We start from the raw sequence: 121,896 nt of genomic DNA on the forward strand, positions 1-121,896 counted from the left end.
TAGACACCCAAGCAAAAAGGAAGCTTGTTATGTGATCAAAGCACTGGACTAGGACTTGGGAAATCTGCATTCCCTTTTAACAGTTACATAAGATGCTCTAAATTCCCTTTCAAAAATTCCAGACATTTCCCTGAAAAGCACGGACCACATTTCCTACAGGACTTAAGGTTTCTGATGCTGCTTCTCAGCTATATAGGTATTTCAAAACAGTGGTGTTTAATCCTTTATATTTAATTGATATAGAGAGAATAGGAATTTTTAGCAGAAGGCCCACATATTAAGCTATCAGAAATATCACAGCGTTATGCAAAACATCATCACAAGTTGCTCTTATAAATATCACCCATCAACACCTACCACTGTAGCATCTGGGCATTCTCTATGTGACACCAGTGAAATCCTCCTCTCTTCTGCATGCATCTCTGTATCATGCTTCTTATTGCTTGCCGATTTGTTTTATGCTGGTCTGTACTTTGCTTACCGTTATCTGGGGTGGTTGCTTGAACAGAAGGGGATGTGAAGTCACAGGGAGGTTTCTTCCCCCACAGAAGACCGTCTTGCAGGATTTCCTAAAGATGCTCAGAAACCAGATTCATCATCTCCCTGAGGCCTGATCTCCTTTCCAAGGAAAGATCTGCTGCATCTCACCCCTAGCACGTTCTCTCCCTATAAACTGCAATAGACTAGTTGCCAGATGAAAATCTGACCTTTAAGGCAGGTAAAGCTTATACCTTAGGAACAAATTGCTATGTCTGAGATCTTCTTGGCTGAAGACGCTGTCAAATAGACTGTACGTGCACACCGACAGGGCAGGCTACAGCTTGTATCACTCACCATAGAAGCACAAGGCAAATAGTACATGTCCCACAGGGACATCCCCTAACCTTCACAGAACTCAGCTCTCTGTACACTACATGACACAGAAGGAAGCAGAGTTTCTGTTGGACATAAACTGTTCAGTCCGATGTTCCTTTTTTTCACGCAGACAAGAATTCAGACTTTTGCTAGGTGGGCTGACATGCTACGTGCTAGGATAGACAAAACAGGCAAACCTGCACCATCATAGACATCATTATCCGGATACTTAACATCACCCCTTTGGCAACCACAGACTTATATTTTGATTTATAACCCAGTGATCTTTCCCAAGGCTTATACCACTCTTTCAATACCTGACAGCACACGCTGTCAGGTCCAGCAAGGACCCTTTCTCTAGGGCTATTGGGACAAACTAAAACAGAGCGGTCACAAAAGCACTGAGAAAGACACGACAGTGGCACAAATTCCCGTTGAAGGGGGATTGATCTGCGAGGCTTTTTTTTCCCATGTGAAAGTGCTTCACTGGGAAAGTCTCCAAGCCAAAGAGGAGAGGCCCAGAGGGAGGGAAGAGCAAGAGGCCCCGAGGGCAGCCAAGGGAAAATGCTTCTGACTCTGCTAAGTGACATCTGGACAAACAGCAAATGTTGTCATTCCCTGATGCTACCTGGGCTAGAGAGGCGACCAACCACTAAGGCTCTGAAAGGCTTTCAAGTTACTGTGCTGGAAAGTCCACCGTTTTTCATCATGACCGCTCCAGTGAGAGTCCGATCACAGACATTTCGAGTAACCACGCTCATAGCCTGATGTAGGGCTTTGCTAAGCTCCCAGCTCTGGGTAGCCCAGGCACGGGCAGGAGGTCCAAGGAACGCAGCTCACGATGCATGGGCTCCGGGGCTCTCCCAGCCCCTGGGATCAGAGAAGGGGAAAGGCTGTGAAGGATGGGAGCACAGGGGGCGGCAGGAAAGAGAGAAGTTCCAGGGCTGCATGTAATGACCGCCACAGGGCCGAGCACATCGCCAGGGCTCTCAGGCAACACTTGCAGGGTAACGTCTGCCATTTCCACCGGTGGGGGAGGCGAGGAAGAGAGCTAGGAGGGTAGCTCAGCTGCAGCAAAGCCACACAAAGTTGGTCTGTTCGGCTGCCTTTGTGGCACTGTTGTATTTATTGAAGGCAGCAGCAGTTTGTTCTGTCCTTTCAGTTACTGTACGGGACCCGATCGGGGTGCAGATGGGACTACAAAGCAGCCCTTGTTGTCAGTAATGTGACTCACATGTCAGGCTCTTATTTGCTGTCAGTGGCTTTATTAAAGTCTACAGTTTCAGACCCTAGACCCTTGCCTATTGTATCCCCTGGCCCCAGAGATTCTCTTAGGGAGCGCTCACAATTACCAACTCTCCCACAAGAGCACACAAACACACTGAGCTGGCATAGCAACTGTGCACTCAGGGGTGATGCCCAGGCTAAAGACAAGCTGGGTGCTTTCCATCTTTAAAACTAATACATGTACAGAAATGGACAGGACAGAGCAGAGACCGTGTCTGGAAGAAGATCTCTCCCTCTAAGACCAGCTGGTAACATACACATTCATCCACATTGATTTATACATATGTTCTGCACTTATGGGTATGATAACACTCACACTCTCATATGCATTCATGGCGACGTCCTCCCCCATAGCAACATACACATTCACGTATGTTCTCTCTTACATGTTTGCACACGCACTGTGCACTGACACAGATCCACAGATGGGTCCAGCACATTGCACACCACACACCACCATGTCAACAAGCCCCCGCACGGGTACGCACAGTCCTCGGTATCACACAGGCAGGTACTCGTTCACCCACTACCGCATTCTCACACTGAGCTACACACAGCTCCCGGACTGTAGTCTCACACTGATGTATGTATTTCCACAGATTCAGCAGGCACACCCAGATGAGAATTCCCACAAAGGCACTCACATCTCTTCACTTACAATTGCTTCAAGCAGAACAAAAATCCCATTTCAGATACTCAGCTGAAGTTAAAGACCGTTTCCTACGCAAATCCTACTGCAAAAGGCTCAGGCTCTGACCTCCACATAAATGAAGACTTTACTAGGTGCAAGAGGGTCGCTGAGAGCAGAGTCCTCGCTTCCTTCTGACGTGAAATTACCTTTCAATGCCATGGTTCTTCCCCTCCACCAAAGGGTTCTCTTTCTAACCTTAAACTAGAAAGCAGGAGACTTGCTACCAGCTCTGCTGTAGTGCACAAAGTCCATCCCCCTGAACCAGACATCTACAGGAGAAATCAAGAAACGGGCTACCAAGACTACTAAAAACTGCTAGAATAAGAATGAAGAAAACCAGGACAGAAGCAGTCAAGAACATATCTTGCATAAAGAGGAAAACAAACAAAAAAAAAAAAAAAACAAAACAACAGCACACACAACAACAACAACAAAAAAAGCCCAACACAAGTTTGAGAATGAGAATGCAAATGCTATGACAACAAATGAGGACTGGCTTGGACATCCTGGGGCAACAGTGAGAACCCTTCCACAGAATTCCGTATTGGATTGGCCACAGTGTCTCACTAGCAGTTTCTGTTCAAGAGTCTCTTCAGCAACAGCAATGAAATAACCATCACACATACATGTGCTATGCAGCCCAAGTCAGAAATGTCTGACTTATTCTCATTTCTGTTCAAAAAGAGCTTATACATGTGCTTAGCATTAATAGCAAGCTAACGTCAATGAGAATCAAGTCCACGACTCCCTGCATAAGCCCCCTGTGATAGAAGGCAGTACAATTCTCCCGTATTATGAAACGACCACGAGATAAATACTTTTTCTTTTTTTTGGCCAGGTCACTGAACAGTCCTTCCGAGTCCTGTTTGAGTGACTTAAACATAAAACCAGCCTCCATTCTGCAGAAGTCTCAATTCCACATAACCATGACAAAACTTGCGAGCTCCGATCTGCAATGGCAAACTTGACCATCTGTGGGCTTTACAGACCTTGGACACTGCACAAGGATCGTGATGTTGGAACATTGGATTCTTCACACTCCAGCACAAACCACGTTAGCCAGCCACTTAAGTAGCTCTGAATGATTCACTAGCTTTGGTATTTTTTTATTGCCTGCTGTTAAATTTCTGTGTTGTTTCTGTATCGGTGTGCACTGGTATATAGCTGTTTTATTCCACCCAAAGAAAGGTGAATTTCAATGATCAGGCGATGCCAGAAGTGCTTTAGATGTGAATGAAAGCTGTCATTTCAAAAATTGTCTATTAATACTGTAATTGCCGTTATTGCTGCAACTTTAATCTCATAAGAGAAATCCTTTTACTGCAGAATTCACATAGGATATTTCAAAACAAAATATTCTATATTTACAACTCTGGAAATAGATATGAAGAAAATGAGTCCAAAAGAATAGTTATAATGACTAGTAAGGGCTCTGGATCTGCACAGATTTATTTCTGCATTTTATTTTATACATCTAGACATTTATTCTGAAATCAAACTAAACACACACACAAAAATATCTTTTCAGGATTGAAGCCGATAAACATATACCAGGGACCTGGCGTTTCAGAAAAGGTCTGTTTCTTAAAGAATCCAAGTCTAAGTTTCTAAACAATACAAATCTTGTTCCAAAAATAAACCTTAAAATAGGGAATATAAAGAAGACAGAACTGTACCAAAATACAACATAAACCACCTTCAGGTGCTAAAAGCCTATTTATTTCCTCTTTAATATCATGTGGAGCGAACCACACGGATTGCACTATTATAAAACACAAGGATACTTTAAATCACCTAACTATAGAAATACACCTATATATTTGACTCATATACATATATCCGTATTTATTTGTTCTCATTCTGACAATGCAAAGACTGGTATCCCTGTTTCTTTCTGGAACTCTGGATGCTTCAAAACAACCTTACTTTTAGTCACAAGGCAAGCTGCATGGGAGTGGGTCTGGACTGGTAGGAATGGCTAGGTATGTGTGCCAGCGTTAAGGAGAACACTATATAATATTTGTAAAATGAGATCAAGACTAGTGTAAAGTAACAATTAAAGCAAAACAAATGTACAATTGCACTGTTCCTGACAGAGGATCCCAAACTGCTTTGCAAATTATTACTGTTCTGCTATTGCTGCACATGATGTTAGCCCCAGTGGACTTGATCAGAAACCAATATCTCCCCAAGCTGGGGATAACAACACTTCCCCCACAAACCAGTATCTCCCCAAGCTGGGGATAACAACAACACTTCCCCCACACTCTGTAGCCTGGCCAGAGGTTATATGCTGAACAAGCTAGAACCTGCTTGAGAACTGTAGTATATTAAAACACAGCGGATCCCGGGATGCTGCATGTTTACTTGCTCACTAGTACGCTTTTACCCCCAGCTGAATAGTTTGACTACATGCTTCTATGGAAGGGCCTTTTAAGATCGCTTTGACCCTACTTAGTTAACTTTAAAAGTTTGGCTGTGATTTCAAGCTCTTGACTACGCAGATCATACTCAAGTCATACCAAATTACAGGAGCAGCTAAAAACAATGTATAAAGGCAGAGCCTCTAGATGATCCAAGACACAGATATAACTAAGCAGTCCACATAACCACCAAGCTTTATAGCCACCGTCTCTCTGTCCTGGAAACTTGCTGTGCCCTTCTGCCATGCTACTGCACAGTTGACCTCCCTATCTTACCTGTTAGCACAGCTGCCCACTCTTCATTCCTCTCCATTGCTTTTTCTTTCTTTAACACAGCAGTCAGAAGCTACTCGTCTTCCCTCTCGAGGCTCTTCACAGCTACCTATATTCTTAACGTCTCTTATTTTGGGCAAGAAAAGAGAGTCCCACTTCTTACTTGCCTGTACTCCTACACCCACTGTTAATTGCTGGATCTCCAAGTCAGCACCCTTGTGCCTCCTCCTGGGTTGCCTTTTACGAAGAAACAGAGCTCCTTATAAATGCCCCTAGTTTGTTACCCTGGCCTCCATCAAAATCCCACCTGTAAGGTCCTTTATAATGACATTTGCAAAAAAAGCTTAGTCCCATTTGGTTATACTGGTAAGGCTGCTTCAGACAATCTCCATACATTCCCCAAGCCGTGTCTTACTCTCATCACTGGTTGTCTTTTATCTTACAGTTTCTCTCTGAATCTCTAGAGCAGACTGCTTTTTCTTCTCTGTTTTCAGCAGCTATTCATGCAAAACATCAAGAGTTCAGGGAATGAACTTGGAAATTAGTGTCCTACAGTTGGTTTCTGACTCTTAGTAACCCGTTTCACTTGGTAACCTTTGTCTTTGCTTCTCTCCCTAGTAAAGGGTCTGCTTACCTCCAAGAGCATTTGTCACGCATGCAAAGTATTATGAATTAAAGATCAGGTCCCACAGGTCTTATCCAGTTTATACCCAAGCAAAATTCCCACTGTCATCAGAGAACAGCCCAGTGTGTGATTTAATCCCAACAATCACACCCAAATTATTACTCCAGAGAATCAGGCTGCGTATTTGGATTCTTATACCTCCACTGTCACCGTGCAGTCACACCAGACTGGCAAACTCTAGATGCCGGTGTAATTCAAAGCCCCTTAGAGTAACTAATCTGACCATCTCTGGTGGTAACTGGGCAAGACACTAAAGGCCATCAGCCTGTAACAACCTCTACTAAAAAGCCCCATCTTCTAGCTCGTGAATTGAAAGATCCAAGACTGAACACTGGCAGCTGACAACACATCCTCAGCACGGCATTATATCAGCTGCATTAAATTGGGTTTGTGGAAGTGCAAGAACTGCAGGATATTGAAGCGACTGGGAAAATGTAACAGCATTTCCCCTAATTCAGGCACACGGCCCAATCCTGCAGATATTTCGCCTTAAGGGTTTTTATCTACTGACATAGCTTAGGACTGTGCTGGCTCTCTCCAACTTTCTATCTGCTGGCCCCGCTTGCTAGATAAATAGCTATACTCATATAGAAAAACCTGCACTAATAAAAACGTAGACAGCCAGAAATCTGCTGCCAACAAGCAAAATATCCTATATTTCACTGCTCTGCCATGGGAGAGTCATATCTCACTGAACAAATATTCATTCCCAAACACTGCGCTAATGCATAAGAGTCTCCAACCTATCTTGGAAAAATGACTGAAAAACAAGGCAGTCTGAGCTTCAGATTCTCTTTGCTCTGTTTTGCCTCTCCTCTTTCCTCCTCACACGCTTGGGACCATTTGAAGAGAAGATGATTTTAGATTTTTCCATGTGCTTTTGTTCTTTAACTCTTCCCTCCCTCCAAATAAGTCGAGCGGAACAATGCTTTGGCCTGTTTTGTTTGGTTTGGGGGATTATTATTTTTTTTTTAACCGAGTTCAATCAGAAACAAAAGCACTGGCTTCTCTGGTGTCAGTTATAATCATCTGATCAGCTCATAATCTTCGGTCTTAGATTGGTAGAGCTTTGTAGCAAGGAATCATCTTTGGTTTGTTCTGTATTCATATGCTGCCTAGCGCAGCGATGCCTTCATAGGCAATATGGATTCTTGGCATTCCAGCAACACAAATACTAGTAAGTGAGGCTTGCAGCAGTGAGCTGTGGTGGGTGGGTTCCCTGAGTTAAGTCAGCAAATCAGAAATAGGTTATTTGTCCCCAGGTCACACTTGGACTCGAAGCTCTTTGGGACTGCAAGGTCCTTAAGCACAAGGAGGTTCCCCCGCTATAAAAAGAATACTTGGAAACAATTCAGCTTCTGGATTGCCAAGAATCAGAGGCCAACTCTGTCAAATAAGTAATAAAGCCATGCCCTTACGTAATTTTTATAGCTTGGGGCAAGCAGACTTTTTCTTTAGAATAACTAAGTAGCAAGGCAACTATCTTCCTGAATTCCTTTTCTGATTTATAACAAATAGGGAATTCTTCTCTCCTTGCTCACCAAAATGTTTGTGTAATTCTCTTAAGCAACTTCCACCTTCTAGGCCAGCGGAGGTTACGTTTCTTAAGTCTCTCAGTATGTCCCTTCCAACCTCAGCGATTCTATGATTCTATTTACTGATGACTCAGTCATATAATTTCATTTGTTCTCATAACTCAGGATGACTGTGTGCTTTGAGATCCTTCAGAATGACAGACACTATAATGGTAACGCAATCAGTTATTATATGACAGACTGCATTTTGGAAAGACAGTGACCCAAACACAGCTTGTTATAAAAGATACACAGCCCTGTACAAGGCTTCGCTATCTCGAAAGCGTGAGCAAAGAAAGGAAGCCAACATTTCTTAATAAAGCAAGCGTTAACTATTCTATCACTGTCAAAGCTCACGCTCCTGGCTGCATAGAGTTTTGGTAGATGTCATTACAGTAAATAAAAAAATTAAAATAAAATAAATTAAAAAAGCATCAACAGAACTGCTTGGTATATAAGAGAAGAGGAGGAATGTTACACTTCCAGGATCAGAAAAGGATACACTCTGCTTACCTGCACCTGCCTCAGCTCCCCACTGGGGCCCTACAGAGCTCAAGCTCCCACCTGAGCATGGCAGTCGGAGACCACTGTATAACATGGCCTCTCTGGAACTAGTCCTCATCTTTCCTCACTCCAGCTCACATATGCGGTTGACTTTTATATATTTTGTGCAGCATTAAGAATGTTAATTCTAGCTTCTGTACCCATATGCGTATAGCAAATAGCAGGATAGAGACTGATCTTGGATACATTAGAAGTAACATCGAAAATACCATTGCTGGGAAAGAATCAAAAAGTTCCTTCTCATGATTCGTTTTTTCTAGTTGGAGTTAAGGACAAAAATCAAGTTCTCTTCCAGTCCCAAACATAATTCCACTAAGAAACACGTTTCACATCAACAAACGCTAATAGAAAATGTTCCCCACTGCTCACATGAAACTGTTATGCAGATGAAACATGTTTCCTGCCAATAACGACAAGTTACCTGCGGTTAAAACAGCAGCTAATCAGCTTTTCTCACCATTAATGTGAAATGAACACGATGCTAAGACTACAAAACGTTGGATCAGAACACCCATGGTGGCGAGTTGGCTATACCAAGTGAGAAGTCCTGAGCATGTTCTCCAAGCACTGCATCAGCACAAGTCTTCAAAGACTGCTTTGTCACACTAAGGCATCATTGGTGGAAGATGCTTACTCATAGTATCATGCAGGAGAAGAGTTATCTGTGGCTTTTTCTTCTTGCTCTCCCACTTAATGTGCATTTCCCTGCGTATTACCTTAGAGTAACACCAGCTGCTCACAGGGTTGCCCTATCTGGAACATGTTGGTGACCAACAGTCTCCCCCCACTCAAGCCTCACTGCCTACTTGAAAACAAAGTTGAAGGCATTTCACTCCCCAAAAGAGAACAAGCAAATGAATGTCCAGCTCAGTTTCTTAGTTCAGCATTTTGGTCCAAACAAGATGATTGCAAGTTTCACACACATCAGACAGCATTTTGTCAAGAAATATGACATTTAATCACAAAAACTGACAGTAGGAGTCCTCTGTAAAATCTAACTCCAGTGTCCCAAGTTCCATGCTACAGTCATTCATAGCACAAATGTAATTAGCAGCACTGGAACCAGGTCACGATCAGACATGCCAACGCCACTATAGTTGATACTGAATTAAAAATAGAGAGACTTGCAGTCGTTCCTTCAACTCTTCCAAGCACCATGACTCCCACCACATTCTCCAGATGCTATTCCCACGTGCTAGCTCATACCCTTTGGCCAGAATAAAGCATACACAAGCCTAGCAGAGGCCCAGGGATATAGCTAACAGCATGTATTGCTTATAGATCAGTCTCGATTTTTACTCAGCAAGGCTCTACACACACTCTGGTAGAAAAGCACAAGGATCCTTTAGCCCTCACAGAAAAGCAGCATTACGCACTTCGTATCATAAAGATCTATATGTACCAGACCATACCCATCAGCTGGCATAAATCGGCATCACTCTCCTTGAATGCAAAGAAACTGTATTATTTATTCACCACTCGAGGGCTGAGATCGCTTATTTTGGGAAAACTGAATTTTCAGTTCTCTGTAGCCAAATCACTGAATACACAGATTATCCTCACAGAGTCACTCAGACAGCTCAGGTTAAGTAGGGTCATATCTCAGGTGCAAGGCTTTCCCTTCACCATGCAAACACAGCACTCCGGTGTCAGCAGACTCACATCTTATTCCTAATTTTGAAGCAAGGGGAAAATGGTTAGTCCGTAGTAAAGGCTGGCGGTTAGGAACAGGATTAGAGAGATGTGGACAGAAAGCTGGATATTCGCTGAATTCTGCAAGATAAGATAAAGCTTGCACAAATAGATTCATATTGTCTGGTGGCAATGAGAGAATAGTGTATAATGCTGGTATGTTTGGGATTCGAGTTAAAATTAGGGGCAGCAGGATCTGAAGAGCCAAATTTATTACTGACCTCTGTCAGAACCTGTAGAGGAAAGCCAAGGTCTGATACCACTAGATAAGAATGCCAAATTCTGGGTTTCTAAGCTGTGGTCAAAAATAGGATTAGAGTTGAGGATAGAGTCTGGAACAAGAGAGATTAGAGGGGCAAATTAATTGTCTAAATCTTTAAGACTCACAAAACTGGATGAAAGTTGGTGTCGCTACAGTCAAATATTTATTCCTAATTTTCCACTGATGGCAAGTGTCTGGGCAGAGGTCAAGGCAGGGTTAGGATTACAATTAGGCTCTAGTTTAGCGTTCCAGAATTGAGGCTCTGCTAAACAATTTTTGTTGCTCAATTCTGCCAAACCTGCTCAGGGATAAGTAGATTAAAATGTATCATTTTTAATTGTCAGACAGAATGGGGTTACTGAGCCATGATCAACGTCGGAGCCGGAATGGCATCATTGCTTGAGGTAAGATAAGTGGTAAAATCAGTATCAGCATATTTAAACATCTTCCGATTAACTTTTGGACATAACTGAATTTCTAGGCCATCACCCGTGCCAGGAATAAGGTGAGGACTAAAACTAAGATTTAGCATACAGTTCTGTGCAGTCAGGTTTACCGATGAATTCTGTCCAGCCTGTGGTAGGATTGCAGTCTGACTCAGTGGTTTTGAATTTTTCATAGTTAATGTTCCGAGATCAACAGGTTCTTCCACCATAAACGATGCTGCGAGTATCTCACATTTAGAGCATGGGACAGGAGGTTCTGCGGCATCGTATCTCCATTGCAGAACTCTCCCAGACCCTCAGCGATAAGATAAAAGGCCGATAGTCTCATACACTTCGTGTTTAATTTCTGGGCAGCACCACGTCCTTGTGTTGCAATGATCAGTAAGGTTATGGCTTGGCTTGGTCTCAGGATTCACGATGGGAGGTTTTGGTGCTTAGTTTTGTCTGTTCCTAGAGGAAAAATTAAGGGCAGCTGCCAGAACATTTAAATACGTTATGCTGAGTTATTAGGAAGCCATGGATACCTAGGCTCTGGACAACCCTAGAGTTAGAGATGGCATTAGGGTTTGGATCTGGAGTTGAAGGCCATGCAGAGGCAGGTTTATTGCTACATTTTCCTAGAGTCATGGGTAAAAGAGAAGAGCCGGTATCAGTAAATTCATACACCTCCCTAAATTTCAGACGCAACTGACTTCCCACACTATGATAGAATCATTTAGGTTGGGAAAGACCTTTAAGATCATCAAGTCCAGCCTATTCTATCAGACACCACTGTTTGGGAAAGCTTCAGTAGAAGACTTCAGACAGGCAGGCATGCAAAACAAGCCTTGTGACAAGAGCTCCAGTGTTGTAATGCTTCAGTATGTTTATCTTAAAGAAGTAAAAATGAGTGGTGATGTCAGCAAATTTGACTATCTAAGCTTAATTTTCAAGCCACACGGACTGTGAACAACACTACAGTAGGGTTCATGGGGATTAGTATTTGGGATAGGAAGCTCAGCAGTGCACAGGAAACTACTAAATTCTGCCTCATCTGCTGAGGCAATTTCACAGTGAAATATGGCAATCTGCCTTAAAAAAAAATAAAAATAAACTATAAACACTTTGTGAAGGTCTTGTGAAGGTTTCACACGTTTCACTGTGATGAGGCATTAGAGGACAGATCTATGCAGGGATCAATAGCAGCCTGGCTTACTGCTAGTTTAGACCTTGTTTGCTCGTTGAGAAATACGTATCTCGTTTTTATCTCACGTCCTAACGCCCTACGTTTTGTCGGGTTTGGGGTCAGGCGTTTCTTCCTGAGCAACCGGGGCGCGATCTAGTATATACAACAGGGGATTACGAGCTGGGTGGAGGGTCCGAGCAGAGAACGCGCACTCCTCCGGCTGAGACGCCGCCAAAACCTCACCGTACCCGGCCGTGCGGGGGGAAACACCGCCGGGCTGCCTTCCTTCCAGCGGAAAACTAGCTCGCCGGGGCTTTACCCCACCGACGCCGCCTCGCAGCGAAGCGGAGCCCCCGCCGCAGCCCGGGGCGGCCGAGAAGCGAGCATCCCCCCCGCTGGGGACGGAGCGGCCGCCCCAGCCCCGCCGCTCCCCGCCCGCCGCAAAAGGCGGCCTAGGGCGCCCCCTGCCGGCCGGCCGCCCCCGCACCCCGCCCCCGCCTCTGCCCCCCGGCCCGCTCCCGGAGCCCGGCTCCGTTCGCCCCCTCCCCCGGCTGCCAAGGAGCCATCGATACCCTCTGCCGAGAAGCCCTGCTCAAAGGGCCAGGACACCCCCACCCCACCCCAAATTGTCTGCTCCCCCTGTCCCTCCCCCGCGGCGCTAAAATAGCAAGTTTTGCATGCAAAAAACCCACCTGGCCCCATTTCACCAGATGCACATTCATTTCTATTCCTTTTCATTCTTCACAGAACATGTTATAATCTTTGATCATCATTTGTTTAAATTGTATAAGTAATCTGCCCAGTTTTAATAGGATTTTTCTATGAATCGGCAACAAACCATGAAATGTGATATTTTCACCATGACCGACCCAGGAAATTAGTCAACTTTGTCCTTGATTTACATGGGACCTGGCCAACTTCTCACACATCACAGTGGCAGGAGCTCACTGCCTGCTCCCTCTACATTTCCATTCTTTCTTTAGTTCCTTCCTCTTTCTAAGCAAGGTTATATATATACACCACAGATGCCCAGACTTGCCCTCCATAAACAAGCCTGAAATTCAGCAATGCCTCCACGGCTGCTGAAGTAGCCCAAATTAATGAGCAAGGCCCCGGAAAACAGAGATTGGAGAAAAGCACCAGAGATTTTTTATTATTATTATTAAACACAATACATTTGGGAGATCTTGTTTTCAGCCTCTGTTTCTGATCCTTTTGAGGGCAATGGAACCGTTTCTTCAAGTTTTATACAGCAAGTATAAACAGCAAGCTTCCTAAAAATAAAACTAAGATTCTTATATATAATGCTTCACTCCAGGAGCTACGGCTTTTAGGAAAAAATAATTGCTGTGGTACTCAAAATAAAATGGCCAGACTTGGAAATGTTCAGCCACTTCTGGGGCAGATACAAATACAGTTGTTTGAGTCAATCCTTCTGTCCCTCCATCTAGCCAGGAGTTTTTGTTTTAAGTAATGACCAATTTCTTTCCTAGCTTATATGAAAATCACTTTTATTTCATCATAATTGCAGTTTTGGGGCTTGTTTGTTCACCTCGTTGTTCGATGGTGTGTGTACACACAAGCTTTTTACAGAAAGTGAAGCTGCAAGGCACCGAGACCATGATGCAAAAACACCCAGCACAGTCCCTGCCCTGGTGACAAGTTCCTTAGTTGGGCACACGAGTTCAGCCCTCCCCATGATGATGGGTTCCCAGTTCCTGTGCAATCCTGCTCTGCTGGAGACTAGGGCTGTATGGAGGAAGTTGTTCTTCCAAACGCTCAAGGCTCATGAGCGCCTTTCCAAAGAATGTGAAGACGCTGGAAGGCAGCCTGGACAAACAGTCTGCAGGAGCCTACTGCTAGCCATGGGAATGGGTGGGAGAAAGAAGAAACAAGTCCTTCAACTGCTTCCCCAGGCAGCCACAAGACAGACAGCACATCTACACTGAGAGAACACGCAGACATGTTGCCACTTAACTCTCAACAGTGGCCGGCCTCGGTCATCCCACCCCAACAGCCACTCTGCATGAACACGCAAACACTGAGAACGTCCCCAGCTGCAAGAGGCAAGTATTACATTACAGAACACATCACAATTCAAAAATTCAAAGTTTTCTTCCCTCTCCCCATACAAGCATGGTCCCTGTGCGCATGTTCACACACGGCACTTGTTTGGTTTCCTCGGTGCAGTGTCTAAGCCATTAAGGCAGCTGCATCTGTGGTCTGGTAGGTAGCTCACACGGCACTGGGGAGCCTGGGTTCTGGGCCACGCATTGCTCCTAAGCCACCTCCTGACTTTACATTGGCCATTTTGCCCCACTGCCTATTCTGGGTTAAAATCTCTCGCAGACAGGGGCTGTCTCTCACTGCGCACCCATGTGTGACACAGCAGGGTATGGACCGGCCATCAGCCGGCTCTTGGGGTGCTTCTCTTGTCCCTGAAGCCATACTGCTTCTTGGCTCACTCAGAAAAGCCACCACGCTCCTCATCATCAGGCTAAACCAGCAGAGCTGCTGCCCCTTCCCTCCCATTCCCAGCCTCAGCTCCCCGGGGCAGCCAGATCCTGTGCCCTGTCGGCATTTACACCCGACTTTCCAATCCAGGCCTCCCTGCCCCCACACCTCCTGCGCTCCCCAGTACGTCACCCCTCTCCACTCCCCGGCCTGTGAACAGCCCCTAAGGTTAGGTTTTATATTTCTTACCCGCTGGCCCCTCCACTCCCACCAAGTCAAACTTCAACCAAACAAAAAAGAAAACAGAGGGAGAGAAAGGAAGAAAGAAAGGCCCCAAGAGGCTCCCGGCCGTTCCAATCAGGTCACTGTTTCCATACCAATTAGGACAGATGCAAAGCACATTATTAAAAATAGGTCTGCAGACCCATCTATGTTGATTATTGTCCTCCGTTTCCGTCCCCAGCCAACTCCGTTAATTAATAAAGAAACTGCCAGGGAAGGAGGGGGAGAAAGGGTGGCAGGGATTCCCCTGACTGGAGCCTCCTGTTCAGAGAGTTCAAGAGAGAAATTGGACACTTGAGCCCCTCTGCCATTTTCCATTGTGTGTGTTTTTCCTAATGAACGGTTTAGTGATGCAGGGCTGGAAGTCAGCTTTACCCCACCCCCACTAACTACCATCCATCATTAAGTGACCCAGTAAGAGGCATTTAGTACTTAACCCTCTCTAGAAGAAGTCAGATTGTTGTGGGGCTGGCTTTTCCCTCTCCAACCATCCCTTCACTCCTCATCAGTTTGTCTGCCTCTGAAACCATCTCAGCATTTTTTGGAGCGGATTGTTCTTCCTTAGAGGAGCCCTAGAAAAAAAAAGACAGCAGGAGCCACCCCACAGCCAGATTTTATACCAAAGAGGAAGCACTCACACGGTGGAAAACCAGGGGTGAGATCCTGGCTTTGTTGACATTGGTGGGGCTGGGATTTCGCTCTCGCAACTGTAAAACAATCTGCCTCCGAGAGGGCAAAGAAGTTGATGGAGAGATGGCCCTGTAGCCTGCGCAGGGGATATTGCTGATCAATATACGCGTTGGCGATTTGCAAGAGGAGAAAGAATACAGACAGTAAAAGTCAAGGAGGGCTGTGAGAAACATAAGTGATAGATAATACTTGCAACAGAGACTGTGCTTGTCTCCTCCTAATTCTGCTAGCCCTGCAGGACTCTTCTCTGGCCAAAACTAATTTATCTTCATAATCCTTCCTCAAAAAGCAGGACAGTGTTATTAGTCCCCTTTTGACAGTGGGGAAACTGAGTCAAGGACAAACTAACCTGACCAAATCATTAAATGAGTCAGACAGAGCTAAAAATGGAAGTGTGCAGTCCAAGGTTTCTCAGCCAGTGCTTTTGCTTTAAAGTGGAAGTTAGGGGGAGGCAGAGAGGTTAAATGAACCATTATCATAATTAGACTTGATGAAAGCAAATCTGGGGTTGGGCCCAAGATGGCAGGTCCCGTTTACCTTGAATGAATGTATGTCAGTGCGTCTCCTAAAAATTCTCTATTAAAACGCCCTCGTGAGCTCTGAACCTGTGAGGTAGAAGTCCCAGATATAATTCAGAGTGCAAAAGGCCCTGCGTGATCTTGGTCACATCACTTGATCTCTAACGACCTCTAAAGGCTCTCTCCATCTCTGAAAGAAGGGCTGTCACACCCATCTGGACGTAAGCTATTTTTGCAGGGTCTGTTTCTTACTAACACACTTTTACAACACTCATTTATGTGATATTGGGAACTGCTGATACTTCTGGAATAAGAACAGCCACAAATCGCAGCCATCTCTGAGCTGACAGGCAGAACACGTTCACAAGCACAAGCAGGAAGGAGAACTGTAAAGCATAAGCAAAACACCCACCTGCAGATGCCAGCAAGGCTGTTCATCTGCAGGCTGACTGCAATTTCCAATTAAATACCAAGCCACTTTCACACAGACTGTTCTTTCGTTAGACTGAAGGGTTTTGTTTTCCTTTTCCTGAGTCACTTTTTACTAGAGACTTTCCACATCACATGTTTTATTTTTCACAAGGGCTCTAATGCTCCACATAATAAAAACTCATGTCATGAGCCCAGAAAATCCACTGCAGGCTTCAAAAATACACACACAAAAAAGGAGGTTTGGATAGAAAAGAGGTTTGGGTTTTCTTCAGCCTAATCATTTTTATGACATCCCCCACCCAGCAAATTGAATTGCTGGAAACATCAAATGATCGATGTAACACTGAGGTGCAATAACATGCATTCCTACACAACAGGACTGAGCTTCTACTGTAGCATCAGGCCTACTGTCATGGAGGAAGGAGACCGCAAACAGAAAACCGCTTAGTCTGATATCCCCATTTCTGCAAGGATCACTAATAACTCAGGATGCCAATAATCAACAGCCAGCACAGATACACAGTTCAAGTTTACATAAAAAATCATATATGATGAGAAATAAAGCACTCCTAGAAATCCAGAGCATCACCAAGATGCCTATAGAGGTGAAAGAGGCCTGGGAACCAAGCGCTGCAATGAGCTGTATGCTGGAAGTGAAATCCACCTGTGTATCATGAGACACTTCTGTGTACATACACGATAAATTGCAGTCGGTCATCCAGTCACAATAACAAAACCTACAGGAGGTCTGCATGTGGCAAGAAGCAGTCTTTTGATCCTACTATACTAAGAATGTTGTCTTTTTATCATTTTGGGTTCTGCAGAGTACAAAGTACAGGTGAGGCTGGGTACTACATCTTTAGTATCTGCACTGGAAATATGCCAGCTTGGCCTGCACACCTGTGACTGAACCAAGGACACCCAGAATTAGAAATAGGACCCATATTGTTCATGGGTCAAGTCTAGAGAGAAAAAATATCTGTAACACATTGAGGGGTCATGGAGAGAAACATGGATTATTCTCTGTCCCATCTGAAACACATCCCAGCCAAGTACCTTTCACTCCTCCAAACCTTGAATCTAACCACTGGGAGCAGAGAATGTATCTGTCCCCCTCCCTCATTCATGGGTGGCTGTATCATGCCAATGGACAGCTGTCAGAACACCCTTTTGCTTTTTCTCCTTCCCACAAGTAGAGCCCTTATCCTGTGAGCAGGACTCAAAGGTTAACCTTTCATTGGCTGTCCACAAGGTCCAGGACTGGCAGAACCATGGGAGACACTCTTCTTCCTTGGGAAAACTTTTCCTTTCCTTTTTCCTGGAGCCAGTCAGTCAAAGCCCAGAGCAGTCAAAATCTGACCTTTAAATGAGTCAATGGGACACCCCACCAGCTGGGGAAATGGCATCATCCTGCCTTACATTTATCTTGGGGAGCCAATTTCAGAGCCACTTCATTTCTGAAGCACTTTTAGGCGCTGGTACAATTTACGCAGGGCACACTCTGCTCTCCAGCTAAGCAAACATTGTTTTGTTTTCTTTAGCCCTTGAGAGCTCTTGCCTCCAGTGTCCCCCCAAGGGGAAAGGAGCAGAGCCTCTTGTGTCGGTTGAGTGCTTACATGAGAGGCTGGTAAAGCAAGTGGTCCCTCTTGGCTCATGTACAGAGGAAACACAACCCATGATGCAGTACAAGATGTGGAGCTTATCCTGTATCTGGACTTGCTCACTGTCTGTTTGCTCCCCTCCTCCTCTACCAATTTGTGAGCAAGTCTCTGACCCAATTGGAACAAACCCTTCAGCAGATGTTTCCCTAACTTCCTGAGAGCCATGTTGGTGGCTCCTTGTTGGAGAGCCCTTAGGTCAGGCTGAGAGCATCCAAGTGAGTCTAAAGCATTCAAGAGGGCCCTTCAACCACAGGGAGCCCAGCCATCCTTCAGCTGCTAAATAAATATAAGCAGCGGTGACAGAAAAACAGCACTCCACAAAATTGTTATGGGATTTGGCAGAAAAACTTAATACCAGCAAGAACAACGTAGTGCTGAGGGGGCAGAGCCTATTAATAAAGGGCAAGGGAATGTTGGGGTGAGCAATGGTACTACCTAGAAGCAAGCCAGGGCTGAAGGGGCAAAAGTTGGCATGAGCAGAGATCTAATAATACTGAATTTGCCTCGTCTCTGTCAGCAATTTGTATGCCAGCCACCAAAGAAATACTGACAATAGGAAATAGTGACAGAGAGCTAAAACAGAAAATAAAATAAAGCTAGCACAAGTAGAGACCATCCAGACTTCACCCAAGGTAGGTCTGGTTAGCGTTGCATTCCTGAACCAGAGCAAGAAAAGCCAGAGCAGGAGAAAAGCCAAGCTAGAGAAGTAGTCAGCATCCAATTCAATGAATGGCATCACAACAAAAATAGACAGCTTCAGGCCCTACTCAAAATGCATGTGAACTGGTGTTCAACAAGATATGGGTAGAACTGAACATGCCTTCATTCCCAAGATGCTCCTTGCTCAGTTCATGGAAGAGGCGAGATGACCAAACGTAGAGTCCATTATCCGGTATATAGTGTGTAAATGCCACCTATTCATCAGAGATTTCTCCTCTCGTATGAGTTTGCTCTCCCCTCAGCCCAGCAACTTCTATAACCTTTGATCTACACTGCAGGTCTACTGCTTTTTTGTCCAGAATATTAGATTATGTATAAAAAAATGGAAGATCTTCACCGGAAGCAACTAAAGAAGCCCCACCATGGAAAAGAGTCAACAGCCTAGCATTTATGACCTGCATCCAGTTTTGAGTCCTGTATTCACACAGGGAGAGCATACCTAAACAAGGACATATTCACAGCTATGAACCTCACCTGAAGACAGTTGCCTCTCTCTGGGCAAGAAGCAAGTGCCTAAGTCCCAGACTACACATCCCACCCTGCTCCTCAGCATTTCTCACCCACTAGGTCACACAGCTCCCCATTCCCATGGATTGCCTCCTTTCATCTCCATATGCCCATATTTAATTCAGATGTCTGAATTTCACTGCAAACCAGCTGTCTGAAAAACAAACCGTGCGAGGGCTAAGCTCTTTTGTGGAATCTGCCCCTAAACTTTGTGTTTCGTTTCACCATCTCTGAAAAAGGAATAACAGCAAATAAAGATGGTGAAGTGTTCAGGTACCATCATAATGCAATGAAACTCAGTAATTGAGCTACCAAGTTTAAGGAAGGGAAAAATTATAATCCCTATAAAAGCCATCAGAGGAAAGATATTTCCCAATTCTTCAACCACACTACAGCCTTTGCAGTTTACTTTCAAATCCCAGTTGTATCTTCTCCAGGACTGCCTCTGCCACATTCAAAGAACCACACAGTTCCCCACACTACTCCAGTGAAATTTCAACGATAGCACAAAACAGATGGGAAGCCAGAGGTTTTATTGAATGAAATATTATGGCATTGACTCATGACTCGCTTTTGTACTCCAGTCCGTAGAAACCTCTAAAGGCAGCTGCTTCCCCAACATATTCATCTTTTCACAGAATCCAATGCTCTTAATGCTACCTATGCCCCCTGCACACGCTGTCCTGCGTGTCAAGACTATTCACCCCTAATTTCTCAATATAGTTTGCAAAATCCCGTTCTTCTCTCTTTATAGTATATACAAGAAATGTATGAATACAATTGACCTTATAAGTTATGTCCTGGACAGGATTTGACTTCAGAACCCCGGATTCAGACACACTGTGTAATAGCTGGCAGATGATCACGTTTCAAAGCTCATCAGAGTTAACAGACATCCTACTATTATTCCAGTGGTTTCTGAATGAGACTCTTAAGTGTTTTTTTCCACTCAATATGAATCATGTATTTACACTGTAAGCTCCCTGAAGCAGAGGCTGTCTCTCATTTAACTGTGCCTTTTGGCACAACTGGAATTTAAGTGACACTTAATTATGCCTGGTCCTGCTGCAGCATACTGGCTTGGGGATTGGGAAGGGACCAAAAGGGGCCCATCATCTTCAGTACATTTCCTGCCTTGAATTGTATAGCCTTATATTTTTGTAACTGATTAAACAAATACACTAGAGAAGCGAGTTTCAAAGCAAGAAATCGAAGTCCAGTTCTCTAACATCTGTGATCAGGCCAGTAGATCCAACAACTCCCCAGAAGAAATACAGGTTTGACGTTGCTACTTAGAACTTCAGGAAAGACCTGAAAGTGCCTTATGTCAAAAATTGCAAGAATACAATGGTCTGTGATTACTGTTGATTACAATGCTGATTCACAGCTGATACCATAGTCCAGCCCTTGGAGGAAAAGAGTTTTTGACCCTGTACCTGCATCTTGTCTTTGCTCTTGCCAAAAAGCATGTGCGCTATCCAAGGAGAATTGGCTCCAGCACACATGACAGCCACTAAGTTTATTTATGTTAAAGTAAACATGACTTTTCCTTCCTCCCCCCAAAGTTACCCGTTTTCTTCCAGAATTTTCCGTGTTCCCGACCTCCTTCCCCCAGTGGCCCCCACAAACATGGCTCCTAAAGTCCTGCCAGGAGACATGAGGCTCAGCAAAGCATGGCCCACACAGAAAAGCCCCAGAATGACTCCTGTGCTTCATCCCACCATCCCTTGCCCCTGTGGCCCTAGCAAAGCTGGTGACATAACAGCTGGAACATCCCCCAAATCTTCACTAATTATCCCAGCAGACTTCAATGTCCTCCAGAACCATTTGGAGGATCTTCCTAATTACTAGCCAGACAATGGAGAGTGGAGTCGGGTCCCTGGGATCCTCCAGCCTGCCAGCCCCAGCCATGCATGTTCCTATTTGGCCTCTGGGGCTGACTGCTCCATATGCAGACCTCCACCCCACACTCCCCCGCTTCCATCTCCATCCTGCTCCTTCCCTGCCCCCATCACCACCCCCCCCCCAGCATGTGGATTTTATGAATGAAACTTTCTGACAGTTACGGGGTTGGCAGAGGCCTATTCAGCGAGCTGGGGAATGTGTGAACATCAGGCTTCATTAGAGACTTCTCCCAGTCAGCTGATAGCTCATTAACTTAAAGTGGCCTCTTGTTTTAAAACCTCAGAGACCAGGAGGTGGGTTGTAGAGAAGGGGGGGGATGGTTCTCATTGTTCTTCTTGCCTCTCTCCCCCTCTGCCCCCTGTGAGATTAGGCGCCCTTGGAGGGGAGAGAGAGAGGCTAAAACAACTTTAATTAGTTATTTTCAAAGATTTTCTCCTCCTTTCTTCCTTTTTTTGTGTATGTGTGGAGCAGGGGGGGTCTCTCAGCTGGGTTTTTCTGCATGGAGGAGCTCACGTCATTATGCTTAAATCCAGCTCCTCCGTCCTTTGTCTCCTGGCCAACAATAGAAGAGGGCTTGTAAAAAGCTCCTTCCAAAACTCCTGGAGACTGTCTGAAAAGGAAGATGGGGTGAGGACTCCTCTCTTTCCTCCCCTAGGGCACAAAAGTGACAGTCTGGTGCCTGTGCCAACAGCTTTCCTGTGTTAGTACTGGGGTAAGTAGGGCAAACAGAGTGCTGATTCCTCAACTGCTGCTCTGTCAGATGAAAAGTGGAGCCCAGAGGCACACCACAAAGTGTCCGGTAACTGTTCTCTGTGGATTTAAGGTCAGGCTGGAGCTCTGAACATTGATGTTAGTCTTAGGACTTTATCCGAAGTCCCGATTCTCCTCTGTCCTTTAAAGAGATCATAAAATAAGAGCAGCAATAGAACAAACCCTCCTTCACGACCCCACTTCAGAAGAACCTGAAATAAACAACTAAATTACCATTATTGTCACCCATAGGGCTGTCTGAGGAAATTGGCTCAGACCAGCACATTTATTTCATATAGGTAACCAAACTACAAATCTCAGTGTCTTTCAGCAACTCAAGCTAGATGGAGTTTAGCAGAATAGAGAAGGTGCCATCCCCTCAGCAGTGGTATAAGGAGCAACAAAACAAAAAAAGAAAGAAAGAAAAACATGTTTGTGCCTTGTTGGCACCGAAGCCCAGAACACTACCCTAGAGCAGCAGTTGCTACAGTGCCAATGTCCAGCTTCTCTTATAGCTCTTCATTCAGTACTGCAAAGAAACATTTATTTTCATAAATTCTCTTCAGGCCCATCCACAAAAGAGATGGGCCTCCGAAAAGGGTATCAGTTGAAGTTTCAGTGAGTAGATGAGTTGATGAGCGAGGCAGGAAAAAAAAAAAAAAAAATCAACCATGAATTGTGATCTAACCAGGACATTTACACACTCTGTAAAACACATTTAACACCACCTCCTTTGCCTGTTTAAACTAGGAGTTCCCAAGCATTTGGCCTAATAGATTGATGGCTCTCAAACTTTATTCTTACATTCCAGCACCGGCACAAGAACTGATGAGCTGCTGAACGTTGCAGTTGAAGGGGACACCAAGGAGTGGGCGCAGATTGCCTACCAAGGCTTCACGAATCAGATTCAAAACCAACAGTTTGGACTCCAGACTTTTCAGGGTAAAGATTTCTACTGCTCTCGGTACCCGATTCGGTAGCTTTGTTACATGAAACTAAACAGCTTTCACAAGTTCTTAGAAACAAGGACCACCGCTCCCTTGCACCTACTGCAAAAACAAGGTCAATGGCCCTCACTTATTACCTTTCTGGGGAAACAGAGGGCAGGATTTTGCCCCCACTTCAACACCTACAGGCCAAGCAGAGTGGTTTGGAGTAATCTGTGCTGTGATACTGTCAATACTCATAAGCGAAGTGGGACTGGCTGCTTCCTAGTTCTCCAAAGAGAGCAGTCTGCTAAAGCAGCGAGCTGGTGTCTCCAGTTGGTGGTAAGAGGCACCATGCTGCAGGACTTAAAGACTTTCCACTAAGACTGCAAACCAGAGGTTCTTGCAACATTTTTGTTGCAAGACTTTACAAGACTCTTCTTTCTGGCAAGGGTTGTCAGGATGATGACTCTCCCTCTGTTGCATCCCTTCTTTTTCCTGTCCTAATTTGCCCCCGTGGTTTGTGGGGATTTTTTTTTAAGTTAAACATCTCCAACCTCCCATCCTAGAAGTGACTGTACTTTGAAAGTAGTAAACATGATTCTTACATAATAATCAGAGACAGAATCATGTTCTATCATCAGCTGTCTAATGAGCCCGGCACCTTTGAATTAAATAAATTCTGCAAGTACTACTTTTTATTGTGCTTTCATTAAAGCAAAGAAGTTTCTTCCCTTGCTGACTGCAAGGATTTTAAAAACATAGATTCATTTGTGTTGGTGGGAATTTCTAATTCTCTGCCCTCTGCATCAAAAAGCACTACATTTTGTGATGAATCACATCAATTTTCACTTGCCATGAACTGGTAGGCCCAAATGTTTCCAGGCAAGGCCACTCCCCAGATTTTGTTCCATCACTGTTGAATTTAAAGCAACAAAGCCTTCAGCTCTTTGCTGCAGTTACCACCAGAAATGGCTGCATTCATCAAAATATTGGGGTTTCCCCCCAGGAAAGCTTAAGAATTATTCACAGGACAGTTACCATTACAATGAAATCAAATTTATAAGAAGAGGAAAGCAAAGATAGGAGTAATATGAATGTAGACAGAAAGGAAAGAGTGCTACAGTACTACGTTTTGTTTATCCCTCAGTGATACAGAAGCACACCAACATCACAACGCACCAAGTACTACACATATGCTTATCTTTTAACAGACAAGTTAAAGAGATGTTTGAATATGGGTGCGTTTCCAGCCTTTGGATCTAAACCCATGCAGCCTGCACAAAAAAGCCTAACCGAGACAAGAGCAGCTCCTCAACCCAGACTGTGGAACACTGAGTAGAAAGGGACACTGCACTGGACAAGTCTACGTTAGACAAGACAGAGAAGAACGCGAGAAAGAATTCTTGTCTTCCTCACTTTACATTTGGGTAATCCAAAGACAGAGTATGTCTTCTCACAATCAAAATGCATATTTGTAACAGAACCAGTAACAAAAGCTACATTGCCTGACTACCATCCCACAGACTTAATTTAAATAATAATAAAAAAAAAAATCTTGTAATAAAGAAAATGGGACAAGGTAGAAAAAAGCCTGTTATTTAGACCAATGGATATATTGACATTATTTCAACCTACAAACTTTATCTACTCCATATATTTAGAGCATCATGACTTCAAGAAAATACCATTTCACTGAAAAACTGCATTCATCGCCTCTTTTGGAACATTTTCCATGGCAAAATGGAAGCTGGGCGGAATCTGCAAAGCAGTATGACAGCTCCTATGAGGCTAGCAGTTGGAAAAGATTGAGCAAAAGATGGGTCAGAGCATACCAACCAGTGGGCAGAAGTTTTGTGCATAGCAGTGGCATTCAAATAGGAATTGTCTGAAAACATACAGCACTGACATTTTAAACTTCTTTCCCAGCATGAAGGCTGCATCATGACATGATCCAAATTTAACCTCGACAGGCTCTATGCTGCCACAGCTGGGATGCTTCCAGTACCCAAGTAGCTAATGCAGGCTTTGCTGAATTGATTTATTTCTTGGCACCAGTCAGAAGCCCCAAGCACCTTCTACTTCTCAGTCTAATGCACAATTCCTGCCATATGGAGACATAGGTTGTTATATTACTGCAGTATTGAGACACTTTAGCCAAGATGAGGACCATCTCCCTTGCTGGATGCACACATAGGAAGTAACACCTCTTACTCAAGAAGTTTGTGATATGAGTGGACTAAACAGGAAAAGTCTAGACAAACAAAGAGATGAAATGACTTGCTGAGGTCACTGGACAGGACAATGTTATATCTAGGATAGGGCTTAGTTGCCTGGTGCTTCTGCTTCTATATTAAGGTGCCCCTTGGAATGGAGCAGCTTGGAGCACACAAACTACTTGCTCCCTTGAAGATCTTTTTCCTAGTAATGGATCCACACGACAGGATGGTGTGGCACAATCATTCCCTCCATGTATGTGGCACAGACTCCAGGACCAGCACATGACAACCACTGCAGCATCACAGGCTGTGTATTATTGCCGTGTTATACGAGATAAGGCACTTAGGTACTGGAAGCTTCCTTAAGGCATGCTCAGTAAAAAAGATGCTAAAAATCTCCTACCGGTGTGTCCCAGGGCACTAGACTTCACTATGAGCACTTTATTCCCCCACACACACACACTTCCTTTTCAAATCCTCAGTCACAGGATATGAAGAAGGGAAGGCAAACTTAACAGCTGTACCAAAATGAGTGTTCATGTACGAGCTGTTAAGTGCCCTGACACTCGCTAAGGCTACAAGTATTTTATTTTAGTTCTCCACTTTCACTGGGGCTCTGAAAATGCCCCAGCTGGTACTGGTCTCTGGTTTACAGATACTGTCCCACTCATCTAACTAGGATTTTTGGGGCGCTAAGTATCCCAGCTGCCTTTTTTCTTTTATACCAAGATGTAACACTCTCTTCCTTTTTTTCCCCTCCCTTCTCATTCAGTGCTGCTCAAAAAGCAAGTGTGGTACCAATCAGCGTGAATCCTTCTATATCAGGCAGTACAATGCATTCATTTTCCCCGAAGATGAAAAAGTATGTCTCATCCCAAAGCAGGTTGGAGGAGGAGGATGCTCTCTGTTCAGTGGAGCATCTCCTGGCTGGTGGGAAGTGACATGCATTCTCTGTACCCAAAACTACATGAGGATGAACTTTTGACTTCAACCCCTGCCAGGTCTGAAGAACTTGAAACTTCTTTGTCTTGTCTCCTTGTAAAACAATCCCTTTTTACTGTGATGTCTGTGTGAAGGTGGCAACTAAGGCTCAGCTTTCTGTCAGGGCCCATATCATTCCAGATTTAGCCTGACATCATCAAAGCTCATGCTGAACTGCCAACTTCTCTCCTTGTTTTCATCAATTTGATGCTTTTTTTCTAAACATATCCATATGTCACAACTCTGACGGCATGCCTTTCCTAGCTGTCTTTTCCTCCTCCACTGTCACTATTTCATTTATGTATACAAAGATTCCTAGATCAAATACAGATCACTCAACATCCTGACATTCTCAAGAGCTGGCTATGAACTCTGATTATCACGGAAAATTTCTCCTGAAACAAGTATCAAACAGAGTCTATTTTCTCTACTCAGTGAGACCTCAGCCAATGTAATCCTGATGTGGAAGTTCCACGCGCTCAGCCACTGGACAATATTATGGCATAAGGAGACGGTGAGTCATCACCCAGAGCTGCAAGTTTCTGCAGGTGTGCTGCACCGGCAGGGGAAGTTGGAGTCTAAGCTAAGAGAATGGCACATTATGGAAAATGATACTCAATTGTGATAGAAGGCAATGGTGAAGTGTTACAAAACCCCACACACTAGTAAAATGCAAAGCAACGGTATGTCCTCACTCCCCAAAAGTGATTTAGGAGACCTCAGAACATTACAGAGGACAGGTCACCCCAACAGCACAGCCTTTCAAGCACAGAACTGATGGCAACTGCACAATTAGTATCCAACCACTATTGTTTAATGAAACACTTGCCTGTACCCCATCAGCATATCAAGATAGAGTGGAAGGCTTTTTATCAGCATATCAAGATCGAGTGGAAGGCCCAGTTCAGGCAGGTTCTCAAAACATTCGGTTCGTTATGAAATTCTGGTAAGCAAGAAGAAAAAGTGCCAGTAACAAGTCTGTCTGACCAAAGACAGCATAAGGAAAAAAAAAGGCTGCCATGAGGGGGCACGGAAAGAAGGCAGTGGCATTGCAACTAGGGAAAGAGTAGGGAGAGGATTCTTGCAGAAATATCGTTATGAGGGATCAGAAAGAAAAGGCCATCTACTTGGTGCCTGCTCTGAAGGATGCAATGTCGTCAAGGAAGAAGGCAGAAAAGGAAAGAAAGAAAGAAAGAAAAAAAAAAATCAATATGAAGTTCTTTCAGGAATGCAATGAACACAGGGGGTGCCTCTGTTTGGCAGCCCCAGGACACTTGCAGCCCTGGCTCAGATTGTGTGGATATGTTTTTGACTTGTCCCGGTCAGCAGATTAATGGCATTAACGAAGTTTCCATTAGCATCGGAGATTGGGGAGGAGGGTGAAGAGACAGAGGCGTCCAAGCGGAAAGCCACATGACTGCAGAATTGATAAGGCTAAAGATGAAACGGAGCTTCATTGGCAGGAGAGAGGCCAGGAAATGCCACTACAAATTAGCCCCAGGCCTCATTTCTTTTCCCTTCATTATCCAAACCCCTTCAGGAGAAGAATGGAGGAGGTTATGACCCTCTCCCAACACACACATACACAGATATTGAGTGAGTCTCTCTCAATGAACATAGACGTTGGTATATCTGTGTGCGTCTAAGGGTCTGTGTGTGTGGTATATTTGTGTCTAGGCAAACCTGTATTCATATATTAAGTTTAAAAAAAAAAAAATCTGTATTTGCATCAATATATGTCTACGTATCTGTATATGTAAGGGCATGCGTTCTCCTATCTACAATCTTTGCAGCTAAACCATGTCATTTTTTTTTTCCATATCAGTGAGCTTTTACTGAAAGCAATGCCATTGAAAGCAAAGACGTTGCACAATTCGGTGGAAGTTCCAGCACCTGAACACGTATGTATCCACAGTAACTTATATATGACTTAGAGTTACTGGGCATATGTAAGTTTCTACGTATATGTTTTCCTGCAAACTTATCCTTGTACCTGCTTCTGAAGGTCTATGTAAAGGGCATTCACTGTGGGCATCTACACTCTTCCTTGTGTATTTTTTTTTTTCCTCTGTGTGCGTATCCTCTGTGCATGGTTCTGTATTCCACCAATTACGTGGTTGCATGTCTCTGTGTCACAGCTGTGTCTCTTCTGTGCATGAGTGTCTTTTTCAGAAGTGTCTTTGCAAAACTCAAATAAGTTCTGGTCTGCATACATGCTCCTGTGCGTCTTTCTGCTTGTGTATCTTTGAATATTTGCGCATGGGAATACATCTGTCCGTATTTGTGAAAATTTTTCTATAAAGTACATGTAAACTATTCTGTGTAAAACTGTGGACAAGTTTTGCTGACTGTCCCTATGCATATCATTCTTGAGTACATATATATTAAAAAATTCTATTTGTTGCTATTGACTAGTTATTGCACCTGAAAATTAACGAATACAGGTAAATACAACAATGAACGCTGAGAAGTATTTGTCATAAGAAACACATAGATTCCATTATACAGGTAGGAGAACTAGCTAAGGAGAACGGAGCAGAGGATGAGATCTGTTTTAGCTAGTCATTCATATCCAGCAAATTTAGGGAGAGGAAGATGATTTCCTGCATAGATTAAAGAATAACATTTCTCCAAGTCTAATGACATCTACGTATTGTTAGTAAGAAAGGTAAGTTCTCTTCAAAGAGGCTGTTAGCCACAGGCTACTAACATGAGAGACAACTTCGCCTAGGGGTAAACAAGAAAACAACCTCCTTCGGCGTTCGGAAAACAAAAAGAGGAGAGGAAAAAAGCCAGGGAAGGATGTGTAAATGGAGCTTTGTGCAATGGTGCTCTGTTATGTGAGCCGTATGTGACAATAGCCCTGAAACCCTATGCAAGCAAACTCATAAAAGAGGTCACTGTCTCTTTAATTAAAGCTCCCTGGTTTGAGGTTAAAAACAAACCCAGTGTTTTATGACCAGGTGTGCGTGTGAAAGAGATGGGAACCCGATCCCCAGCCCAGTGGCACAGCAGCAGAGAGGAGATAAGGGAGGAAAGCTTTTTATTAAGGTGTCGCTTGAATACTGCGCCAGGGAAGGCAAACGCTAGAGAGGCAGGACACATAAGCCCCCAGGGACCAAGGCTGTAACAGGGCAGCACCAAGCAAGGGGAAGGTGTGAGAGGCAGGACAAGCCTCCAGGACCAAGCCTTCCAAAGCATCAGGAACAGGAGAGAGGGATCTAGGAGTATCAGCTGAGGAGGAAGCAGGAGAAGCACCAAGAAGGTACGGGGAAAATAGCAGTTGTTACCATCTCTAAGACCTACAGAGGCAAAGACAATGGTGATCGTGTGGTATCTCTCTGCTGGCAAATAACGGGAGCAAGAGCGACTACAGAGAGCCCTCGTTGGTATGGCTTGAGAGGGGCCAACCCTTCGTAAGGCAGCCTGCAGGCAAGAGCCTCATGCTGTTTGTGGAAACAATCAAGGCTAAACTGACCCTAGCATCCAATAAAATGCCAAACCAAGATAAGAAGCAGAGAGGTTGCACCCCCTTCCTGAGCCTTTCCTGTCAGTGAGGTATATATTGCTCAAGACATTCATGCCCATGACACCATTTCTGACAGCAAATCGCACTTGGAAACTGGGGCTTCCATTTGCTGTATAATCTAATCTTTAGATCTCACTTCTAAGGTACCTGTCACTATAATATTGAACTCTAATGAAGTGCCTATATCCCGTGGGTCCATTCGGTTATGGGTCCTTTCTTTACAGAGCCTCCAGCTGTCAGTACCTCTCCCTAAAACTTATCGACAAGGAAAACATCAGTCAGTTCACTTTTATACTGGCACTGAGAGCTACAAATGCTCAACATGAAACAGGAGATAATCCAGAACCAAGTCCCTCTCTTGGGTAGAAACCTAACACAACTCCTATGCACCAGTCTCTGGGCACGTGGTTTGGAATTCAGATTTTGTGTCTCTAACTTCGGCATTGCCGTTATTATCCCAAAAGTTGAAATGATACAGCTATGAGATCCTCAGCAGACAGATTTGCTACAGTAATTACTAAAAGAAAGCTGAATGTAACACAGAACAAAAAAAAAAACCCTGTGAACCTCCCATCTTATTATACAGCTACGTAAGTAACAAAACATGTTTTTGAAGTTCTGTATTATGAAAAATTGAAAGGTTAACTTGGTATTTTCTCTATTCAAATGCATGCAATTTTCTCTAAAATTGTTTTCATTTGTATTTTTCTTTAGGAAAACGTAGATAAAATTTTAGTAGATACAATCAGAAGACAACAGAAGGTCAGCACATCATTTACTGCATTCAGTGAAAATATCAGAGATCTATGGATCGGAAAAGCAAAATGAGAAAAGCACAAGAACAGAAAAGATAGAGGAGAGACCTGACTACAATCACAGAGTGATATTTTACTCGCATTTATCAGTTTTCTGCTGTGGATTTTAAGTTTATTTCCAGATGAGATTTAATATCGTATCTCCAAGATGTAGGCAGGGAAATTAAGGCACAGAGAGGAATTTTAACTGCCATGGAATTAGGAATGGAACCAAATAGCTAAAAAACTAATTGTCCTGGGCTTGAAGACTATGAAAACTGAAGATTAAATTAATCACTAGTGTACACCCACCGCAATCAATTGAATTTTACCAGGAACGGGTTTAAACCAGTTACAGTAAACTGTAATTGGGTCAGTACTGGGTCCAGTCCTGTTCAATATATTCATCAATGACATGGATGAAGGGATAGAGTGTACCATCAGCAAGTTTGCTGATGACACAAAACTGGGAGGAGTGGCTGACACACCAGAGGGCCGTGCTGCCATCCAGCCTGTCCAGGTCATGCTGTAGAGTTGGGCAGAGAGAAACCTTATGAAATTCAACAAGGGCAAGTGTAGGGTACTGCACCTGGGGACGAATAACCCCATGCATCAGTACAGGTTGGGGGCTGACGTCCTGGAGAGCAGCTCTGTGGAAAGGGACCAGGGAGTCCTGGTGGACAACAGGATGACCATGAGCCGGCAATGTGCCCTGGTGGCTAAGAAGGCGAATGGCATCCTGGGGTGCAGCAAGAAGAGTGTGGCCAGCAGGTCGAGGGAGGTCATCCTCCCCCTCTACTCTGCCCTGGTGAGGCCGCATCTGGAGTACTGTGTCCAGTTCTGGGCTCCCCAGTTCAAGAAAGATAGGGATCTGCTGGAGAGGGTCCAGCAAAGGGCTACAAAGATGATTAGGGGATTAGAGCATCTCTCCTGTGAGGAAAGGCTGAGGGACTTGGGTCTTTTTAGTCTAGAGAAAAGAAGATTGATGGGGGGTCTTATTAATGCTTATAAGTACTTAAAGGGAGGGTGCCAGGGGGATGGGAATAGTCTTTTTTCAGTGGTGCCCAGTGATAGGACAAGAGGTAACAGGCACAAACTTGAACATAGGAAGTTCCATCTTAACATGAGGAGGAACTTTGTTACTTTGAGGGTGGCAGAGCACTGGCACAGGCTGCCCAGACAGGTCATGGAGTCTCCCACTCTGGAGACATTCAAAACCCGCCTGGACGCCGTCCTGTGCAACTTGCTGTAGGTGACCCTGCTCTGGCGGGGGGGTTGGACTAGATGATCTCCAAAGGTCCCTTCCAACCCTGACCATTCTGTGATTCTGTTTGCTAACAGAAGACAGACAAGGCCCTGAACTACAATTCTACCATTTTTATTCCCTTGTAATTGTGTGTAATGCACACAATTCTCCCACATGATGTTTCCACAGTCATGACTGCCCATCCTCTTTTTTACACTTGCTATTAAGTCTGAATTCTAATTTCCAAAGTAGTGGGGCAAATTTATTGGTGGTGTAACTCTCTTACTACGGGTAAAGTAAGACTACAACTGAATTTACCCCTATTCAGTTTCACAATATGTCTTTAGTCAACAGTCTGTGCATACGAATCCAAGCCGACAAATATTCTGCATATGAAACAGTCCAGAAGATATAGAAGATGTAGAACAACACGGAAGATGGAGAATAAAGATTTGTTTGTCGAAGATGGAATGATTGAGCAAGCACTTAAAAAGCAGATTTACATTGACTGCAAATTTCTTTCAGAATCGTCTATTTCAGCCTAGACGAATTAATTTACCGAAAACTGAAATAATTCAGTTTCATATTCTGGATATGAAATGTATACCTCTTTACACTCAAATCTATAATGCTTTCTTAAAATTTAGTTCAATTTTACTTTTTTGTTGTTGTTAAATGTAAACATTTCGGGCCTAAGAAAAAAATGCTTGTTTTAACTAAAAGAATTGTCCTCCTGCTTGCTCCATATCCTCGACCTTTTTTTGCTCCAGAGACTGAAGCAAGTGGAGCCTGTGTGCCGAGGAATACCAGTTAACAGGGATAACCACGTCCATTTACTTTGCACTTGTGTAAACAGTCACATGAAGTGTGGGACTTGAGATGTATGTTTATAGTCTCCTGCTGAGCAGGAGCATTGCCAGCATCTGCTTCGTGACTGACTTTGGGTCTCCTAAAACATGACTTTAGTGGCGAGGGCAAGTTACTTCTTCGTTGGGTTTGGGGTGGGGTTGGGGGGGGGGGGGGGGGGGTTGCACATCTTCCAGCTTTGCTTCGTTCCTCTTTCACCTTCACTCACAGGTTTGAGGAAAATACTGTCTGCTGCCAGTACAACGTATTAACTTACACATAATTTCTGTGCTATTCTTCATTTAGAAAAAAAATGCAGCTTGGTGGCACAGTTATGAGCAGGTTGTCAGCTCACTGACCTCAGTGCAGCTATGCTGATTTACACCAACATTTTACTTGAAACTCTCTGAAAAGCTAGGTTCAAGTCTTAATTCCCCCCCCCCCACATTACTAGAGGGATTAAAGCAGTAACATAAGTTACAAAAGACCTAGGTACAAAAGATGTGGCTTCCCCATACCTTCTTTGACAGGAACTGTAGCTACTTCGACATTGTGACATGTTTTTCAGACTTAAAATGTAGATTCAGCACAACAAAACTTTTTTCAGACAGCAACCACTTTTGACAAACTACACTAATTAAAACATTTGACAAAAAAATATTTTAAATATGTATGAAAAAAAATCCAGGTTTCATATTCAAAATTATTCCAATTACTAAGCTTTTTTTAAAAAGCTCTTCATTTCCATTTGACAGTTTAAGATCATCAAAATCTTAAATTCTCTCCACAGACCCAAACCAATGCTTGAGGTTTTCTCTCACTATAGTTCATAAAAAGCGCTCACAATTTTAATTTCTCATCCTTCCTCAAGAGGGAACAACAACTCAGAATTTAGAGTTCTTCTATAGAATAAGAAAAGTGTTTCCCATCCAGATTTACCATAATTTTGTTGTACCACTCCACAAATATCATCATTGCCTTTGTGCCTCAGTTCTTTACCTGCAGAACTGGAACATTAACACTGCCCTCACTTACCACGGCCCTAAAACCCAGGAAAGTTTCTTGAGATACTTAGATATTATAGGCTTGGAAGCACAGAACTACTGTAAAGTTGTCCCCAAAGTTACAGTTAGCCAATCTTTAGCATTTAGGGATAAAAGAAAGTGTACAAATTCACTAATTAAATCATAGGGACCCAAGAGTGTAATAGGCTACAACTGAATTGGATACCAGACACTGACTGAACCTTCAAAAGCATCTTGATTGCTATAGTCAGTCTTAACTTTTTCTTTGTTCACTCCAGCATTATCCTGAATTGGAGAGGTTTTGCTTAGGTATTCTTTGCTTACAGCTCCGAGAAGGAAAAATTTATCCTTGGGATTAAAGGTATCGATATGAGGCTGTGCAATATAAATTCAGTTCCAATTCAGTTATGGTTCTCTGACAGTAAACAAACCATTTGCTTTGTTTCTCAATTTCCCTCACTTGTCTCTGTTTGTTTGTTTGTTTTTTTATCAGCCATACCCAATCATTTTCAATTCTTATGAAGATCTTGTCATGTGCTTCTCAAATCCAATACCCTGTGTTTGTATGGGTCATTCCAGATGCTCCCATAAAGTAAATAAAAGTAATAATAACGTTTAGAAAGATGTACATACACTGGTTCTTGAATCAGAAAGAGCTATAAACTGGTACAGGTGGGGGGGAACAGAGCAAAAACGGTGGTAAAGCATAATATGAAAAACAAAAAGAGGAAAAGAATGAAGAACAAGCTGAATGTGAGTCTTGTATAAGAGCAAGAAAGTTTAGGCATCCTACAAAAGGTCTTGGATCACTCCAGTTTGAGAATTACTTTCATGCAAAGATTCCTTCTCTTTTTATTGCAAACTCCATTCACATCTATGCACTGTGGGATGAGATGGTTGAGATTTTTTTTCTAATAGTACTTTCATATAGTTCACCAAATAATTTGTGAAAGTGCCAAGACAAAACAGCAGTGAAATATCCTTCTAACTGGGGAGGGCGAGATAATGAAAGGAAAAAGTATTAGCGAAGACCCTTGTAGATAAACAACAATACGCCTGTATGGATGTGTTTTGCTATTTTTCCTACTCTGCTTTGCAGGACTGAAAGAGATAAAGATAAGAGAAAGAGAAGGTAGAAACTGCATAAGAAACTAACAGTCTCTTACATAGTTAGGAAGAAGTAAAGCTCTACTGGTTGGCATTACACACCGAGGGACATTCAGTGGAAGAATACCTCCAGGGAACTCAACAGGCTCTGGAGAGGAGAGCTAGAATGCAAAACTGGCTGCATTTAGTCTGAGCAAGGGGTCCCTGCTGCAACACCCCCCAGGCTCCCCCATCCTCCTGTCACCCAGCTCAGGGACCAGGCTGGTGTGTCCCACAGCTCCCTACTTATTGGTGTGCCTGCCTGCCTCTGCAAAGAAACTAGGGGGAACTGGTGTATGCTCAGGCCTCCCCCCTCCCTTCCCATATGGGACAAAGACACAAACGAGATGCACTTGGACTCTGAAGCATTTCTGGGTTGTCCAGCTTCCACATATTCAACCAAAACTGAGATGCAATAGAGTGGCTTAGATGTTTGTGGTAGAGGCCACAAAAGAAACCAACTAATTCTTAAAAAAACAACACACCAAAATACCAGCACGACTTTACTCCTAGAAGGTGCCTGTTGACTTCAGCCACTGACTATCAGTTCCAAACCCACCAAGTTCCCATCTTCACTGTTTTTCCCCTTCAAAATAAAATTAACATAGCCCCCACAGACTCTTCTTCTAAAAGCCTGACACACCATCTCCTTCTTCCACAAACCTTGTCCCTTAGAAATGGGATTACAAAAGTTCCCCTCTGCATTTTGTCCAAGAAAGTGAAATAAGATTAAAGTAAAAGCGAGGGCATCACTATGAAATAATAGGCATTCACCTACTCTGTGCTACAGCTAGTACACAACACAGGTACCCTGAAACTCTTCAGAGCTAGATAAAGACCTGGAAAAGTCACTGTAGCAATGATCCTGTACTGCTTCCCTGCAAGGGAAAGAATGGCTGATCTAATATCCCCTTTTATATCTCTCATTACCCACTCCTTGCCTCATCCCGTTTTTCCTCCGTTCTTTAAATTATTTGATTTCACAAACTGTATGAAACAGAGTGAGGCAACCACAAATAGAATTTAAAGGTAACGTTGCCTGAGATTTCGAGAGAGCCAGGCTTTCACTCCCAGTGTCCACCAGTGGCTTTTTGATAGTACTTTGAACAACAGTTCTTACCCATGCTAATACAAGTCCTAACAAGCCAGCTGTCTTCGTAACTCAGTCCCTCTCTTCCTCTGTTCCTACCTCCTTCTTTTTCTGCTGGAAAAACACACAACTGTTTGTTGCTCATTCCTCCCCAGGTCTTTCTTCTGCTTCTGTTTCCCCTCTCCCCCATTTCCATTCCAAAAGTTCTCAGTTAAAAGCATTGCCTGAAGCAAGATCACATCTCCAATGAGAGAGGCAACTTCATTACAGTTTAACATAAAAAGATCAGCTGATATCGATCCATAATTTGGACAAGTGCCATGCTATTGACAGGAAGACAAAATAAGTTAGAATGGCCATGTTTCAAAAATTCTGTATGTACACTCAATCACTAGAACAGAAATTGCAGCTGGGTATATAATAACACAGCCGTGTTCTCTATTTCCCCTGTAGATCAATGCTAATATGAGGAGGGCCACAGAAGATGGATGTTGCCGACAGAAAACCTTGAAATTCCAGGTTAGGACTTGGGTGGCTTCATGGATAAAAGCGTGTGTGTGCAATGGCAGTGTAATTTAAATATGAAAAACCAAACTCCTTCCTTAATACCTGAGAATGCTCTACTTCAGAGTAGTCACTTCTGCGTTTAAATTCAAGTTAGGGAAAACAGAAACTGACCCAACATCCTGCCAACAGGTAAGTACACACAAGCTTTAGTTCACACACCTAGGGGACCCCAGATGGATTACTTTATGGGGTTAGATAACCATAGGACAATACACCTTCACATACAGATACACAGAAAAATACATATGACCTTTCTATACATTACTGAACAATCACTCTGCTAGAAGGCAATTTTTCCAGAAGGTAGGCAGTGGCAGGAGAGACAGAATATTTCTTTCTGTTACTTTTTACTAGAAACCATTTTGCCAGACTACTGAAGTGCCACAAAATTTCTAACCCGTGCTGGCTATGTTTCACTAGTAAGGTTTATGACCCCCATGTAACAGATGCTTCAACCGATCAGCAAGGAACAAATACAGGAACTTCAGCACCAAAAATACAATCCTCTACCATTTGAGCTAACTCAAACAGATATTTACTGTAACAGATATTTATTCTTTGCACAGACTGATTGGTACAGAGAATAAAACAGCCAGACAAGGCATTATACTTGCTCTTTGCCAAGAGCAATAGTTTTTGCGCACTTAAGTCTGTTAAGGTCAAATTGTCCCCCCCATGCCTCTCCCATAACAAGGTTGGATCCAAGCACAGTTCACGTTGGAGGGTTGCACAAGACTACAGGCCACCAAAGCAACGCTAGTGTCCCTGAGAAGTCAGCACTCCAAAAAACACAGCTGCGAGACATGTGCCTCTACCATTCCTGTGTAAAAAACTCCTGTAGCTAATAGCAGCGAAGACCTTATTTTCTCTACAAGCCTGCTATTTGAGACCAACATAACTCACTTAGCAATGCATTGCACACTATTCCTGATTATGTAGGAATACCAAGTAATTGAAGAGAAATAATACGCATCAGTGACTGGGATTTTTACCAGGATTTATCCCTTCCTGTTTCCTCCAGATTGACACGTATTCATCTTCAAGGCTGAGGACTACAAGCCACACATTTAACTCAAAACTCAGATATTGCATTGGTAAATCCTTCCATATAAAAGGAGATATATATCTTTCTCTGCTTTCATTACCCCTATTCAGGAAGCTTATTCAGTACTTTGAAGCAACATGTTCATGTTACTAACATTACACTGTATGAACAGAGAATACTTTTTTAAAAGATGTATAGTCTGGGTCATTTACAGAAAGCGTTCAAATTGTTCAGTAAGGCAGACTCACTTCCCAGAAAAGATGCTGCCCCATCAAAACTTCAGTTCACATTCCAGCCTTGATCTAAATCCAAACTCCACAACCAGCCTGTATCTTGACAACAAGCCAAACCTTTCTTCAGACACTCCTGCATTTTCTGAGCTGCACAAAACCCATGCTGAGGTTTGTGACTCATGCTCATTATTAGTTTAGCCAGATTATAGACAGTTTTGATGTCTGGTTCTCAGTACAATGCTGCAATGTTTAGGACATGTATGGGAACAGTGAAGGAGGGGATTGTTAACCACATTTCTATTGATTACAGACTTTTATAGACCTACCTGCAGAGGGACTGTACCATCAGAAACACTGTAAGAACCACAGGTCTTCAGATCATCCTGAAACTCTCATGAAATCCCATCCACCGAGCTCCAACTGCCCTTTCACCCTGCTCTTCCTCCTTCCTTCCGAGCCCATCTGGCTAATGGGTCAGAAGTGAGGACACCTGTGCACAAAGCCATTGAAGCTGGGAGATTATTAGCTAACTCTGGTGGTTTCATTCCCATCCGAAGCACCTGCTGTTGGCCCCGACTCACATGGGGGGGGGGGGGGGGGGGGGGGGCGCTTGAATCCACTACCGGTGGCCCCTGATTCACCTTTCCGCTGTTTGTTCTGTTAGTGTCGTTGGAGGGGTACGCCAGGAGCACGGCCTGTCTCCCTCCCAGGCGGGGGTCACCTCCCGGGGGATGCTGCGGGGCCGCGCAGCTCCTACCGCGGCCTCAGAGTGGCATCTAGTGCCCAGCGGCGGCACTGCCCTCCATGGCCGCCTCTGCCCGGCCGCTGTGCGCACAACGGGACAGTCCACCTCCTGCCCAAAAACTAGCGTCGAGGACTCGGTCTCGGCCAACAAGCAAAATAACCGGGCCACCTCAAGGAAACGAGCGCACCTCTCTCATAAACTTCAGGGTTAATTGATTCCACGGGGCGCAATCAGTAGTACAGTAAAATAAAAAGGGTGTAAACTTATCCTCCTGGTTCAAACTTATCCAGACTGTGCTGTACGAAGATAATTTCTATACAGCCCAAAGTTCTATTTAACAACATTCACCTTCCACTGTATGCTTTTTACAGTGGTTTTACTAATATGTACCTATGGAAACCTGGTTGAAATTAGTAAGCATTTCTTCAAAGGCCATTCCTGTTCTCAGACAGCGCAACTTTTGTTCACTCACTGCTGCTCAGAACGAGTTTGCCTCCTAACCCTAATCTTCCAAACTCATTTTTTCCTCTTCTTCTATGTGCCCATCAAATCTAAAAAGCAGAACCCTCCAAGATCAGGGCATCAAAAGAAGACAATGAACTGGATGATGCACATCCAGGGAGCGTTTTCCAGATACGAGAAATAACAGCCATCAGAATCCAAAAGACACAAATTGCCTGGAGCTCTTGAGGGAACTCCTGAAGGCAGCATCCTTTTTTATTATTACTATTTTTTTTATTATTATTTACTCAAATATAATTTTATGGTGTGTAATTTAATCAGAATGCTCTGCAGGCAGGTACATTATCCCAGCTGAGTATCTATCCTTTTTCAGTCTGGCTGAGATGAAGTGGTTGGATATGTTAAAGAAAAGCTACATAATTATATAAGAAGTGCATAGCTTTTTAATGCATTTTTCAGCAGCAGATCTCCAAGTGTTTTAAGAAAAAAAAAAAAAAGGTCAAGTGTTGCTTGCCTTACTTTGTCCGTCTGTGAAATGAGGATAATACCTAAAGACAGAGGGAGGTAAGGATCAGAACCCAAGTGTCCTGAGCTCTTTCCAGTACAGAAATAGTTAGGTTTTTCCCATTACATCCAAACAAAAGAAATACATCTGAACAAAAGAAATTAGAGATAGCAGTAAGAGAGAGTGCTTAAATCATGTTCTGATCCTCTCCATATTTTAGTTCTGCCAACTGCAAAAGTCAGGCATTTATTATGTAAATTCAGAGACATGTTCAAAAATAGCTAGAGATGTAGCATAATTTTCCAGTTCTTAAAATTCCTCTAAATTACGGAAAGCCTTCACACTTGAATTCTGGCTGAGTGAGCTGCTACAAAAAATAGAAGACGAAAGTGACTTTCACATATGAATGCAACAGAAGAACAGATCCTGTCAATATTTTCTCTATAACACACATAACAAACTAACAAGCTTCCAATAAATTAAATTTAAAACAGTTTGGCCTTGGCCTGGCAAACTGTCCAATATCTACATTGGCACACGGCTGAGATGTATTCTACGGTCAGAAAGTTCTTCCTGGCAGTAGGGCCTGCATTCACAGGTAAAATGCCAGAAATCACAATATTGATGCTGCAAACGTCAGTTGCTTCAAAGCAACACACCCATTGGTAGCAGATTGTTATCCAAGGCTAGAAACAGTACTGAAAAAGCTCTGTATCGCACTTGCCAAAAAATAAAAAAAAGCGTGCATTGTGAGAGTTGTACACAATGACTAAGACCCAGCCTATTACTGAACTCTAACTGGCGACACCTATGACAAGCTCAGAAGAATGGTCCAACGTAGAGCACACAGCACTTACAAAACACGCATCCAGGACACCATGTCCAAATACTTAGCAGGCTAAAAGCTCCTCCCAACTGTGGGATCCTCTGACATTGTCAGCTGGGGAGTTCTTTTTGCTATAACTACCACCAACTTTAGAATTACTTTTTCCACTGGCTTAACTACATCACCATCCTACAGAAGAGCACCAAGGCCTTTTGCAGAACAAACGCATCTTCAGGGCTCTTCAGTATAATCTTCTTACTGCTGCTTTACAGCTGGCCAAAGTGAAGAAGCAGCTCCAGACACCCTGGCCCCTTATAGACCAGCTTTGAGCAACACATTGTAATCAGAGACTGAAAATAACCTTTGTTCCCCAATTACTTTGTTTTTTCATATCCTCAAAAATGCTCCTAAGTGGCACACTTTGAACTGTAGGATGAGTCAGGGAACACAAATTCCTGATTCCTTTTTCTGGTTCTGCCACAGACTCATACTGAGACTTTTGGAAATACATGTCATCTTTCTGTGCTCCAGCCTACTGTATATAAAATTGTAAGACACAAATGTAAAGCACAGTGAGTTCCCTGACAGAAAAATGACAGACCAATTATTCATTTACTTATTATTCATGTACTTTGATATTTATTTTTAGACAAATCGCTCATTTGTCTGTCACCAAAAAAAAAGTTTTTATACCTGTGAACACTAGAAAGCTAAATATGTCACAATACAAGAATTAGATTCATTTGTCACAGACAACCTCAGAATTGTTTTGTTATTTGACTGCAAGACCTTTGTAACTGTGATAAGATGTATATGTAACAGTAACTAAGAAGAGGCAAAGAGTGACAAAAAGAACGAAGGCAATATTTGTGTAGAACTCTCCTGTTACTAAGGAAAAATAAAGACAAAATGGCTCTGCTAAATCTAATTGTAACCTCGAGATGCAGATTAATTTACCTGTAAGACTCTGAAAACGTAACATGAGTTTTCCCAGGAGCAATGGAAAGAAACATCTTTTGGGATTTCAAATTAAGCACATTTGTAATCAACTGCGAAAGAAGTATGAGAGCACGGCAATAGTGTTTTCAGAGCTTTATGACTTTCAGTTGTCTGCCTTCTATAACACACCCAGCAGAGGGCTCCAGGACCCCAGTCTTGCTCGTTGTCCTGGAAAGCCGCAATCCTCCGAAGTTCCTGCAAAATTGGAACTGGAGAGTTAGAATCAATCGCCTTTGGTTGGAGAAGAAAATCTGGGAGCGGTGTGCACTTTCAAATGGGTGTAGAGAAGTTGTTTAAATTTCTGTAAGACTCTGAGAGTGAACACTCACTGCTGTGTGAAAAAGGGGGGGGACACCACTTTGTTCTCAATATGCCCTTATTCTAAATTGCAAACAGGCATTTCTGTAGAGGTCTGAAGATAAATCACAATTAAAATGCAGTTTGGTTGAGTAAAAATAAAAGCAGTGCACAAAAATTAAAGCTATGCACTGATATTCTAGGCTTAACAACAGGGAAAATATTTTGAAGTCTCAAACATGAGCCTGTGATAAGATTAACTAAAAAAAAAAAAAAAAGGAAATAAAGCCAGAATATCAAGAAACATATCCCAGTAATGAGCTCCTTTCTTCGGATTAAGGCCCGTCACTGCAGCATTTCAAAGCTAGGGTAGACAAAAACTGCAGATTACCCACTGTAGGGAACATGCCTGCATGAAGCAGGGGGCAAAACCAGGTGGAAAGGATACTTTTTTGTTTCCTAATTTCAATTAAAATATAAAAGAAAAGCACGTGTAACAGTTAAAATTACTCACATACAAATATCATCCACCCACATATTAAAATGCCACAGAACAAACTTATCTCAAGTACATTATACAACAAGGAGTTAATAATAAGCTGGAGAAGGAACAATTTTCCTCTGGCTTGATTCAACACACTTGCATTATTCATCACGTTTGTGAAAGAATATGAATCCCATCAAATAATTAGATGGTGTGTTAACCTCCCTGGCTTGCAATAGCCTGTGACTGACGAGTAGGAGAGCTCTCCAAGAACAATTTCCTGCACTGTTGCTCCCTTCCGCCTGGACCCTTGGTGAAGGGTATTTTGTGTGTTTGTATGGGGAATCCCTGTGGAGTTTTGTTGAGCTTTAGGTCAAAACTCTCTGAGTTTAACTTTAAATTGGGGAGCTATTAGGTGCCATATTTGTTCTGGTATCTATTACCAGTACTACAATACCAGTAATTTTCCATTAGTGTAAGTGAAAGGAAAAAAAAAAAAAAAAAGGAACTGTCCTCCTGTCCTCTTACATCATTTTGGATTAGAGTAAGGTGGGAAGGTGAAATATCAAATTGCAGCAAAGTATGCTAAAAGAGAGAAGTCTAAGTAGCTATAGGAGAATTTTAGTGACATTTCAACTAACTTAGATTTTCTCAGACCTCTGCTTCAAAGCCCAGTGTAGTTTTCTCCTCCCTTCATTACCCCCTGGATAGACTGCCCTGGTCATCAGCCAGGTTGATTGTAAACTTCAAAGTATTTGTAGTAGAAAAAAAAAAAAAAAAAAAAAACAAAACAACAAACAGAGCTCCTGTCTGTTGTTGTTCTGAAACCCATGATTTACAAATCATAGGATTTGTAAGGATTTACAGATTGCCTGAACTGATGGCATCTGAGAACTCTCAAAATTTCTCACGGGCCTGGAGGTTTCCAAGCAAGTCAAGGCAACTACAAAGCAGATTGAGGCAAAACAAACAAATTCTTAAATTCTGCTGATGAATAGGGTGCCATGAACCACCTGTGGAAAAAGCTAGTAGAACCTCATATGCTCTCATAACATAAATTAATTTAGGAATTTCTGTTCTAGTTCGGTCAAGAATTGACAAGGAAAGTTAGGACAGAGAAGGTAACTGTAATTGTTTCTCTTAGCTTTAAAGATTGTTAATTTCTAGGGCCTTTACATGTGCTGCTTCACTTTCTTCAAAAATTACCCTTCCACTTTGCTGTGATGTAATCCAATTTCTACCCTGTACCCGCCCCAGAAGCAGCTGCATTTTCAGCATGTCCTTTAAATAGTGGGGTCACATAAGTTGAAATCCATCCTAGAAATTGGGAGGCTTGTTGGGGGATTTTCAAACTACTTCCCAAACTACAGTAAAATCACAGATCAGAGGACAGTTGATTAGTTTCAGTTAGTGTATGGATAACTGCAGCAAACAATAGTCAAAAGCAGAAGAATTCAAAGACACTGAATACTCCTGCAACGATGTGTATGTCAGGGACAGAATGTATATACATTTAAACAGAAATAAACAATGGAAACAGACTTTGCTCTTAATGACACTGGAGTGAGTGTGGAGCAGTGTTCCCTACCCAGCTGACGTTACTCTGGATTTTTCCTGGTACTGCCAAAGGCAGAATCAGGCTCATTCGCGTGGTATTTAGCAACACATTACTGAGGAACGTGAGTCAGAGAATAACTATGCCTTGCCGCTTTAGGACTCTTCTGAAGGAGAAGCAGCTGGCCTCGCAGAATTACATCTCCAAAGCTGCTCCAGGAACCACCTACTGTCGTCGCTGGGACCAAGTAAACCAATGAGCAGCTCACCTGGCTGGGGAAGGGGACTGCAGCCGGCAAGGAAGGCGAAACCCACAGGCCTGTCCTGTAGCACGGCCCTGCTGCGGCCTCTCCCGGAGCCCGAGGCCGCCCAGAGGCCCAGCAGTCCCCTGCATCGCCGCAGCAAAAGAACAAATGGCGGCTTGTCGAGTGCGGGATGGGGCGAGGCGGTAATTTTTGTAGCCGGAGAGGAAATGGCGGCAGGAGGCCCTGCGTGCAGCTGCCGGCTTCAGCAAAGGCCTGGGGAACAGCCCCCGGACGGTGCTTCCGCCCGACGACACCTTCGGCTGCGGAGAAGCACCCCGAGGAGCAGGGCGGCCTTGCCCAAACGCTTGAAAATGTGCCGTTTTCATGAGGGAAAGCGTCTCTGGCGCTTGGCGGGGAGGGGAATTTCCCTCGGGGTGTCTCGGGGTGGCGGCCCTTTTCCCCGGCCCCACAAAGGCGCTGTTGTACCGCCGGGGCCTGGGCGCGCTGGCGGCTGCCACCCTCTGCCCGGGTTTCTTTCCTCTCCGCCTTCCCCCCAAGTGCTGTCCCGTTCCCCGCTGGCCTCGGGGCCCCAGCCCGGACACCGATAGGGGCACACCCACGCCTGGGACCCGCGCCAGCTCCTGCAGCCTCCGCAGGGGGGGGGAGCGGGCAGGACGCTGAGAACAACCCGCCTGGCGGGTTCCTGCCCACAACCAAGATGGCGGCGCGGGGAGCGCGCCAGCAGGGAGCCGCTCTACCCTCCGTGGGCCCGCCTCTATGACTGACTCTCCACCGCGCCGGGAGGGAGCGAGGCCGCGGCGGGGGCGCGCGGGCGATCAGGTGACCCCCCTGCCCCCGCCGGCGGCGCGCGCCCGCCCGGCCCCCCCCTCCTTCCGCAGCATCCCCGGGGGCAGCGGGGCCGGGGGGGTTGGGGGCGGGGGGGGGGGCGACAGGCCGCGGGGAGGGGTGGCGGGCCGGGACCCGGGCACCGGCGGCGGCCTGCGGGGCGCCGCTGCGAGGAGCCAGCCCGCAGCCCCTCGGGGAGGGCAGGAGCCCGAGAAACGCGTGCGTTTGGCTTAGTCCCGGCGCCCGGCAGGTACGGGGAGCCGGCTGCCGCCCGGGGAGAGATACCCGGGGACGGGACGGGGCGTCTGCCCATGTGGGCGAAGGCGTGGGGATGCAGCTGCGGGGGGGGGGGGCGGGCGGAGGGGGCATGGCGGGGGGGGGGGGGGGGGGGGGCCGGTCTGCTGGCACAGTTGGCTTCGGGCACTCCGTGGCCAAATTCTCCCCCCCTCACCCCCCTTCCCTCCAGGATAATTGCTGCCCGGTGGGGAGGGAGAACAGAGACAGAGGAAATAAATAACACCCCAGAGTTGCTGATCCCGGAGGTGTAATGTTGTAGCTGCGGGTCCGTGCCAGCCGCCCACCCAGCGTGGGGCTTGGCGGAGCGCGGGCCCTGCCGACGCGCCGCAAGGACGGCCAAGCAGCCGCGGAGAAACCCGGCGCCCGCGTGCTGGTCTGTCTCATTGGAGCCGCCGGAAAGAAGCTGTGCTTTGCGGTGGCCATGAGGCCACGGGCGCCTTGGGAATATGTCGGTGATGCTCAGAGGCCACTGCAGGCCTCGCCACAGAAATTGTAAACGTTGAAAAACATCCCAGCGTGGCAGTGAGTTGGAGGCTGACAAGTACGCTATTCTCGCATCCAAAAGTTAGCCCTTCACATTGTACATTTTATTCCAAAGGATAAAGATGTACCCTTTGCGTTGGGGGAAACAGCCACAGGTGACACAAAGCATAAAGACGCCGACATACAGAGAACAATTCTGTTGTGCTCCAGCTGATTCAGCTTTCCTTTCCCATAGAGGACTCCCTCGCTCATGGCTTGGGCTGAGCAGCCGTAGGATGGGCCATCGACTCTTCTGCGGGCACTGAAGTGACTTGTGAACACGGCCGAGAGCCGAGGTCCTCGCACAGGCGCTACTCCTGCTCAGGTAAGGGCTCCACACCAGCAGAGCAGCACCCGAGTGCAGCCCTCCAGCATAGATCTGTGAGGGAGGGAAGAGCCTGGCCAGTGGCGTCGCTATCTTCTATTACTGTAATTTAGTGGGACTAAGTTATTACCAAAAGTCTTATTTTAGTGTTCGAGCATTAAGCAGTTAATTGTGTTAATGTGCACAATGACCTCGGCCTGCTTTCCCATAGCAACCACACTGTGAAAGTCCTTTCAGGGACTTCTTTAGCAAGCAAAACAAAAAATGGGAGCACCGAAATTACGTCTGTAAGGTGTTACTCAGCCTGGAAAACTTTCTCTTAAGCCAGCAAAGTTTCAGGAGGTAAAGCAGTTCAGTGGAATATAGCCACAGCTCGGTCTCTGTCCTGCAGATGTGGCTTTTGAGAGATTTCCTTTGAGGCTGTATGTCACAGGCTACACTGAGAGCTCCTTGTATCCCAGGGATCCACACTTCCCCAAGCACAGACAAACGTGTGTGCGCGTGCACACAGACCTGCACGAGACGTGCTCTGTGTTTTCTTATAGCAAGTTTCTAGAGAGAGCACAGTGAACCATCCCCGTCCCATTACTTCCTTGTTTGAGAATAATGACTGAAAAGTGAGCAAAAGGAACCTTCTCAAGGTGTTCCAGTCAATCCCTCAGCCAGATCAGACTTACCTAAACTTTCTCTAGCCTGTTCTGAGAAACACCCAAGGCGTACAACACCCATCTCCTTCCACATGGGGAAACCTCAGCTCATTGGTAGGCAAATTTATGATCTCATAAAAGTTGTTATACATCCAAATGGCTGTTCCTCTTAGTTCAGAAACATTTTCCTAAATTGCTCTCCTCAAGTCTATCTTGTTAATATAAAGTCCAGGGCACAATCAATCATTCCAATCGCATCACATTGACCATTTGAGAATGATTACTGAAATTTGGATTGAAAGAGCCTTCAGAAATGATCTAGCTATGTGCAAACATTTCAGATTATCGCCTTTTTTTTTCTTTAAGGAAGTCAGATTCATATGAATTGTACAAAAAGAAGCCAACTTTTTTTGAATATAGTATAAGTAGATATTTCAGACACCACAAGGATAATGATATTTTTAGAAGCACATTATTTCTGCAGCTGTTTTACAGAAAAAAGCCCAACAAATTTGACATTAATGTGTTAGGAAGAAAAATGCAAGGGTGATGGAGATTACCAGATTCTCAAGACAGACAGTAGGGTGGCAAACTTTATTGAGCTGCTGGCCAAACTATCTAGTACAGAAAATGAACGATTTTCAAATTCGCATTTTGAGAACTGATACCACTTTTCTCTGCCTGAGGTGAGGAAATACGTATGCCATGCAATATTATGTAGATCAAGTGAGCACTCCTGGTATTTCCAAACAACCCTGTCTTAATGAGATGACATACAATGCTCCACTACTCACTCTTTAATAATAAACCTCGGTGCTTAAAGACTGTCTGAAAAGTGGCAGGGATTTTCAAGGGTTGAAGGTGTCTTGTTCTGACAGTGCAAAACTGTGAGGCTCTAGCTGAGGGCAGAGCAATAGGAATACAATTTCTAGACCATATGTTTTAAAAAATAGATTCTGTGCAACATGTTAAGCAGAGCTCATATTATAATGACAAATACAGAAGGACTTTCATAGGTATGTTTCAATCAGCTGACAACTACTGAAGTGATCTTAAAATCCACATTGCAATTACGGCTGGAAGTTTGAAATCACAGTAATACCTTTTCAGTAAAATTGAGCTTTCAGGAGAGTGATTTCTCCTGCCTTTGGGCTTTAAATCATTCTTTGCTTTATAAATCACTCCTCCACAAAACTCGGCACATAGGATAAGCCCTTCTAGTAAATCTCCCCCTTAACTATTGCAGGTGACCACTTGAAAAATGTTGCACTTGAAGGTAAAGTACATAAGGTAGTTTGGTGTCCTGAGTTCTGTAATTCCAAACTTGGCTATGTGGGGAGGAACATGCAGCAACATCAGTTTGTTCCTTGAAGAATCTATTTTAAAATGTTTATATAAAGTTTTTAATCAGCTCCCTTTATTTCAACAAGATACCCACCGAATCTGAAAGGCCGGAGGACCTTCAGGACTTGTCTTCCACAAACCTCATTCAGCCAAGACCATTGTGCACTACAGATCCCCCAGATGTTAAGTTTTGTAAGGACAGTCTCTTTACTGGGGAATAAAATCTCTCCTCTGTAACAATAAATGGTTGAATGCAAGCACGTTTGTCTCTATTGCTGCGTCTCATTTTATAGGAGCAGAGATGGGTTCTTCAGGTGAAAGGGGGATGACTGACCTTTGAAGAAATACTTCTGTCATTTAAAGGGTTTCCTTTCTTCAAAGGCAGGCTAAAGGTGGCAGCTTGCCTTCTCTGTATGTAAACCTTAAATCCAAGTGTGCTGGTGGATGGATTTGTCTGAGATTTATACCATTTAACCATTTATACCCAATAGTTAAAACCTGCTGCCTTCTTTCCACTCGCAGACACAAGGAAATAGTTTTTGTTCAGATACAGCATGTTAACTCCACAGGAAAATGCCTGAATATTTTCAAACACTTCACACCAGCATTTCTTGTGGTTGTCAGAGGTCAGGGAATGGATTCAACACCAGTTAGTGCCTGGCCATAGCTATGATGCTCCTACTGCTGAATTATATTTTTCTGTGTTTCTCTTGTCCCAGTCTGACACTTGCCTCAAGTGCCTTTGATTAAGGAGATGAGTGACTTTGCCTGTTCTATTGATCAGAATAAATTACCAGCAGCTAATTTATGGACCTCACAAAAGCACCTTTGACATGGTGAATTGTGCTGTTGTTCAGGTAATAGGGTTGTCAGGAAATGTTATTGGTTACTATACAGCTATCTCTTATAGAATATGGGCCTGTTTCGTGGAAATGGACAGAAACTTTCAGACTTCCAGTTCCCAGGATTTCATGAAGACTGAGGAAGAAGGAAATAAGCGTTCTTCTTGATAGTAGTGACTGTAGTAAGAACATTTTGACTGCTGTATGTTGATTTCCCATCCCTGATTTCTGTAAAAAAAAAAAAAAAAAATTACTTTTCTTGTACTTGCAAGTTCAGGGGGCTTGGTGGTTGCCAATTTGCAGATTCAGCTTAAAATGAGGGGAAAAATTTGCTGCTTAGGATGGTATTCTTGCCAACAGTGAGATTCAAAATCTTATCATTGGCTTTTTGATGTCTGAGAAGAACAAAGCTCACCTTTTTTGCTGTGTATGTTGCAAAGATGACAAAGATAAACCTCATTCTGTCACAGCACTAGAGAACACACAAAACGCACAGAAACAACAAATGGGCAGCGGGAAGGTGTTTTGGCACGTGGTTGTTTTTGCATCCAGCTTCCACGTTTGCAGGCTATTACATCTGCAAAAGTGAGAAAAATGCAAGCAAAGGATCCTCGTGAGGCTGAAAAATAAAAGCAGCACAGGATCTCAGGGGCTCACTTTGGGCATTTGCATGAAGAGCTCCTACCTGAAAAAGTCTGGGCTGTTGTTTCCCTCTAATACTGTGAAATGGGAATTTTCTAATTGAAATTACAGGAGCCTAAGAAATTTTTTAGCTTAAGACAGAAATGGCAAACAAATAATCCTTTCTGATGATACCTTCCTCTAGCTGTTTCTGGACGTGCTGTGTTTGAATACAGGTATGTTGGTCATGTAGTGGTACAGAATTTTTAGCTTACTGTTCATTGCCTCAGGTGAGAGGCAGATGTAAAGAGGGGTTTGTTTTCTTTTTTAGGTACTGGATCTAGATCAGCAGGAGGGTTAATACTAATAGTAGCTGCAGGAAAGTTTAGGTGATTAGGTGGCTTTTGTGTTTAGCTTTCAACACAGTGAAAATCAGGGCAGCTCTTCTATATGAATATATCTCACTGTTCATGTCCCGCTGCTGTGAGGTTCTCTCTGTATTTGTCTCCCTACTGCCCCAAGGGAATGGCACTGACGCAGGGATTCAGTAAGAGTTGGTCCTTCAGGCAGCAAAACCTGTGTCTGTTCAAAGCTCTGAAGAGTAGAAGAGCACAAACTGGGAATACGTTGTGGGGAATCACTGCAGGGAGATGCAATGTGGGATGCTGTATACCCAGCAGAGCACTTTTGTGTAAGCTTTCTCCTTCAATAGCAAGATTCAAATCCCTAGAGCCTCAGTGTGACCATAGCTAGAGGCAGGTCCAGCTGGCTTGGGCAAGCTCCCTGGGTCAGTCACAGAGAAGCGCGTGTGTGCTCTGGGCACCCTCAGTGGTGGCCAAGCGCAGTGCAGAGCTTGAATGGGCCTCTAGATTGCAGATGGCCCTGCCGACAGGCTGCTGGGCTTTGGTTCTCCCTAGGTCCTGCAAGAGCAGTGCTGAATGCTACGGGGTGGTTTTGTTTATATCCTGTGAGCTCTGGAAGCCTCATCTTGGGAAATGCCAAACCTTTTTGATTCCCATGGGAACATGAGAATGGTCTTGTGGCAACCCACATGACTGCTTCATGAGTTCTGTGTCAAACAGACCTGGTCAGGTCCTGGTGTGGTTGGAATGAAAGAACTGCACTGGTGGGAGCATGGTGACCTTTGGAAGCTCTCTGGCTGATGAACACATCATTTTGTCTATGTGCAGGGCTGGTTTCCTTCCTCAGAAGAACTCTGTGCTTACACCAGGAGTTTGTCCACCCAGCAGCTTTGTAGACCCCAGGGGGAAAGAATGGTTAAGGAATGGCTTTTCTCTGCCCGATTCAGTCCAGACCCAGTACTGATGGCTGAAGGAGGGCTGTGGGCAGCGCCCCTCTGCTATTGCTTCTGTAGGAGCTCTGTGATTCTTAGAACTCCCCTGAGTTTGGGGTTATCAAGCACCCCTTGTTGCAGCTGCATCTACTACAGAATGGCTCATTTAGTGAGCACAACAACAGGCTCCTGTTTGGGTGGGATTCCACTGGCAGTCCATGCCTGACCTGGAGACCTTTGATATTTTGGCTGGCAGACTAGTTGTCTGTGCCCTGCTTGGTATTTCCCTGTAAAATATGCTCTAGGTTGTCCTTTCTTTAGGAGCCATTACCCTTCCTCCCACTCGTTCCTGAGTCCAAGCATCACTGCGAATGCTCTTAGCTGGAAGGTCCACCCCTTTCTGCACTGAGCATGCAAATCCACTGTCCGCTGCTTCCTCGCCAGACAGCACAGCGTTCCAGCTCAAAAGGTGTCTCTGAGGTCCTGCAGCTGGACACATCTGCATTTCCCGCTTTGCTTCCTGGAAAGGGCATTTTAAATGTACAGTACAGCTGCATGCTGCCAGCATCAACACGAGCCAGAGAGGCCCCAGATACTGTGCTGCTTTGGACTGGTATTTTCAGGGGATCCTCGTACTGCTGCTTTTTGTGGATATCTGCCTGCTGTTACCCAGGGATGACAGGACATACTGGAGGAGTTTATGAATTGTTCTGATGGGAAGAGCACACTTGCCTATACCGTACCTACCTTTTGATCTTGGTGATATTTTGATCTGCTGCCTTTGAAATTACATGGAGTTTTCTTTTTCCTCCTCTTTTTTAGAGAAAAAGGTTTAGAGAGACATGGAGCTTGAAAGGATCATTCGAGACACACTGACATGCTTCATCCAATCTCACATCCCTGCAGCAGACCTCAGGTATGTTGAGATAGGAAGATCCAATATCATTGTTCTGTCTTGAACTCTGCATTAATTGTCCCTCTACACATTATACTGAACTCTGTAGTTTCCCTGTACTTGGTGTTGCTTTTTCTTAAGTCAGATCCAGGATGCAGGTAATTTGCACAGGCTCTGATGGGAACGCTTGAATAACTATCATTTAGCATTGCAATCTAGCAATGTCATTTCTTTGACGACCAAGATGATTAATTTCCTGTCCGGTAATACCCATTAGAATATGGGATTCCCTTCATTCCAGAGTGCTCCCAAAGGGCTTTCTGAGCAGCATAATGCTATGTCAGGGCTCTTCCTATTTTGAACTCTGCCTGCATGCAGAGATACAGCCACCTTGAGGCTGGAACACAGCAGCTAGTTGTGCAGCCTGTGGCCGCAGCGACACAAGTGTGGAGAGCAGCAAGCAGATAACACTGCATCCCGTAGAAATTGCAACTTGACAGAATACAATGACCATACCTGAAACACCAGTCAGCATAGAAAAGTCAGGGTTTGAGCACTTGGAATATTTTGGTTAGCTCAGCTGAAGCACTTATAGGAGCACAGCCTCTGGGCTGCCCAGTGCTGCCCAGGAAGCAGGATGGCATGTAGGATTTTATCCATAAACGCTGCCCACTTGACTACTGACCAACTGCTACCTGGCTTTACTGGTGGCATTTGCCCATAAGATACAGTCCACATAGGTCCTTCTGCTGCTGTATTAGAAAGACACAAGGTTAGGGCGAATGGGAATAGAAAGAAAGAGAGAGAAATAACAGGCCTGTTGACCCTGCTGCCATGCCCTGTGTTCTCTCTTTCTCTAGTGGGATGGATGATGTTTTCTTCTCTTATATCACGGGTGTCCTGGAAGAGCTGGGCTCACCAGAGTCTTCCGAGGAGACTTTTGACATGGACACCTTTGTGGAAATGATGGAGGCGTATATCCCTGGTTTTGCAGAAATCCACAGGTACGTGAACGTTACTGCTTTGTATGTGCATGCCATGTGCTGGGGGCCTGGACCCAAGCCCCTCAGTACCATAAAGTCTTTTTTTTATACCCAGTTGAAGATGTATTAGTAACAAACCCATGCCATTATGATTAAGTCAGTCTTTGCCTAAATACACAGATGGTAATCCCAGTATAGTTTGCAAGTAGGTCCTTGGCCATCTGAAATACCAGCTTATTTTATTGGGCTTCCTGTCAAGCCTTGTCTTTCTATGAAGAGGTAGCAGAGTAGGGTAGGCTACTGCTTTTATTCCTCACACTAATTATATGGCTTCTGTCTCTTGCAGTGAGGAAGTTTGTGAAATGATGTTCTCCCTCTCAGAAAGGCTTGGTGAAGCTCGCAACAAAGGTGAGTTACACAGTTTCAGCACGAGAAGGTATATTCTGCATGTGTTTTCAGTCTTAGTGTTTGAAATTGAGCACTACCACAGGATAAAATACAATATTGTTTGCCACAGTTAGGATCTCATAAGGTAGCCTGAATTGATTCACGATTTTTTTTTTTTAACGTTCAGTCAGGTTTCTGATAGCAATACATGGAAGGTTTGAGTCATATGGAATACTGTCCAAGACATACTGGAGTGAAAAAAAGTTGATCAGATCTCCAAACACCTCTGTTGAGACCAAATTCAATGTAATAAGGAAGAAATAGCAGATACAGGGCTGCTTGTGGAAATTCTACTGTAGGTTAATTCTGAAAGTGAGGATTTCTGCCTGCCTCTGATAGCCATCTGCCTAAGCAACACTACCACTGGGCAGCCCATGTCAGTTGCATCATCAAATAGAGAATCTAGCTGATTACGTGTGTCACTTCTAAACTTTAAGCATCCTCCAGGCTCACTTTCCATTCACCCATGAACCCTCACGTGGATGCAAAATCAGCAATGATGCGCTCTGGCCTGCACTATGCAGGACTGCAGAAGACTACGCTATCTCAGTGGCCCTTTCTAACCTCAGCATTCACAGATTGGCTGGATTCCTAGATTAATCAGCCCCAAAGGTGCTTCCCACTAAAGAACAGACAGGTGAAGCGCCTGGATGTTAAACCTTTCAGGACACACCAATCTGGATTTTGCTTATCTGGTAACATCACTGCAGTCTTGCGAGAAGGCTACACAATGTAGAACAGATAGTCCTGTCTCTTACTTGCTGCTTTCTTGAACTTGACAAAATCTGCTGCTATGCTCTAGTCCCTTGCATCCCCCCCTTTGAGGATCCTGATATATCCAGAGTGTGGAAGGACAGCACCATCCCAATTTTAGAGAGGACAGAACAGAAGTGAAACGATTTTTCATAAAGTGACACAGAAAGAGCCTGTAAAGAGAGATGCATCAGGTAACCTGATCACAGGATGTGCTGGCTCACGTAGAGCCTGGGGACTCCCAGAGTGTATTCCCAAATTTAAAATCAAAACCACACCTTAATTCAAAGTTAGAGCAAACAGCAGGGAATTCTTAGAAATGTAACAAAAAGACTGTAAGTATCCACAGCCAAAGCGATAGAGAGCTGAGAATTGACAGGTAGAACTGAATTCGCAAGCAGCCCACGCCTGGAAAGCCTGGAAATGCAGCGCTTGGGCGCTCCAGCGTGTGCTAGCACTGCCTTGCTGCAGAAAGGATTTGCTTTGGCATGGATGCACTAGCAATATAATGCCAACAGAAAGCTCAGAGCTCTAGCGTTAGTGGGACTGTTCCTCAAGAGATATCACTATGTCTTTAAGAAAAACCTGGCCAAAAGGCTGTGGAAAGCAGGAGTGAAGCACCTTCTGAAGACCTGACCAAGGGCCAGGAGCCTGGAGCTGGAGCATGCAACGGGGAAAGGCTGTTTACTCCAACAGACGGAGCCAGGGCCCAGGTATGAGCACCCCACAGAGGAGCAGGAGCACTGGGGACAGTCACCCAGCACTAGTCTACCAGCACCACCTGAGGGCATTTTCTGGCTCTGGAAGGAAGCACAGCATAGGCTGTGACACAGCATCACTGGTGTCTGTGATCTCCTCCATTGTATGGCCTGAGCAAGACTGTGTCAGTAAGTGGAAAAAGCAAATTACGTGCTGACGGAAGTGTGAGCCATTGCTCTGTCTCATCCTTTCCAGCCACTGGAAAGGATGAGCCAGAACAGTGGTTGAGAGAGCCTGTCCCAGGGCCCTCAGAGGTCCCACAGAAGCACCATGGGGATCCCTCTGCAGCACTAGCTGGGCTTCGCCATGTTCCTCTAGCCTCACTCCACAGTTTGAGCTGTGTCACTATTTCTCTCCCCAGCTATCACACAGTATCTGCATGGGAAGCAGCCATGTCTGGGTGTCGGTCCTGAAGACGCCGGTCCCTCCCTCAATGACCTTCTGTGTTCTGCACTTGCTGAGCTATACAGCACTGAGTCAGTGGCCCAGCGGTCCTGGTTCTGCAACACTATTCAGCATAACCCATGCTACGGGCATTGCAACACCTGGCAGATCCCACTCACCTTCTTCCCTCATGCACTGCTTGCTGGTTCTGCAGTGCTGATCTCTTCCTGCTCCGCAGTGCAATCATTTTGTGTCCACAGCCTTCTAGAAAATGCTGCTGCTGCTGCGCTTTTTTCCGATGTAGCCACAGGTCACTGTTTAGCAGTCCCTTCCCTTTCTGATCAAAGCACATATAACTTCACAAGGTGAGCAGGTGTTTGATCATTTGTGCTACAGCATCCAGAAAGCTGACTCCTAAGGAGAGATGTAGCATGGCCACACAGTTCACAGCAGCCCTACTTTAAAGAAAGTCAAAATACAGGGGGCAGAGATTAAGGAAGAGTGATGCTTTGGCTTTGCAAAGATACAATCCCCTGTTAGCTTCAGGAAGGGGATTTAGTCATGCTTGTACAGGGAGAGAGCCTTCAGCTAAGGGCAAGCTGAATTTCCTGACAACACAAAACCAGAGGAGTCCTTTCAAGAGCCATCTCCTTGCTGCATCCCCAACTTACCTGTGTCTCTTGCTCCAACTAGGAAGGCGATGACTTGAAGGATGGGGTGGAGCTGCTACTGGAGATGTTCCCCGCTTGTACCGTGAGCCAGGCAGAGAAGGCACTCGCCATGGCCTTGGGGAACTTGGAGGAGGCAGTGCAGTTAATTGTGGAGGAGAAGGTGGAAATTGGCCCAGCGGGTGCGAGTGTGAAGGTACTGTACTCTGAGCTGGGTGGCAGCAGGCCAAGGAGCAGGGCAGAGCTCAGGGACACACATAGGTGTCTCAGCTGTCTGCTGCAAGCAGCTTTGACCGCAGGAACTTTCCACGCAATGAGCCAGGGGGATCACCCAGAGCAACAGCCCCTCTTCCTCCCTTGGCTGAATACAGGCTGTGCCCATGGCTGAGCCAGCACCCCAGCGGAGTTGTGGTGGCACTCCCCTTCTCACGAGGGCTGGAGTGCTGCACCAGCAGCTGGGCTCACAGAGCTGGCAGGGGGGTAGCTGTACACCCCACGTGTTGTGCTACTCACATACCTGCTTTGTCTCCTCCCAGGAACTGGCACGGCCCCGCAGAGCACCCAACCACGAGGAACTAAAACAGGTTATCCTAGAGAAGTAAGTACCCAGCAAAGAACCCCTTATTCTGCTCCTAGTAAAGGTGGAGGTGGCAGTTTGGGGAAGGTCAGAATGATGACAAGGTCTGTAAAGAACTTGGGGTGCATGGTGCTTAGAAAGGATGTTGTGAAGCTGATTTGGGTATCGCTAAACACATCTAAGCACAAATAGAATCATAAGGTGGGAAAAAAAAAAAAAAACCAAAACAAAAAAAACAGGTGCGTGTTTCTTTTAGAGCTCTGGCACAGAAACAGGTTGTGTGCCCCAGATGGGTCACAGCACTGGCTGTGCATGAGGTTTCAGCCTCCTACAGGTATAGTCTAAGTCATAGTACTGTCAGGTGAGGTCCCGGTTAAAGGTTCAAGGCACAAACATCGTGCTGCAGCTCAGGTAACACACGGTGACTTGTAGAACTACAGCAACTCATTCATACTTCCATCCTTGGAGACAGTCCAAACAAGGCTAAAGATATCTTTAAGAGACTGCCTGTACAGCAACACTGGGAAGATTAAATCTCAGTTGCTGAAAGTGTGAATTCAATGCGCTTAAAGAAACCTCTCTGAAGTCCCCCTATGGACTTCTTGGGAATGAAAACGGCTTTAGATTGGTTTACCTTTATTCATTTCCAAAAGCATTTAATTCTCAATAGAACTCATGCTGTGGTTTCATCGATCCACTTTAAGATCTCAGCTTTCACGAGTATCCTCCTGCGGGCATGCAGATTCCATGTGTCTATCCAGCCACGTCTTTTCCACCACTTTACATCCTCCCCAATGACCAAATAAACAGCTGATGGCTAGGGAAGATAAAGCAAGGCAGAATGGCATCCAGGCAGAATTAGCAGTCCCTGTCCTTGCCCATCTCCTGTGCAGGCTTGTTTCAGAGTAACATGCAAAGGAACAAAAAAGCACCAGCTGCTAGATGTGTTTCTGGGAACTTCATTTTAATGACGTTTTGGCAACATCCTGTACTTTAAACATCACTCAAGCACAGGTACAGAGAGCAGATCACCATAGCTGAAGATACACAGGAGCAACTATTCTAGCTACTGAGGCAGAAGTCATGGTCAGCTGTGCTGTCCACCTACTAAACCAGCACCAAAGTCTCAAGAGTATTAACTCAGCAGTACCGCAAGCAAGTGCTTAGACCCTGATGTTTTAGTCACACAGGGAATGAGGTGATGCTTTTATGAAGTTGCTTCCAGCACAGACCTGTTTTCTAGTCAAGTAGCATGTGGAGTGTGAGAGGAATGCCATCTCTTCCAGGTAGAAGCAGCCAGCTTGGTCCTATAATCCCACCTCTGTCTCCTCTGGCTGCCATCACTCGGGCTGAGAAGGAGCAAAGCTGCACCAGTGGCAGAGCAGACCAGACCTCAGCACCTCTCTCAGTTCTGCAGGGGCTATCGGCATTCTCAACAGCCCAAGTTTCCAATACCCTTCACATACAGCCAAAGATACTACTCCAGGAGAATCCTGCTGTATTCTTACCAGAAGGTTGACACACTTCTTGCCTGTTTGATCCAGAGGGGAACGTTAAGTATTCCTAGCTGCAATCTAGGCAAGTAGGGCACATTGCACAGCCACAAACCAGCCAGGAGAGAAAGGACTAGGGCTATTCACAGCCTGTGTCAGTACATGTTACAGTGCTCACTAAATGCTCATTGTGTTCCAGATACATGATGGTGGATAGTGCAGATGATCAGAAAACACATCGGCCAGCTCCACCCAAAGAGGTAAGAAGAGCTTTCCCAGCTCACCAGCAGTTTCAATGTCCTTTGGCTACGAGGTTTAAAAATCAGGCTGCAAGTCCAAAAAGCAAAGGGGCAGGCCAAAGGCAGGACAGTTCACAAAGCTTGCTAGTCAGCAAAGAGGGAAGATTAGCTTAACTTAAGGTGCTGCAGGGTCTGTCAGTTTGTCCCATTCCTGACTAGCATGGCTCCTGCTCCCCCCCATCAGATAGCTTCCTTCCCAGTTTTGGCCAAGATTCCCAACACAAAGGATGGGTAAAGCAGCCCACCCCAGCCTTCCTGCACCCACCCCCTAGAGGACAGCTCTGCTTCTGCTTGTCCCCTCCCTTTCCCTGGCAGCACAGCTGTGCATCCATTTGTCTTTCCAGGCTCCCAAGAAGTTGATCCGCTATATCGATAACCAGGTGGTGAGTACAAAGGGAGAGAGGTACAAAGACATCAAGAAGCCTGAGAGCGAGGAGATGAAGAGAACCTACATCAGCCTCAAACCAGCCAGGAAGTACAAGTTCCACTGACAGCCAGGCCCTCCTGCTCAACCTCCACCTCACTCGCCAGGCATGGCAGGATGGACACATGGCAGTAGGGATGAGGGGGACTCCTCCACCTGCCACTAACTGGAACTAACCTGGGAGCCAGCACATTGCTTTCAGCTTCCTCAACTAACCCAGCTGACAAGGAGGAGCTTTCTCTCCTTGTGTAGCTGTCCCTCTGCCCTCAGGGGCACACCACAGCGGCTCTCTGAGGCCTGGGCATTCTCTGCTATTCCTTGCATGGGACGTTTTTAGATCTAAGATGTGGCTTGTGCTTTTGCAGCAAGCTTTTTACACATCTGTGTGCACTGTTGCTTTAAATTGAGTGCCAGTGTTAATAAAGATGATGTGAGTTTGTGTGTAGTTGAGCCAGAGCATGCACATGCTTTAAGGACATCACCTCCAATCCCTCCTGGGGCCAAAGATAGGAGCAGGGTCATCCTCTCTTCCCCTAATTACTCTCTTCATTGTGTTCACCACAAGATGTGGCTGCTCTTTGGTTAACCACCTAGTGGATACAAGGGCTGAGGCTGAACTCCAGACCAGAACTAAGCTCTCCCTGCCAACACAACCTGCAGCACTCCATAAATACAGCCGTGGCTCCTGCCATTTTTCACCACTGTTGAGTGTGAAAGCTCCAGCCACGCGAGATGGAGCGGGATATAGTAGCCCGCCTGTGCACTACTGAAACGTTAAGCCAAAAGCTGGAAGAAACAAATGGCAATGACCAACTGCTTTCAGTGACAGCACCGCTAGGTTTGGTGTTTGACAGTGAAGCTGCAGTTAGGAACGTGTTCCCCCTGAAAACATCTTGCACCAGCCTAAACTAGTGCCCTAGGCTTGGACACACATGCTACCTGCGCCAGGGCCATGCCAGCCCTTTGGGGCCAGGCTGGCCAGTGGCCACAGGTTGGAGCTGGGCTCACTCTGCCCCCCTCCCAGAGCCCAGAGGGACCAGCCCTCTCTCAAGAGGAGGGCTGGAGGCTGTTCTCCTTTCTGCTCCAGCTGGCCTGGTTTGTTCCACAGCTCTGCTGGCATGCCCTGCACACCCACTCCAGAGGTGACAGTCCTCATCAAACACTCTCCTGCTCTCTGGACAGCTGCCACTTAGAGATTTAAAATACAACAAATAATAAATCCTACCTATTAGCTGGCCTGGCCAAGGCCTGTTCAGCACCATGGTGTTCCTGCAAGTCACTCGCTCTCTCCACACCACTGCAGAGGGAGTTACTTTCCCTGGAGGCACCAATGAAGCCCACTCATGAACACCCAGTGGCTGCTAAACAGCCCCAGAGGAAAGAGTGAGCCCCACTTGGGCCAGCCAGCCTTGCCAACGGGACCAACCTCTCCCTCTGCACGTCTCCGCAGCAGCCGGTTCCGGCATCCTCCTGGGATCCCAGCGTTGTGTCAGTCCCCCCCTCCCCAGCAGCAGCAGTTCTAGATCTGGAGGTTGATGAAAGGGGCGAAGCCAACCACGTCCTGCAGGAGAACAAGAGCCCTCTGCAGCGGAGGCTCCACATCCAGCTCTACCCCACGGCTTCGGAGGATGCTCAGGCTGGACTCAGCCACGTTGTGGCAATGCTTCACCTTCAGCGAGCGCAGCTTTGGACAGTACTCAGCCAGGACCCTGCCAAGAAAGAGAGCACATGCAGGTTGCAAGCCAGGACTCCTGAGCGCATCACTCACCCTATTCTCTACTCCCAGCAGCCCAGTGCTCACGACTGTGCCGTACATGCACCATCCTTTAGGAGCAGCACCCTGGTGGTCTGAGAGAAACTCAAGGGACACAGTCAGATCCCAGACCTACCCTCTCTGACATGCTCAGGAATTTGCTGTTAGTAGCACACAGTAGGCTCTCCTGAAAGGCCTGCTAGTGGCTTCTACCCCAGACTGAGCTCTCATTGCTTTCAGCATAAGGAAATCTGACTTTTCTCTCTGGTTCTCTTCCTCTCCCAGCCCCAGACACCTGCCATCCCAATCCCAGCTCCCCATGTTGCTCAGTACCTGATGGAGTCATTCTTGACTCGCAGACACCCTGTGAGGTCCAGGTGCTCCAGCTCAGGGCAGCACTTGGCAATCTCCTCGACTGCCACGTCGCCCACATTGGCGTTGACAGCCAGTGACAGAGACTTGAGCCTGCTGCACTTCTGCACCAGGTAGCAGATGGCCTCGTCCTTCAGCTGGCGACAGGCCGTCAGGTCCACAGCCTCCAGCGCCTTGCAGTGGTCTGCCAGGCTGCGCAAGGACAGGCTGTCCACCCACTCGCAGTGAGCCAGGGAGAGGCAGCGCAGGTTGGGGCAGCTCAGCGAGATGGCCACCAGCGCATGGCGGCTGAGCTGGGCACAGCCCTTCAGCTGGATCTGGTGCAGGTGGTGGTTCTGCCCGATGACCGGGAGCAGCTCCCTGTCTGTCAGCCAGTCGGAGCAGTTCTGGAGCGCCAACTGCTGCAATACTTCGTTGTCCTTCAACAGGTTAACAAAAGCAGCTCTAGGGATGGCAGGTCCAATCTGCATGGAAAACCCAGGAACAATGAGGCATTCTCCAGGGTTTCAGATCAGCCTGGCTCAGCCTGATCCTCACCAAAGACTCTCTCCCCTCCTCTCACCCACTGTGACAGAGGTGACCAAAGCCACCCTCTCCTCATCCCAGGGCAAACCCTGCCGTCAGGCTCTCCTCCCTTTGTGCCAAGGCTATTGCCACAAACTAGAAGACACTGGCTTCTCCATCCCCCATCATCACCCCTGTATTTATGTACTCCTGATGAGCTCCACACCTCTGCTCTCCAAATACTCTTTGCCAGACTGCTCTGTGCCCTCACTGAACAGCAGCCACTCCTGTCTTTCCAATTCCCAGGCAGTCTCTCGGAGGGCCTGCACAAGCTTTCCCTCAAGACCAGGCACAGAGTTATCTCTGGTCAGAACCACCCTATTGCACAACCTCCATGAGGACTGACAAGCCATGCCACTCTGGAGCTGGCCTGTGTTTCTGCCAGTCAGTGCCCCATAATGGCCTAGGTGGAGCTTTCAAGCTCACTCCTCCCAAGGCCTCTTGCTAAAGTCAGTGGCATTGCTGGGCCCTGAATCACCACCTCTCCTCCCTGAGCCCATCTGTCCAGTCTGACACCTGAGACATTAACCCAAGCTCCTGAGCAGAAACCAGCCTCCTTGACGAGGGCTTCTTCTCCCCACATAGTCAGATGCTCCCCTGTTAGCTCCAGAGCAGTAGAACATCTGTGCCTCCCCCAGCCTCAGAGCCATCCGATACCTGGCTTGAGTCAAAGCAGCGCATGTTGGCCAGGTACAGCTGGATGAGAGACTGGAACGACTTGCTGACCCTCTGCAGGCTCAGGAGCTGCTGCAGTGGCAGATGACAGAGGATATGTGGAACCAAGATGTCTTCCCAGGGCAGGTCCAGGAGGCATCCCCTGGAGGGGGTCAGACTCATCATCAGACGCCAGGGAGCCAGGCTACGGTGAAAGCCAGGCTAGATCACCTCACACCTACTGCCGGGTGCCTCTAGGAGGAACAGCCAGAAAGCAAGACTCAGCAATGTCTCCCGCAGTCAGCCCACAGGGTAAAACCCTTCCCTAGCCACCAGCAGGGCACGCACCTGCCACCTGCGTCACCTCCTCCCCAGCCTGGGACGTTCACTGCTCAGGCATCCGAGTCCACCTGCCCGCACTGCCCTCCAGGAGAGCTCGGGTGGGGCTTTCCACCAGCTCCTTACAGAGTCCTTGTCCCTCAGCAGGGCAGCAAGTGACTGCTGCAGCATTACCGCACCACCCGCACGGTGGCTGTGCCCAGCCTCCACGTCTAAGCATCACTCTAGCGGGCAGCTGCTCCCCTGCACCCAGTGCCGAGCAACGCGGCCACCTTGCGAGGGGCAGAGGGCACCTGCCCCTTCCCGTGAGGAGCAACATGGCTCCGGACTGCCCCCCGACAGCTCCCCCCCCGGGGAGCGGGGACGCGGCTCCTCTGCAGAGGTGAGGCCGCAGCCCCGGGCGGCGAAGGGAAGGGCAGGAACCGAGTCTAACCACTGCCTCCCCCGACTGCTCGGCCCCAGCAGAACCGACAGCTGGGGGGGGGGGGGGGGGGGGGGGGGGGCTCACCCGCGGCCATTCCTCCCCGCCGCCCCACGGGCCCCCGCTCGGCCCCGGAGCCGCCCCCGGGCCCGGCTCCCGGGCTGCCCCGCCAGGGCCGTGCACGCAGACACCCCCCATCCCGCAGGGCCCCGTGGCGAAGCGGCAGCCGTGCCCCAGCCGCCTCCCCCTGCCACCACCGCTGCCGGCCCGGTACCTGCTGCTCCGCCGGTCGCTCCATACAGCCGCGCCTGATCCCACCCCCGACGCCGGCGTCCCGGGCGCGACGTCACGCCGGCGGGCGGAAGTGCGCGCGTCCCCACCGCCCCGCCTCTCCCCGCCCGGCCCCGCACCCTTACCTCGCCCTGGTGGCAGCGCGCGGGTTATCGGGACCGGGCGGGAGGCACGGGTGCACCCGGGCAACGGCAGCCCTTCGGGGTGCCGGGGAGCGACTCCGGCGCTGCGGGCGGGCCAGCGGGGCCCGGCGGTGACAGGTCCCACCGGTGCCCTAGCGGCTCCCGCAGGCTGCTCCCTGCGGCGCGGCGCTCACACCGGCCCCGGTACACCAGCTCCCCGTGCGCACCACTTGTCCCAGTTCTCCAGTTATCCCGGTTCCCCAGCGCACGCCAGATCCCCGGTGCGCACCAGTCGTCCCAGTTCCCCACGATCCCAGTCCCCCAGCGCACACCGGTTGCTCCAGCCCCGCGGTTACCCCCATTCCCCGGTGCACACCGGCTGCCCCTGTTCCCCAGCGCACGCCCCAGCCGCCGGCGGGAGGCCCCGCGCATGCGCAGCGCGGCAGGCGCTGTCCGTTCAGCACCACGCGGAGCCGGGACACGCCGGGACCCGCCGCTGCCGGTGAGCGACGGCCCCGCCCCCCGGCCCCGCCAGACACCCCCCCTCCCCCCGGGCCGGTGCAGACCCCCAGACCCCCTGCCCGGCCCCGCCACTCTCCCGGCGGGCTCTGCCGCCCCCTTCCCGCCCGCAGGAGTGGAGGGACCCCCGGGAAAGGCCAGTCCCCGGGGGTCACACTTCTCGCAGCACCCCCGACCGACAGCCGCTGGGCCCCGCTCCTCCGCCGGTACTAGGCTGCCCCCCCTCCTCCAGCGCCTGCGACGGGACGGCGCTGCCCGCACGCGGCCCGCCGCCCCCAGTCCCCGTCTCCCCCACTCCGCCAACTGGCTCCCCGCGTTTCGCTCCCGCGCCGGTGCCCCGCCTGCCCCCGTAGCCCCGGAGAGCCAGTGGTGTCCGTCCCCTTACCGGCAGCCCCCGCGGAGAAGCGGCCCGGTCTCCTGCCGGCGCAGTTGCCATAACGACTCCAGGCAGGGCTCCCGCAGAAAGAGAAGCTGCTGTTTCCCCGTTGCCGGTTTGCGGGCAGGCCCTCTCCGCCTCCCCCTCACACCCTCCCCCCCCCGCGTTGGTACGGCACACCATACCTCGGAACTGGCCCTGGATGGGTGACCCCATCTAGGATCAGAGCCCTGTCACCTTGTGCAGCACCAAGCTGCTGATGGCTGCTGGCAACAGGCACTACACAGCCATCCACCTGGCAAAAGAGCAGGGCCCACATACAGTGAACGAGTCCCAGATCCTTGGTCCCAAACTCCCTGGAACAAGTCCCAGGTTCCCTAGAAAGCAATGACCTGTCTATGCACCCTGGTCTGCTCATTCCTTGCCGACATGGAGTCTGGTTTGGGGAAAGGTCTTCTGAGCCCAGTGCCTGTCCTCTGGGGGTAGATGCCCCCGGGCATGTAGCACCCACCCCTCGAGAGTCCCAGTGGCTTCCTGTGTTAGGACAGTGCTTCTCATTTACAGAAGGACAAGCGAGACAGAGATTTTCAATTTTAAAAGGAAGAAAGGGTTGTCCCAGCCATGGCCTAGGACAACCCTTCCTTCCTCTGAGGTGGGAGCACAAAAAGCTCTGGAATTGCTAATCCTGCTTTTAGACCAAGAAGGTTCATTTTGCCTTCAGGAGGTTTCAGCTCCGCCCTCACCTTGCTCTTGGTTCCTGCTCTGAAATAGAAGTATGGCGTCTGGCAGGGAGTCCCTTAATTTTGTCCCCATAAGTGAATGACTGTGACTGAAGTTGGCTACAAGGAGGCTTTTTGAAATAGTGGTCTTGGTCTGGATAGAAGGTGAGGGAGTACCAGAGAGCAAGGAAGTGCAACGCTCAATTACATCTGGCGTTCACTGAAGGCTTTCTGTGCCAACACAGACCTGGCTTGGAGCCCCCAGCTTGTGTCAAGTCCTTGCTCAGAGGAGCTGTGTTGTGGATTGCTTGTTATCCTTCCTGAGCAACACGTGTGCTGGGCTGGCAAGTGGGACCTGCTCTGCTCCCACACCAAACTCTGTTTATGTTTTTCATTTCCTCTGATCCAGCTGGGCTGAGTCACTTCCCCAGAAGCTTGCTGGTAGCAGAGCTTGGAGGAGAGTGGAGAGTCAGCCATGACGAGTTCCGGGTACCACAAGGAGGTTGGGAGGCACTGTTAAAGCAGAGGCAGAAGTGAGACCCGGCTGTGTTTGGCCTCTGTTTCTTCCCAACCTTTTCCTGGCTTGTGGATGCACAAGCTTGGCTGTGCCCACAGAGAAGGTGAAGGCTCTCCTACCTTTAATATCCAGTGTCAAGGCAGAGCCTCAAGGGCTAGTTAGCACAGGGCCATCTCCCCTGAGCTGCTCACGGGACTGTTCAGGAATCACACCTAATCCAGCTCACTTCAGCCTGCTTTCAGGGCAGCAATCACCCTGCCGGGATGGGGGCACTGCAGCCTCTCAGGCAGCGCTGGCTCTTCTCCAGATGCAGCTCACAGGGTCAGCATTGCCCTGGGAAGCAATGAATAGCTTTCAGATCCAGCAGTCTGAAAACAGGTTCCCCAACACACCACCAAAGCAGGTTCTGTGGAGTGTTTGCTCTGATAAACCTCTTTAGCCCCTAAGCCTAGCGTGGCACTAAATTTGCTGTCTCAGCATTTAGAGGAGTGCAAGCTAGATGGGAAAGAGCAGGGTGAACACGCCAGCTGCGTCAGGGCACAGCAAGGGTGGCTGTTCCTGAAAGGGCAGGGGCCTCACCAGCCAGAGACTGGGCACTTGATACCTGGCTGGTGCCCAGTGAGAGCAACCAGGATCAGACAGAGCCCTACAATCAACAGCCAAGGCTATGGTGATGGGGTAGGGCTGAAGTCCAGATAGACCATTAACCCACAAGGGAGCATCCCAATCAGCAGAGCCCATAGCCCAGCACAAGACTAGCTTAGTTTAGCTAAGCTAAGCTAGAGAGCAGCACCCCCCCAACATGGCTCAACAGGAACTAAGAGCACCAGGCTGAGCTTAGAGTCCCTGGGCCTATGGGCAGGAGTGGTGGTGGCTTCAGGTGAGGGTGCTTAGGGCCACTAAGGTTTATTAGTGCCCCCAGGGCCCTGATAATCTGTTGGTCTGGGGGGGCAGGGGGGGGGAATTAGTAGGTAGGCTTGAGCTTGAGCTAGCGGAGAGGTCTGTGTGATGTATTAGAAGTCCTGGGGTAGTTTCCAGATGTAAAATACTCAGGCTGTTCTCTTTCTTCTTCACAGTTTGGTTGCAGATGCAGAAAGAGCACCAGAGCCTGCTGCTGTGTTGTAGAGGTGTATGCTGAGACATAGCCTTACACCCTCAGGATGTTCAGTGGAGCTAACAACCTAGGACTGCACCAATGGTAAGGGTCCTAAACCAGTATGCTTCTTGTGCCTGTGTCTGTAAAGTGTTCTTGTTTGCAGAGTGGCTGTGGTATGGCTGTACAGCACTGTAGCACAGGGCTTGGGTGGTGTTATCCACTGTAGATTAGAAGTAAAGGGACAAATCAAAGCAGGCAAGCTTGAAGGACCAGAGCTTTGTTCTACTCTGTTACCTTAGTCAAGAGTTGCAGCAAGCTTCTGCCTCTCTGGTGGCATATGCTTTCTCTAAGGTGAGTCTGCATTTTTCTTTAGGTGCTTGCAATTGTCCTTTTTAAGCTTCAGCTGGATGCATGCTTCTAGTTGAGCCCTAATACAGCAAACTGTTTTGCTAAAAGAGCTTTCTGGGTCAGCCCTGATGTTGGGGGGTTCCTTAAGACCAGGGGAATTCACCTTGTCAGTCAAGCAGTAGGATGAGGGCAGAGCCTGGGCTAAAAACTTCCTGCTATAAGCTTGGATAACTGCCAGCTTCTAGATTTTTAAAGAGGATGTGGGAAGGATTATCACAACTGCTCCTGTAAGACCAACCAATTCTCTTAATTTATCTTCTAAAAGGATATTGAAAGGACTGTGGTCCTGTTCATGTGCAAGTCTAATGGTGTCTGTAAGTGCTATGAGTTCAGTGATAAGCCTGGTGGAGACAGGTTGTGAGAGATGAGGAAATGGAGCTGACAGGCACTTAAGTGAACCCAGCTGGCCTGGCTTCGGGGTATGTCCTGTTAGCTCCATGGCACAGTGTGTGCTTGGTGTCACTCAGACAGCCTCAGCTCCTGGCTTACAAGAAAACATGTAGACCTGTTGGAGTGGGTACAGAGGAGGGCCACAAAAGTGATCAGAGGGCTGGAGCACCTCCTCTGGGAGGACAGGCCGAGAGAGTTGGGGTTCAGCCTGGAGAAGAGAAGGCTCTGGGAAGACGTTATTGTGGCCTTTCAGTACTTAAAGGGGGCCTACAGGAAAGACGGGGACAAACTTTTTAGCAGAGCCTGGTCTGACAGGACAAGTTGTAATGGTTTTAAACTAAAAGGAAGATCTAGACTAAATATAAGGAAGAAATGTTTTACAATGAGGGTGGTGAAATGCTGGAACAGCTTTCACAGAGAGGTGGTAGGTGTCCATGTCCCATCTCTGGAAACATTCAAGGTCAGGTTGGATGGAACTCTGAGCAACCTGATCTAGTTGAAGATGTCCCCCCTCATTGCAGGGGGGGTGGACTAGATGACCTTTAAAGGTGGTTTCCAACCCAAACTATTGTATTCTATTTTTTACATATAAAGAGCATGCCCTTTGCAAGATGAATGAGATGATCTTGGAGCTGCTTCCCTTTCAAGGGGGAACTGCGTCTGTCATGACTCACCAGGCAGGTGCCCATCACTTCTGTTTTGTCCCCTTGTAAGACACTGTTTTGGACAAAGTCTGCCTGAAGCTGCCTGTTGCCAGAAGCAGTGCTAGGCCACCCATGGTGCTTGCAGGGCAGCTGGGGAAGTGTATTGCACAGGTGCCTTCAACAAGCAGGGGACACTGGTCAGTCCTGTGGCTCTCCTGTTATCACAGTGAGCACTGATGTCCGGTGAGGGAAAGCAGGGCTCCTGCATCAGGCCTTGAGCTGATCTGTAGTGAAGAGCGACCAAGCTGAGCCCTGGGGGGAGGAAGCAGATTAGCTCACAACAACTGCTGCTGCAGCTTTCTTGTATCTTCCTTGGAAACATATGGTGCTGGCTGCTCTCAGAGCCAGGGCATGGCCTCAGGTCTGATACTGCTGCCACCTTCAGCCTCATGAACATCCCCCTGAAGCAAACACAGACTCCAACCAGCTTCACTGCTGTGAGGCAGTGCTGGTGCCTAGCTGTACTTTTGAAGAGTTTAGAGGAGCAGTTTGGTTTTGACTTCATCCTTTGGGAAGTGGGGGTGAGGTTTAGGGAATTGGGGCTGGAAGGGAGGAGAGTCTTGTGGTTAGAAGAGCTGATGTCAGGTCAGGAATTCCAGGCTTAGCTTCCCAGAGGTGCTCCTGATTTGCCAGCTGATCGTGGGCTAGTCTTCCCTACCTGTGCCCCCTGAATTTTCCTTTGCATTCAAAATGCAGTTCTTACCATGTCAAAGGTGTATTAAGAGGTTCGCTGGGTTTCCTCAAGCCTACCGGTATCCCCAAAGACTGGTGCTGTGGGAGGGTACAACTTACATTTAGGAGATTGATACGGTGCTGTGCCAACACTAACCTGATGCCCAAGGATCTATCACTTTGTATGATGGCTTGGCATCTTGCTGGCTAAACGCCTTTAGCCTTGCAAAGACTTTGGGGGCATTTCCTTTACAGTTTTCTATTAGTCTCAAGTTGGGCAAGAGACAAGGTGTCTTCAAGGACACGAGTAGCTCTGCAGCATTCACTCCTTCAGATGTGAGAGCTGGGTGCATGCAGCACCCCAAAAGTTGAGTAAAGTCTCTCAATGCTGTTTCTCTTTGGACTCTCACCAGGTTCTTTCAAAGGATCTGACTCCATATTCTCTCTGGCTGCAGGATAAGTCTGATACCCTCCATTGCTCTCAGGGTTGGAGTGGACCATAGCTGGACTTCTTGCACAACTTGGTTGTGTGGGAGAAGGCGTTGAGCTCACAGGGCAAACTCTCTTCTTGGTGAGTGCTGAGATGACACAGTGCCACCAAGAGTCACCCTTAAGCTGGTGAAACAGGAACCCATGATGCCTTTAGTTCAGCTCTTCCCCGTATATGCCACCTTCCCCTTTCCCTTATTGAGAAGAGAATCTGACTATCAGTCAGGGCTTTTAAAAAAAAAAAAAAAAAAAAAAAAAAAAAAAGTAAAGCAAGGCCGAGTTGTGCAAGTCAGAGTTGGAAGAGGAATGTGCCTGAGGAGCTCCTAGCTACACACCAGTGCAGGGCTGTTCTGCAGCATCCCCCTCATGAATCCACTGCTTTCAGCATGTCCTTTGCACGTATCTCCATGGGGGCAGATTTTGCTCAGTTACCTCACTGTGCTTGTAATTACTCCTCCTTAAATGACCTTTTAGGGTTTCCACACCTTTCGTACAATTCTGTATGTGACCACATTCTTCCTATGCTGGGTCAGGCTGTGTGCCTGGAGCTTGCTGTCTCTTTTCTGCATAAGGTCTTCCCTGTATTCGTTGCTTTTACTCCCCCTTACACCCTTTCACCTTTGCCCATGTGGGTCTTGAGGCTGAAGGTGGGGGGAAAGGATCACATCTTACTGTTGTGGTGATTAGGTGGAGAGCAGCTCCAGAGATCTGTGCTGCAGCACAAGCTGTGTGTCCTGTGAGGCCACCACAGAGAACTGGTGATTTGGGTTGTTTCAGACTAAATTTGTCTCTTTGGTGCGGTGATTCACCATGGTGAGGTGGGTCTGATGAGTGACCGGCTGGCACCCAGGAAGCTCCGTGGAGAGCACACCCCACCAGCCAGAAATCTCCTGTTTTCCTTGAAGACCATTTTTTCCCTGAGCATCTTTCACCAAGAGATACTCCCACACAATTGTTCCCCTAACTGGTGTGTAGGGAGATTATTTATGGCTCAAGCTGTGCTGTAGCCCCACCTCCCACGTCCTCAGGACAGGTTTTACCACGCCGGCATTTCTGCCTTCATCCTGATGGAGCAGTGCTGGTGCAGGGGGAAGCCCGCTGGCTGTGCTGGTGCTGCCCCAGGGGCTGGGACAGGCTCAGGGGATTTCTGTAGCAGCAGGTGTTCCCGGGGCATTACAGAAACATTTTGTTACAGCTCACCCTGAGGACCAACACACATCTTTCGCTACCTCCTCTCCACGTGTCTGTTCTTCCAAGCCCATATCCCTCCTGCAGGAGGGGGCACTGGCAGTCGGACGGGCAGACAGCAGCTATTCCTTGCATAGGCTGCAGCCTGTGCTGGCTCTTCTCTCTGGTAAGACATTTTGCGGTCTGTGTCTTCTTCCAGAGCGCCTTTCACCCTAAAAAATCCTGCTGTGGTCCCATGTGCCCACCCCACGCAAGGGAGCTGCAAGAGGCACAGGGTGATGCGGGTGTGCTCTCCCCTGATCCAGGTCTGGGCAGGAGCCTGAGATTTAGCGGGGAAGAGGGGTGTGAGTGGTGCAGGCAGGATCTCCAGCACTGCCTTTTTGCCCCGAGCAAGCTATAGAGCATCATTTGTATAACAGACTGTCAAGGAAGGGTATTTTCACCATTTATCCTTAACCACCAGCCTGGTGGGATAACAGATAAGTGCATCAGCCCATTAAAGACTTGGCTTATACTGCAGTGGCTTTTTTAATATACAGCTAGAATGTGGTTGGGTGTTGGCACTGGAGCCAGAAGGCATTAATTAGAGCTGTGTAGTTAAGTCTAGGCCCTGAGGGACCACGTGCAACCTCACTGGTTGCCCTGGAGCCCTCAGTGCAGAGATGAGGGAAGTTCAGCTTCCCTTGCCCTCACTGGGACCCGTCTCCTGCGGGGCTGGAATTGTGATTTCCATGGTGCTTCCAGTGAGCTGGGTGAGGAGCACCTGCCTGCTGGTGGAGCGACTGTGCCCACTTGCAGGGCTATGCTGTGCCCTGAGGCAACTTGGCAGCAGCGAGTCACAGTATGGCCCTTGTGCCCTCTGCAGTGCCTTAAGCACAAGCTGTGCCAAAGGAAACGGCTTTGACAGCTCCCCTGTGCTCAGGGGAGCGGCCCTGAGGTGCACCAGGGGGTTTACACCAAGTGGAGCTGCAGCTGCAGGAGCAGCACCTCTCTAGAGACTGATCTGCGTGCTTTGGGACAGGCTGAGCATCAGCTCCTCCTGGAGCCAGCTGTGGGGGAAGGAGCTCTTGTCTACCTCCTCTCCACCCAAATATCATCTAGATCTGTACTGTTGCCAGGACACTGTGACATCTCAGATTGGTCTCTTCCAAGCAAAAAGGTCATCACTGTGCTGCCCTTGGTGACACCTGTGCCTTTCTGGGTGAGGGAGGGACAGTTGCGTTGCAGGTTTGTGAGGATACCCAAGGGCGATGATGGCAGTAGTTAGAAAACTGGAAGCTGCCTGTGTCCAGGCTTGAGGAACCGGCGGAGACCACGAGGCTGGAAGGGATGACCTGGAGCTGGGTGGACTCTTATGTAGGAAGGATGTGGTACTGGCAGGCAAGGACTGGAGGTGCTGAAGTGCACAAGTGACAGTAAAGAGGGTTCCCAGTGCGTGGCACTATAGTTAAGCTCTCTGGGTTGGGTCTGTGAGGTAGAGCATGGGGGACTCTCCCTGTCCCCTTCTCAGTCATCTGCCAGAGGGTTTCCTGCTCCCTCCAACCCCTCATCAGCTGGAGAGGGATTCACAGCAGGGGGGACCAGGGGAACCAGGGCTAAATCCTTATCCAGCAGGGCTCATGGCAGCACTGGCCCCATCTGTGTATGTGGGCACACCCTTCAGGAGTTACAGGGCTGTGGGAAGGGGAGGGGGATATGGAGCAGAGAAAAGGGAGAACAGCAGCTACTGTGGGGGAAACCCACGTGGTTTGGAAGGAAATGTGTTTTCTGTGGCTGGCCTGGATCTCCAGCCAGGGTGGCAGAAGATCTCTCCCTTACCCTCTGCAGCTCTCAGCCGGGCTGCCTGCAGGCGCTGGGAAGGTGCTGGCGTGCCTTGTCCTGGTACGGACACACCGGGAAAGCTGTGAGCTCTTCCACTTGGTTAAATTTGTCACACCAGCTGCGGCTTAGAGAAAAGCCTTCCCTTTCCCCGCCCTCCTGCCATCAAGAAGCTGCTGAAGGAATCAGGTCGTTGATCCCACAGTAGTGAGGCCCCTAATTAGCCCAGCTTCTCTGAGTCTGCCGCGAAAGCCGGCTGTGTGCGAGGCAGCTCAGGGACCCATGGCCCCCAGCGTGGGGGAGAGGGGGCCCCCACGCAGGCAGGAGCCGGGAGAAGCAGGCAGAAAATGGCAGTGCGTCAATGCATTAAATATGAGGAGAGGCTGCCGAGCCTGCTGCTTTTTCCCCATGTCCCCCTGCCTGGGCTGGGGACGCGCTTTCTGGGTGACAGCAAGGGCAGGCAAGCACGGAGCTGGGCTCACTGCAAGCAGGAAAAGCAGCAAGGAGGGGCAGCTCTCCCCAAATTCCTCTTGCAGGCACGCCGTGCACATGAGGCCCCAGCTCCCCTGGGCCTCCCTGCTTGCACACGTTTAATAACGATTGCTGGGCTGGGTAATAAAGTGCTGTTTAATAGTGAATCGATCTGGCAGCCGGGGCGGGCAGGGAGTGCTGGCTGTCAGCAGTGGTGGCTGCCGCGTGCTGACCCAGCCTGGTGGCAGCAGCACGGACGGGGACACTGCCACAGCACCCCCTCACCTCGGCACCTGGCTGCCCCATGTGGGCTCTGCTTGTACCCACCTCCAGTGTCAGCAGAGCACCTGTGTGGGACACAAACGATGGGTTTTTTTTCCCCTTGTAGTAGCATGAAGGGGTTTCTTGTGATGGGGGTGGCATTTCCCATCCTTTGGGTGGCTGGTGAAACAGTGGTGTCAGGTCCCTCGTGGCCTGGGACATCTTGTTTTCTGTGGCTGTGGTGTGCTTGGGGTGAGGCCCCCACCTGGAGAGGAGGGTCCCCAGCATGGAGTCTGTTCCCCAGGGCAAGGGCCAGCACCTTGCTGGGGGTGGCTGGTGTCCCAGGCCATGGCAGCTTTTGTCTTTTTGTCCTCATGGTCCCTGAGCAGCAGTGGGGTGTGGAGGCAGCCTGGGCACTGCGGTACAGGGCACAACACCCGCAGCTCACAAACAAGGACGTGTGGCCTTGATCACATGGGAATGTGCACACTGCTGCGCAGGGATGTGCCACACGGGGCCATGTGCACACTGATGAATGGGGACGTGCACACCAGGACACTGGGACACATGCGATGTTACAGTGGGACACGCGCACCCGTGTACGGGGTTGTGCCCCTCAGTGCATGAGGCAGCTTCACACATGGCGATGTGCACACCGGGGCACCAGGACCCCCACGGTGTCACACTGGCACACGGGGACGCGCGCGATGCTACACCGAGACCCGCCTGCCCGCAGAAGGGCACGTCTTCCCCGGGGCCGCCGTGGGGCCGACCGCCCCGCGTGTACCGGTGCTGCGGGGCGGGGCGCGGCGCCCGGGGGGGGGTTCCCATTGGCTGCCGGGGCTGTCAGCGGGGCAGAGTGACAGGTCCGGGCCGGGATTAGCGCGGCGGGGAGCGGCGGGCAGGAGCCGGTAGCACCGTGCCGTACCGCGCCGCACCATACCGTGCCGCGCCCGACGGGGCGGACCAGACCGAGCCGTGCCGTACCGTGCCGGCGGCAGCGCGGAGCCGCGGCGCGCAGGATGCGGCGGCGGCGGCGGCACTGCCGGTAAGGCGCGGGTAGGGAAGCGGAGCGGAGCGCGGCGGGGGCCGGAGGCCGGAGCGGGAGCTGGGAAAGTTGCAGCAGTTGTTGCGGGGTCGGAACGGCTCATCACCCTCCCGGCAGCGGTGGCCGGCGGGCGGTGGCACCGGGCTGCGTTGGCACCGGTGGATGTCCGGCAGAGCCGGGACCCGCTACCGGGGAGCGGTCCCGGTGTGCCGGTGCGGCGGGACGGGTGCGGGGCTCCTGTCCGGGCTGGGAGTGCTGGGTCGGGGCGCGGCGGGCGGCTCGGGGCGGGGAGCGGGCAGGCGGGCGGCTCCGCCGGCCCTCCTGGCCGGGGGGGGCTCCCTCCTCATCCGGATGGATGTCACATCCACTCAGGGCTGATCCCGCCGAGACGGGAGGTGCCGGGCGAGGGGAGCCGGGGAGGGAAGGGCAGGCTCAGCCCCATCTTGGAGGGGGAGGGGGCACGTCCCTCGCCCCCACAGCCCGTCGGGAAGGGATCCCCTGTTTGTCCCACAGCCTGTTTTCCTCCTTCCCTGCCATCACTGCTGACAGTGGTACCACGTCCGACACACAGGTAACGGCCCGTGGTGTGAATTCAGCCCCCAGCCCTGCACCTCTTGCTTCCTTCCCATCCCTGTCCTGTTCTTCGCCCGTTCCCCTCACGTCCTCCCCCAGCTCCTGCGCGCTGTCCTCACGCACCCCTGTCGTGGGTGTGCTCTTCCCCCGCAGCGTAAGCAGTCCCTGCTGTCTGCTGCCGTCACCCCGCGTCGCCCCGCTCAGCCAGGCGGGCGCCCGCACCGGGAGTAACCATCCCCTGTTGCACCGGGTACAGCTCAGAGCAAGGGCTGGGAAAGATCCTTGGGCATCCCTTCGGCCGCTGAGAAGGGACAGTCAGGAGGAGCAAGTTTCTTGTATGTGTGAGATGGTTTATTGAACAAATGAAATCCCCCACTGATGTGCAGCTCCCGGCTATCACACTGCAGCTCCCGAGTTTTTCTCTTTGAACGCGTGCCCTGGGCTGCCCCCGCAGCTGCCCTGTAAGCTTTCCTTTGCAGGACTTCTCCTGCCTTCAGGCACTGGGACCAGCAAGGCTTCCTCAAGCCCACCGGTGCCTTACAGCCCAACCCATTCATCATAATGATTTAAAGAGCATCAATTTGATTCACGATTCAAATCAGCAAGCAGGAAGCCTTAGCTCCATCATTGATTTTTCATCTCTCTTGCATTTGTGCTTTTTACCTTCCATTATTAAAGAAAAGCTCACTCCACAGGATGGTGTAGCCATCCGGCTTCGGTGGCTCGCAGGCGGGCATGGCCTTTACTCTGAATTTGATAATTCTCCTTTGATAACCAGGAGGACACACTGTGCTTACCCTATTTATTTTAGCAATAACTCACATGTATTGAGATAGGTTGTTTTTTATAGATTTGTTATGTTACAGCGAATGCCAACTATTCCTAGTGATAACTTCTTTTCCTTGGCATGTGTGTCAGTCTGCGTTGAGATAAAAAGTGGAATTTCATTTGAAATATATAAAACCCACATCTTTATTATTTATCAGTTAACTTCAGCAACCTTGAATGTGAACACAAGCATAACAGGGAAAAAGGCTGTAAAAACAGTAACTGATATATTAAACAGGAGAGTATATTTTTGCGGTGAGTGAATTACAGATTGCTGCTGCTGAGCAGGAGCCAGATTTTTTTAGCAGTGTGATAGTGCAGATAGATGGGCGCCTGCCCCAGGGGGGTGATTTGGACTATTTTATTAAGAGTTATGTCTCTGCATCTCTGAAGCCTAAACACCATTGAAAATCCAGCCCAACATCCTTCAGGAATTTAATCCTGTCTGGTTTGTACTCGGGAACAGGGAGGAGAAATCATGCTTTCCTCTGTTTGCAAATGGCATTTGGTTTCTCACTTTCAAATGATGAGATCTAAGCGAGGGACTTAGTATCTTTGGCATCTGTCAGAAGGCAAAAGCAGCCAAGGCAGAGTCTTCTCTGCACACCAGGAATTCAGAGGAACTCTAGGAAGGATGAGTACAAGTTTTAGCTCCACTGTGAGAAAGAAAAATGTCAGCAGCCGTGCCAGCGGCGCTGATGGGGGCTCCATGTCCTGCCTTCCCCTGCTGCTGTGGGCTGGCTGGTCTCACCTCTGGATGAACAGTCTCTGGGCAGAGACAGCTGCTGGGCAGGTTATCTGTGTGCAGGGCGGCCGTGCTCTGTTCCCTCAGGGATGGACTGTCGTAACCACTGCTTTTTGGATCTGCGGGTGTTGACAGCTCTGTCTGTGCCACCGATAGCGGCTTTGGCATGTGCTGGTGTGACACACTTTAAACCCAGGCTGACCTCCAAAGAGACAGGCTTCCTGCCCGTGCTGCTCCTGTTAAACTCCTCGAGCAAGTGGGACTGGAGGATGCCTCAGTGATCCAGTATATAATTTTTTTTCCCCCTTGTTGAAGTGATTTTAGTAGGCTGTGGGTAGTAAATATATTCAACCCACAGCAGGATGAATGAAACCCATTTTAAAGCGCACAGTGTGCTCTCCCACTTTGTCTGGGGTGCTGCTCTGTGGGGGAAGTGCCTGAGCATCCTGGCACCCTGGGAAGAAAGCGAACATCCCAGGCTGCCAGGGGACCAAGCAAAGGACTCCAGTGTCCCTGTGGTGGTGCTGGTGTGATGCCCTCAATGAACCTCACCTACTTCTTGCAGGATTTGAAGGGGGCTGTCTCACCTGGAGCATCTCTGCTGCAAAGGCAGGGCACCTTTCACCAGTCCTCCCTGTGGCCCCAGAATACTTCTTGTGCCCTTCCTCCCTCCCTCCCCTAACCAGCTCTCTTCGCCCTTGTTTCAGGGCTGCCTGAGGATGCGTCGCGCCTCGACCCAGCCACCATCTCAGGGGTGCTGGGAACCTGCCTCACCATCCCCGTGCTGCCCTGCTGGGCTCTGGATCTGACGCCTCCGTGGCCTCCTCCGGCGGGATGGCCCAGGCGGGGGGACCCGTCCGCTTCCACCCCGAGGAGGGCTGTGCCGCCTCGCCCCCACCGTTCGCCCATGGGGTAGACCGGAGGCCCTGGCTGGCGGGGGGTAGCCCCGAGGCCGGGAGACACAGCCCCCCACGCTGCCTCACCCCCAACCTCAACGCCGGCCGCCTCCACCTCCTGCGCAAGGGCCTGGCCCCCGATGCCCGCCGCTGCCCCCTTGGCCTCTACAACAGCACTGGCTCCTTGGCCCGCAAGCCGGTGGAGACGGCTGCTTTCGGCAATGGGAGCTGCCCTGGCACGGGGCGCCTGACGGCCCCCTGCACCCCACGGCGGGGCAGGCCCAGCCCGGCCCTTTCCTCCCCGGGCAGCCGCAGCCCGCTGGTGGCGGCAGCCCCGGAGGGACGCAGCTCCGTCGTCACCTTCCGCTTCATCGAGAAGGCCAGTGTGCGGACCCTGGGCGGCCTGCCGCCCCCACAGCCCCGCTGGGAGAATGGCCCCCACAGCCTCAGCCGCAGCCTGGAGCTCGGCAGGGACGTGGGGTCCCCCCAGCCCCTGCCCCTGCCCCAGGAGCGGCTCCTGCACACGCTGAAGCTGGAGGCCTCCGCCTCTGACCCGCTTCTGGCTGGCGGCCGGACCCTGGGGGGGACGCGTCCCTGTGGGAAGGAGCCCTGCGCCCTTGATGCCGGCTGCCTCTGCCACTCCCTTGCCAATGGGCTGCCAGAGGACTTCCCCGCCTTCGCCAGGAGCCCCCTGAAGCCGGAGCCCCGACCCCAGGTAGGTGCCGGGGTGCCCCGCACTGGGCACAGGCTCTGCCCTGGGGTCTGCCACCCACTCACCACTCTCCCCTCTGCAGGGCAGCGCATGGCCGTACCCCCGGCAGAGCTCAGCCCATGCCCAGCGCATCGCCAGGGCCAAGTGGGAATTCTTCTATGGCTCCTCAGACACCCCAAAGACAGGTAAGAAGTTGGGGGCGGATGCCCTCAGCCCAACTGACCTCTCCTTTGCAAGTCTGAATCTCTGCCAGGACTCCCTCTGCAGCTGCCCGTCCCTTGGGACTTGTCAGTGCCCATAGCTGAGATCCTCCCTAGATAGGTCAGTCCATGTCCTCCCCGGGGCTAAACCCTGCGTGCACCAGCCTCCCCTCAGAGTCCCCTGTGGCTGTGCAAAGCGTTGTGCAAAGGGGGTGATGCAGAGCCCTGACCCCAGCTCCCCGCTGCCTCTGCAGAAGGCCTTCGGGGTTCAGATGGGGGCTCAGGGCTGGCTGCGGGTGCACCAGCACCGACAGCACCTTGTCTCTGCCTCTCCCACCCTTTTTCCTTCTGGCTCCCCCTCTCCGTTCCCTGGTGCCCCTCACACACGTGACCCTGCTCTTGCTGTGCATGTGATCCCACAGAAGTGGCTCCCCAGCGCTCCCCGGTGCAGCTCCCTGTGGCTCTGAGTGCTTGGGGCTCCTTTGCAGGCTCCTCTGTCCCTGACTCCACTTCCCTGGCCGAGCCACCCCAGAAGCCTGTCCGCCTGCTGCCTGCCGAGCCGCCGGGGTCAGTGCCTGAGCAGAGCCTGAGCCATGTGGAGGTGGAGATAGAGATGTCTCCTCCGGGCGGCCAGAAGTCTGGCTCCTGCGAGACTGGGATTATAAGGAGGACAGTGAAGTACTCAGAGACAGACCTGGACACGGTGCCACTGAGGTGCTACCGCGAAACCAACATTGATGATATCCTGGCCGAGAAGGAGGAGGTGGATTCGGCGATTGAGAGCCAGAAGGACAGCGAGAGCAACCCAAGCTTTGGGGGCACACCAGGCAGAAGGAACAGCACGCCGGAGGAGCCCCCAGCTCTGGGCACAGGCTGCCCAAAGGATGGGCTGCAGAATGGGGACATGGACGAGGATGATGAGGTGTTTGAGGCAACAAGGAAGGAGAACCGGGAAAGGTGAGGCTCTGTGCATGAGGGCAAAAAGCTCCTCTCGCCCTCCTTATTATCCCCTGCATGGCAAAATGGGCTCTGCTGAAAGACTGAGCCAAAAATCCCAGTAGCTGCGTGTGGGGGTCAGAAGGGGTCCTGGATTGCCCCACTGGGACTGGGACTCAGAGAGAGCCCTCACTGCCCTAAGGAAAGAGTAGGGCAGCACAGGTGATCCAGCCCTGGCCGATGCACTGTGTGCCCTGCTCTCCTGGAGTGAGTCCTGCAGCTTAGGTCGCCCAGCTGAGCCAAGGCTTCCCGACGCGAGTCTCGCCAGGTTAATTACATCCTGCCCTGGTGCTGCCCGGCGTTGGGGTGACGGTGTCAGGGCACCTGAGCCCAGGCTATGTCCTGAAGCTGCTGTATGCTGGCAACTGCTGCCGGGCTGCCCTCCCCTCCCCCAGACAGCTGTGCTTCGACAGTGGTCCCTTTTGCTTGGCCTCAGTAGGTATTTGCCATCTTTGGGAAAGAGGGGGGATGCGTTGGGCTGGAGGACGCCTTTTGTTGTCTTTTGTGTCATTTTTCACTTGTGTGGCAAAACACTTTGTGCTGGGAGGCTGATGGAGTGCATGACACCAAGGTCAGTTGCCCACATGTGGGCAGCTAGCGCCATCTGAGCTGCTGTCTGGCACTGGCAATTAGGACCTATGGGAGATGGCATTTTGGCCTGGTGGCACAAAACTCTTCCCGTGGAGTGTCCTCTGGAGTAGTGGTTTGACCCTGAGGAGGGATGGGCATCATCAGCCTGCCCCAGGAGGCATCAGGAGGGGAAGGAGCTCCAGAGCACTGTGTGGGACAGCCGCTTGGAGGGGAAGGGCCCTGGCAGGGAGTGGGAGATGCCTGTGCAGGCAGAAGCAGCCGAGGGCATCTCCTGACGTGTATCGGCAAAGAGTCTTGGGTGAGATGAGTGGTCTCAGTGTCATCAGCAAGTGCTCTGCAGGAGTGGGAAGAGGTCTTGCTTGGGAAGCACAAAGCCGGGGCGATGCCTGGGATGCCACATGGCAGCACGCACTCACATAGCTGTGCAGAAGGCAGGTGGGGAGCATTTAGGTGGAATAAAAGGAAAAGGGAGGGTTTCATGTTGGTGGTGGGAAAAGATAATGAATAAAAAAAAGCCCAGTGGTGCCCATGTGCTGGAAAGGAGAAGCACGAAGGTGCTGGGCTGGTGGGGAGGGAAGGTGTGTGTCCCGAGACAAGCTGAGCTTCTGCCAGCTTGTCCAGCCCTTGCATCTCTGGTGGAGGAGACAGATACATTCTTCCCTGCTGCCCACACTGTCCTCAAACTTTGGATTCTAGATAAAAGCTGAAAATAAGCCATTTTTCATATGCATTTCTTTCCAAATGAATAGTGATGGAAGTTTTGAGTAAGATGTAAAGTAGCTATCCCTGCAAGCAAGTTCTTCAAGTCACTGTAACAGTTATCTTGCATAGTGATATTTTATTTCCAAATACATACTAGGCCACTACAAGTCCTATGAGCTGTAAGCCTAGACCTGCTTTTTGCCCTCTGAGACACCTTACTGTAGCTCCCCATACAGCACTGAAAAGCTTGGATGTGTCCTTAAATGCATTGTTGCCCCTAAAGATGGTGCTCCCAGTGTAATTACCAATGTGTATATAGGGGTGTCATGTTCATTTTACACGGCTTCTTTGTAGGCCAGTGGGTCTTTTGATTTTCAGCCCCCTGAATATTCCCCAGGTAGGTGTAGACCCTGCAAACAGTGTCTTGAAAATCCTGAGCCTCAAACCGTGAGCTTGTTTAGTCCCTGCATCGCAGCCCTGGATTTTTGCTTACGTGCTGTTTCTGAGCTCTGCAGCTGCAGTCCTCCTCCCTGTTTACCAGTCACCAGTATTGATGTTTTCTACTTCAAGCTTTCTGCTTTGCCTGCTCACAGGAGGGGGGATGCTGGGGTGATTAAGAAGCCCCTACATCTCCCCGGAGCCAGCACCATTCTGCTGCTGCAGGAGCTGCTGTACCCCAGGCTTGGCCCGGTAGCTGGGAAGGACCAGCCCTACAAAATTACTGAAGCACCTTTGGATGCCGATTTGCAGCATTTAAGACATGTAAATCCATTTGAAAATCTAGCCTTAAAGGTTTAGCACCCTCTGTGAGGGGGATTTTGGCTTGGTGCTATCTTGTTGTCCTTCATATTCTGGCCAAAGGGCATCTTCTTTGGTGATTTACCCTCCCAAAATAAAAGAGCGTGCTAACAGCTGGCCGGACATCGGGCTAAAAAAACCCAACACCAAATCAAATGAGACATGGAAAGCGACGGAAGAAACAGTGTCTTCTTCCAGCAAATCTGCTCCCTGAATATATTTCGAGTCAGATCTACCGACTCTAATGACTAGTCTAAGCCTTTACTGTCTTTATTCCCATTAGTCCCGGAGAGCCGAGACCTGTCATCGAGAGCGGGCTCAATTCCCTTCCTCCCTGAGCATCAGCAGCCGTGCTGGCTCAGCTGGAGGCAGGGCCTGGCTTGGACTGCAGCACCGGTGCCTTGGGCTGATAAGAGAGAAGAGGCTTTGCTGTGGGGTGCCCCACTCCCCCGAGAGCACAGAGGGCTGGCAGGAGGCACAAATGCCTTTTCTCCATGCAAGCAGAGCAGCCTCGCCCGGGGAAGCCCTTGGATCTGCTACCTGGGGAGGCTTTCCGGAGCCTTTGTGCTTGCTGCTTGGTGGAGAGGAAAATAGCTGCAGGGCAAGCCTTGTTGGGGATTAAAAAACTGTTATGGCCCTGATTTCATCAAATGCTTAAGCTTAGGCTTAGCCTGCCTCAGTAGCCACAAGGCTCTGATGTGCTGTGCTGAGGCTGAGCGTCCATCCCAGAGCCCAGTATGGCCACAGAGATGCAGCTCGGGGTGATGTTCCTGTGTCCCACAGGCTCCCGCTGATGGGGCTGCAGAGGGGGCACTCAGGGTGATGCTGGCAGGTGCCTGCTGATGAGCAGGGGGAGATGCCTGCAGCTTATAGCGGAGGACTGGGGGCAGTGTGACCCCAGCGTTACGGCATGGATGTGGCAGGAGAGTGTGGACAGCCGTGGGGGGACTGCAGCACCCGTGGTCAGCACCTGCGGCTGAGCACAGGCTGGAGTTGGACACTGAGCCCTAAGAGTGGGCAGCTGCTGAGCTGGAGATGTGCGAAGAACTCTGGGGGAGTGCAAGGAGCCGCTGGGGCTGGTCTGCGCGAGAGCTTTGTTCAGAGAAGAATAAAGCGAGGGGCTGCTGGATGGTGCTGTACAGCCTCACTTGCTTTGGGCTGAGCTGAGGCCCCCGCACAGCGCCTGCTGTGCCTGTGCAGGCAGGAGGAATGGGGCATGGTTGGGGCAGTCAGGGGTCTGGAGGGTCACAAGAGCATTTGGCAGAGAGAGAAAACCACTGAGGGCCCGAGGAGAGAGATTTTTTCCCCTCTTCTCCCCACAATGCCGAAGATGGCATGGCTCGGCAGCACCAGGAGGGGAGAACGGGATGAGCCCCTTCCCCTCCCTCAGTCATCACAGAGGCAGCTGCTGGAGTCCATTGCTCAGACCCCTGCAGTCCCCAGGGGCTTTGGTGCTAACAAGCAATGCAGCGTGGCTGCCTGCTGCTGGGATCTGCTTCCCCTCCGTAGCCACCTGGCCGTCTCCCAGGGAAGGCTAACTGTCTCTCCCACCCCAGCTCAAAGCTATTTGCTTTCCCGCTGCCCATCGCCCTTTCGCAGATGCTCGATTACAGCCTCTGCGTCTCCTCCTCTCCTCTGCTCCTCCCAGCTGCGTTTGTCTGGCTTGGTGATGGTGCGGTGACCCTTCTGGGGGGGGCCGGAGTGGGGTGTGGGGGAGGCTGGGCGGCGTAGCAGGGGCTGATGAAACGTCTAGGTCGGAGCAGGAGCGGTGTGTGCAGGCAGCATTGCGTCTGTGCTGCTGCGACTAGATCCTTCTGGAGCTGCACGGCTTTGCACTTGATATTTTGGGGTGGAGAGACTGCTTCCAGAGCTCGTATGGTGTGGACAAAACCAGCTGTGTTTTTTTTCTGTGGCTTGGTGACAATATAGTTTATCACAAGACTGAACCCAGCTCCCTCTCCTGGGAACAAGGTCCCTTCCATCTGCTGGCATTGTCCTCTCCGGCACAGCCCGTCGCCCTCCTTATGGATTCAAAGCACAAAATGAAGTCAGCGGCATTAGCTCGGTTTAGTAGCATGCAGCTGGGTGGTAAGGACAGTGAATGCACATTTGCATCTGTAAAGCTCATCTGCAGATGTTAAAGAGGTCTCTTCTGACTTGTCCTCACCAGAAAGCCACCCCAGAGGTGGCTGCTCCTGGGGCTTCTACGGGAATGGTAAGAGTGTTGAGCGATGCTTCCGTCAGGGAAACAGTGGATGGGTGAGAGCAGCCTCCATCCTGCCTTGCTTACCCATGTCTGGCTTAGCTGTGCTCCCCCTTGGAGCCAGCCGGCACTCTGGGGGAGTCAAGCTGCCAGCTCTTGGCCTGCTGAAGTAATCAGAGTAAGATTTTTGAGTGGTATGTGAAGGCTAATGAATGAGAATCATTTGGTGCTTGTAACAGCAACGCATCTTCTGAGCCCTCTGTATGAAGCTGTTTGTTCATAACAAATGTTATGACAAGCTGGAGCAGTTCCTCTCCTTTAATCAGAGGAGAGAGTGGCATAACAAGTGCTTTTCTGCCGCTTGAATAAAATGATAGAGGCTTATGAGAAAAGTAGGCTTTTAGGGCTGTGTTTATGCTTGTATGGCTGAAGCATTGATGTTCCCTGGGTTGGAAATGTCCCTGTTGTCACGTGCTCAGACTGATGGGCAGGCTGCACTTCACCTCATTTACAGGACAAAACACTCAGGGCTTCAGGGTTTAGAAACTCCTGTGTTGAGCTGGACCCAGATCTGTCTGTAAGACAGGCTGAGCTTTCCTGTGGGGCTGATCCCCAACAAGATGATGAGCCGGGACCAAGCCTGGCCTCTAGGATACTGGCCAGCTCAGGTCCCTGAGCCCAGAGCTGGATGTGAGGCTCCCTTCGTACTGCCTGGGGAAACCTAGGGCTCAGCATCACCTTGTACTGGGTCCCAGATGCCTCCTGGGACTCAGCATTGCCTTGTGTTTGGTCTCAGACTTCTCCTGGGACCAGCCAGCAGACCTCGCAGGTGAGTGTTGGTCATGCTCTGAGCATGGTGCTTAGTGACCATGGTGCTGTGTTCATGGAGGAAGGTGGTGTGCTCTCCTGAGCAGCTTCACGAGGAGCTTTCTGGGTGCTGGGAGCTCTGAAGGCTCATGGAAAATTCAGCCACTTCCAGATTTGGTTGGAAATGGAGCTGAACCACATCCTGCTTCTGGTGCTTGAGCCCTTTATTGGATCTAAGCTCAAGTCGAGTGACTGGGAGCAGTAGCCATCTCATAAGCTTCTTATGAGGATGAGCCACTAAAGGAACAAAAGTCTGTGATGCATTAAGGGAGAAGCATATGTCTGGAGGGAGGCCAGCCCTGTCCCTCTTCCCATGATGTCTTGGGCAGGCGAGGCATTTCCTTGGAGGTCTACAGATGTTCAGAGGAGATTTCTGCCCTCCCCAGTTCCCTTCTGGAGCAGTGCGTGGGCTTTTGTTTTGGGGCTTTGATCCCTTGCTCCTCAGTGACCAGTTCTTCTCACTTTCTTTCCCTCTAGGAGCATGGACCGAGACACACAGGGTATGCTCAAGTCTCCAGTGCCCTTCCTCCTAGGGCACAGCCTCTCCAAGGATGGCATGGATTCTTTCAGCAAGCATTTTGAGAGCATCATGGAGTCTCATCGAGCCAAAGGCACATCTTACACCAGCCTGGACTCCATCGATATCCTCTCCTCTCCAGCCCGCACCCACGGGACCTTTTTCACTTTTGACCTCCCAACCCTCACCCCTGAAATACAGGGACAGATCCGAGACAACGCCAAGCTGATCGAGGAGAACTTTGCTCCTCTGGCTCACTTGGAGCTGGACTCTGGGACCAGTTCAGCCACAGATGCCCCCTGGACGGAGAGGGAGGAGGAGCGGGGGAGACGAAGGAAGGGTGCTCGGCACAGCCCTTGCCGCTCAGAGGACAGCTTTGGTACTCCCTTGGCCTCCAACATGAGGTGAGTGACCAAAGTTGCTTGCTGACCAGCTGGGCCACCGAGGCTCAGAGCGGAGTCTAACCCTGTGTGGCATGTTTTGCAGCCAGTGTTGCGGGGGAAGAGGGGAAGGGCCAGGACTGGGTGTGCTGGGTTTTCTGTGAAGTGGCCGATCAGGCCAGTGATCACTATGGTGTTGTGGTATATGTGTTGGTGGGAGCACATCTCCTTTTTCAGCTTTGTTGGTTCTGGAGGGCTGTGAGGTTTCCTCCAGACTAGCAAGCAGTAGGTCCCAGGACTTTAATCCCACGGTGCTTCCTGTTACGGGACAGTCCAGTGTCCGTGGCGGCTGTGGCGAGAGGCCAGTTAGAAGTTGAGTACCAGTAGAAATTCAACAACCTTTTCCTCCTGGAGGCCAAGACTTCCTGATACTGCTGTGTCCCTCAGCATCCGAGTAGCAGCCTCCTGCTTCTTGAGTGCAAGAGTCCTGTGATCTTGTAGCTATTGTCCTGGCCTCCTGAACCTCCTCAGCCTTGTGTATATTGTGAGATGGAGGGCAGAGATGAACACAGCCCACCAGAGGCTCCCTGTACGTTGCTCCGAGCCTGCCTGCACCCGGGCTTAGGATGGCTGCCCCATGCCTGAGGAAATCTCTGGTGAAGCGGGCTGGGGGAGCTCAGCCCAACCACTTTCAGCCTGTCCCTATGTGAGACCATGTCCAAGCCGAGACGCTACCTTCCTGCACTCCTCCCCCTTTGAGCAAGATCTTGGGCTAAGGCACTTGTGATGTGGCAGGTTGGCAGGCTGCATCTTTTCCCTTTTCCAGGGTATGCTCATCAGGAGCGTTGTTGGGTCTGATCTGGATATCAAGTCTGGTCCAGTGGCTCAGCTGCAGAGCTGGCAGCTCTTGGAGATCTTGGTGTCTCAGTCATGCCAGTGCTGACCTTCCTGTTTGCGTTGCCTCCCTGCAAGGTCTCTCTGCCCAGTGACCTTCTGTGCAATGCCAGAGCCTCCTGAATCCCTCATCCACTTTCTAGGCTTCGGTCATTTCCATACCAAATTTTTGGGGGTTTGGTATTTTCCAGACCAAACCTATGTCACTTCTGTTCGCAACCTGTGCCATCCTCATTGCCTCAGCTTGAGGTGACCAGGTTGGGATCTGAGCTCTGTGTCCTCTCTGGTGTCTGCAGTCAAGAGATGAGAGTGGGGTATAGTATCTGCTCTATGGTCCCTGAATCACTCCAAGAGTGTTTTCAGGCAGAGGGACACCGGGTTAGGCCTTCCCTTTCTTTGGGACACTGAAACCAGACACATGGTGGCACAGAGGCCAGGCAATGTTTGGGTAGCAAAACTGGTGATGTCCAAGAGGTACGAGGCAGCGAAGGGTGGCAGTGTCCAGCTATAATCAGCGCTCTTTGCAGGAAAAATTGACTTCCTATTCCTCTGCCAAGGCAAGGGACTGAAACAGAGTATCCTGGAGAAACTGAGAGGACAGTGTCTGATTTATTGCCCACAGGGTGCCATTATACCACAGCAACACTGCTGCAAGGGCATGGGGAGGTGTGAAGGTGCAGAGCCAGAGCTAGCAGCAGCAATGGCAATAACGTGGCTTAACAGAGGTTTTTCCTCACTGGTTTATAATCAGTGGTGCACAGAGCGTGCTGGTAGTGTGGAGGACGCTGTGGCACTGTGCTCTCCTCTTAGCTCAGCTTTCAGAGAAGCACTGGGCTGCTGAACAGGCCATGGAGAGGTGTTGTGTCCCCCCTAAACTGTCCCTGGATCTTTGCTGAGCCCACCTTTGCTGAGCCTCTTGTAGTCTCTTCTCTCCTTCCAACCCTCACAAGCAGGAGTACCTCTGCTTTGGTGGCAGGGGAGTGCCGGGGGGACACCCAGCTGCAGCCCTCTGCACTCCCTGGCTTGGGCTTTCCATGGCATCGTTGAGTGCCAACCTCACCTTCTGTTACACACACACACAGAGCATCCCAAGCAACTACTTTCCCCATTTAGAAACAATTCCCTTGGTTATCGTTAGGTCTCTGCACAGCTCTTCTCTTAGTCCCATTCAGTCCCTGTTTCTTGCCCGTTTCCTGGGCTGCAGGTGATGTTCAGACGAGCCATGCTGCCTCGCAGCCAGTGAGAAGGTGTCCTCGCTCCAGCAGCGGCCTGAAGCAGAGGCTGCAGGAAAGACAGCGAGAAATGAGGTGTGGGGGAGCAGGGCCCTGCCACAGGCCCCAGCAGGCAGCGGCCCCGCTGTCTCTTCCCCGGCATGGAGTGAGCCTCCCCTCACAGCCCCCATAGGTGAAGGTGGACCGGGAGGTAGCTATGGTTGGGACCTGCTGTCTTGTGTGGTGGAGAGGAGTAGAGATTGGGACCGGCAGCCGGAGCTGGACTGGGAAACAGGGAAGGCATGGGGCACCAGGGGCTGAGACAGCCCATCGTCTGCTGGATCAGTCCTCAGGCAGCTTGGCTTTCTGGCAGGGGAGAGGTGCAAGAAGTTTCCTTTCCCCATCACTGGTGCTACCAAATTTCTTGACTCCGAATGGAGCTGACCATGAGGCTGAAGCTTCCCAAGTAGTTTGAAGGAGAAGTGTCTGGGCTGGTTGCTCAAAGGTTTGCATGAGCTGGAGTCAGCTGCTCCTGGTGCCTGGCAGGTCTGATCTGCTTGAGCGAGGAGTATCCTTGTGACACTCCCATTAAGGGGTCTTTAATGGAAATTGCTGTGGAAAGGAGCTCGGGAACCTCTGCAGCTAATGCAACATCACCAGTGCCAGCGGGGCCAGAACAGGGGATTTGCCATCATCTGTGGTCCCAAGTGGTACAGACTGACTGCCACCAGCTCAGGTGGACTGGGGACACCAGGCAGGGGGCTCTGTCATGGAGGCTGTGCTTTACGCTGGTTGTTGGTCTCAGGGTTGGCAGAGGTGACCTTGGGCTGCAGGGCTTTGGCTTGAGGGGTGACTGGTGACAAACACCAGCAGGTCTAGACCTGTGTGTGCTGCCCTTTGGCCATCCCTCTTGTGCCCCCAAAACCTTTGACGTTATTTGTTGCAATAGTTGGGGTGTGGATGGCTCTGCAGCCCATGACTTTCTGTCTCTCTCTGTGGCAGAAGCAGCCAAGCCAGTGATGCCCCCTGCATTGCTGGGGAGACGCGGTGTCCCCCACGGATGGTGGCCTTGGTTCACGCAACCTCGTGGCTCATGCCAAGGCTCCAGCGTCCCTCAGCACGCGATAGTCTGAGACCACGCTTTTATCTTGACCTTGCGCATGGGGAGGGTGCTTAAGTGCAGACCCAGCGAAGCCTCCCTGGGCGCTGGGATGCGTCCGCCTCCTCCGGTGGCCTTGGCTAAAAGGGAAGGAGCAGTGACTGAACAGCAAGGGTCCCGGTGTGGGACCCCCCTCCCCAGCCTTCCACAGCGGGACCCCCCCCGGTGGCACCCCCAGTGTGTGAGTAGGTTATTGCCCTGTGTGCGGGTTCCACTGCTCTCGCTGGGCAAAGGACTGCAGTTAAAGCAGCTTGTCCCTGGGGCTGTGACGGTGACCTGCAGAGCCCTCCTCTGGGGGGGTCTCTCCGGGGCTGGTGGGGTCCCTCTGGGGCTGGAGGGGGGCAGATGCGGTGCTGGTGAGTTGGCGGGGCAAAAGCCTGGTCAGCGCTGGGGACTGCGGGGAGGTCGCTCCTGCGGTGGCAGCCAGACTTTTGCAACTGTGGGTCCAAATCACCCGGCTTTGCCATGCTGCCGGGTGCGAGCGGGAGCCCGGAGCGCTGCCTCGCCCGCCGCAATCCCATACGCAGGCAGCCCGGGGCTACCAGCCCCATAGGCAGGGTGGGATGTAAATGGGCAAATTGTGTCATCCTGAGGATGCAAAACCCCTAAACATCCAGCTGCCCAGTTTCCCTTGCCCGTTCCACTCCTCCGGAGCCAACCTTGGCCCCAGGCACAGCCGTGCTGGTCCCTGAGGAGTGCCAGTGGAGGGAGGGGACGTGACTTGCCACCCCCATGAGAGGACAGCTAGGCAGGCTCTGCCGGGACCTGAATCGGGGGCATCGCCTGAGGTGGGACAGAAAGAAGGGCAGGCAGGAGAAGCAGCAGCAAAGGGCGGGGGAGGGGGGAGGGGGGGGGGGGAGGGAAACGACTGCAAACCGCTTTGGTGAAAAAGGCCAGATACCAGAGTGGGGGGCAGCACGCCCGGAGCCTCGCTAGAGGGAGAGCTCAGCCCTGGAGCTGCGGCTGCGTGGGAGGACCGGGGAGCCCGTAGGGCTGGCAGCCGCTCCAGGCGGAGGATGCACCGGGAGTGAAACCTTCTTCCCTGCCAGATCGCGTGTGCCGGAGCGCCGGGTGCTGCCAATAAGCTCCGCTGTGTTTCTTTATAAGGTCCCTTTTGTTACTGCAGCAGTCTCGGTGAGCCGGTCCCCCCTCCTCTGCCTCCCCCCCCCCTTCCCGAGGCCAGCGCAGGTCTATCAGCTGGCCTGAGCTCCCAGTCGGCACTGGGCAAACTGGTGAGATGATGCCCTGAGGGCTGTGCCAGTTTGGGGCCCTGTGGGGTGGAATCGGGGTGTGATGCGGGATGGTGTGGGGAGAGGGCTGAGCAGAGGAAGGAAGGCTACGAGGAAAGGATGGAGGTAGAGGAAGGGAGGCATGGTGTGGGATGGGAGCACAGGAGGGCCACAAGGCTGGGGCACAGGTGAAGAGGTCTCCCCACCAGCATTGGCACGGCAAGAAATGGGGCACAAGCCTGGGAGGGATTATTCCCCCCAAGCATTTCCATGTCAAGCTGTGAAGGGCAACAGGAGCCGGGGCACAGGATGGGGTGGCAATGCTGGGGGCTGCGGTGGGCGCTCCATGGTATGGAGGATGGGGGCAGCAGGCAGGGTGCCAGGGCTGTCAGGGCTGCCCACAGAGGCATGGGCAGCGGCACATCCACATGGGATGCAGCCCCTCACATCAGGCGTTAATTCCAGCCCCTGGGTCTGATCCAGAGGCCCTAGGCTGGGCTTTGCCTAAGGGTGTGAGAGACCCAGGTTTCCCTGCGCTGACCCCATGGCATCTGTGTCTCTGAAGAAGACAACCCTCCACCCAGCAGGTAAGTAACCGGATTTTAAGGCTCTCGGCTAGCTCCAGAAGTTGATTGGTGGGATTGCGGAGTCAGCCCCTGTCTTCTGCAGGAGCAGTTGTGCCCCCCACAAGAGGGGCTGGTGGGATGGGGTGATGGAGGACAGGCAGGCATCTCCAAAGGGGGCTGTTGCTGCAGGGAAGGCTCTGGAATTCTGCAGAGAAATAGGACTGAGGAGGGGCACAGCTGCCCGAAGTTCAGGAGCAGCTGCCTGGATATGGCAGCAGTAATGCTGGCAGGTGCCGCTGTGGCTGGGTGATTTGAAGACCAGGTCGGACTCCAGAGCTGCCAGAAAGCAGGACCAGTCCTGCCTGTGGTCGGAGGCTGGCCTGGCTGACCTTCAAGTGTCCTCCCAGCCCTAACTTCAATTCTGCGAGGAATGAACCAGCCCAGATCTTGGCTGTCATAAATCAAAGTCACTCCGCTGAGACCGATGGAGGGAGCTGCATTTATTTAGCTCAGCCAAAGATCCGGTCTGGTACATTCTTAGCAGCAATATTAGGCAGGCTGGGCTCGCTTGGCGGAGGCATTGGGCATCTAGCCATGCGTGCAGGGCATCAGGAATCGAGGGCAGAGTGCTACTCTGCCCCACACGTGTCCCTCATGGACTTGGACCAGGGTCCCTGCCCTGTCCCTTCATGGTGCAGGATGCAAACCAGCCTCCTGTGGGGACCAAGTGGCGCTTGGATTGTGGTTGGAGGTTTTGAGTTTCCTACAGCAGGTGTCTCACCTGGAAATGTGTCAGGCAGGACCTGGATGACTGTCCTGGTTTGAGCACACCCAGCTGAAACCAGTGGCCACCTGGCCCAGCCTGTCACCAGGGTCGTCCCTCCTTCCCCGCTCCTGGGGAGCAGGGTGTTGGTGCAACAAGGGTCCCATCATGCAGATGCAGTGTGGGAAGTGTCCCACCACGCAGATACATCGCTGCTGTCAGCCAGGAGCTGGAGGTCAGCCCTCCAGGGCAGGCTTTGCTGAGCTAGTGTCTTATTGCTGCCCCACATCCAGGAGAGAAGATTTGCTCCTGTTTGCTGACACCCATGGAAGGAACGTGGTGCCAGGTGAGCCTGGATTGTGGTGCCAAGGTGGAGAGGACATCAGGGCTCCTGCAGTGACATACTGCATTGCAGCCAGGGAAGGTGCTGCGCTGTCTCCTGCTGGGCTCCGGGCAGTCAGCCAGAGGAGGAATATTGGGGTGAGATGAGGATCCAGCTCCAGGAAAGAAGCATTTGGCCCTGAGAAGGAACATTTGGGCCCTGGAGAAGCACCTCGCACTGGAGAAGGAACGTCTGTGGTGCAGTGGCCCTGAGCAGGACCGTGGCCCCACAGCTGCTCCCTGGGGCTGGGAGCAGAACCTGGTCCTCATGCTGAGCTGGGGTGTGAGGGGGTCAAGGAAGAGCCTCTGTCCTGGAACAAGCCCTGAGCTGGATCGTGACCTTCCTCGCAGAGACCCCCAGAAGTGCTTTGCTGCTGCCAACACAGGCGCTGGGGACCTGAGCTCTCCAGCAAACACCTCCAAGGTGGCAGGGGGACCTGTGCTCCCGGCAACGTGGGGGGTGGCAGTGGCTGTCCTAGACAGGCAGCATGGAGAGGGATGAGCTAGTCCTGGGTCCACTCAGGGATGACTCATTCAGGCTCACTGAGGATGTTCGCACAATACCAAATTTGATCTTTATTCCTTAAGTGCGGGCCAGTTGTCGGGTTGAAAATGTATCTAATGTAAAAAATATTATCTCAGTGTTTCTTCAAGCCAAACTGAAATGTCACTTTAGAAAGTACACTAAAAAAAAACCACCCTGAGACATTAGCTCATTGGCAAGAAAATTAGCATCACCTCAGTTGCCTCAGACATGGACGTCTTTTTGCAGTGTCTCTTTGCTCTGTTCTCCATTTGCTCGAGGACTAGGTTTTTGGTTTTCTCTGTTTAAGCTGTATGTTCTCCAAGCCAGATGGGGCTTTGAATTGTGACAGACGGGTGCCACGAATGGGACCTCCCAGCCTATTGAGGCCAATGGTCCCTATTTAACAGCATGAGAGTGGCTTGAGTGTTGAAAAAAAACCCCTTTCATGGCATTGTAAAGCTCAAAGTCAGTAAGGGGACTTGGTGAGGGAGGGAGGGCACAGCAGATCCTGCCAGTGGAGCTGCTTTAAGACCCAGGCTGTGATCCCTGCATGCCTGTTGCAAGAAGCAAGGCATGAATTGCAGCTATGAGTTGGAAACTTGCAGGGAGATACAGATGTTGAAGGACAGAGAGGTTTTGAAGATGGCCCTGTACCTGGATGCTCAGCACTAGATAGGAAAGCTGAGGAGCACAGCTTGGGAAGAGAGGTCACAGGAAGAGACTCAGCTTTAGGTTTGCCCCCAGAGGCACCAGGAACCGACCGTGTGAGGGAGGACAACCTCTCAGGGAGGACAGACAAGGTCCAGAAGGGTATCAGGAGTTTTAAGCGATGATGGTTGAGAAGAATAAAAAGGTCTTCAGGGAGCTATGAGCAGCTGCTTGCTCTGGAGGTGCAGTTGGACCATGGGGAGTGGTGGAGCGCCTTGGGTTTTGTAACTCAGCCTATGGCTGGAGAAGCAGCCTTGGAGCTACTGGCCTGGGGAGGGGACAGCGCCTGTGCCCCTGTGGTAGCAGGCTCCGAGCTTTAGAGGCAAATACAGTCACCACAACCCATGTCTGGCAGGTGCCAATTGCTGGCATGGATTCATCTCCTCTGATGGTGGGAAGCAAAGAGCCTGTGAGCCCTGTCCTGGCTGAGGGCACAGCGGCTGCAAGCCGAAGCTGGGCCGAGTTGTGTGACCAGCACTGGCCCAACAGCACCCAGCCTGTTCTGCTGTCAGGTGCTTCCTGGAGCAGCTTTGGCCCTGCCAGCCAGCATTCCCGGGCACAGCTGGAGGATAGCAGGGCTCATGCCAGCAGCACCTTTGGATGTGGCCACCCTATTTTGGGAGGAGGAGACGTTTTAGGCAGGTGGGAGGGATGTCTGCAGGACGGGGTGTGCTGGTGGTGCAGGCAGTGATGCTGGAGACCTCCTGCCTGGCACGGCTCCCCAGAGCCGGCAGGTCTGGGGCTAGCAAGCTCCTAGGGACCTTGTGGCCACTCTCACAGCTGCTTCCACCAGGGTGGCATGGGATGATGGAAAGGCTCCCTAGGGAGGGTTGGGGTCAAATGGGCATGGATCTTCCCTGGGCCACCCATCCAGGTTTTACCGCAGTCACCACCCAGTGCTGCCAAGCTCAGCGGTGGTCTAAGTGCATCTCCTCAGGGACTCGTGGTGTGTCAGAACCACTTTCACCGGGGAAGTGTCCAGCCCACGGGTTTGAGCACAGAGCAGCTTCCCCTGCTGCGTGCTGGCTGGGGATGTCAGGAGGAAGGCGCCCGAGAGCCCCCTGAGGCACAGGGCAGCCTGTCAGTGCTGTGCAGTGCTCCCCCGAGACCGGCAGCACTGAGCAGCCAGGAGGCTTGTCCTTCGTGGAAGAAGCAGAGCCTCAAGGAGATTGGCCTGGGTAATTGGCTCAGGAGAGCAGGCCTCTTAAAAGTCAATTAGAGACTTTTAAAAATAAATCAGACTGGAACATTTCGAGGGCTGCCAGAAAATTTGGGCGAGGTCAGAGTTGCTTAACGTTCGTTGTTGATTAGATTCAACCAGCTTTTTGGTTGGGATAACTTCTGCGCTGCTGAGTCAGACTGCTTCGGGGGCTAAGCCAAGAGCGTCTCCTAATGTGGCCATTTAAGGCATGGTGGGCTGAGAGCTGATGGGTAGCCTGAAGAAGACAGTACACCCTGTTGTGAGATGGGAGGCCGGAGGCGGGGGGGGGTGTCTTTCATCTTCGCCCTCTCTGCCTCAGTTTTCCCTTCTGTGAAGTGCTTTGAAGTTGGTGGGTGGGAAAAGGTGAACAAATTTATTATAGTCCTCTTGTCTTTGGTAGAGACTGCACTCGAGAGCAGCACAAGGAGTTTGTCCAGGTTAAAAAATGAGTGCAGATCTGTAGGACAGCATATGATGTGCACATGTTTCTGCTCCAAGTCTCCGCTACCGCTGAGCTTGGCAGAGCCTGAGCCCACACATGGAGTTTCACTGGCTCAGGGTGGGGGACTTCGGAGCAGTTGTCCTGTCTCTCCACATCCAGTTTGGACGTGGGCTCGGGTGCCTTGGTCCTGTCATCAGTCGCTGGAGCTGCCCTGCCACCCCACCGCTCCTCCAGCTGCATTCCCAAACCTTGCCTTAGCTCCCAAACTGGACCTCAGAGTGTGTCTAACCAGTGTTGTTCATCCGGGGTTCCAGCAGTGAGGAGCTGGTGTCCAAAGCAGGGTGAGGAACCTGAACCCCAGAAGCTGAACAAGGAGAGGTTCTGTAGGCAGGCTAACATGGAGTGTCCCTTCCCATTGCAGTGACCATCCCCTGAGCCAGCTGGTTTCAGACTCGGATTCAGAGATGGACAGCGTGGAGCAGCTGGCCCTGGGCAGCACGGACACCCTCTCCAATGGACACAAGGCTGACCTGGAGGCTGCCAAACGCCTGGCCAAGAGGCTCTACAACCTGGATGGCTTTAAAAAAGCAGATGTGGCCCGTCACTTGGGGAAGAAGTACGTGTGGGTATTCACAAGGTGTAGCCCATTCTGCAAGGGGCCTACCTGCACCCACGATGTACCCACAGCTGCTGCCCCTGCAGGGCACCAGGCTGGCAGGGAATAGCAGCCAGGACCCCAAAGTGCACTCCCTGTGACTGGTGCACCTGGTACATCTGTACTAGGTACATCTGTGCCAGGTGTTCCCTCTAAAGGTCTTAAAACCTGAGACATCCAGGTTTTGGTACCGTCTTACCATGACTGCATGTTGGATGCTTCAGTAAGGTGTTGGGGCAGGGGGATGGCTAGCTGGGCTCCTCAGCTCTTCCAATTTCTCTTACGTCCCCAGTATTTCCATTGGATCTGTGGGTGACTCCTCTAAGTTTCATGGGAGTGTGGGGTGTCTCTGTCCCTAGCATTCTTCCCGTAGCCCTGGGGAGCTCCCAGCCTCCTGGAATCCACCCCACCCCTGTGTGCCTTTTGTTGTCCTCACAGTCTGGTCGATTGCACTCTCACTCTCTCCTTTTCTGTTTCAGCAATGAGTTCAGCAAGATGGTGGCTGGGGAATATCTGAAGTTCTTCGTGTTCACGGGGATGAGCCTGGACCAGGCTCTCAGGTCAGAGCTGAGTGTGTGTACGTGTGTGTGTGTGTGGTAGCCACCTGAGCGGGGTCCCAGCAGACCGTGCCCTCCATGGCTCTGCACCCACACAGAGATCTGCAGGAGCATGCAGACCCCATGGCTTCCACCTAGAGATGCCCTCTTATATGGTAGGGGTTGAGTCTCAAAGTGGTCTCTCAGCCACACAACCGTGGAAGAGCATCCCTGGTCTTAACTCACCAGTCAGTGAAGTTGAGTGACATAAGGTTCACCTAGGACTGGCTTTCCAGGCCTTGATTCCAAAGCCTCTTGGTGTCACCCCCACATCCTTCTCTGGTGTAGTGCAGGGCCAGCTGTAGGTCCCTGTGATGTGCCAACAGGGTTATGATGCTGCGGGCTTGGAGGGGAGTCCTGCAGTGGCTTGGAAGGCATGTGTGATGGCAGGACGTCATCCAGCACACAGTGGGGTCTCTGCTCCTGTGCAGGGCAGGTTGGAGAAACTGCTCGCGGGCTTCATGTGTGACCAATGCTGCTGCTTCTTCAGGTCCTTTCTGAAGGAGCTGGCCTTGATGGGAGAGACGCAAGAGCGAGAGCGAGTGCTGGCTCATTTTTCCCAGCGCTATTACGAGTGTAATCCCAACGCCATCTCTTCAGAGGGTAAGAAACTGCGTGTGTGTCCATGTGTGCGTGTGTGTTTCAAGCGAGCCTATGTGTTCGTCAACTTGGTGAAGGTGCTCGAACTGAAACCAGAGGGGAGACTGAGAGCATGCACTGACACCTTAGGAGACAGCCCCGGTTACAGAGATGTCATTTCCCACAAATGACAGATGCTTTAGATTTAAAAAAAAATAACACCTGCTCCAGTTGGATCATGCCTAATTAGGGCTCAACCCATCCTTAATTCTGACCTTGAGCAGATTAGCACAAGAGGCAAGAGAAGGCCCTCCTCACCAAATAGACCCCAGCTCTCAGACCCTCGGCTCAGGGAATAGCCAGGTGAGAAAACTTGGGTGCCCGGTACCTGGGGTGGCACAGACACCCACTTTGTACCGTTTTGTGTCTTTGTGCCTTTCCTATGTGTGTTCACGTGCTGGTTCTGCTCTGGGCTGGCTCTGGGGCAGGTGAGGTTTAGGCTGCCTGGCTGGTAGAGGGTTGTGCTGGTCCCACCGTGCTGTGCTAGGAGCGCTGCAGGATTAGCTGCAGCATCACTGCCTGGCTGAAGGGGCTGCGGGCTTGGAAGGGAGTTCATATGCTCAGGTTTGGGACCAGCTTTTAATTCAGTGAATTACTCACCCGCGTGCTGCCAGCACTGTGCTGACTGCTGTGTGCCTCGCGTGCCTGGGGTGGGAGGAGCGGGCTTGGGGCTGTCTTGGGGGATCAGAGCCCCCATGTCCTGCCTGAGACGCCAACAGGCTGGAGCACCAGCTGCTGGGCTGAGCCAGGGGCTCTAATTCCCGTCCTGTGCTTGTGCTGCAGACGGAGCCCACACCCTCACCTGCGCCCTGATGCTGCTAAACACAGATCTGCATGGACACGTAAGTTCCCACTGCCATCAGCCACATCTGTCCCCTGCTCTGTGTGTCCCTGCTGCCCTGAACTGCAGGTACGGGACCCTGGACCCACAAGGGCTGGTCACCCCTATTATGTCTGGGGAGGAGCGAGGACAAAGGCTGAATGAGAGAGGAAGCTGGTGAAGGAGAGAGTGGGGCTTTGGAGGGGACACACTGAGCTGAAAGATGTGGAGGTGGGATGAGGACAGAAAATGAAAGTGGACAGGGAGAGAGGATGGGAGTGAGGCTCCAAAACCAGCTGCCATGGGAGCAGATAGTACCAAACTTAGAGATAGGAAGCTATTTAAAGCTCCCAGAGTCTACACAAAGCTGGCAGCTTCCCCACACCTTCAAACAGCCTGAGACCTGGCTGGTGCCTTACCCCACTGCAGAGATTGGGGGTCTGTTCCTGGGCTGTGGGACCTGCTCCAGCCAGCACTGCCTCCCCTGGCCTGAAGGTAATCTTCTATATTTCTCTCCCCCTGGCTCTCCCAGAACATCGGGAAGAGAATGTCCTGCTCCGACTTCATTGGCAACTTGGAGGGGCTCAATGGAGGCACTGACTTCCCCAAGGAGCTGCTCAAGGTAAATTTGGTCACTACCTGGTCAGCCAAGCAGCAGGAGCAAAACTAAGAGCTTTGGGCAGGATCACATGGATGGCTATGCGGGATGCAATGAATGCATCCATCCTCATGCAGGAACAGCAGTGGTCCCTTGGCCTGCAGCTTTCCTCCTGCCTTGCTGAGGGGAACACAGGCTGCTTCATTCGGCCAGGAGAACACCAGAGCTCCAGCTGGGTCCTGATGCCCTCGCTGCTCTTGCTCTGCCTGCACCGCAGGCAGGGGGGCACATGTAGGGGCAGCTTACTAGGGTTCGTTTGCCCAGCTGCAGCCAGAGGCTTTGTGGTGTTGACCCCCTGGTACTCAGCCCTTCCTGGCTCCCTGGAGCACTGGAACCCAAAGCCATGGCCAGGCCCTGGGACTGGAGCCGTCTCTGATGGCTGAGGGAACGTTTCTGGTTACATGGGCACGGCATGGTGATGGGGAGGGTGGACTGGTGGTTAAAAGTCCTGGAGATGGGAACTCACTGCACTGATGTGACTGGGGGGACTCCTGCCTTCTTACTGCCTGACCCAGTTCCTGATGGGGTTTGGCCAGGGCGAGCAGCATTCAGTGAGCACCTCCAGCCTTAGACTGCTGCACTGCTCCGGCATTGCCTGTTCTCAGGAGTGTTTTCTGAGCTGCTGTCTCCCCATCTTAGGCCTGGGGAATAGGATTAGCTCCCATGGGGCCTGCAGGGTAGAAACCATTGCTGTTGGTGAAGCACTACAGTTGGCAAATACTCATGATGTGGAAGATGGGTTCCCACAGGGTGCTGGAGCCACGACGGGGGGAGATGGTTGATGAAAAAAGGCAATGGAGGGTGAAAAGCTGAGCTCACTTTTCAGCCTCTCTGGGTTTATTCCTGGCTGCGTCGCTCACCCCATCATTAAGGGGTTACCAGCAGCTCTCAATAGGGCTGTCCTCCCTCTCAACCCACGCTTCACCAGTAAAAGGAGTTACTCAGGAAAAATTCTCCTCTAATTTTAAACCCAGCTCCAGAAAAGGCTTTAAGCACCTGAAATGGAATAGAAACATCCAAAATGAGGACCCTGAATCCCTCTCCTCCAGTGCTACTGCACCCTAGAGCATCCAAGCTCCGCATGCTCCTTGGCGTGCCCCCTTTGCAGCCCCTGGCACCCCGTGGTTGGATACACCCACTTCAGGCACCACCACATCCCTGCTAAACTTCACCCCCAAAAGTACCAGCAGTTTAAACAGGTGAGATCAAGTTATCCCATTGGATCCCAGCCAGTGGGAGACAGGGCAGCAAGCAAAGTGCCACGAAGCTACAGGCTGTCTGTCACAGGTAGGGAACAAGACCTTTGCTGGGTGTAAGGCAGCGGGGGGAGGCTGCAGCGCTGCAGCATAGCCCCGCACAGCTCTGCCCGCAGCCCAGCAGCAGGGAGGCTGCTCTGCTAAAAATGGCCTGTTCCATCTGCAGCTGCGGTGCTTCCCACCGCCGCTTTTCAGCCGCCTCTGTACGGGAGCCGTGCTGGGGAGGGGGAGCGAAAGGCAGCGTGGAGGAACCACACACGGGGCAGGCTGCAGCTCCTTGCTGAAAGCATCAGTCTGCTTCGGGGAGTCCATGCCTATGTGAGGGGCAGTGGGGTCCTGGGGCAGGTGAGATGGGGAAAGCCTTGTCAGCCTGCACTGGGGAGGAGGTCAGCAAGGAAAGGTGCCTGAAGAGGCTGTGCCTCTCCTGGGCAGCCTTTGCCAGGCTGAGGAGAGGACACTCTCTACCTTCTGCCCACTGCTTTTAGTTGCTTGGTGCTTGGGTCCCCGCGCAGACTCAAGGGACAGAGAAATGTGGGAAGGCTCTCCTGCTCCCCTCCCCCCTGTGGCAGCCTGTGCTAGCTCTGTTACCCCAGGTACGATGCTGCCTCCTGGGCAGACCTGGCTGGCGGGCAGTGTCTGGGGACGGAGGCTCCTGTGCAAGCGTGCCACACAGCTGGCTGGCTAATTTTAGCGCTCCAGGAGCACACACATTTTCTAAGGGCAGCAGAGGAGGGGAAGAAGGGCTGGCAGGCTTCAGAGGAGCTTCCTGAAGCTCAGGGCTGGGTCTCGGGCAGCTCTTGATAGTGCAGAAGGATCCTGGAGGCTCTTTCAAGCCTGCCCGGGGAGATAGCGCAGGCTGCCCCACAGGCTTCAGAGCTGGAGGTGGCCCCCACCCACTGGGAAATGGGGACAGCAGGGCAGGACCTAGGTGGCTGCAGGGGACACAAGGCCACCATCCCCTGTGACTCTGGGGACAGCATCAGGAATAGACCTGCAAGGAGCTGGGATGGTCCCCACGTCTCTGGCTGCGGGGAGTCCCAAGACAAACGCAGCATGATGCCTGAGAGCGGGCGGCAGCTTGAGTCAGACAAGAACTTTATCTGCTACTAGATAATACATGTAAACAATCCCAGTTTTATGCAGAAGAAATGAAAACACTTGAAAGCTTGTGCTTTCACAGCTGAGCGCTGCATCCCCCCTCACTGGCAATGCCTCGCCGTGCCCTGCACAGCATTGCTGGTGGAGCTGAGGCAGTGGTACCTTACCAGCATTCAACTACTGCTCCTGGAAACCCTTTCCTCTGGCTCTGAAAGCTCCCCTGGAGAATCATGCTCCACAGGCAGGGCTGCCCAGCTTTCTGACTTGGGTGTCCTCCCCACCGGGGCATGCCAGGGATCTAAGAACCTGTATAATGCTGTGCCCAAGGATGCCCATGTCTGCAGGCTTGGACCTGAATTCCTGTGGCTAAATGAAGGCAGCTGCCTACCCTGCAAGGAAGGAGGTGAAGCAGGACGTCCTGGAACTGGTGATATTTTGGTTAGCTCTTGAGAAGTTGCTCTTCTCTTGTCAGTGTGATTTTAGCCCAGGCCCCCCGGGATTTCACTTACTGTTGCTGGTTGTCTGTTATATTTCGGATGTGGATTTGACCTTTACATGATTGATCACTTTGCAGAGCTTTAGCTCTTCCCCATCTTCCTTAGTCTTTAAGCTTAACCTTGTGCTTTGCTGGCTGGTACCAACACAGTAGGACCAAGTCAGGCCCCATTTCTCCCTGGCGCTGCTTAGGGATCGCAGGAGTGAGCCAAATTTGTGCTGCCTTCCAGCCCAGGAGCCGGAGCACTTCACAGATGTTAATGAATTAAGCCTGACAATGCAGTCGGGTCCCCGGGGGAGGAAGGTAGGATGGGCCCCCACCTTCCAGCTTGGAGGCACAACGGCAGGGCTCAGACGCTCAGAGTGCTGGGTAAGTGATTAGCGATGTGGGAAGAAAGCCCCGGCTCCCACCTCTGAGCTATAATCACAGGAACGCTTGCTCAGTCTAATCCCCCAGGCTATTTTTTTCTTCCTGTTTCCCCTGGGAGCAGTATGCTGCCCTACCCGTGGCTCCCATGGCTCCCCCGGTCCCAGGGGCATCTGACAGGCTGGGCACCCATGCTTCCTCCCTCACAAGTTTTGCCCCGTGATCACTATGCCAAGCAGTCAGGACAGAGTGGAAAATTTCCCCTTCTCCACTGGCCGCATCTCCTACTCAGTGAAGCCGAACTGAATTACGCATCGATCCTCATGCCTTCTGCAAGGATGCCCACCCTTTGCTTCTTCACGGGAACAGCTGCCTGGAGCATCTACGTCCTGCCCTTAACCAGCCGGGCGGCTCCAGCAACCGATTTTTCCGCTCTGACCTCGAAGGAATGGGCAGGAGGGTTAAGTGTGGGGTGGGCACTGAAGGTGGAAGGTCTGAGATCTACCAGCTCAGCCCTTTGGAAGTCCCTGGTGCAGCCTGGACTGCAGCAGCAGCTCTGAAGCCTGCCCAGCTGGTACAGACTGGAGGTGCTGCCTGCCCGATGGAGCCCAGGAAGCCCCTGAGATGTCACCACCGCTGCCCCCCCCCCCCCCCCGCTCCGAGCACCACGAGCCCAGGAGGGTCCAGCCACCGGCTCCCGCTCTCCCTGCTGGGGCAGAGAGCAGGCAGGGAGGGCCACCTGGTGTACCGGCAACTCGTGTAGCATCAGCGCCGAGGACGAGTGTCCCACCACGCGGGATACCCGCCGCTGACCTCCGCGGGCCCGGACCCACTGCCCGGCCCGGCCCGGCTCGGCTCGACCGGGCGCTGCGGGTCGCCATTGGCTGCGGCGGGCGGGGCGGGGCCGGGGCGGGGCCCCGCCTCTGTCGGGCGGCAGCCGCCGAGCCCGGCCCGGCCCGGCCCGGCTTCAACAGGCGGCGGCGGCGGCGGCGGCGGAGCGGGCCGCGGCGGGCAGGGCCGCCGGGCACACCGGACACCCCGCCGCCCCCCCACCTCCCCACCCTCCTTCCCCCCCCCCCCCCGCCGGCGGCGGCAGGATGATCGGCGTCAACAGCATCAACAGCAGCGCGGGGCGCATGCGGTCCCGCTCCATGTGCTCGGTGCGCTACGGGCGCAACTACCGCGGCGTGGAGACCTTCTGCTACGGCTGGCCCCAGCGCTCCCGCACCCTCAAGCCGGTGCTCTACACCGACCTGGTGGTCAGCCGCCTCCAGAACCGCCGCAAGAAGAAGCCGGTAAGCGGCGGGCTGGGGGAGCGGGGGGTGCGGCGGGGGATGCGCGGCGCCCCGCGCTCCGGCGGGGACACGGACGGACGGACAGACGGACACGCCCGCTGCGGGTGCCTCAGCCCTGGCATGGACGTAGCGAGCAGCCAAGCCCCGTCTCCCTCCCTTGCCCGCTTTCTGCGGAGACGAGTCCCCACCTGCCCCCCCTCCGCCCGAGGGTCCCCGTCTCCAGCCCTGCCATCCTCCCCCCATCCCGTCCCGAGCACCGGGGGAGCGGGAGCGCGGCGAGACCCGGGTGACATTGCGCCGCTTACGATGGCTCGACAGCAACGCTTGCTCGAAAACATCGCTGCGAGAAGAATCCAGGACAGAGCCGTACCGCTGGGACCAGCCCTCCAGCTTAGCATAAGTGACAAGCTCTGCGGGCTCCCCGCCAAGGGCTGCGCTGAGCCCTGCCAGCCCGGCCGGGGCAGACTGGCACCCGGCTGGGGTGGTGGGGAGAACAGCGCGGAGGGGCAGCGCCGCAGCCCCGGCTCCCAGGAGAGCGGAGCTGGAGAGGAAGGAGTGGCCGCCTGGACAAAAAAGGGCTTTTTACTGCCAAGAGCTTGTTTGCTGCGAGTCGGCATCCGTTTTGGAGGTGTTTATGCTGGTGCGCATCTGTCCTGGGTGGTGAGAAGCGAACAGGCTGTCTCTGGGTGCATCCTACCTCGGCCGGGTGCCTGCATCTGGTGTAGCAGCGAAAGGAGAGTCCTCACTGGCCGCCGTGTTGCAGGCAGCCCGGGGCAAAGCAGGCAAGGGTACCCCAGGGCCGCCTGGGCTGCCCCCGTGGTCAAAACCAGCCCGGCGGGGACATCAGGGCCGTGACAAGCGGCAATGCTGTCATAGCGCAGTACGGTCTGGGGGCAGCATTAAGTTGTGACGCACTCGGATGGAAACATGCAGTTGGAAGGGAGATGCTCGGTTGCTGCTTTCTGTGCTGTGGGGTTGTGCTGGGAGGGGTAGAGGGGTCTGCCGTCCTTGGGGTGGGCAGTTGGCTGGGCAAGGAATGTTTTAAAATACGCTGGTGCAGCTAGTGATGTTGCTGAGTCGAAAACGTGGGGCAGGGATGGGTAGCCATCCCCCGCTGCCTGCTCTTGCTGCCTGCAGCAGGGCGGAAGGTGACGCACAGGGCGCTGTCCTCGTCGCAGCCCACCCAATGGGAAAAAAAGTCTGTCCCCAAGTCACTCTGCTCTGTGTACACACAGGACCCACTCTGCAGTGGAGGGGAGGGGAGAACATGGGTTGTGCGCAGCAGGGTTGGTGCCTGCCAGGTGATGAGTTGTTCTTGAGCATGGATTGTGCATGTTGGGCAGGCAGGGGGGATGGAAGGGGGGCTGTGAAGGTGAATAAGGGACCTGACATAGGTATGGTTCCCACTGATATGCGTCCCTGATCTGACAGTGCCATTCATATCTGTGCAGCTGGAGGGTCTGGGTGCCTGGGGGACTTGTCAGAGCTTTGTGGCTGGGTGTAGAGAAAGATATTTTGCTAAGGAAAAGTTGGGGAAAGTGAGCAACTGAGCTCTCTTGTTGAAATGCTGCCAGGCACAGAGAGAGGCAGAATGACTGCAGGGAGGGTGCTTGGTAGCTATGAAGTCTGTCTTGCAGAATGTCACGCAGCCATGGCTGGTCACAGGGCTGGCAGGAGGAAGGAGAGGTTGTCCTGCACAGGGCATCTTGCAGCTCTGAGAGCCTGAATGCTGTTGCTTAGCACAGGAACCAGCAGACTGGAAAGGGGACGTGTCTGTAAGAGTTATGATCCATAAAAGAGGCATCCCAGAAAGGGTTAAAACCCTCTGCTGGATGCCTAAATTCTTGCCTTAACCCTCCTCTGTTACTTGAGTGCTGGGCTAAAGCACTCGGTATAGTTCTGTCTGTGCCAAAGCTTGCTGCCCGGCTCCCCAAACCAGTGCTGGATATCCCCTCTGGTCTGTTCTGAGCTGGAGAGCTGAAGGGGAATGTTTTCTCCCTGCCTTGTTTGAGTAGGGCTGTCCCCAGCAGGGCTGGCACCAAGGCTGGGCTGGAGCCTGTCACCTGCCTCTCGCCCAGTGCAGCCCCCCCCCCCCGGGGATGTTTGCTAGAGCAGGACTCGGGGACATTCTCTCAGCTTGCTTTTGGGAGGGAGGACACCAAAGAAAGATGTTGTTGGTTCAGTTAGAAATCCCGCTGGGACAGTATATTCCTAGGTCTCTTCAGCATTGCGCATGTCTAGGGCAGAGCTGGCTGGCCCTGCGTGCTGCAGCAGTGAGCTCATAACCCATCCATGACAGAAAACCCCAACCACGCTTGGGGTCGGGTGTGGTGGCATGGGGCCAGTGCCCTGCTTTCCCTTGGGCAGTGCTTGCGAGTCCAGAGCTGCCAAGAGTTGCCGTCCTTTTGGCCCAGGGGGAATGAATCCACAGAGCAAAGACTGTCTGGAGAGAGGGACCTGCTCTGCGATTAAACTGGTGTCTCTGGTCTCTGCTGATGTGGTTGTGAGTTAGGCTTCAGGAGCCTGCACCGCCTGTGCTTCCTCAGCAGAAACGGTCCGTGCACCAAAGAGCCTGGAGTTTAGTGGGCTGGTGGGTGGTGAGACTGCCATGGGACTGCCACAGGACAAGAAAAGCTGGATTGGGTTCATGGCTGGAGTGCATCTTCTCAGCTAGGACTTGGGCTGAGTCCACCAGCCTTGTTCCCGAGATCGGTGTCGGCTAGGGGATGGCATTTAGCCAAGCAGAGGCTTGGCAGGATTTAAGTGTAGATGTAAAGCTTTGCATTACCCTCTCAATCCCCCCAGCCCCGCCTTTGCCACTAACTGTCCCCCCGCACAGGAGTGCTGAGCAGCCCCTATTCCCTGTCTCTGAGGTGGGTGTACTTGGCAGCTCCTGCCCACAGCAGGCTTGTGGGATGCTCTCAGGGCTTGTAGCAGGGCAGCTGGAGCCTTTTGAAGCTACAAGGCAGTTCAGACTTTGAAGTGTGCGCCGATGGTCCCAGAGCCCAGGTTTTTGTAGTGCAGTGCTCTGCCGAGCTGTTCTCCGGTGCTGTGCCATCCAGAATTACTCCCCAAGCATCTTCTGACATCAGCTCACTTGCTCGGTGTTTAGCATCAATCCTCCCTGCAAGCCCTGTGTGGGGCTGGGGGCCTGGGGACTGCAGTCCTCTCCCGCAGCTCCTCGCCCCGTCCTCCAAAATCCCCGCTCAGCTGGCTCACGTCTCCCTTCCTTGGTGTGTGGAGCTGACCCCTCTCCGTATCGTCACTGAGCCGGGTGGAAGCCAAGCCACGCGTCCCATCCTGCCTGCTCTTTACGAGGAGCTTTTCTGCAGTTTCCAGTCCCCACTTCTCTACTCAAGTTTTCCAGTGTCCTTTTTGTGTCTGTGTTTCACACCATCTCCCAGCTGCGTCCCCGGCACTGAGTGAGATCCCTTCTCTTCTGTTTCCCTTGGCGATTCCTTATCATCCACATTGCCCTGAGACGCCCGCTTCTCCCCCTGCTCTGCTCCCAGGTTATGTTGTGCAGGACTTTGGGTTGAGTTTTTTTCCCCAGGCTCTTCTCTAGGTCTCTTTGCAACCTGTGCTTTTCTGGCCGCCTTGCTGCCAGCCCTCCGGCAGGTACCCCGTGCTCACACTTCAGCATCCTGCCCCCCTCTGGTGCTGGGGCTGCACAAATGGGGCCAGGGTCTAATCTCCTCATGGGCATTGAGGCTGTACCCTCTCCATGACCTTCCTGTCTTCCCAGGAGACAGGTGAACCCCACTTTCTGCCTGCAGATGAGGGCAATCCCTTTCATCCTCTGAGAAACAAGCTGATGCTGCGCCAGCATTTCCCTGACAGGGAAGTGCGGGAGGAGCTGGGTTCCCGCTCCATCCTGGCTGCTGCGCCTCTTGGGGAAATGATGGATGTCCCTTCCCCAGACACCGCTGGGGCCTGTCTGTTGGCCGGCTTTCCCGGGCCCCTGCACGCCTCCAGTTGTACTTTCTCAGCCACCAGCAAGATCTCTCAGCATCAGTCTCTGGCCCAGTGATGGATGTTGACAGCTGCCTGAACAGCCTGTGCGAGACTTGATTATTTTCCTCCGAGGATGATGCCTTCCAGATCTTGCTCTGGAGCCCTCTATGAGCACTGTGTTGAAACCCTTTCCGGAGCCTCCCAGGCTGCAGAACTGTGCCGAGCGCTCCTGGCTTGCACCCAGCTCAGACAGGACAAATGCTTGGGAGTGGGGCCCTGGAGCATCCTGCTGCAGACAGGCTCAGCTTGTTCCTTTGCTGAGATGCAGGCAGCGGGTTCTGCCTTGCTCAGTTCGGTGGTGTTTGGGCCGGCAGGAAGGGCAGGGTGCTTGGGGGGTGCTGGGGAGGGTATAGGGACAGGCCACAGCCACCCCAAGCAGCAGCAGCGCAGCAGTAGGCAAACACCAATTCTGCCTCAACAAGCCACAGGGTCCTCTGAGGTCTTCATGAATGACGGTGTGCTGGTGTCTCTGCAAGTCCAGGGCCAGTGCTCTGCTGAAGCCTCTCCTGAAGCTTAAGCATGCTCCTGGGCAGCCTGCCATGGGAGCATCACATCGCTGTGGAGCACTGGGTGCTGTCACGAGCCCACCTCCGCCAGCCCAGGACAGACGGCCGATGGCAGGGAGGTCGCTGGCTGTGGTGTGTCGTGGTATGGAGCTGCTGGAGGTGCTGGGGCAGGCTGAAGTCCTGCCGAGCAGGGTGCAGGCATGTACTGTCGAAGTCTGGTCCAAAGGCTTGCTCGCCTGGGGCCTGGCCCTCCTGAAGGCTCCAGCCTGGAATACCCTGGAGCGAGGAGAAGTGGATCTCCCAAGGGATTGGAAATGTTTGGCGTGCCTCGCTGTCACGGTGCTAATGCTGTGCCACTATTGTGGGCAGGCAGAGAGAGAGGGGAGGAGAGGGGAGACAGCCAGGGATGTGCCCAGAGAGTGTGTGGGTTTGCACATCCTGTGGTGCCCAGGAGAAAGTACCTGTAAACCTGAAACAAAGCCAGTTGGCTGGCCAGGCCAGGATGGGGCTGGACCAGGATGAACTGGCCTGGGGCTGTCTTAACTTCCCGTGTCCCTGAGCCTGCCTTGTGTGCCCACTTTGTCCCTGGAGCAGCTTCCCTGATCTGGCACCACTCTCCTGCTGATCCCCCACTCTTCTCTCCGCAGGCACTGTACGGCTCCATCAAGAACGAGAAGCTTCAGTGGGCCATGTGAGTATCCCTCCTGGGGATGCTGCTGCTGATGCAGGGCCACCCTGCTGGCACAGGGGGCTTCCTCACCCCTGCTGCCCTCCCTGCTAGAGCATCACACTGTCCTAGGGGCTCCATCAGTTGTGATGCTGCAGGGCTGTGAGGATATGGGATGGGATGGGATGGGATGGGATGGGATGGGATGGGATGGGATGGGATGGGATGGGATGGGATGGGATGGAAGTGCCTGGAGAGCTGTGGTGGCAGTGTACCCCTGACTGCCCTCAGCGCCTCGATGGGGACCCCTTCCCTGGCATGCTGGGGGACAGCTGCCTGAGGCCAGCTTCCCGCAGCTTTGGCCTTGCTTCGTGCCTCGGTGGCTGTGCCCAGGGTGGGAGTGGACCAGCTCTAGGGGGGCTGTGGCTGTGCCGGGGCCCTGCAGGGTGCCCGCACCCTCGCCCACAGCTGCCATCTCCAGCAGCAGGAGCGGCAGCGCCCGCGCTGCGGGGATTAATCAGCCCGGCAGTACCGCCAGCGCTGAGCCAATGCGCTCGGGCTGCTGCCATGGAGACGCCAGCAGATGCTGAGGGGTTTAATTAGCAGCGAGCGGGTCTGAGGGAGGGGGGGAGGCAGCAGCTCTGGGCTCCCACATCTTCCTGCCGGGCGGGGGGAGCAGCACCGATGCAACCTGCCCGCAGTGAGAGGGGCCACGACCTGGAGCCCTGGTGCTGCCCGAGGCCTCCTCAGCACAGGCTCCCTGCATCCCTTTGCTGGTGACTCTGAGCCCCGTAGCACATCTGCTGCCCTGAAGGAGTGGGGATGGCAGCCTGGGTCTTTCTTTGAGGGGGTTTCCCTCTAGACCCTCTCTCCTGCAAGCTCTTGCCTGTGAGTGTACACCACGGGCCAGGGGGGCTGTGGTGGTACCAAGCCCCAGGGCACTGCTCCTCCACAGCTCCTGGCTCATTGGCTTGGCCAGCGTCAGTCCCAGTGATGTCCAAAAATGCTTCTCGCTGCCTGGGGCAGGCAGTGTCCCCCCCACCCTGAGCCAGCAGCAGACACCCCCATGCCTTGTCTTTTGAGGGGCCAGGCAGCACCTCAGCTGCCAGCCTAGAGGGATGGGGTCACAGAGGCATGACTGGGTTTGGGATGCTCTCCAGTGGTGATGGGGAGACTGCTCAGCCTGGTCTGCTTCTCCTGACCTCCCTTTCAGAAGCCAGGCCTAAAAGTGGCTCCAGCAAGCGAGAGGCTTGGTATTTGCTTTCCCCAGCAAGGTAACAAACCCTTTCCCCACCCAAATCTGTCCCTGGCAGAGATGAGGAGGAGCTGAGAAAGTCCCTCTCGGAGCTGGCAGACCCCAACCCGAAGTCCATCAAGCGCATCAGTAGTTGCAGTAACCCTTTTCTGGACTTCTCCCAAGACTCCAGCATCGCCACCTACAAGCACGGACTGTTAGTGCGCAAGATCCATGCTGATCCCGACTGCAAGAAAAGTAGGTGCCTGGGGAGCCCATAGGAGGGACTCGGGGCAAGAGGACACTGATGAGCTCCAGAAACCCAATGGGGAGTGGGAAAGGAGTCACTGTTATGTCTGACTGTAGCATCATGCCAGCCTCCAGCATCACCCCCCGTGCCCTGTCTGTCTGGCTGTGCCGGGTATAATTCAGCCCCCAGGCTGGGGAGCCTGAAAGCCTCTCCCTGCCCATCTGCCCCCACCATCAGGGCTGGGCAGAGGCTGAGATGGCAGCGGGCAGCACAGCCCTTGCCCTTGACGCTGGGAAGGGGGCAGGCTGGGAGGTGGGGTGGGCTCCCCGAGGCACGCACCCTTGCCACAGGATGGCGGGGATGAAGGAAGGTGTCCTTTGGTGCAGCAAACAAGCCACACAGTAGGCTGTTGCTGGTTGGGCGCTGCCAGGCACGTTCACTCTTTCCACCGTAAAATCCCCTCTAAGCCCTGGTCTTCTAATGCCGCCTTGATCTGATTAGATGCAGCCGGCCTCCAAAGCCAGCATTACCTGGCGGGCAGCACCGCCTCGTCCCCATCCCTGTCCCTGAGCAGGGAGGCAGCGGTGAAGCCAAGTGCAAGCAGCGAGGCAGGGACCACAGCGGCGCTGGCCCCGGGAGGCGGCAGGCGGCCCCCCTGCCAGCAGCACCATCTGCCAGCCACGCGGCCGGCACGGGCTCAGGTGCGCGGGGACAGTCCTGGCGTGCCGCCTGTCCCCCGGGTGGGGTGACGTGCGCTGTGGCAGGGCTGGCTGGAGGATGATGAGGGGGGGATGCCTCCCTGCCACTCAATGCTGGGGCTGATGTCTGGGCTGCTCTCTCCTCCCTGGCAGCGCCCCGAGGGAAGCGCGGCTGGAAGCCCTTCCACGCCATCCTGAAGGGGATGATTCTCTACCTGCAGAAGGTAGGCAGCAGCGGGGCCGCTTGCGTCTGTGCCAGGGAGCGGGATCGTCCCCCACCCAGGGAGGGAGGGCACTGTGGTCCCAACAGCAGCAAGAGAGGGGCTCACATGCATCCAAAGCCCATCCTAGCCAGACTCAGCACTATGCCTGCTTGATCCATTGCCTGGGGATCTGGTGGCATCTGTGTTGCTAGCATGCTTGGACTCGGACTGGGTGGTGAAAGTGGCTGCCGACTGAGAGCCCTGCATGGGGAACTTGGCTGGGGAGAGAGGGGGCTCTGGGGTCTTTGCCCTGGGGAGATGTTGGGCTGCAAATCCAGTCTCTTGCAGGCACACACTGCCCAGCTGCAGGGCAGTGGAGAACAGCCACCATGCTGTTCCCAAGCCTCTGTAAGCCGGTTGTGCAGCCTCTCCCCATGGGTGTAGCATAAGCTGGAGGCAGAGTGTGCAGCAGCCTGGTGGTGGGTGATCTCTAAGCCCCATCACTGCCAGCACTCGCCGGCAGTCCCCGCGGCCTCATAGAGCTGACTCATGGTGGGGTGCATCCCTAAACGGGCTCTTAAACACCTTGTGACTGGCAGGAGGAGTATAAGCCGGGGAAGGCACTGGCAGAAGAGGAGCTGAAGAATGCTATTAGCATCCACCATTCGCTTGCCACGCGGGCATCTGACTACAGCAAGCGACCCAACGTCTTCTACCTCAGGACAGCTGACTGGAGGATCTTCCTCTTCCAAGCACAGTGAGTCCCCCAGGATCACTGGCTGGGTGCCGTGCTGGGGCACAGGGTAACGTCTAACTGGGGCAGAGTGTGGGATAGGGCTTAAGGCCACATTGCTTTCTCCTGTCCTGGCCCTTTCTGGAAGGAAAAAGACCTGGTGCCAGTGCTGTGCTTTGCCCCAGCTCTTCTCACCCTGATGGGCTTGCGATGGCCAGGCCTGGGAGACCTGGATCTCACCTGCGGGGAAGGTCCCTCTGCCTGTGATGTGGATAATGCCACTTAGAGCCTGTCTCCGGTTTTGCCTTTCTCCCCAGGAACCCCGAACAGATGCACTCGTGGATCACGCGCATCAACGTGGTGGCAGCCATGTTCTCCGCGCCACCCTTCCCCGCGGCCATCGGTTCCCAGAAGAAGTTCAGCCGCCCACTGCTGCCCAGCTCCTGCACGAGGCTGTCACAGGTGGGCCATGGTGTGGGGGCAGCCGGGAGCATGGGACAGACCCCCTGGGTCTGCTGGTGGCACTGTCCCCTGTGAGTGGCCCAGGTGGTGCCACATGCCCAGCTGCCTCCCAGCTGGGTGCAGGGCTGAGGGAGCATGGCCAGGGAGACACAGAGCAAGGGGCACCTGAGGTTGGGGGCAGGCAGCAAGGTCTTGTTCCTGGCAGCAGGGACAGGAGACAGGCGATGGAGTCACACTGTGAAGGAGAACGTGGTCCCACACCATGGCTTGCAGAGTCCTGCCAGGGCCAGGACCTTGAAAGGCAACTGGCCGGGGGGATTAGTTGGCACTCGCGTGTGCCAGGACAGTCATTCATAGGGCAGAAAGGATTAAAAAAAACCACCATCCTAGTTTTTGCGGGGATTAAATTCTTCTGCTTTATGACTGCAGCCAGCCCCCCCCGGGGCGGGAGCAGATTGCCCCCAGTGGCCTGTGCTTTTGCCGGCCACTTGAAAAAAAACAAATAACCTAACCCAAAGCCAGTAGCAGAACCTGAGATCCTGGTTGGACCTAGCAGGGGAGAAACCTGTTCTGGCCCCAGCCGGCTCACACTGCTGGGTGGGCAGAGCAGAGGGCAGAGCGGGACACTGACATGTGCCACCCTTCCCCAGGAGGAGCAGGTGAAGAGCCATGAGACCAAGTTCAAGACGATGTCAGCAGAGCTGCTGGAGCATCGCTCCTCACTGCCTGAGAAGAAGGTGAAGGGAAAGGAGTATGAAGAGCTGAAGCAGAAGGAAGAGTACCTGGAGTTTGAGGTGAGCTGGGAAGCCCCCCCCTCTCCCACCCTCCCCACCCTCAGCCTCTCTGTCCCTGCCCACTTGGTCATCCTGAGTGATGGGACCCCTCCACCCCATCCCTGCTGGCTGAATTGCACTGTGCTACTGCTGTCATCCAGGACCACGAGCATCCCCTCTGCCCTGGGGTGCTGGCAGGGGAAGCGGGGGGCCATGAGCATCCCCTCACCCCGAGGTGCTGGCTGAGGGGCAGTGCCAAGCTCACCAACCCCTCTCTCTGCTGCACTGTGCCCCCCAGAAATCCCGCTATGGCACCTACGCCATGCTGCTGCGGGCCAAACTGAAGGCCGGCTCCGAGGACCTGGCAGCGTTCGAGTCCACCCTCTTTGACGCAGCGAGTGGGGAGGACGATGGCCTGAAAAAATCCCGCTCCAGCCCCTCGCTCAATGCAGAGCCCTCCGGCACGGCCACCAAGGTGAAGCGCAACGTCTCGGAGCGCACCGGCCGCCAGCCCCCTGGCCACCCCCAGAAGTCATAAGCAAGGGGCATCAGCCGCCCGTGCTGCAGCTCCGTTCCTGCCCCCCCCCGGCGCTGGGGTGGAGGCCATGCAGCACGGAGATGCAGACCCTGCATGAGTCCGTCCATCTGCGGCATGAGCTGGGAAGGTGACAGCTCTTTCCCGGCCACCAGCACCAGCAAGGCAGGGCCGCAGCCCCTCCACCGGAGACGGTGACAGAGCAGGACAGTCCCCGGTCCTTGCCTGCGGGAGCTGCCCGCACTGTCGGCCCCATCAGACTTGTTCATCCTCCTCCTTGTCCTGCACATGGCTGCAGGACCTGGTCCCCACACCCCAGGGAGGGGGAACAAGCAAAACCCACCTACTGGGCTCAATTCTTCAGTGGTTAAAAAAAAAAAAAAAAAGACAAAAACACAGCAAAACAAAGCCAGCGGCTGCTTTTTCTCCAGTTCCATTGTGCCATGGGGGGTGGACACGAGGGGGCCAGCCCCTCACCTGTCCCCTCTCCTGGGGCTGGTGGCCAGGGGAGCCAGGGTGATGGCACGTGGCCCCTTTCCCGCAACCCACAGCCACCTCTGCACCCTCCCTGCTTTCTTACAACTTTTGAACGGTTTTTGTGATACAGTTTTGCACTTTTTAGTACCAGATCGAGCCGACCACCAGGGAGGGTTTTTTGGGGCTACTTTTGATGCTTTTTGGGAACTGTTTCAAAAAAACAAAATCCAGCCATGTCCGGTAGGCACTGACCTCTGGGGGAAGAAGGTTTTTACGCAGACTCAGGGGGAGACCCTTCCCACCCCCCCAGCAAGCTGACCATGGGCTGCTGCCTGTTCCCCAGCCCCGCTCCGGCACCAGCAACCCTTTGGAGAGAGACAGCCCTGTGGCGGCTGGCACCAAGGAGGCAGCTTTGAGATGGCAGCACTTGTGGCTGCACAGGGGACTGGTGTGCCAGTGCGTCGTGACCTCCCCCAGCAGCCTGGACTGGCTCCATTTGCACCGCCTGGGTGTGAGCATCGTACCCAGGCCATGCTGGGCAGCAGTGTGTAAGTACTCCCAGGGGGGAGGTGACCCCCTGAAGCCAGGGTTGACTTAGGGGTCCCCCACTGCCCTATGGGGCTGGAGCCAACTTTCCTTTCCATACTGTTTCTTCAGTGCATGGCGGGGGCCTTGCAAAGCTTGGTCCGCAGCGCTGCGAGGTCCTCACGCTGCAGCAGCGTTGATGCAGCCCCTTCCTTGGCCATGGGCTCCCTCCTTGCCCAGGTGAGGGGCAGGCTGGGGCAGCCCCTACCACCTGGAGGGGTGGCGGATGGTCATCCGGAGCAAGGTGCCGGTGGTGGAGCGTGGCCGCAGGAGTGCCCAGGGTGTGCAGGAAGGGGGTCCAGGGACAGCAGAAGGGCTGCGGGTGGGGGGCTGGCACACGCGCTGTTCTCGGCCACCCAGGACCTGGCTGGTTTCAGCACTGACTTTGCGAATGTGTCAAACTTTTTATTCTGCTCTTTTGAGTCTATTGCAAAAAAAGAAAAAGAAAAAAAAAAAAAGAAAAAAACTATCCACCCTTGCCCCAGGCGGCTTGGGGGAGAGAAAAACCTTTGTACAGCTTCTTCTCTCGATTACTGAAGTAAAACTCGCTCTTCATTTCTTGTGTGTGCTGTGGTTTCTCCCCCACGGCTGGGGACAGCCCCGGCATGGAGGGATGCTGAGGAGGGGCTGGCAGCTGCCATCTTGCTGCTGGACTCCCAGCCCCAGGCAGGGCTCGGGGGGGCTACTGCCCACCAGCTCAGGGCCAGGACTGGAGAGACGGAGGGCAAAGGCTAATGGAAACCGCGTCCCTTTATTCAGAAGAGGGACCATTAAATAAGAGCAGAGGGGCAGGAGCCGGCTGCGTCCCGTCCCCCTGAGTCCAGGCAGCCGGACCCCAAGTCCGGAAGGCACTTGCGTGGGCAGGGCAGGGTGGGGATGATGTGCCCCCCCATCCCTGGGTGGGTGTGGGGGCTGCCAGCCCTTCAGTGCACCTGTGGCTGCTGGCTGTGGGGCAGCTCACCCCCCGGCCCCGGCTTCAGGGCCAGCGTGGGCGCCTGCTCCTCCTCCACCGACTCGCTGCCGTAGGCACTGTCTTCCTTCAGCTCTGCAAAGCAAACCCCGGGTGCTGTCAGTGATGGGGTGTCACGGACCAGTGGGGACACCCTCCCAGCCCCTCGCTCTCCATACCTGTGCTCTGCAGTTTCTCCAGCGTCTCCGTTTTGTGGAGCATCCTTACAGCCTTGTGGAGCCCCATGGAATCCAGCGCCTCCAGCAGCCCCCCCAGGCTGCCCCCCGCCAGCTGCGGAGAGAGGACACTGAGCAGGGCCGGCATCCGGATGGGCAGGGGACGGGGACGGGGGGGGGGGGCACCCCAAACGGGCACTGACCTCATAACTGCGCAGGAGGCTGACGCTGGGCGAGGGGGTGTCCTTGTAGGTCTCCACCAGGCTGCAGAGCCCCAGGCGCTTGGCCAGCTCGATCCAGTCCGACCCGCTGCAGTCCTGGTTCAGCAGCTGCTCCAGCCCCTGCAGCGCCTCGCTGTCCAGCGACAGGACGTTCCCTGCGCAGGAGAGGTGCCTCCGTCACACGCAGCCCATCCCTGACACCGGTGGGGGGGGGGTCTTGCCCTGCCCCAGCATGGGGCTTTCGTGGGGAGAGGGGCTGCTCACCTGGCCGGGGGGCAGTGGGCAGCTCTGCCTCAGGACCCTGCTGGGAGGCCTGCAGCAGGATCTCCCGCACCTGCAGGACAGACACATGGGTGTCGGCATCCCCCAAAGCACCGGCCAACCCACCCCGCCTCCCCACGGCACGGCACGGCTCTCCCCGGGACACGGCAGGGTGCAGACATCCTCACAGGAGCATCTCCTGGAGCTCTGCCCCATCCATACTGTGGCTCCCCGAAGAAATGGTCCCAGGAGGGTTGGTACCCCTGCGCCACACACCTTCTGGCTCCGAGTCAGGTCCAGGGCCGTGTGGCAGCGGCGCTGCCTGTGCCCTGCCTGCCCGTGCCCCTGCGCGGGGGGCTCAGGGTTGGGGCTGCGCTCCATGGCTGGGGCTGGCTCCCCCAGCTCCATGGCCAGCTCCTGCTCCTCGGGGTCGGCGTCCGTGTCGCTGCTGGCCTCCGACGAGGATGGGCTCACGGGCTCGTCGTTCTCACACAGCGCGTTTGCCCCTGTCAAGAGAAGGGTGGACTGAACCCCCAAAAGGGCAGGTCGGCCCAGGGGTCTGCCCTGTGCCCGGGCACCCCCTGGCGCGGGCAGCCAGGGCTGCCGGGAGGGGAAGGGAGAGGAGGGAGGGCAGCACCTTACCGGCTTTGAGGAGCAGTTTGGTGAGGGTGGGGGAGCCCAGGCCGGCGGCCAGGTGCAGGGGGGTGTTCCCAGCAAAGGTCTGGCTGTCGAAATCTGCTCCCAGCTATGGAGAAAGATGGGAGGCCGTGAAGGTGGGCTGCCTGGGCACTGCCCCCCCCCCGAGCCCCCCGCTCCCTGTCACTCTAAGACCACAGGGACCCCCCCACTTCTGCCAGTGCCCTGTGAGAGGCTGAGCCCCATCCCTGTCCCACAGCCACCAAGCCACCAGCCCCGCCGTACCTTCTTCACCAGGTGGGTGGCCATGTTCAGGTTCTCCATCTCCACGGCGAGGTGCAGCGGGGTCCTCCCACCCTGTCTCTCCACTGCATTCACGTCCGCTCCCTTCCTGACCAGCAAGTCCAGGCAGGCCAAACTCTTTGCCTTCACGGCCAAGTGCACAGGCAGGAGGCCTGCAACAGGAGGAGAGGCTCAGCAGCCCTCCGGCCGAGCCCACGATGGCGCTGCCGGGCTCCTGCCCATCATCTCCCAGCCCCGCTCACCATGGTAATTGGGCAGGCGGAGCAGGTAAGGGGCAGCTGAGCCCATGTGTGCCAGCAGCGTCCTCAGCATCTCTTCGTCGCCAGCCTGGAGCGCCAGGTGCAGCAGGGAATTGCCGTAGCGGTCCAGCATAGTGGGGTCGGCGCGGGCTTGCAGCAGGAGCTGGACCACTTGGGGCTGCTTGGTGATGACTGCCAGGTGCAGCGGTGTCTGTGGGACAGCAGCACCTCCTCAGCAGCGCTCGCAGGAGGCGCCGAGTCCCACAGCGCCGTCCTTGCCAGCGTGGCCACACCGTGGTCTCACCGTGCTCAGCCCTGCAGCCTTCCCCACAGCAGGAGCAGCAATGGGGTGGGCAAACAGGAGCGAGCCCCAGGTAAAAGAGAACCACCTGCTCCGGGAAATGTGTACCTGCTGCAGGTTGTTGGTGATGTTGATGATCTGCTGGCTGGGGATGCTAACAATGACCTCGATCAGCTGTTTGATCACAGCCGTCTGCTCATGGATAATAGCAAGGTGCAAAGGCCTGTGGAGAGAGCAGGATGGCCCCCGGCTCAGCTCCATGCTTCTCCAGGTCCTCCCTGCCACCTCCCACCCCCCAGAACGGCTCAGATGGCCAACAAGGCTCCCTCACTCTCCCCCCAAACCCCTCGGGCACTCACGTGTCTCCGTTCTCGTCCTGCGAGGCAGCCAGGTGCCTCTGGACCGCCAGCAGCATGCGGGGGTCGGCGGTGACCGAGTAGTCGAGCAGGGCATGGGCATTGCGACGGGCCAGTGCCAGCATCCACAGCTGGCAGAGCTGAGCTGGGGGGCGAAGCAGGATGTCACCTCCAGGAGTAGCAGACAAATCCACCCTCCTGCATCCCCCAAAGCACGGAAGAGAGCAGCACCCGGCCCCAAAAGATCCCCGACCCATGTCCCCTCTCCCAAGTGATGTCCCCTCAGCCCTTGCTCCAGCCCAGCCTCCTCCTACCGTGCCTCTGCAGCTCCTTGCAGTTCGTGCTCTCCGCAGGCGCCTGCCTGTCGCTCCCGGGCCCCTCCACCTCGGGGCCCTTCATCTGCACGCCCCCCTGATAGCCCCCCACAGGGTGGGGGCCGGGCGAGTAGATGCTGTTGTAGGCCAGCCCAGGGGAGTAGGGTAAGCTGAGGTTCCCACCTACGGAGTGAGGGGGAGCAGAGGTGAGGCCAGAGGGGAGCGGGGAGCCCCCACGGCCACCCGAGAGGGGACGGGGAAGAGGTGTCCCCACTCACCTCCTCCGGAGCCGAAGCCCCCAGCCCCCCCACCGGCACCCCCCATGTGCGAACCCCCGCCAAAGTGCTGGGGAAACTGAGGCAGGACTTTCTTGCGCTTCCTCTCCACTTCTTCCTTATCTGCAGGGAGAAAGGGGCAGCGGGATGAGGGGCAGCCCCGGCGGCGGGGGGCACGCCGGCCTGCCCGGGGGGGTTCTCACCTTCCACCACCGGGTAGTAGGTGAACTGCTTGGAGTCGCTCACATCGCCCCCCCGCTTCCGCTTCAGCTGCAGGAAGACAGTGACGGGACGGTCGATCTTGGGCTTGTGGTAGGGGGGCGTGCGGAAGACGATGGCGTACTGTGGGCAGAACAGACAGACGTGGGGTCCCGCTCCTCCCGGAGCCAGGGACGAGGGTCCCCCACCCTGCAGGGCACCCACCTGCCTCAGGACATGGCAGGATGCCCCCCCACCTCCCCTGTACCTGCTTGTGCACGTCAGTGGGGGAGAAGTCCCCGAAGGCCTGCCAGCCATTCTCGTCATCCTCGTAGAAACGCACCTCGATGTCATCTGGGGAGAGAAGGGGCACCTGGCACTGTGTGTCTCCCCACCCCAGCCAGGCTCTGGGGACACGGTACCTGGGCCACCCAGGGGCCCTGGGACATGGACCTCTCCCGCTGCAGCCCCTCTGGAGGTTTTTAGCTGGAGGGAACGGCTCTTTACCTTTCTGAACTTTATCACACAGCAAGTAGACCTCGTCCCCTCCCCGCACGGAGCCTGCTGTCTTATCCATCCGCGAGATCTTCAGGTTGGAAGCTCCCGGGGACTCTGCAAAGCGAGGAGGTGCTGGGAGCCGCCACGGCAGACAGAGCATCCCTCACCTCCCTACCCTGTCCTGCCCCGTCCCCCTCCCCAGCCTGGCCCCACGCTCACTGCTGTCATGGATGGGGTCTGAGATGATGGGCTGGAGGGCCAACGTGAAGTTCCCGCTGCTGTCACGGAGGTAGGCAGTGAAGCGCAACCGCACGATGCTCAGGTCCATCACCTTCTTCAGCTCCTTTGCCTCTAGCTCAATCTCACGCAGCTCCGCTTCTGCCAGGGCAGGGGGAGATGCCGTCAGGCCAGGCAAAGGGGACAGGGCTCCAGGTTCCCTTGTCTGGCTCCCCCCAGCCCCCCAGTTGTCATCCCACAGTAAGTCCCTGCTCCCCCCAGGGCGCCACGTCCCACTGAACCCACAGCCTGTCCTCACCTGTCAGCAGATGGCTCCTGTTGCGCATCTTCTGCTGCTTTAGCTTTTCCTTCATGATCTCCATCATGTTCTTCTTGGTGACATGCAGCACACCCAGGTTGCTGAACCTGAAGGAGAAGAAGGATCCCACTGGGACCTGGGAGCACCAGGCTGGGAGCAGCCGGCCCAGGGGGCACCCGGACTGCCACGGCCAGGAAGGAGCTGTGCAAAGCACAGAGCGGTGCCGCTCGGGCAGTGGGAGGTCAACATGTGTGGGGCATAAGAGGAGCAACCGCAGAGGAGAGAAAAGGAGCCCAGAAAAGAGGTGGCTGGGAAACTCTGGGCTCCCATAGGTGACAAGTCCAAAGGAGAGCACCAGGATAGCTGGAGACCAGAGGGATGCAAACGGGATGAGGCTGAGCCAGCAGCCAGGGCTGGATTTGTGAGAGCAACTGCAGCAGTAAAGTGCATGCAGCTCCGGCTCCTCCTGTCCCACTCCAGCAGAAGACCCAGGGAAAAGATTTGCTTCTCCAAATGGGGCTGCTGGACCAGTAGCGTCAGGGCACATGGGGACCTGATCCGCCAGGAGCCTGCCTGCTCCTGCCTCAGCAGCTGCCTGGGCAGGGAGCTGCCCGACAGCACTTAGGGAATAACCCCACAACTCAGGCTGGCTACAGAAGTCATCTGCAAAGCATCTGCAAAACCCCGAGGACAGAAGCCCAAAACAAGCCGCATGTGCCAGACCCAGAGCTGGGCAAAATGCTCAGGAAACAGAGCTGTACCGATGACCTTGTCTAAACCCGCTCCTGGCCCCATCCAGCAAATCCTGCTCGTGGATGCACTAACCCTCCTCTTCTCACCTGCCTGTAAGCTGCAGCTAGCCCCCCCCAACCACCCTCACGTGTGTCTCCCTCACACGTACTGAGCCGTCATGTCCTTGGGTCCCACGATCGCAACGCAGTTGCCAGCCTCGTTGCACTGCTTGCCCACCAGGCTGTGGGCATGCACGCGGGGAGGGTCGCTGTGTGTCACCAGGTCCACCTCGATCCGGGCCATCCCCGTGTAGTTGCAGATCTGCGGGTAGAAAGGAGATGGGAGTCCCCAGGAGCCTGTAGAACCCTCTGCAAATCCCCGCTATCCCTCCCCGTGGTCACCACCCCTCCTGCCACAGCCCTCCCACCCTTCCAGCGCCACCAGACACACTGAGCTCAATATACATTTACTGTGCTTCCTTCAAGCCACCCTCCTGGTGCCCATGCACACTGGCTGAAGATGCTGCCCCATCCCCTCCCCAGGGCAGCGGTCACCTTAACGGTGGGATAGGTCTTGCGCCCCTTCTCGCTGGATGCTCCTGGCAGCCCTCCGTGTGAAGGGCCCTCGCAGCCGTACCGAAACCGGAACCCCCGCTGCAGAGGCAAAGAGGGGATCAGCCAAGGGTGGCCCACACCTGACGCCGTGAGAGCACGGTGTGACAGCTACACTTGCCCTTACCTGGGTGACATCCTTACCTGCTTTGGCTGCTCGATGATGACGAGGTAGGGACCTTCCGCTGGAGGACAGAGAGGAGAGGGACCAGTGAGAAACAAAGGGTAACCAAAGTGTGTGCTCCCAGTAAGGATGCTGGAGGTATGGGGACGGTGCTGAAGGTGAGGTGACCCCTGTCTGTCCCATGGGGTCCTCAGGGCCCCTGGCCCTTGTGCTGTCAGAGCCCAGCCGGGAGCAGCAGTCGGAGTGGCAGGGAGAGGAGGAGAGGGCCAGAGGATGCTCTGGCACTCAGGGAGCGGGGAGCCCCTGGGGACCTGTCACAGCCCAACCTCATGTCCCTGGAAGACTGAGCATCAGGGCCAGACCAAACAGTCCCCGTCCCACTGGCATGGGGCAGGGATTCCCAGCCAGCCCACAGTGGGGCCTGTGGGGACACAGCCCGTGGTGCTGCTGGGAACTACAAGGCATGAGTCAGCCTGTGGGGAAACCCCGCTGCAGCTGGGGACCCCCGAGCGGGCACAGCCAGCGGGGCCCTTACCTGTCTCCATCAGGGGCTCCTTCTGCTCCATCATGTGGGAGCCGAAATTGAAGTCATTGTAGTCAATCCCATCCAGGCACTGGGTGACGGGAGGAAAAATGAGTGTGATGAGTGTGTTGGGGCTGGAAGCCCCAGCTGCCCTGTGGGGCAGGCGCAGACCCCCATCTCCCCCCCGGGGGGGGTTGGGCAGTCTGGCACAGACCCCCACTGCCCACCCCGGGGGAGGGGGGCTGGCACAGATCCCCCATCCTTCCCAGGGAAGAGGGGTGGGCAGGTGCAGACCCCTCACTGCCCACCCCTGGGTGCAGACACCCCCCCCTTTGCCCACCCTGGGGGCAGACACAGACATACCCCCATCTCCCACCCTGGGGTTGGACAGGGACTCCCCATCTCCCACCCCACCCGGGGGGGTTCAGGTGCTGCCCCCAGCCCAGCACCGGGGCCGGGGCCCGGCAGAGACTCCCCCCTCCCCCCCCTCCCCTCCGCGCCTCCCGGGGGCCGATGCGACCCGCGCCGCACTCACGGGCTGGAACTGCTCGTCCATATCTGCGCGGGGCCGCCCGCCGGCCTGCGGGGAGAGCGCGGGGGTGAGCGGGGACCGGCGGCGGCAGGAAGGCACCGCCGCTCCGGAAAGTCCCTAGAAACCCCGCCGAGCCGGGAAATGACGGGACCGCGCGTCACCGCCCCGCCCCGCACCGCCGCGGCCCCGGGGCTCGGCAGGGCTCGGTACGGCACGGGCCGGAGCGGGGCTCGGCTCGGCGCGGCCCGGGGGGGGGGACGGGACGGGGGGGACGGGACACGGCTGCCCTGGCCGCCCGCCGGCGGCTCCCCCGGCCCGGTCCGGCCCGGGGGCGGTGGGACGGGGCTGTCTCTTCGCCGCTTGGGAATTTTGGGCTTCGGGCGGGCTGGAAATCCCGGCGGCTGCCCGCCCGCCCGCCTCCCCCGGCTGCGCTCGCTTGGGCGCTGCCTGGCACCCCGGGAGCGCCCCAAGGTCCCGAGTTTCCCCCCACACCCCTCGCCCCGGGAGCACGGAGGGGTTTGCCCCCTGCCCTGCCCAGCCGCCGGCCCCGCTTCGGGCACCAGTGCCCGTGGACCAGCCATGGCGCCCTTTCCCGACAAGAGCTGCAGCACAGCATGGCTGAGACCACCCGTAAAACCGTGCCCTAAAACCCGGCGGCAGCCCCTACGGCCTCCCAGGTCCCTGCCCCGCACCGTCTCCCCTTGATGATGCACCTCCCGCACAGGGACGCCTCCTCCTCCAAGCCCCCCCCCCCCCCCCTGCACCCAAAGCGCTGCCCCAAAACCCGCTGTCTGCCCCTCCGGCCAGGGGAAGCTCTCCAGGACTGCAGACCGAAGCAGGCGCATTGGCGCATGGCACCCCCTCGCCAGGCACCCAAAGGGGTGCTTTCCCACTCCCCCGCTGCCCCAGTTTCCACTTACACAGCAGCCCTTACATCCTTCCCACAGTGGTGGCCTGAGAGAGGCATTTGCTGCCCATGTTCCCATTCCTTCTTTCCCGCATCTGGTTTCAAAGCTGGAGCGGGAGCCCCAGGGCCCCCTGTGGCAGCATCTCCCGATGCCCCGGCACCCAGCGCCACATGCTCCCCGCTGACCCCAGCAGGGCAGTGCCAGCAGCAGGGCCCCTTCCCTGCCACCCACAGCGCTCGCACCCTCCTACTCACCGGGGAGGAAGAGGCTGGTCTCAGCAACCCGTCCAGCCCCAGCATCCCTGTGGGTACTGCAGGCTACCGCAGATGGAGTCAAGGTCTGCCCAAATGCGGGAAACCACCAGAGACTTCTAGCAAAGGGGCAGGATCAGAGCAGAGCCTCCAGGCACGTTCTCTTGCTCCACATTTCTTCTCCTCACTAAGCAGTGGAAAGAAAAAAAAAAGGAAAAAAAAACCAACAGAAAAACGTATTTGACTCCGCGGTGCCCTCATACCATGAATTTCTGAATCAGTGGGTGCTGCAGGTCCCGCTCAGGGGATTTTGGGTGTGTGGGAGAAGAGGGGAAGGAAGGGGATTGTTCAACCCGTGCGTGACTCATATTCTTCAGAAGCTGAAAAGAGCCTTTTCAAGGAGATTTTCCAGCCACTCAAGTCCTCCAAAGGGGCTGCCCTGTGGCCCCAGGCCTGAGGTTTTCCCCGGCTGGTCTGCCGTGTGCCGTGAGCCCATCCGTGCTTCAGCAGCCCCTGCCCAGCCTGCCTGCGGGATGCGGCACAGGCAGTGGCACAGCCCGGGATGTGGGGTCTGAGGGACCCGCAGGTGCAGCAGGGGGTGCAAGGAGGGTGAAGGTGGAGATCCAGCACTGCGAAA

The 121,896-nt window shown here is 52.3% G+C and overlaps 4 protein-coding genes across 5 annotated transcripts; 2 read left to right on the forward strand and 2 right to left on the reverse strand.

Moving 5' to 3' along the window:
* Positions 1 to 44,338: 44,338 nt before the first annotated feature.
* Positions 44,339 to 58,465, forward strand: CUEDC2 (CUE domain containing 2). Of its 2 annotated transcripts, none has more exons than XM_082486102.1 (10): positions 44,339 to 44,440; positions 45,462 to 45,590; positions 51,161 to 51,254; positions 52,094 to 52,237; positions 52,563 to 52,624; positions 53,996 to 54,129; positions 55,253 to 55,423; positions 55,764 to 55,825; positions 57,497 to 57,557; positions 57,941 to 58,465. In XM_082486102.1, the coding sequence occupies exons 3-10, from the start codon at positions 51,181 to 51,183 to the stop codon at positions 58,085 to 58,087; spliced, it is 855 nt and encodes a 284-aa protein (XP_082342228.1). In that variant the 5' UTR covers positions 44,339 to 44,440; positions 45,462 to 45,590; positions 51,161 to 51,180; the 3' UTR covers positions 58,088 to 58,465. The 2 variants fall into 2 exon arrangements, with proteins under 2 accessions (XP_082342228.1, XP_082342229.1); XM_082486103.1 differs by lacking the exon at positions 44,339 to 44,440 and adding an exon at positions 44,520 to 44,696.
* Positions 58,466 to 59,539: 1,074 nt separating this feature from the next.
* Positions 59,540 to 61,549, reverse strand: FBXL15 (F-box and leucine rich repeat protein 15; the record flags this gene model as incomplete). The annotated part of the gene is made up of 3 exons (XM_082486101.1): positions 59,540 to 59,729; positions 60,107 to 60,609; positions 61,367 to 61,549. 3 exons carry the CDS (start codon positions 61,547 to 61,549, stop codon positions 59,540 to 59,542), a joined length of 876 nt encoding a protein of 291 aa, XP_082342227.1.
* A 14,643-nt stretch (positions 61,550 to 76,192) lies between these two features.
* PSD (pleckstrin and Sec7 domain containing) lies at positions 76,193 to 112,549 on the forward strand (the record flags this gene model as incomplete). The annotated part of the gene is made up of 16 exons (XM_082486089.1): positions 76,193 to 76,969; positions 77,049 to 77,151; positions 77,655 to 78,123; positions 83,801 to 84,244; positions 93,722 to 93,916; positions 94,435 to 94,515; positions 95,042 to 95,154; positions 95,974 to 96,032; positions 96,543 to 96,632; positions 106,347 to 106,390; positions 107,680 to 107,858; positions 108,702 to 108,772; positions 109,351 to 109,508; positions 109,802 to 109,946; positions 110,597 to 110,740; positions 111,018 to 112,549. The coding sequence occupies 16 exons, from the start codon at positions 76,193 to 76,195 to the stop codon at positions 111,255 to 111,257; spliced, it is 3,312 nt and encodes a 1,103-aa protein (XP_082342215.1). The 3' UTR covers positions 111,258 to 112,549.
* Positions 112,550 to 113,048: 499 nt separating this feature from the next.
* On the reverse strand, positions 113,049 to 120,139 carry NFKB2 (nuclear factor kappa B subunit 2). The gene is made up of 22 exons (XM_082486105.1): positions 120,104 to 120,139; positions 119,581 to 119,659; positions 119,066 to 119,106; positions 118,865 to 118,963; positions 118,480 to 118,631; positions 117,579 to 117,685; positions 117,263 to 117,421; positions 117,053 to 117,157; positions 116,814 to 116,899; positions 116,551 to 116,689; positions 116,351 to 116,470; positions 116,073 to 116,255; positions 115,762 to 115,903; positions 115,511 to 115,625; positions 115,105 to 115,312; positions 114,845 to 115,014; positions 114,566 to 114,668; positions 114,200 to 114,429; positions 113,927 to 113,996; positions 113,645 to 113,817; positions 113,445 to 113,556; positions 113,049 to 113,361 (listed from the first exon to the last, which is right to left on the reverse strand). Exons 1-22 carry the CDS (start codon positions 120,122 to 120,124, stop codon positions 113,240 to 113,242), a joined length of 2,736 nt encoding a protein of 911 aa, XP_082342231.1. The 5' UTR covers positions 120,125 to 120,139; the 3' UTR covers positions 113,049 to 113,239.
* Between the last annotated feature and the right edge of the window lie 1,757 nt (positions 120,140 to 121,896).

This window comes from Vanellus vanellus (assembly GCF_965231255.1).
Source record: "Vanellus vanellus genome assembly, chromosome: 7".
NCBI lineage: Eukaryota > Metazoa > Chordata > Aves > Charadriiformes > Charadriidae > Vanellus > Vanellus vanellus.

Coding starts and splice junctions, on each gene's coding strand:
- CUEDC2 (XM_082486102.1), top strand. CDS start 51,181: ATGGAGCTTGAAAGGATCATTCGAGACACACTGACATGCTTCATCCAA. Junction 55,424..55,763: donor CAGCGGGTGCGAGTGTGAAG/GTACTGTACTCT, acceptor GTCTCCTCCCAG/GAACTGGCACGGCCCCGCAG. Junction 57,558..57,940: donor GGCCAGCTCCACCCAAAGAG/GTAAGAAGAGCT, acceptor TTGTCTTTCCAG/GCTCCCAAGAAGTTGATCCG.
- NFKB2 (XM_082486105.1), bottom strand. CDS start 120,124: ATGGACGAGCAGTTCCAGCCC. Junction 118,964..119,065: donor TCATCGAGCAGCCAAAGCAG/GTAAGGATGTCA, acceptor TTGCCTCTGCAG/CGGGGGTTCCGGTTTCGGTA. Junction 114,669..114,844: donor CCACCCACCTGGTGAAGAAG/GTACGGCGGGGC, acceptor CTTTCTCCATAG/CTGGGAGCAGATTTCGACAG.